We start from the raw sequence: 144,179 nt of genomic DNA, 5'->3' as shown, positions 1-144,179 counted from the left end.
ACTTAGTAATAAATATCTCAGCTCTATACTCTTTGCAGGTAGAGCTGCAGAATAGGCTGAGAGTTGGATTTAACTTGGTTGTGTTTTTCTCCTAAAGCATAACAAAGTGGGGTGGTAATTTGTTCTGTATAATGCTGAACCTATTAATCTAGCAGGGTTAAGGAGTGATTCAAGAAGATGAGGGAATATGAGAGTGAAAAGGTAGTTTGATCAATGGATGTTAAGTCTTGATGGAGTTGAAGAATTGTTGCAATTGGAGTACTAGAAGGAGTGAGCTGGGAAGATAAAGAGTTTTGTCAGAGGATCGAATATATGAAAATGAAATTGAGGATAGGCTATATTTGTTTATTAGGAAAACACATTCAAGTGTGTTGCAGTAGACTAATATAATTATACATATGTATAAAATATAATAAGCTAGTGTTCATTCATATTTCCTGTTTGCTCTCCAATTCAGCCATATAGGAGGATGCCACTTTCATACTTCTTAAGAAGTGAGACCAGAAGGGTCACTCTCATGTTGAGTGCATTTAAAAACCAGCTTTCCTTTTTCCATTTGTTATGCTCTTCATTCAGGCTGCAGTTGGGGGTCATACTGAAGTGATTCATGAACAACGTAACAAATGAAATAAACACCCATAGTCTCCTGTAACTCATAGCAGATTGTAGCTCTAACTTAAAGATGGGCAGACTTGGTTATAAGGCAAGGTTAAACCTCTTCAAGGTTAAAGCATCCTGGAATATTCAGCAACCACATGGAAGTCAGTTGCCCTGGAGAACTTTGTGGATTCATGGTATTTTACAAAGGTGAGAAATGAACTTTTCTCACATTAAGCTACTGACAGTTTGGTGAACTTTGTTACCATAGCAGAATCTATGGTATCTGGTTTATGGAAGTGAATGACTGAGATAGGTTGAATGACGACAAGATCACCGAAGGACAGGAGGTCAAGGGAGGAAAAGGCAAGGTGTACAAGGGTTGTCTGTATGAAAATTTAAGTCACCACACATTATGACAGGGTTCATTTGAAGAGAACAACAGTGAATCAAGAGTTAAAATTTTCAAGGAATAAGGAGAAATAATTTGGCAGTTTTAAAAGACTTCAAGAAACAAGTGATAATATGTGTGATAGTATGAAGACATGAAATCCAAAGATGAGAGATTTATGGAAAAAAGGGAAACATTCTAGAAGTAGCTATAAAAAGAACTATTGAAATCTGGCTACTTTAAACAATTACACAGGAAGAGCTCTTAAAAAACATCATTACATTTTTCAAATAAGAAATATTTACTGAAACATTTCTCCTTCTCCAGAACTTTAAAGTCTACAAAATTTTTTTTAAATGGACTCTTTCCCCAACACTTTGATCACAGAAATTACATTAAAATATATTAAGAATAGACTTATTCTGGAATCTGCATGTATTAGGAGGTAATGTGGACTTAATTTATAATGCTGTCATATAATTTAGAAGTCATAGACTTTACTAATTTTGTTTCTACTTTCAAAAGTTTTAATTTTTTTAATTTAATTTTTTATTTAAAAATTTTTTTCAAAAATATTTTTATTGAAGTATAGTCAGTTTACAATGTTGTGTCAACTTCTGGTGTATAGCACAATGCTTCAGTCATATAGGAACAGACATATATTTGTTTTCACATTCTTTTTCACCAGAAGTTACTATAAGATATTAAATATAGTTCCCTGTGCTATACAATATAAGCTTGTTTATCTGTTATATATATATATATATATATATATATATATATATATATATATATATATATATATATCTGCAAATCTCGAACTCCCAATTTATCTTTTCCCACCCACTTCCCCCCTTGGTAACCATAAATTTCATTTCTATGTCTGAGTCTGTTTCTGTTTAGTAAATAAGTTCATTTGTCTTTTTTTTTTTTAGATTCCACATATAAGTGATATAATATGGTATTTTCTCGTTCTCTTTCTGGCTTACTTCAATTAAAATGACATTCTCCATGTCCATCCATGTTGCTGCAAATGACATTATTTTATTCTTTTTTAAGGCTGAGTAGTATTCCATTGTATAAATATATCACAGCTTCTTTATCCACTGATCTGTCAATGGACATTTTACATTTTTTTTATTCAAAATTCAGTTCCAGTATTTGCCTCTGCTATTAACAAAGAAATGCAAAGTTTTTCAACTTTTGAAATAATGCATTATGTATGAATTCATTTTATATGAATTTCCATATATTTTATTTTCCTTTTCTAAAACTATGAGTTATATATTTGACTAATTTAACCTTTTGGCTGTTAAACAACAGTATAAATGGTTCAGGCAGTAATGTTTAATATTGTCAGTTTTGTTCTGTTGCTTAATTTGTTGACAAATTTAGGAACATGAAGAGCAATTATGAGTTAATACTAAGAATCTATTTCATAGCTTGGACAATCATTATTGCCATATAATTAAACCTCAGAACAGTATTTTGAAGCATATTTTAATTCACACATTTCAGAGTAAATATTATGCTGGAAAATACTTTACAGTGGACAGAGGGAGGAAGGATCTTTTTGTCTTTAATGGTAATGAGTGGTTAGATTTCCTTTAGACCCCCAAATAACTAACATCCCTTTACTTTGAAGGTAGATATGAAATAAAAGATTCGTTTTTGAAAAACTATGCAAGTTTTACCATATCATTAACAAGTTCACATAATTAAAGAAATTAAAGTGCTCAGTATACAGTAGCATGGATTCTGCATAGAAAGCAGTAAAGGCTAATTAAAGTACTAATATTTTTACTGAAAATAAAAAATTTTTATTGTCAACCTTTTAAATTCCTCTATGTTGTAATATAATTACTTCTGTTTATTTCTATACTTTGTTTTTCGCTATTTCAATTAGCAGAAACATATCTTGTAACTTAAGTTTGATCTTCTTTCTGTTCTTTAAATATGAACAAATAAAGATATTAGTTCTGAAATACTATTTTGGAAACTATCGTAAATTCTAGAACTTGGAAGCACTGTGAATTCTAGAACTGAGAAGATCTGCCATTTATTTTCCTTATAGTTCAAATGTCTATACCGCCCAGATTTTGTTATATCAAGTCCTATAGACTTCACATTTAATTATACCTTTACTATAAACCCACTCCCTCTTATTTTGTCATTTTCAGAAATAAAGGAAACAAAAGTTATAAGAGCTCTCTATTTGATGTTTTAAACCACACCCAAAGACTGAATTTCTTTGATCTAATGTTTGTAGCATATTGTAAAAAAGTTAATTTTTCAAAACTAAGTGATATCCTTCATTTTATCAATTGGAGTAAGGGGATGAAGCATAATAGTTTCCTTAAATACCTATCATCAGGCTTTGCCTAGTTCTCAGCTCTAATAGTGCTTATTTTCTGTGAGCAAGTACTCAGTAGGTACTGTGCGACATGTGCTATCCTTTCGTTTAATCCTTATGACAGTCTTCTGAGGTAAAATGCATTATCATTTATTCTGTTAAGCTGTGACTTAGTGAATTTAAGTAACTTGCTCACGGTCTTCCACAACTAGGATATGTAGATGATACACAATTACGGATCTGTCTGTTTCCAAAGGCTACTTCTTAACCACTGTTCCAAAATATAATATTCAGGTGATTTATGATGCTTTATAAAAATAATCTAGAGGGTCATTGGGTGATGGACCAGAATTTGTATTTTTACAAAGCCATCATAATTCAAGAGGGGAAGATGGCTTGAAAACTAAAATATTTTAACCATGAAATACAATAGAAAAATTTCAGCCTTCCAGACTCTAAAATAAAACTCTTTTTGCTATTTACTGATTGCTGTATTTCAAATAACCAGAAACTCTGTGGGTATTAATTGATCACTATATCCTTTGCAGTCCTTTCACCATCTGTTTCTGTTGTATATTCTGTTCCCTTTCACATCCTTCTCCCTGTATGTATGTCTCTTTTTATTGGCTTCATTAACATTGACTCTCAGGCACTGTCAGTAGAGTGAATAATACATATTAAGGAACCCCATAAGCCAGTTTGAGATTTTATTTCTGATGATAACTCAGGTTGAATCAATTAGCATGGCTTTTGTGAATAATTTATAAACCAAGAATGAATAGGATCATTAATTGGGATGAGTTCCTGTAGGTTTATAAATCATCATCCATGACTGATAGTTATACAAAGAAAGAGCGTTATACTTCACTTGTACATTATCACATAATTCTCTAGCAGTAGTTGAGAGAGGGTAATTGAGTGGCACAGAAACCTATAATGATATAACTTAGGACAGATGCATAGAAAAGAATGTATTTAAGTGTCAGAACATTGCTGAGAAAGTTTATACTGTTCCCCCTCTTTCTTATTCAGGGTATATCAAAACACAGAGAAAGATGTGGAAATTGGGAGAGCATAGCCTTTTGACTAAGAAGTTATTGCCTCTTTCATATTCTCCCAATTCCCATATAAGAAACGTTTCCTGGAAATCTTGGTAAGGTGAATAGAAAAATGAAGGTGGGAAAATATTGACACAAGCAGTTGTCATTCTTATGTAGTTGTGACCACTTTGATTTAGAAATCTTGCTGATAAGTAAATTGGGATAGATTATCTTTCCTCTAGTAAATTACCTTTAAGTGATGCATCAGAGTAGATAAAACTAAAACCAACTAAAAATAAGCAATAATACAATAGGCTGAGTCATGGTCTCCCCAACAGTGTTCACACATAACCCTTGGAACTTGTGAATAGATTACATGGAAAAGGGGATTTTCCAGATGTACCCTTAAATAGGGCAGTTATCTTGCATTATCTAGATGGACCCTATCTGATCACATGACTTAGAACTTCATCTGGCTGGAATCAGAAAAGGAGTGAGAAACTCCAAGCTTAAGAAGGATTTGAAGCGTCTTTGATGGTTCTGAGAGATGCGGGCTATATGTAAGATCTAGAGAGGACTTTAAGAACTCATGGGCCATCATTCAAAAATCCACAAATGACAAATGCCGGAGAGGCTGTGGAGAAAAGGGAACCCTCCTACACTTCTGGTGGGAACGCAGGTTGGTGCAGCCACTGTGGAAAACAGTATGGAGATTGCTCAAAAGTCTAGGAATAGACTTACTATGTGACCCAGGAATCCCCCTCCTGGCGTATATCCAGAAGGAACCCTACTTCAAAAAGACACCTGCACCCCAGTGTTCATAGCAGCACTATTTACAATAGCCAAGATATGGAAACAGCCTAAATGTCCATCAACAGATGACTGGATAAGTAAGTGGTGGTATATTTATACAATGGAATACTATTCAGTCATAAAGACTGACAACAGAATGCCATTTGCAGCAACATGGATGTTACTGGAGAATGTCATTCTAAGTGAAGCAAGCCAGAAAGAGAAAGAAAAATGCCATATGAGATCACTCATATATGGAATCTAAAAAACAAACAAACATAAATACAAAACAGAAACAGACTCGTAGACATAGAATACAAACTTGTGGTTCCCAAGGGGGCAAGGGGTGGGAAGGGATAGACTGGGATTTCAAAATGTAGAATAGATAAACAAGATTATACTGTATAGCACAGGGAAATATGTACAAGATCTTATGGTAGCTCACAGAGAAAAAATGTGACAATATATATATATATGTTCATGTATAACTGAAAAATTGTGCTCTACACTGGAATTTGATACAACATTGTAAAATGATTATAAATCAATAAAAATGTTTTTAAAAAAAATTGCACTGTTCATTTAAAACAAATAATTCCTAATATAAAAAGAATTTTTTTACTAAAAAAAAAAAAAAAAAGAACTCATGGTAAACATGAAAAGGAATGAAAACAGACTCTAGAGTAAATATTGGCCCCTGGCTGATAGCCAGTGAGGAAGCAAGGACCTCAGTCCTGTGATTGTAAGGAACTGAATTAGGCTGTTTGCATGGGCTTGGAGTTTGGTTCTTTCCCAGAGTTTCACACATGGAACATAGCCCTGCCAACACTGATTTTAGCCCAGTGAGACCTATATAGGACTTCTAACCTATGGAACTATGAGTTAATAAACAAGTGTCATTTTAAGCTGTGGTAATTTGTTATGGCAACCCTGGAAAACTAATCTAAACAGTGACTTAATATGTTTGTGACTTGAGCAAGTTATTTACCTTTCCTGTGCCTACTGTTCCTCATTTGTAAAATGAACTTAATAAGGGTTTCTAACTCATAGCATTATTATGCTATATGACTCTTAGGTCTGTATACATCATTAAGTCTAGTTACATAGGAAGAGACATTGTCAAAGGAGATGCCAGAGTACAGTAAAATAAAATACATGAAGTGAAAATTCATGCTATATAAAAAGATCATATTTTGTTAAATTGAATTTAGGTAAGAGAGGAAGCTTGCATTTACAGATAGACAGTGGTCACAGTTTATATGAGATACGTATTCTTGATAATCTCTTAATATGTGAAACTAAATTAAATGGACAGTATTTTGTTACCTTGCTAGAGTTGTGCCACAAGGTTATGATTCAGTCATTCAGGATTCTTCCAAAGTATTCAGTTACCCTCTCTTTGGGAGGCATTTAAATTATATAAAAAATAATATAGAAAGTAAATTTTAATAACATTTCAGATTAATATAATTTGATTGGCATTGACTACAGGCATACTGCTCAGATTGTTCTTCCCAAATGGGTTTGTACAGAGCTGGCTTGAGTGTAGGCAGCATTTACTGAATGCATAAACTATGTCACAGTAGTTCTAAGCCTTTGTATCAGGGTGTTAAATTCCACTACATAATGGGAATTTTTATATTTAACGTAGTTCTGGTTAATTAATGATGTATATGAATTACTGCTTAGTTTAACTTCAACTCCCATGAATGTGTTATGTAGAAGGCTTGATTAATGCAACCATGAAAATAAGACTTAAAGATGTTATCTTTAGGCAAATTGGCTTAGTCACTTGAAAAAAACTTTAGATTTAAATCTTATTAGTGTTTCATTTTCTACTGATAACCACAGATAAGGATGATAACCTATGGGAATGCCAAACACACACACACACACTCTGATTATGATTCAGTCATTCAGGATTCTTCCAAAGTATTCAGTTACCCTCTCTTTGGAGCTGTTCTTAGAAATAACTCATAAATTCTCTCATGTAACAAAATCATAAAGGAAGGAAAGCACCTAACACTAAATTACCAATGCTCTTTGATGGGTATTCACATAGAATTAAAAAAAAAATCAAAGATATTCTTTTTGCCTCAAAATTTATTTCAGGGACTAACTGTAAAAGAATTGAGATATTTTACCATGATCCTGATCAAAGAGTGACATGTAAGGATGGGCATTGCTCCTTTCCTGAACTTTCTCAGGATGAGCCTTCTCTTGGGATTGAGTTCAGAGGATACAGAAAAATAACAAATGTATATATAACGGAGAAAATGTTACTAGCTTGTAGGTGGGATAGCTCAAGTTCTGTTTATAACCTAAATGTAGGTTGGTTAAGATACCAGGATTAGTCAAACAACTTGAAGAAATATTTCACTTGATTGGGTTCGGGGCGAAGTCTTACTCTGTAGGGGAACCAGACAGTATGTCCACACTATTCCCTCTAAGTTCTAGAAAAATTAGAATAATGTAAGTTACATACTGCTTTAATTCAGGTGTACTTGAGTGTAAGGTATGCTGAAAGTTACAAAAATATATTGAGGAGGAGGAAGAAATTGAAGAAAAATGAAATAACAAGTAGGTAAGAAATACTAAACCATAGAGTTGTCCTTTACGGTAAGGTCGAAGTCAACCAAAGCTCAGTGACTAAATAGGTGTGAGGAACATGGGCTAGGTTTAGGAAGACAGTTCCACTCATGTATTATAAGTATAATCTATGCTAATGCCAGTAATGATAAAAATAGCAGCTGCTGTTACTCAGGTGTTCAATATATATCAGGCATTATCTTTAATCCAAATCAACCCTATAAAGTAGTTAGTATTGTTGCCAATGAGAGAGAAGAAAAATTACATGCATATTGGTCAGGCAACATTCTTAAGGCCACATATCCAGGAAATTTCATTTTAATTGTTGAAGTATACTAAGGATGGTATCCCTAGGGAAATTAGTTTTGTATTGTCTGATAGATTATCAGACAGCAAAGATAACCAAAACCTGTCATGGTTCCTGATGAGAAGTCCTGATATAGTGGGGAAGTAAAAAAGAAGATATTTATTGTTATTTCTGCCGCAAGTTTGGGGGACCTTAGTAACTAGCTTGATCATAAGAATGAGGCAGAATTCTTGTTTTTTATACCTCCCCAAACTAATTCTTTAGAAGTCTTCCAGCTTCTGTCTGGCCCCTTGGAATGCTCAGTCTTGGAGAAATCAGCCTCCACATAAGGAATCTTACTACTCTACGATATCAGGCTGTGAAGAACCCCAGGCTAACTACGTGGAGAGGCCATGGAGACAGCAAGATGTCTGGTCAGTTTCAACTTGTCTAGACATTCCAAGCCAGGCACCAGGCATGTGAGCCAAGAACTGTTGTGGACATTCTAGACCAGAACAGACATGACAGACATGTGAAGAACTGAGGGAACTAAACAACAGACTAAACTGCAGGTCTGAGACATAAGACACCATTAAGCTGTCTTAGCCATCTGCAGCCATTGAAAGCCACTTAATTTGCAGAGCAGAGATGAGCCATATTTGCCATGCTTTGCCTAAATTCTTGATTGATTAAATTGAGAGCATGATTACGTGATTATTTTATGGCACAAAATTTCATTGTGGTTTGCTTCACAGCCACCAACAACTAGAACAGAATATACACGTATAAGATTGCAGGGCATATGAAGGACCAGAGACTAATTACGCCACAATAGTAGATCTGAAAGATAAAGAATGTATCATGATGTTCATGAAGTGGGTTGGAACTCATGGCAGAAATTCTGTACCAACTGGGGAATTCGATTTCTAAAGGCAGAAACTGAGGTACATATTCAGTTAAATAATTAAATAATGAAAAGAGTAGCCATATTTTGTCCAGAAGTTTGGCAAAACTTCTCAGATTCAGTCTTTGTTTTTCGCAAATAATTTATTCTAGGGCATATAGCTGGCAACTGTGTGAGCCAGGATTCAAACTTGATCCACCTGACCTTATAACAGTTTAAGTTCCATTATGTCTTACGGTTTCTCTTGTAGTAAGTGGCATCAGTAGAGGGCAAAAATCAGTTCTTGACCCTTTAGACACTGTGAGATTAAGGTTTTCTTCAAGTACTTAAGACATCTGCGGCAGCTGCCTCACTTCTTGATAGGTTAAGGCTGTAAAAATAATTGCATCCCTGTTCTAAATTAACTCAGGATCTAGTTTAAGAAGAGTTTGTAAATGGAGGGTATCAGTGGCACAAGCTGCCTGGGGCTATGGAGGGTAAATGCTACTCAGATGGTGTATTGCTTTGAGATGATTGGATTCTTATTTTTCCAGTGAAGATAGCTAAACCCTGGGTTTAAACCTAAATCAAGAAATGTTTGTTTTATGTCTTTCACTTAATTCTATCACATCCACACTGAAATTCTTCCTCAACGGAGACTATGGGTGGTCAGATTTATCTAATGAATAGGATTAATGGACTTCAATTACAGGGTTGTTTCTGGTTTGGCCACTTAATCATGATAACACGCTTTTCAAGATAAAAATTTATTGAGCCTCTGTTTCCTTATCTGTCAAAAGAATTTAAGCATACTGTATCACAAATTAATAGAGCTAATGAATGTAAAACTGGTATCATATTATTATTTTCTTTCTTCTTTCTGTTTCTACTTACTGAATCTTTGGAATCTACTTCCAAAGAATTGAACTCTATATTAAATTCCATTTACTCCTGTAATTATCCCCTGAATGATCAAGTCCTTATTCAGATATTTTTTGAGGATCAAAGAGAGTCTTAGTTTTGAACATAACACTTTACTGATCACATGGTTTTAATCTTGATTTTATTGATTTACTAAAAGAAAAAGTTACAATAGCAACCACCTGTCACATAAGCAAAAAGGTATTGATTATTTTTAACTAGTCACAACGAAATATTATGTAAATCATGTAGAAAATAACATAAGCTTGAATAACCTAAGAAATCATGATTTTTCTTAAAATCCTTATTTTCTCTCCAGCATTGTTTAGTCATTGATGGTCTGGTATATATCCAAGGAAGTAAACCAGTGCTCCAAAGATAAGGGTCATATAAATCTATAGCATTTGTCTAAGTTTTGTGATTTCTGTACTCCTGGAAGGCTACTATTCCAAATGGCATTATGCCACTTATTTGCTGATCATTAGAATCATGGGGTATAGTTATACTTGCAATTGCTGCCAAGTAAAGACAGATCTGAGAGCTAATGCTAAGAGGATGTCAGGCAGCAGGGAATACATGGTATTAAAACCAACATTATACTTTGTACTTATCATCAGGTTACATATTTTGTATTAAAAATTAGAATTAAATTGTCATTTATGGACAGAGTGGTCTAAAAGAATTTTACATCCTTACTTTCAGTTATTTTGAGCTTCTCATAATGCTGTTTTGGCCTCAGAAGCAAGATTGCTTCCTGGTTACAAATATCAAGTATTTAATCAGCAGGCAAGGAGAATGTGCTATCCTAAGCATTTATAATGACAAATGCCAAGTTCTCATTTATAAGTTTATTTGTGTGGAGTAAGCCTTTTGTACAGGCCTGCAGACTGCAACAAAAAACCTTTGCTTTCCTTTTACTCCAGGTAGCCTCATGGATGGTTATGCCATAACATTTAGTATTTTGATTACACATTTTCCAATATTAAATTCCATATTGAAAATGGCATAAGGTAGAGCAAATTATGTTAGCAAATATCTGGATGTTGATTATGGGCCAGACTTTGTTCTAAGCACTTTGCATACATTATCTCATTTACTTCTCATTCAGCCTTATTGTTTATATCTCCATTTTAGATAAGGGAACTGAGATTTAGAGAGTTAATTAACAGGTTCAAAATCAAGCTGCCAATTAGTATAGGTGTCAATATTTCCACTCTTACCTATTTGCTTCTAAAACTCATATTATTAACCACTATCTATACTGCTTTCAGCCTTTCTGTTTAATATAGTCTTGCCAATTATTAGTTGACACATTACTAAGATATCTTTGAATCTATTCCCATATCCTGTGAAAACTACATTTTTAGATCATGTAAGAAAACACTTGCTTACCAGATAACCTTGTTCTGATCAAATTTAAGTACGTTGTATGCTTAAGAGATTTATTTTGAGTACTCATGGCTTTTCCCCACAAAATGTCATTTTATTTGAATTTTTTCTGTATGACATGTGTTTTGGGAGTAAACACATTAAATTACAGATTAACTTTTGGCAGTTGCAACCCTTGAGATTGTCATTCTGAAAATAAGAAATAATTGAATACAGATAATGAAAAAACAGAATAACTCTTTTGTTTTTAACATGTATGTCATGGCTCATTTGAAGGTAAACCTGAAGATCAATACCTTGTTATTATTTGCTATCTATCTGCCGCAAAATTTTAATCGCACTGCAAGACCATTGTGTGACAGGAAGTAGCAGAACTATTAGGAAACTATAGCCACTGCCCGAAGTCCACTGCTACATTTATATATTGTATATTGAAATTCTGCTACATGGTATACTTTGATATAGTAATTAGTGACTAGATGGCTGAAAGTATTAGGGTTTGCAAAAGCATCAGGATGCAGCCCATGAGAATGTCAAAGAGCACTGTGAGGTATTTAAATTAAATATCATTTAATTGATATTGAGAGATTAAATTTAGTTATCTGAAAAATTTGTATTGTATAATAACTTATTACCAAAAATGACTCTGGATAAATGGATAGTACATTTTGAGGGTCCTCATTTATAATATAATGAGTTAAATCTCATTACAGATTAACGTCTAATAAATACAGATACAAAAATCCTCAATAAAATATTAGCAAACTGAATTCAACAATATAAAGAAGACTCATACACCATGATCCCATGATCAAAAGGGATTTTTTCCAGGGAAGCAAGGATGGTTCATTATTCACAAATGAATCAGTGTGATATATCACATTAACAAAAGGAAGGATAAAAATGAGATGATCATATCAATAGATGGAAAAAAAGCACTTGACAAAATTCAACATCCATTCATGATAAAAACGCTGGTCAAAGTTGGTATAGAGGTCACATATCTCAACATAATAAAGGCCACTTATGACAAACCCACAGCTAACATTATATACTCAATGGTAGAAAGTTGAAAGCCTTTTTTCCAAAATCAGAAACAAGACAAGAATGCCCACTCTACTTCTATTTAACACACAGTAGTATTGGAAGTCCTAGTCACAGCAATCAGACAAGAAAAAGAAATCAAAGGCATCTAAATTGAAAGCAAAGAGGTAAAACTGTCACTGTTTGCAGGTGACATGATATAATATATAGAAAACCGTAAACTCTCCAGCAAAAAGCTATTGGAACTAATAAATGAATTCATTGAAGTTGTAGGATACAAGATTAGTACACAGAAATCTGTTACTTTTCTGTACACTAATAATGAACTCTCAGTGAAAGCAAGAAAAAATTTCATTTGAAATGGAATCAAAAAGGATAAAATACTTAAGAATAAACTTATTCAGAAAGGTGAAAGACCTGTACTATGAAAATTATGGAACAGTTATGATGGAATTTTAAAATGATCCAAAGAAATGGAGAGATTTCCTGTATTCTTTGATTAGAAGAATTAATATTGTTAAAAAAGCAATACTACCCAAAGCAATCTACAGATTTAATGCAACCTCTATCAAAATACTCATGACATTTTTCACAGAACTAGAGCAAATAATCCTAAAATTTATATGGAACCACAAAAGATCCCTAATTGCCAAAGCAATCTTGGGAAAAAAGAATAAAGCTGGAGATATGACCCTCTGAGACTTCAGACTATACCACAAAGCTACAGTTATCAAAGTAGCATGGTACTGGCACAAAAAAACAGACACAAAGTTCAACAGAACATAATAGGGAGCCCCAAAATAAACCCACACACTTATGGTCAAAATTAGTCAACAACAAAGGAGGCAAGAATATACAATAGAGAAAAAACAATCTCTTCAATAAGCTGTGCTGGGAAATCTGGACAGCCAAATGTAGAAGAATGAGATTAGGATATTTTCTCACATCATACACAAAAGGATACTCAAAATAGATTAAAAAGCTAAATGAATTCCAGGAACCATAAAACTCATAGAAGAGAACATAGGCAGAACACTCTTTGACATAAATCACAGCAGTATTTTTTGGGGGTTGTCTCCTAAGGAAAAGAAACAAAAGCAAGAATAAACAGGGCCTAATTAAACTTAAAAACTTTTGCACAGCAAAGGAAATCATTGACAAAACAAAATTAATCTACTGTAGAAGAAAATACTTGCAGGTGATATGACTGATAAGAGGTTAATATGCAAAATATATAAACAATTCATGCAGCTCAATATCAAAAAAACCCCAAACAATCCAATAAAAAATGGGAAGATGACCTGACCAAAGAAGATATCCAGATGGCTAACAGGCATAGGAAGAACAGTGCTAATCATCAGAGAAATGCAAATGAAAACTACAATGTTATATTGCTTGACACCTGTCAAAATGGCTATCATTAAAAAGACCACAAATAAGAAATGTTGGCGAGGATATGGAGAAAAGCTAACCTTTGTACAGTGTTGATAAGAATGTAAATTGGTTCAGCCACTGTGGAAAACAGTACAGAAGTTCTTCAAGAAACTAAAAATAGAACTACCATACGATTCATCAGTTTCACTCCTGTGTATATATTCAATGAAAATGAAAACACTACTTTAAAAAGATACATGCAGCCTAATGGTCATAGCAGGATTATTCACAATAGCCAAGATATGGAAACAACCTAAGTGTTCATCAACAGATGAGTGGACAAAGAAGACGTGGTGTGTGTGTGTGTGATATTATATTTTGTAAAATAAATTCGACAAAGAAGGACAAATATTGTCTGTTATCACTTATATCTATAATCTTAAAAAACAAAAGAAGACAAAGGCATAAATAAAACAGAAACAGACATATAGAGAACAAAGTAGTGTTACTAACAGGGATAGAGAAGGCGGGGCAAGACAGAGGTATGGCATTAAGAGGTACAAACGACTATGTGTAAAATAAATAAGCTACAAGGATACATTGTAGAGCACAGGGAAATACAGTGAATATTTTCAAATAACTTCAAAAGGAGCATAATCTATAAAAACTTTGAATCACTATAATGTACACTTGAAACTAATGTAATATTTTAAATCAACTATACCTCAATAAAAATTTTTTCATCACTGTCAATGTCAAGTTTTATCACCTTAACATGGGAGAGATTCTGACTTTAAGAAGATTAATTTTTACTGAGTTTAAAATAGGATATCTCATTAGTTACCATTCTCACAACTGGATGACTCTGTTTTGGACTTTCTCTCAGGAAGGACTTGTACCCTCCCTCCCCTAATATCCCAATCTACTGAGCTCTGTTCCTCCTCTGAACAATACTACTTATCTGTTTCTCTCAATTTTCTTTCAATCTGTAAATTCCCAATTTTCCATGCCCTTACAACAACAACAACAAAAATAGTGAAAAGATAGCTAAGACCCAGCACAGAAATGTAAGTTTGCTTTTTGTGTGTGTGTGTGTTGGGGTGGGGGTGGGGGGGGGCGGCAGCATGAGGCTACCATGGTTTTTCATTTGAAAAGAATTGTGAACTCTTACAAAGCAGGGTTCTCTTTTGACACCTTTCAAAGTCCACCCTGCTCTTTTACCCAGCAAGTTCTTTGCACATAAAAGCTATCAAGTGATTTTGTTGATCTGATACTTTATTAGATTTGTTGTTAATTACAGTCATGTCAGTGAAGCAAAATAATAAGATAATGCTAAAGGCAGGAAAAGAGTGCAGTATCTTCCAGCATATAACTGTTTTTAAATTTTGGAAGTGGATTTTATCTAAATGTATATGTGAGTCAAATTTGACTTTTTCATTTGTTTCCTCCGTTGGTGTTCCTTTGTCTAGTATCATGCGGTGTGCAATACAGCCAATCATGCAGGAGGTTTGAAAACACTATAAAGACAACGTTAACCATAAAACAGAACTACCAAATTTTCTTGCATAGCTTTGAAGCAACAACTCTTCATTTTTACAACCTGCTGATGGTTAGCACTAACAATTACACTTAAGTAGAATAAGTACAATGATTGCCTACAGGGATAACCGAATGTTAGGATGTAGACACAATTTTTTAAACAAAGTAAAAACTACTACTTTCAACAGAAAACTTATGGAGTAGTACAGTACAGTATAGCACAATTTTCTCAACTTCATTAGATATTATTTACCCAGAATATGAAACAAGAAGGCATTTTACACAAACGATATTTTTTTTTTATATTCTAGCAGTGGGTATTATTTTTTATACCGACTGACTGTAAGTCTGAAGATCTTGGAGGTGCTTTAAGAAACTTACAAAGAAGAGGGGAAAAGGTGTGAAATAGATTTAGTTTCATTTGTGACTTAAGTGTATTTATTGAATGTCAACTTTGTGGTAAGAGCAACTTCAGAATAGTGTTTAAACATGAAATATTTATTATCTTCTCTGAACAAGGCAAAATACTAGGATTTTTAGAGCCATAAAGTTAAACCAGATAATTTTATCTTCCAAGTTGCCTTTATTATATCAGAGAGAATAAATGAAATACAGTTCTTTCATATACTTTGCTTTATTAATTGAAATAGTCTTAACTATTTCAAAATAAAATTAACAAGTTGAATGTTGGTAAATTGTTTTTTCTGATGATGAGAAAGATCTTTAAATTATTTTCTTAAAGCAAATTTTAGTCATGTCTCAAGGGAATCAAAATTTTAAATGACTCTTCATTGTTTTCAGAATTATAGACTTCAAAATGCATACTGAAAACATTTTATACCACAGTCACAAACTACTTACTTTTCACCATTATCTCTTGAGGTATCTTCGCTATGTATTCTCCAGGTACATTAGGATTTCACTTTTCTATTCCCTAAATACTTTCTTGCTTTGATGCCTTTGCTTATTCTGTTTCCAGTTCCTAAGATGGCCATGCCCACCAGTAAAATCCAGTCAGTTTCTGGAGTACATTCATGAAGGTTTTATGACCTTACTGTATTTCCTTCCTCAAAATTTTAACAATGTTTTTTTCTTGAAATCTGTCCCAGGGCACTTATTTTGTAAAGTTAAAGCACTTTGTACTTTTTTGCTTGTTTGTCTTTTTAATTGTAGTCATCCTAGTAGGTGTGAAGTGGTGTCTCATCGTGAGTTTGATCTGCATTTCCCTAAAGACTATAAATACAAGAAGAGTCCCTCTTCTCTTCTTTCTGAAGTGTCCAGCTTCTGGCTAAAAACCTGTGTGTGACTTTTCAGGCCTGATCATAGGCAATTACAAGGCTTTGCCTGGATGACCTCATGGGGAGAATCTGCCCACCTCACCTGATGCTTGGTACACAGCCAGTGCATCACAGTCTCTGAAGAGAGTTGGAGTCAAGAATTCAGAACTCCCTAGCCAGCCATGCTGTTAGACATGACTGCATTTTTAACCTAGGCACTTCCATTTGAAGGTCTCTTTACTTGGGAATTTTAGCAGATGACTTCCTCTCCTGTCTCTGCCAAGACCTCCTTATGGGGATTCAGAGGGATCTTGAAGAAAGTCCTCTTCCACTCAGACCCAGGACTCAGAATTTTTCCATATCACCACTCCTCAACTCCAGCCCCTGTCCCGGTGGTTCATAAAATTGCAGGAGCCTTTTTCAGAGCATTTTCACAGTTCTTTACTAGCACAGTTTCCTGGAGGGAAGTAGAACAGTGAGGAGAGTCTACACTTTCTGTTTTAGCCTCTTGCTTATACAATTGCAGTAAATGATTAAAGAGTTGACTGGTTTTTTTTTTTTTTTTCATTTTTGTTTATTATCCTAATAGGTTACTCTAATATCTGATAAATCAATACTCTTCAGCTCAGGTGAGCTCTTGACATATTTCACCTTTCTTTTCTTGAGTCTTCAAATATTTGGTAAGTAGCCACTATATGTTAAGTACTTTGTTTGTTCTAAGTGCCTTCAAGGAACAAAGAGTATAGTACTGTGAGAAACACTCAAAGAAATCAAAGTTTGCAGCTTAGGAGAATAAGAGCTGTGACTGACAGTGCAATAGGAGTAAGGAGCAGAATCAGATGAGTCAAAACAATGAACAAAGACAGCATTATTTTTAATAAAATTGAGATGTAAAGAATGAATATGTCCTAGGAGGGTTCTAGGAAAAGTGAGTTCCAGGCATAATAAACAATATAAGCAGAGGTATAGAGTCCTGAAACATCATGACTATCAAAACATCAAACAATTAGTTAAAATAAAGTAAAATAGAGGATTTTCAAGATTGGTGGAAATGAAGCTAGAGAGAATAGTAGAGGAAGGTCATCATTGTCCCTTTACAGTAAACAATAATCTAATTTTTGTATATGGTATGATGTAGGAATCCAAATTCATTTTTTTCTGCACATGGATATCCAGTTGTCACAGCACCATTTGTTGAAAGAACTATTATTTCTGTCGTTGAAGAGTGAGAGAGAGAGAATGAGAATGGAAAGACAGAGAAAGAGAAGGAGGGAAAGTAAGATTGATTGATTTTTGAGGCTGAGAAATTCCATGATCTTCTCTCTGTAAGCAGGAGATCTAGGGAAGCCAGTGGTATAATTCCAGTTTGAATTAAAGGCCTGAGAACTGGGGAAACTGATGATGTAAATCTCAGTCCAAGGGCAGGAGAAGACCAATATCCCAGCTCAGCAAGCAAGCAGGAAGGGAAAGAACCTTCCCTTCCTCTGCTCTTTGTTCCATTCAGACCCTCAGTGGAGTAGATACCTACCCACCTTGGCAAATGCAGTCTACCTTACTGAGTCCACCGGTGCAAATGCTTATCTCATCTGGAAACATCCTCACAGACACACTGATAAATAATGTTTAATCTGGGCCTCCCTGACCTAGTCAAGTTGACATGTAAAAGTAACCACAAGTTCATCCCTTGGCACCCAAATGCATCTCTTTAAACCCCACTTAATCTCCAAATAACAAGATCACAATTTCTCCTTAAATGATATACCTATCCAACATACAGTCAGAAACACGCTAACCCCTTCCCCAGAAGAGGAGGTAAATCCTCAAGTGATGTTTATTCTTTCCTATTTTGATTACTGCTTTGACTCTGCTGTCCATGAAGGTAACTTTGCCCACCTTGCCTTTGGTGGTCGAGTGCAGTTACTTCATCCCTGCCATCTGGGGATCCAGGTACTCCGATTGCATTTAGATTTTTCAGTTGAGTGGCTGTGGTTCCCACTGTAAGGTCTGGCCTATAAAGCAGAGTAATCACAGAGCTCTTCAAGGGTGCTTGTGCTCCTGTCACAAACTTTCTTCTTAAAGTATTGGTGGAAAGTATGTCTTCTGGACCCTCCCACTGTGGATGAGCAGGTCTTAAATAACAATTCCACTCTAACATTCTGTTCTCCTTACACCTTTGAGTCTCTTTTTCTACCTTAAATCAAGGGAGATTGGGCATTTCCACTCACTACAGGCTATCTTTTGATCCATAATTCAGCCAACGAACCAATCAAAACATGTAAGAGCCCTTGCTTACTACCTGAGCTGCAACACTAATTCCAGGATTTCTGCTTCGTGATCCCATATCAGTAGATTTGGCCTGATCCAGCTTTACATTCCTTCCACCATTATGCTACAACCTGAATATTCCTTCCCACACATGTTCCCCAGATTCCTGCTTGTATAAATGAGAAAACTCAAGTAAAATTGTTTAGAGTAGTGTACCTCCTCATGGGTCACACTTTATACCTCACCTTCAGGGACCTGCTGTTTGAGTCTAGTTTACAGGTCTGGAAGCAAAGAGGAGTGGTGGGGCTGGATCTTTAGGAGAATCAGAATTGTCCTGCATGGTTACTACCTCAAGGGATGCCATTTCCTGAGTTATGCAAAAGAAGGATGAGCTCAGGATTCCGATTTGATCTATTCTTATTCCAGAACACATTCTTTTAATTACTGTAAATTTGTGGCAAATTTGAAATTGAGAAATGTGAGTCCTCCAGATTTGTTCTTCTTTTCCAAGGTTTTTTGTTTTGTTTTGTTTTGTTTTGTTTTGTTTTGTTGCTATCCCAGAGTCCCTTGCATTTCTTTGTACAAATTAGGGTCCACTTGCTCATTTCAGCAAAACAAGCAATTGGGAGGATCTGTAGATCAATTTAGGGAGTATTACCATCTTAACACTGTTAAGTCTTTCAGTCCATGAACACTGGTGCCTTTCCGTGTATTTAGGTATTTAATTTCGTTTAACAATATTTTGTACTTTTCAGTGTACAAGTTGTATGTGTCCCTTATTAAATTTATTCAGTATTTTACAGTTAAGTATTCAAAGTATTAAAAACATCTTATCTGTTATGTAGAAAGTTTACTTTTGCAAAAAGACACTATCTAAATTCTAGGGCTAAGATTGGAGACAGGCTAATCACTTAGGCAGTTATTGGAGAAAACCTCTAGGCAAGACATGATGAAGACATGATTAGGTAGTGTGAATGGAGAGAATGCTAACAGTATAATCTTCATTAAAGATGTATAATCTATAGATTTGTTTATTGGTTTGATGAAAGGTGATTAGAAGTAGAGAAAAAATTATAAAAAGGATAAACCGTGAGTTGGAAATCTAGTCTCCTTATTCATGGAGAGAATAAGTTGATTAGAATGAGCAAATGTGAAGAAGAAAAGTATGATTTTTACCATGAGGCATAGTGAATTTAGGGTGCCTGTGGGACACTTGAATAGAGGTGTTTAGGAGAAAGACAAATACATAGATCTGAGCCTAGGTTGTGCCCTGAACAGTACATCACTCCCGAGAGGGCACTGGGAACTGTAATCCAGCCTGTGCTTGTAGTGGCACTGGGCCGCGGCTCCCCACAAGAAGCTTCTTTCCCTAACTTACCCATGTGGAGCTATACTGTTTGAAAATGTTTGTAAAGTTACTGTATGTGGGAGTGGTGAGCATGCTCAGGAGAAAGCCTATGGCTGGAAGTAAATGTGGAAGAAGGACACTGACGGTTGTCATTTTCCTTGGCAGAATCTCTAAAACTGCTGACAGTCACAGGCTTTTGAGCTGCGCAGTTCTGTGTTCACTGACAAGTAGAACATATTAGTCAATCCTTTTGAAACTTAGGCTGCGAAGTACATAAAGTAAGGATAATGAATATTGAACACCCAGTGTTGTGAGAATAAAGAACACAGTACATGTAACACTCTTAACAAAGATCTTGGAGAGTAGTTGAAGCGCAATAAATATAAATGCCATGGTTAAATAACACAGTTATTTAATCAAATACTAATCTAGATGTTGCTGTGGAGGTGTTTTGATAATGTGTGCTTTGGTTTTAATTCCTCAGACTCTAAGGGAATTATCGGCATTGAGCTTTTAGTGAATTTGAAAATGGCTAATTAACCTCCTCAACTTAATATGTGACTATCAGAAATGAGATAGTGAAAAAAATTGTATTGTTCAAGCATTAGGTAAATAAATGTTACTGTGTGCCAACAGTAACATACAATATTTAAAATTCAGTAAAATTGTATTGGAGCACATTTCAAAACATGTAGCAAGTAGTGTATAAAATATGAATAAAAGACTATAGTAGAGAACAGCATATAAAATATATGTATTATACATACTAATGAAAGATAAAAAGCACCATGTTGAACATGTCCCCCACCCTCTTTTGCCTGAAAGTAATAATGTAATGATGCTGTCTGAATAGTTTTTACTGCATGCTTTCCACCCAAAGATTAATTATAATAATGGGAGAGATTTGGAAATGAAAAAAAAATCACATTGATTGTTGAAGATTGAAAAGATGAGAATTTCTGTTTTAATTAATATATATAATAATATCTGTAATAATTTATATATTTCAAATGCCTTTAGACTATAGCTTTTCTCTCACTTTTAAGTCAGGGTACATTAATTATAAAATCAAGTGATGCCACTTAAAATTAATGGCCAAAAAAAACGCATACCAATGTGAAGATTCCACAGCTATATGCTTTCCTGTCCACATCATATATGCTGACTTTCACAATTTTTATCAAGAAACCAACTGCGGAGTACATATACCAATATGCGTAGACATAAACATGTGCATGCATACACATATACATGCATATCATACCTAGGGATGACATCGCCTTATGCCATGCTAGTATAAAAATTAAATGTAGATGGTTGGTTACACAGTGAACTGCATGTGGAAAATTCTAATTTCAGTCTTAACACTTTGAGGAAGAGGGAAAAAAAAAGATGCCAGTCTTAAGGAATGTGACATTGTTTAATACCAGAGTCATTCTAATATGATGTTGAGACAAATTTGATTTTTGTTATATCATGGCCGTTTTATCACTGCTGACCACTTTAGAACTGATAATGATACATATTAGAGCTATCCAGTAATAAGCAAAGTTCTAAAAAGGAAACAAAAGCCTGAGAAGCAAAAGGTTATTATGAGGTAAAATAAGAAGGGAAAATAGCACAAAATGTCAGTTTAATTTTGAAATTTGTATAAAAAGCCATGCAGCTGTGGATGTCCATACAACTTGCCATTTGTGCTTGTATTGATTAATTGCAAGATAAATAAAATGTGAGGATTTAAGAAAAAAAAGGAAAATGCTGTTAACCTTCCGGAGAGTGAACTTTATAGAGCTGTTTCTAAATCTTGCTGAAATTAAAGGACAGAAAGTGTACTCTACACATCTTTTTTTTAAAAAGAGATAATGATTCTAGTCTGACCCAAATCCATTTTATGACTTGTGAGAGAGTTAGCAATGTTTACATGAACCTGTCATCCAAGTGATAAAAAATGATGAGAGTAGAAGGGGTTACTGTACAAAAAAGTAAAAATAATAAATGGGGTACTATTTTCTAAAATGGGACATTCAGGGAATCTCTTTATGAATAATATTAAATGTCTAATTTACATCATTTTATAATGAAAAAAACCAAACATCTCCTTAAAATATATACCCTACACTTCCCAGCTTCTGTCATTATCTTCGTAAAAAAGTACATTTGTCATTATGGACAAGGACCCATAAATACATTTGGGATAAGGAGCACAAACAAAAATTCAAGCAGAAGACCAAAACACAAATCAAAATACTGAAGAAAAATTATATAGGCTGGCCTAAGCAACTGAAAAACATTGGAGGGATATGTTAAGATAGCAGGAAAAACATCTGTGGGGGAGTACAGGGAAGAATGTTTATACTAGGGTCACCCTTATTCAAACAGTAATTAAAAAGTGAGAACCTCCTTGTGGTACATGGTTATGAGTCCTTAGAAGTAAATGTGCTTTTTAGGGGTCAAGCTGATTTTTAGGTGACATATAATCAAACAATTGAAAACAATTGAAAAAAATAAATTATTATGAGATTATGGTCAAAGTGAAGAAAAATAAAAATTTGTTTTAAATTAGGTTAATTTATTCATATTAGATTATGATTTCTAGGGCACTAATTTGAATACATAACTGGTGTTTGCGAAAGAGGTTCATAATGTCACATGCTGAGAGATGTATTATCTATTTTAATGGAGTCAAAGTCTTAGTAAAGCTACTGTCTCTAATATACTTAATAAAAATATATAACAGGTTTAAGTGTAGAAAATACTTTCACACTTAACAGTTGTATAAATTCCATGTAATTCTATATTTCTACTACCTTCTGACCAGAATGCTCATATTGTAAGGGAAAATAATACTGTTTTTGGAGTCCAGGTTCACATATTACCTTATCAGGGAATATTTCCAACATCCTTAGAGAGGGATAATTTATCTTTTGTGTTTCTGCACGTCACATTATATTACCCTCTATTCCAATAATCATCACATAGCATTATATGTGTGTGTGTATATATATATTATATATTTGCTTTCTCTTTTATGAGATTTTATGTTCCATGGAGGAAGATTTTACTAATTTTGCATTCTTATTTTTTGTGCCTGACGTATAATGAAAGCTCAAAAAATGTTCATGAAACAACTAGATGTAGTTCCTGTCCTAACAATTTTGAATTTGAAATAGATTATCACTTAATTGTTCTTTCAGCACTGCTTTGCCTTTCTGCATTTCGTAATTTATGTAGTGCATGAAAAATGCTTACTGCAGTGCCTGCCACAGAGTGAACACTTACTTATTAAATAATCAAACTTGTATTAAGTCTCTGCTTTAGGTAATTCTCCATCCTTCTCCTTTAAACACCCAGATCTTCGTACTCTGATACTGAAATCTGAGCTTTCATTTTACAGATAGCATCCTGATCTCAAAGAATAGATAGGTGACACTAGCATTTGTAAATAGAAATGATGTCCTAGGAATGAAGTTAGTACAAAGTTGTAAAGCTCTCAGTCATTGCAACTCTTATTTCCCACCCTCCCCAAAAACACATCTCCTGGCTTACATGTATTTACAGTGTAATAAGAAAGAAACTTGGAATTTTCTTAATAAATGTAAGCACAAAATGCTAAAATATACAAAACAAAGACAACTTAATTCTCCTGGACCACAGAGAAAAGCATCTTGGAATTAGATTTTAGCAAAGCCTTGAAAGGTAAATAGATAAGTAAATAATGCTTAAGCAAAAAAAAAAAAAAAAAAAAAAGAAGAAAAAAAAGGACAAATTTCATGGATTCGGTAGAAAATCATGATGGAATGTGAATTACCAAATCATGGGGGTGATGGAGGGCAGGGTGTGAGGGATATAAAGCCTCCAGAGTTGAACGGGGCCATATTGCAAGGGTGTTAAATGTTACGTTAAGGAATCTGTTGTTAACAAAGCCTCCGTGAAGAGAGTAAGTAAAGGAAAAAACTGATTTCTGGGGGAAGAGATGGTTGCATATCTGTTGTAACAGTGTATTGATAATATTACAAGGGCAAGTAATCATGAGTATAGGAAGGAGTAGAGACATCGGAGAACCATATTATGGACTACTGCAAAATTTAGTGAGCACAGTGTAGAAGAAAGACCTCTTTTGCACTTATGACACCATTTGCAATTTCGGGGTACCAAAACACCCTCAGATTAAAAATTCAAAAGTCACTGAAAGCTGTTATACTCATGGTTTGGCTATTACAGGGTAAGAGTTTGGATTAAAATCAGCCAAGGGAAGAAACTTATGGAGCAGAATACAGAAGGTTCCAAGCATGGCGCTTCCAGGTGTCCTGTCCCCATGGAGTCATGGAAAATGTTAACTTCTCCCAGCAACACTGTGTGACAGTACATATGGAGTACCGCCAAGTAGGGAAGCTCATCTGAGCTTTGTTGGCTCCCTTATATAGTCTGATTGACCAGCCTATGTGGCTGATCTCATTCTGTAACCCCTCTGGAGGTTGAGCCAAAACCACAGATCCCCAAACCCCACCGTAGATCACAATGTTAGACTTTCTGCCATGGCTGGAACTCACCCTAAACAAAGACACTTCTAGCAGGGCTTAGAGATTCTGGGAGAAGCTAAGGGTAAAGGCCAGATCTCACTTTTGGAGTAACTTCTTTACTATACAGGTATCAATAAGATGTGGTTTTAATAGTGGATAACTGAATATTTGAATAGTGAAAGGGTAACTGAATAATCCAACAGGATTTTCAGTTCTTAGCATCCATAAAACACTAGATAGTAACCTTTTTAAACCACATTTGAAAACAACTAGAAGGAATGTCTAAGAAATTGTTAAGGTAGAGATAATAAGGTGGGTTTAAAATTTAATGTAGTCCAAAGTTTGCAAAGATTTACCATATTGAGCTATGGTTCTTGTTGGATAGAGAATATGAGTGACAAAATAGGAAAATGAGACCAGTAAGAGACAGAGAGAGAGGAAGAGACAGGAGTAGGGGGTGGAGAAGTGTTGAATATAGTCGCCAATGTAAAACAGAAACTAATTGTCTTACCTGTTTTATGACATGACATATGTTATTAATATTATTCAGACCAATTGTATTGTTAATGATGATAATAGTACAGTCTTCTAATTCATCTATACCTAATAGCAAATAGCACACATTTATTACTCCAGGTGTAAATAGCAGTATCATTTTTCAATCATAAGATCTTCCATCACCTATATTCTTTAGTAATCAAAGGGATATTTAAACAAATATATATTATCACCATTTAAAAAATTTGAGTCCAGTTACCTTAAATGTTACCATACTTAGCTTGCAAGCTTAATTCTTACCTTTGACGTGATGTGACAGTAGTTGAATACATATTGGAAGAAAGAGATACAGCAATATCAAGTGTGTTTATTAAAGCCTGGATAAATTAACAGATAAATATTGCTTTAATATTAAAATAAGTGGATTGGTATAAAAGAAAGAAAATCAGCCATGTTCTTTTAAATTTATTATAAGATACACAATTAATCAAGTACTAACTACTCTTTACTATGTACTTCAGGGCATTAAAAGCTTACTCTGTGGAATATAGAACTATAAGTCACTGAACTTACTTTTAAAGCTTTTAAATTATGAGTAGCAAGTCTCCTTAATAAACATATTGAACAAGAGACAATTAAAGATTGTTTATAAATAAATCACATGATTTATGACCAGATGAGATGCAAACATTATCTACTGCAATCCACTGGAAACCTCATTCCCTCTTCTTCCTAACAGTGTGGAACAGTTTCCTCCACAGTCTCACTGAAGTTGCCCTGGCCCCTCTGATTAAATCTGTAGCCCTCCCCTGTTATAACAAAACTCTCTTGTTGCTCTTCACATGTTACCATACTTAGCTCACAAGCTTAATTCTTACTCACTATCAACCAAATCAATCTTATAATTTGCTAGCATTAAAAAGCCTCTATAAATCTCTGACAAGTAAAATATTTTACTTTATTTCGATGGTCTTATATATTTTAGTCAACTTTGTTGAGATATGGTTTTCTGTTTTAACTGTACAGTTCAGTTGTTCTTGGTAAATGTATGTACTAATGTTATCTTTTCCATGATCGAAATATAGAATATTTTGATTACTGTAAAAAGTTTTTTTCCCAGTCCCTTTGAGGTCAATCTCTGCTCCCAGATCCAGGCCCCAAGCAACTGTTGAATTACTTTCTCTCACTGTAGATTAGTTTTATAATCTCTAGAACTTCATATAAATGGAATCATAGAGTAGATGCTCTTTCATTCTTAGCCTCTTTTACTTTTTAACATTATCAAATGTATTATAGTACATTCTTTTAATTGATGAATGATACTCCTGTATAATGATATTGAAAATTCTGTCAGTTTTTAAAATTTTAAAACTTTTATAGTGGTGTCTCATCAATTTTAATTTGCATTTCCCCAACTAAAATGATGCTGAGCATTTTTTCAGATATTTAAATGCCATTTGAATATCTTCTTTCCTAAAATATTTTAAAAAACTTTTGCCCATTTAAAGAATTGGTTGTTTGCCTTATTAATGAGCTATAGTTACTCTTTGTATATTCTATCTAGATACATTCTCTGCCAGATATAAATCTTACAAATATTTTTGCTTGCTCTGCAGCATGCCTTTCATTTTCTTAATGATGTTTTTCAAAGACTTGAAGGGTTTTTAATTCTGGTGAAGCCCAATTCATAATTTTTATTTCTATGGGCCTAAGAAATCTTTGCCTACGCCAAGGTCAGTACGATTTTCTTCTTGAATTTTGTTATTTCAGCTTTTATGTTAATGATCCATGTTGAGTTGATTTTTATTTATCATGTGAGATAAAAACAGAGCTTTATTTTTTTCCATATGAATATACAGTTCTTTCAGCACCAGCATTTTCCTGTATTGCTTCATCAAACCCCAATTCCCAAATTGTGATATGAAAATCATGTAGCTCCTGTACCTGTAAAGGATTGCGTTGTAAGGAAATACGGATCTTTATTAATGGACAGTAGGCATGCCTAACCTTTGCTCTAGAGAGACATTATCTCTATCCTGTATGGCTGTTTTCTATATAAACATCCTTAAAACTACAGTTCAGAAGAAAGTCCTACAGTGTCTTTGCTCACAAAAAAAATACTTAAATGTAAGAGATACAGGAGAATTGTCTTACTTGTCTTCACTTCCTTATTAGTTTCTTGTGCTTTCAGTTTGCTGAGTTTCTTGACCTAAGTTCATATTTTTCACAAAATTTGACAATTTTGGCCATTGTTCCTTTCATTTTTTTTTCCTATTACCTTCTCTTTGGTGGATGGCATATATACATTTGTTGGACGACATAAAGTTTTCCCAAAGCTTACTATTGCTTTGTTAATTTTGTCCATTATTTTTCTATGTCTCATTTTGGATAGTTTGTATTGTAGTATCTTTAAATTCACAAATATTTTCTTCTGCAATGAATTAAAACAAATGATAGGGGAACTGTTCTAGATTAAAAAATATTAAGATACAGTGTTTCATATAATAACTACACTTGGGGGAAATATTTGAAATTTGGATATATACTAGATATTTTATACTAGGGGATTACTGTTGATTTTCTTGGAAGAAATAATAGGATGAAGTTACATAGGATAATGTCCTGATTTTTATGTATGAAAGTTGAATTAGTTTGGAGTAAATTATCTGCAACTTAATCTGCTCACTCAGAGAAAAACAAAAAATAAAATCTTACATTTATAGCTATTTATAGTATAATATTTATAGTACTGAATATAGGCAGACATATACATGTGCACAATACTACATGTTCAGATTTTTCTGCTTCAAAATTATCAAAATTAAAAATTAAAAAATAGAAATAATGTTAAAAATAACTTAGATTCTACCTTACTGGGATACACAAAGTAGTGTATTTCTTGTAGGTTAAACAATGTTGCCTTCAGATATTGAAATTAGGGGGAGCAGCTTTATAAGAAATTTAAAACACTCCTACTAGTAAGCATTTCAGAAGTTGGAAAGATAATAGTGAAGTACAAGGTTTAGAGGTTTCTATTCAGGAAAATCACTTTTATAGACATAACATTGGATGTATGTGTCCCTCAGAATATGATATGAATACATTATCTAAAGTCTACTGCTGAATCAAGGTACTTTTCAGGTCTACATTGATTAGGATTACTGTAAGAAGTAGTGTCTTCATGTATATTATGAATTCATATATATATATACACACACACACACACATATACTGTTTCGTGTATTGTTCCTTTTTTCACTGACTCTGCAGTACATTAGTCACCAATTTTTGCCTCCCCCAAAATGTACCTACGGACTTTCCTTACATCCTCTTAACGTTGAGGAAAAATTGCCCATTAACCTACTATACTGTAAAGTGTGAATTATTTTATGCAGCTTTACTTACCGCTAAAATCCTTGAACAAGCATGTCTTACTGGATGCCTGCCAAGATCCTAGGCAAAATTTCACATGGTTTCTTTCTTTTTGATGCCCTCTTTAAATCTTGCAATTTTGTATTTCCTTGAGTTTGGAAAATTTCAGAAATTTTCCCTGGTTTGTTTAAATGAATGAACAGGGTTGTTATTATTATAGCCCTATGTCATTAGAAGAAAAAAATCCTCTGTGCCACGTTATAATAAAAGAACTATGTCGTGTGTGTGTATAACACGTTTTAGAAATTGGAAATTTTTTTTTAGAGTCCCCTCTCTCATTTAATCTAGAGAAAATTCTTCTACACAGTAACTACTGATATCGATGAGGATGTGATGAAATAGAAAGTCCAGATTAAAAAAAAAGTTCATAAACTTTGATGAGAGTTATCACTTTAAAAAATATACCCTAATGAAAAAAAATAGCGGTTACATTCTTTGTAAAACATGTTACAATTACAGTATGGCAAGACACTTGGGAAACATAATACAATTTCAGCAATAGCAAGTGATCACAGAAATTTATTTATAGCCATTAAAGTTTAATATTTTTGCAACTAGCATGAGGTTTTCAAAACTTGTATTGACAAAAAAGGTAATATTTAATATAAAAATGGAATTCAAAATATATGTTTAATAATTCCATGTTTTTCTCATATATGAGCACAAAAAATCTAGAAACTATATTAACTTAAATAATCAGTATCTTTCAGTAAATGGGTTGTAATATATATTTTCTCCTTATTTTTTCTATATTTTTAAGCTATTTCAGAGATTTTGTAAAGTAAAATATTTTTCACATATTTCTTTAGCAAGGGTCATTGAGACTACTGTCCACAGGCCATACCAATTAGTTGTCTGGTTTTGTAAATAGAGTTTTATTGGAACATAGCCACACTCATTTTTTTTTTAATGTATGTCTATAACTTCTTTCATGCTACAGGGGCAGAGTTGAGTGACTACAACATGGAGAACTTAAGGTTGGCCAGCAGAGTTCAAAATATTTACTGTCTGGCCTTTTACAGTAAGAGTTTTCAGTTTCATTAAGTTCACGTTAAAATAAATCAATATTTCTCAAAAATAGTTTCATACACCAGGAAGTGATATAAAAACATGTATTATATATATATATTACTTGATTTATTAGACAAATTCATGAAAGTCTTATTTACTCTTAAAATTGTGACTTCATTTAATTACTGCTTTAAAGCAAAAAATCAAGTGACTTAGAATGAAGAAATATGCTTCGATAGACTCCTTTAGATGAAATTAAAGCTTCAAATGCAGAAGCAGTGTTTTTAAGGCCTTCTTTATCTCCATACTGCATGTCTTTAAAGAGATAACAGAGAACAGCTATAAAAAATGATTCTATCTTGAAAATGGCTAACATGTCAATTATGACCACTGTTAAAGGAACGGAGCTCAGAGCAATGACTGCACTAGCCTCTCTTTCCTTTTTACTGTTGTCTCTGTCTTGTGTTGAGTTCTAAGGTAATAAGAAAACATAACTTATCAACTGTGTAAACTGCAAGGTCTTTGTTATTCACAATATAGTGGTGTTCTTTAAAAAATAAAGCACTTCATAGACAATAGGGAAGAAATCAATACATGTGTCAGTGTACAAAGACCTACAGTAAAAGCTCCCAGTTGAAAAGTGCAGGATTTTATAAGTGCTTTAGGAGTTACTTTTAGTAGAGTGTTGCCTAGACATTACTATTGATTTTGTAAAGAGAGTTGTAGAAGCCCTGATGGTCTGGAATATGTCTCCAATTTTCCTAAATTCATGCTAGATTTCCTTTCTTCTTCTTTCCCCTGTAATTCTAGTTTATTGACTTCCTTCTCCCTGCTTAAGGAGAGCTTGATCTTCTTTGACAGAATAAAGGATCAGTGAGAACACCCTAATCACAGGCTACAGTGTTTACTCCAGTTCCCAGATAATTCACACAGGCTATCAGGAGAGAAATTTCTGTGATTCCTCGGGTCAGGCTTCTTTTGCTGTAACAGTGTTGATAGGCAAAGTGGGGACACAAGAATACATAAAACAGCATGGTTAATTTGTTTTTATTTTTTAAATTTTTATTCTTTATTGAAGGGCAGTCAATTACAGTGTGTCAGTCTCTGGTGTACAGTACAATGTCCCAGTCATGCATATACATACATATATTTGTTTTCATATGTTTTCCATTAAAAGTTATTACAAGATATTGAACATAGTTTCCTGTGTTACACAAAAGAAATTTTTAAAATCTGTTTTTATATATAGTGGCTAACATTTGTATATCTCAAACTCCCAAATTCACCCCCTCCTACCCCCTTTCCCTAACCATAAGATTGTTCACTATGTCTGTGAATCTGTTTCTGTTTCGTGAGTTCATACTGTCTTTTTTTTTTTTTAGACTCCACATGTGATATCATACAATATTTTTCTATCTCTTTGTGGCTTACTTCATTTAGAATGACAATCTCTAGGCCCATCCATGTTGCTGCAAAGGACATTATTTTACCTTTTTATGGCTGAATAGTATTCCATTGTATAAAGGACATTTAGGTTGCTTCCATATCTTGGCTATTGTATATAGTGCTGCTGTGAACATTGGGGCACATGTATCTTTTCGCATTGGAGTTCCCTCTGGATGTATACCCATAAGTGGGATTGCTGGATCATATAATAAGTCTATTTTTCGGATTTTGGGGACTCTGTACTGTTTTCCATAATGGCTGCACCAAACTGCATTCCCATCAGCAGTACTGTAGGAGGATTCTCTTTTCTCCACATCCTCTCCATCATTTATTGTTTATGGACATTTGAATGATGGCCATTCTGACTGGTGTGAGGTGATAACTCATTGTAGTTTTGATTTGCATTTCTCTGATAATTAGTGATATTGAACATTTTTTTCTTATGTCTATTGGCCATTCACATGTCTTCATTGGAGAAATGCTTGTTTAGGTCTTCTGCCCATTTTTGGATTGGATTTTTTGGGTTTTTTGCTAAGTTGTATGAGCTGTTTATATAATATGTAAATTAAACCCCTGTCAATCACATCATTTGCAAATGTTTTCTCCCATTCCATAGGTTGTCTTTTTGTTTTGCTTATGGTTTCCTTTGCTGTGCAAAAGCTTATGAGTTTAGTCCCATTTGTTTATTTTTGCTCTTATGTCCATTGCCTGGGTATTTTTGCTCTTATGTCCACTGCTCTAGGAGAACATTTCTAAGATTTATGTTAGAGAATGCTTTGTCTATGTTTTATTCTAGGAGATGTATTGTGTCTTGTCTCATATTTAAGTCTTCAAGCCATTTTGAATTTATTTTTGTGTATAGAGTGAGGAAGTGTTTTAACTTCATTGATTTACATGCTGCTATCCAGTTTTCCCAGCACCACTTGCTGAAGAGACCGTCTTTTCTCCATTGTGTATTCTGGCCTCCTTTGTTGAAGATTAATTGATCATAGGTTTGTGGGTTTATTTCCAGGCTCTCTATTCTGTTCCACTGAACCATATGTGTGTTTTTATGCCAGTACCACACTATTTTGATGACTGTAGCTCTGTAGTATTGCCTGAAGTCTGGGAGGGTTATTCCTCCAGCTTTGTTCTTTTTCTTCAATATTGTCTTGTCAATTCTGGGTCTTCTGTGATTCCATATAAATCTTAGGATTGTTTGTTCTAGTTCTGTAAAAAAAAATATCCTGGGTAATTTGGTAGGGATTGCATTAAATCTGTAGATTGCCTTAGGCAGTATGGCCATTTTAACAATACTGATTCTTACAATCCAAGAGCATGGAATATTTTTCCATTTCCTTGTCTTCTTTAATTTCTTTAATCAGTGTTTTTTAGTTCTCCATGTATAAGTCTTTCACCTCCTTGTCAGATTTATTCCTCAGTATTTTATTGTTTTTGATGCAATTTTAAAAGGGATGGTTTCTTTGCTTTCTATTCCTGTTGATTCATTGTTAGTGTAAAGAAGTGCAACTGATTTTTGTAGGTTAAATTTGTATCCTGCTACCTTGCTGAATTCCTTTATTAGCTCTAGCTGTTTGTTTGTTTTTGGCAGCTTGGTTAATCTGAAATGACTTTTCAAATAAGAATAAGAAATAATATACTTGTATTGTACCCAAGAAGTTCTCATCATGCACAGATGCTCAGTATAATTTCTTTTTCTAACTCCTAGGTCTATCCACTGTGATCCCAGCCTTGGTCCACCTTACCAGTTCCCCTCAAATTCCTGTCCAGATTGTCAATCAGGGTGGAGCTAGCTAGACCACAAGATGATGATCTTTTCTAAATGGATCCACCTGTTACTTAGCACATATAATATCATTAGCATATTTGTGTGTGGTCCCTATAACCTGAACATTGAGACATGGTACTTGTACAGTGTGATCTTTGTCCAGAATATTTTTCAACTTGGCTGGGCTCCTACTGTGACCTTGGTCCATCTCACAATTATGACCAGAAACATATAAATGTAATGTGGTCTTATAATCTTGATTCTGAAAGTCAGCTTTATAAACATTTCCCCTTTATCTTACTGTTGAGGGCAATGCAACATAAAACTGAGAACAGTTTCACACCCCCATACGTGATTTGTATCCAGAGTTTGGAAGGCTTTTTGTAGACACAAATTATGATGTATAATTATATATGTGTTAGAGGAAAGGAAAACTAATTTTGCCCTTTTCTGAGTTCTTAGCTCAGACTTGTGTAATGAAAGACAGATTAACAAAAGAAAAACAAATGTTTATTAATATGTATATCTCATGTATACATGGGAGACACCCAGAAAGAATGAGTAACTCAAAGATACGGATTTAGAACTCAGAATTAAATGCCAGCTTAATAGGGAAAGGGGAGGAGGGATGTAGGTCTCTTAGGGGAGAGTAAATGGTTTTTAGGAAAGACGAGTGGTCCTCTGAAAGAATAGATTTCTTGTCACAAACAATAGTTTGTCTGGGCGTGGTGTCTGTTTCTAGGCTTTTACCAAGAGTCAATCTTCCCTGGTTGATGAAACTCCTGGGTAGCGGATCTATGACAATTGAATTCCATTTGGAGAATGTATCTTTAGATAGATAAGAGAAGTTCAGAAAAAAAGCATTTTCTATTTCTCAAGTGCCTACAGCTCAAAATAATGAATATGCCAAAGTAGCATATTTTGTGGTGGCATATTCTCCTGTCCATTAGTCCTATAATGTATACATACATTTTACAACATAATTCTAGTGTTTCATTTTGAATCATTAAGTTCTCTCATTCATATTTATTGGTATCTATCAAGGCAACTTAGGTAAAATTTATATGTATATATATATAGTTCTCTTTTATGATAATTTTCTTGGTGAATTAATTCCATGACTCTCTCCTTCATATTTTTGTGTCAAATCCTAAATGTACCTTCTTACTATCCGCATGTTTTAAAATGTACTAAAAAATCTTTTCTTTGTAACTAGACTCCTTAATCTGAGCCAACATTTATTAACTTCTCCCTCATCACAATATGTGTGTGTCTTATACTGTATGATTCTGGTCAGAATTTTCTAAAGGGATAACAATGATTATTTTAATTAATTAGTGCTGAAGTGTGATGAGGAAATACAATTAAAAGCAAATCTCATGCCAACCAGAAAATCTCTCCACAAATGTATAAGAGAAAGAAAACAGTTTTATTATTGGATGAGAATTAAAGCAGAATGTTCTATGTATCACAACAGTCCAATAAAGAGATAAGGCAGAAAGAAATCTCATCCTTTTATTATAGCTAAGCAGATACAACTCATTACATACATGTTATTAAGATAAACAGTAATCACGCAAGAGGACTAGACACTGTCCCCCACAGTTTATCCTAAATCCATCTAGTATTTGGGGTGACCGTATGTATTAGCCAATTGACTTTATCCAAAGGTAAAATGAATTTATGTCTTTATGACAGGGTGTAGTTTAGAGCAAGGTGCCTCAAAGATGAAGTGTTTACCCTTCCACAGAAACTGGAAGGTTAGGGTACTATCTGTCTGTCTGTCTATCTATCTATGTATTTTTATTTTTTTAACATTTTTTATTGATTTATAATCATTTTACAATGTTGTGTCAAATTCCAGTGTAGACACAATTTTTCAGTTATACATGAAATATATATTCATTGTTACATTCCTATCTCTGTGAGCTACCATAAGATCTTGTATATATTTCCCTGTGCTATACAGTATAATCTTGTTTATCTATTCTACAATTTTGAAATCCCATCTATCCCTTCCCACTCTCCACCTCCTTGGCAAACACAAGTTTGTATTGTATGTCTATGAGTCTATTTCTGTTTTGTATTTAAGCTTTGTTTGTTTGTTTGTTTTTTAGATTCCACATATGAGTGATCTCATGTGATATTTTTCTTTCTCTTTCTGGCTTACTTCACTTAGAATGACATTCTCCAGGAGCATCCATGTTGCTGCAAACAGCGTTATGTTCGGTTTTATGACTGAGTAGTATTCCATTGTATAAATATACCACCTCTTCTTTATCCAGTCATCTGTTGATGGACATTTAGGCTGTTTCCATGTCTTGGTTTTTGTAAATAGTGCTGCTGTGAGCATTGGGGTGCAGGTGTGATTTTAAAGTAGGATTCATTCTGTATATATGCCCAGGAGCGGGATTCCTGGGTTATATGGTAAGTCTATTCCTAGTCTTTTGAGGAATCTCCATACTGTTTTCCACAGTGGCTGCACCAAACTGCATTCCCACCAGCAGTGTAAGAGGGTTCCCTTTCCTCCACAGCCTCTTCAGCATTTGTCATTTGTGGATTTTTGAACGATGGCCATTCTGACTGGTGTGAGGTGATACCTCATTGTAGTTTTGATTTGCATTTCTCTGATAATTAGTGATATTGAGCATTTTTTCATGTGCCTATTGATCATTTGTATGTCTTCCTTGGAGAATTGCTTGTTTAGGTCTTTTGCCCATTTTTGGATTGGGTTGTTTGGTTGTTTCTTATTAAGTCGTATGAGCTGCTTATATATTCTGGAGATCAAGCCTTTGTCGGTTTCACTTGCAAAAATTTTCTCCCATTCCGTAGGTTGTCTTTTTGTTTTACTTATGGTTTCCTTTGCTGTGCAGAAGCTTGTAAGTTTCATTAGTTCCCATTTGTTTATTCTTGCTTTTATTTCTATTGCTTGAGTAGACTGTTCTAGGAGAACATTTTTGAGATGTATGTCAGATAATGTTTTGCCTATATTTTCTTCTAGAAGGTTTATTTTATCTTGTCTTATGTTTAAGTCTTTGATCCATTTTGAGTTTATTTTTGCGTATGGTGCAAGGGAGTGTTCTAGCTTCATTGTTTTACATGCTGCTGTCCAGTTTTCCCAACACCATTTGCTGAAGAGACTGTCTTTATTCCATTGTATATTCTTGCCTCCTTTGTCGAAGATTAGTTGGCCAAAAGTTTGTGGGTTCATTTCTGGGCTCTCTATTCTGTTCCATTGGTCTATATGTCTGTTTTGGTACCAATACCATGCTGTCTTGATGACTGTAGCTCTATAGTATTGTCTGAAGTCTGGGAGAGTTATTCCTCCAGCCTCTTTCTTTCTCTTCAGTAATGCTTTGGCAATTCTAGGTCTTTGATGGTTCCATATGAATTTTATTATGATTTGTTCTAGTTCTGTGAAATATGTCCTGGGTAATTGGATAGGGATTGCATTAAATCTGTAGATTGCCTTGGGCAGTGTGACCATTTTAACAATATTGATTCTTCCAATCCAAGAGCATGGGCTATCTTTCCATTTTTTAAAGTCTTTAATTTCCTTCATCAGTGGTTTATAGTTTTCTGTGTATAATTCTTTTACCTCCTTCGTTAGATTTATTCCTAGGTATTTTATTACTTTGGGTGCTATTTTAAAGGGGAATGTTTCTCTACTTTCTTTTTCTGTTGATTCATTGTTAGTGTAAAGAAATGCAACTGATTTTTGAACGTTAATCTTGTAACCTGCTACCTTGCTGAATTCTTCAATCAGCTATAGTAGTTTTTGTGTGGACCTTTTAGGATTTTCTATATATAGTAACATGTCATCAGCATATAGTGACACTTTTACCTCTTCTTTTCCAATTTGGATCCCTTTTATTTCTCTCTCTTGCCTGATTGCTGTGGCTAGGACTTCCAAGACTGTGTTGAATAGGAGTGGTGATAGTGGGCATCCTTGTCTTGTCCCAGATTTTAGTGGGAAGCTTTTGAGTTTTTCACCATTGAGTACTATGCTGGCTGTAGGTTTGTCATATATAGCTTTTATTATGTTGAGATATGTTCCCTCTATACCCACTTTGGTGAGAGGTTTTATCATAAATGGGTGTTGAATTTTTATCAAATGCTTTTTCTGCATCGATTGAGATGATCATGTGGTTTTTGTCCTTTCTCTTGTTGATGTGATGTATTACATTGATTGATTTGCATATGTTGAGCCAGCCTTGTGTCCCTGGGATGAACCCCGCTTGGTCATGATGTATAATCTTTTTTATGTGTTGTTGGATTCTATTTGCTGATACTTTGGTGAGGATTTTGGCATCTATGTTCATCAGTGATACTGGCCTATAATTCTCATTTTTGATAGTGTCTTTGCCTGGTTTTGATATCAGGGTGATGGTGGCTTCATAGAATGAGTTTGGGAGTATTCTCTCCTTTTCAATCTTCTGGAAGAGTTTGAGAAGGACTGGTATGAGTTCTTCTTTGTATGTTTGGTAGAATTCACCAGTGAAGCTGTCCGGTCCTGGACTTTTATTTGTAGGGAGGTTTTTTATTGCTATTTCAGTTTCATTTCTAGTGATCAGTTTGTTCAAGTGGTCAGTTTCTTCTTGATTCACTCTTGGTGGACAGTATGTTTCCAGAAACTTGTCCATCTCCTCTAGGTTATTCAGTTTGTTCCCATATAGTTTTTCATAATGTTCTCATATGATATTCTGTATTTCTATTTTGTTTGTTGTAATTTCTCCATTTTCCTTTCTTATTTTGCTAATTTGTGCTCTCTCTTTTTTCTTCTTTGTGAGTTTGGCCAGAGGTTTGTCAATTTTATTTACTTTTTCAAAAAACCAGCTTTTGGTTTGATTGATATTTTTCTATGGTTTTTTAAATCTCTATTTTATTTATATCCTCCCTGATCTTTATAATTTCCTTCCTTCTGCTGCCTTTTGGGGTTTTTTGTTCTTCTTTTTCTACTTCTTTTAGTTGGTGGGTTAAATTGTTTATTTGAGATTGTTCTTCTTTTTTGAGGAAGGCCTGTATTGCTGTAAACTTCCCTCTTAGCACTGCCTTTGCTGTGTCCCATAAATTTTGAGTGGTTGTGCTTTCATTATCATTTGTCTCAAGGTATTTTTTAATTTCAGCTTTGATTTCCTCATTGATCCATTGTTTTTTCAATAACATATTGTTTAATCTCCATGCTTTCCTTTTTTTCTCCTTTGTTTCTCTGTTGTTGATTTCCAGTTTCATGGCATTGTGGTCAGTAAAGATGCTTGAGATAATTTCTATCTTCTTAAAATTGTTGAGGTTTCTTTTGTGCCCAAGTACATGATCGATCCTGGAAAATGTTCCATGTGCACTTGAAAAGAATGTATATCCTATTTTTGGGGGGTGTAATGTTCTGAAAATATCCACCAAATCTAGTTTTTCTATTGTAGTATTTAATTTCTCTTTTGCCTTGTTTATTTTCTGTCTGGAAGATCTGTCTACTGATGTTAGTGCAGTGTTAAAATCTCCAACTATGATTGTATTCCCATCAATATCCCCCTTTATCTCTGTTAGTACTTCTTGTATGTACTTAGGTGCTCCTATATTGGGTGCATATATATTAACGAGTGTAATATCCTCATCTTGTATCACTCCTTTAATCATTATAAAATGTCCTTCTTTATCTTTCTTTATGGCCTTTGTTTTAAAGTCTATTTTGTCTGAAATGAGTACTGCAACACCTGCTTTTTTGGCTTTTCCATTTGCACGGACTATCCTTTTCCATCCTTTCACTCTCAATCTATATGTATCCTTCTACCTAAAGTGGGTCTCTTGTATGCAGCATATTGAAGGTTCTTGCTTTATTACCCAGTCTCCCACTCTATGTCTTTTGACTGGAGCATTCAGTCCATTAACATTTACAGTAATTAATGATAGATATGTGTTTACTGCCATTTTGAACTTATCTTTGCAGTTGAATTGGTATATCCTCTTTGTTCCTTTCTTCTTCCTTTTGTGGTTTGGTAATTTTCCTTTGTATTATCATGGATTTTATTTAGTTTTAGTGACTCCCTTGTAAGTTTTGGCTTGTGGTTACCCTTTTTTGTAAGCCTTATTAGCCCATTACTATATCTCGAACCCATCCTACTGAAAACAAAAGATTTAAAAAAGAAAGAAAAAAAAATACTCTATATTTTCTTGCTTCCCTCTCCCACTCTTAATGATTTAGATGTCTTCTTTGACAATTTTGTGTTTATTTTATTTGTAATTAATGAGTTATTACCTTTCCAGTTACGAGTTTCTCATTTCTGTAGCATCCTGCTGCTTTTCTATTTAGAGTAGACCTTTCAATGTTTCTTTTAGCATGGGTTTAGTGTTGCTAAACTCTTTTAATTTTTGCTTGTCTGTGAAATTCTTTGTCTCTCCTTCTATCCTAAAGGATAGCCTTCCTGGATAAAGTATCCTAGGCTGCATCTTTCTTTCATTCAGGACTTTGAATATATCATGGCACTCCCTTCTGGCCTGTAGTGTTTGTGTAGAGAAATCAGCTGAGAGCCTTATAGGGGTTCCCTTGTAACTCACTGTTTGCTTTTCTCTTGCTGCCTTTAGGATCATTTCTTTATCCTTGACTCTGGCTATCTTTATTATGCTATGACTTGGTATTGGTCTGTTTGGGTTCTTCCTGTTTGGGACCCTTTGAACTTCCTGTACTTGGATATCTGATTCCTTCTTTAAGTTTGGGAAGTTTTCAGTGATGATTTCTTCAAAAGCCTTTTCAATCCCCTTTGATGTTTCTTACCCTCCTGGGACCCCTATTATGCGAAGAAGATTGGGATGCTTTATATTATCCCTTAGGTCCCTTATGTTGTTTTCATTTGTTTTTTGTTGTTGTTGTTGTTGTTGTTGTTTATCTTGCAGTTGTTCTGATTAGGTGCTTCCTATTGTCCTGATTTCTAGGTCACTTATTCGTTCCTCTGCATTATCTAGTCTGCTTTGCACAGCCTTTAGATCAGTTGTCATCTCAGCCAATGAGTTTACCAATTCTACTTGGCTCTTCTTTATAGCTTCCATTTCATGTTTGACATATTTTATATCTCTAAACACTACCTCTTTTAGTTCCTTCAGTACATTGATCACTCCTTTTTTGAAATCTTGATCTAGTAGGCTATTGATATCTTTCATTGATCGTTCTTTTAGGGGATTTCTCTTCTTCTTTTCATTGGGAATGGTTTCTCTGCTTCTTAATTTTGCTCATATCTCTCTGGCACTGTGGTTTCTGGAGTATCAGTTATCTATTGTGGTCCTTAAAGAAGTTTATTTATTATGTATCTAATGCCTATGTAGGAACAAAACTTAAAAAAAAAAAGCGAGATAAAGAGAATTTTCAAAGAAGGGAGGAAAGAAGGTTTGAAAACAGTGTATAATCAATTATAGAAGAGCAATTTCAATCAGACTAGGATTCAAGTTGAGATGTCTTTTTCTAAAACCCTTAAAAGAAGAAAGGAAAAAAGATTAAAAAAAAAAAAACCCGATATTTGAAACCTATTTATCAATAACAGGAGATCAAAACCAAAAGAAATGAAAATGAAATGTGGATTTTTAAAAAAAAAAATAATAATATAACTGCTTTAAAAGAAAAATTTAAAAAGGAGTTAAAACTAGAAGCATATACAATTGTTTAGAAAGTAGAAATTAGAAAGGTATTAGAAAATAGAACAGATAAAAAAAGATAAAAAGAGAATTTCAGAAGCAGGGAGGAAAAAAAGGTTTGAAAACAGTGTATAATCAATTATAGAAGAGCAATTTGAATCAGACTAGCATTCGAGTTGAGACATCTTTTTAAAAACCCTTAAAAAAAAGGAAAAAATAATTAAAAAATGATACTTGAAACCTATTTATAATCAATAACAGGAGATCAAAACCAAAAGAAATGAAAATGAAATCAGGTGGATTTTTTAAAAAATAATAATATAACTACTTTAAAAGAAAAATTTAAAAGGAATTAAAACTAGAAGCATATACAGTTGTTTAGAAAGTAGAAATTAAAAAGGTAATAAAAAATAGAACAGATAAAAAAGATATGATAAAAAGAATTTTGAAAGGGGAGGAAAAAAGGTTTGAAAACAGTGTGTAATGAATAATTGAAGAGCAATTTGAAGCAGAATAGCAATCGGGTTGAGACGTCTCTTAAAAACCTTTAAAAAAGGAGAAAAGAGAAAAAAATACATTTGAAACCTGTGTATAATCAATAACAGGAGATCAAAACTAAGAAATAAAAATGGCATGACGTGAATTTTTTAAAGTAATATTATTTTAAAAGTAAAATTTTAAAGGGATTAAAACTGGGATGTGTATTGTTTAAAAAGTAAAAATTAAAAAGGTAATACTAAATACAACAGGTAAAAACAGATTTAAAAAAGGGGGAGGGGGTGTTCTCCTGGAGACTCTGTGCTCTTAATGAGAAGTCTTTCTGTCTTCACCCCGTTTCACAAACTCAGCTTGCTGTTTCTAGAGGCCCTCCGTTGGCGCCCTCCTCTGTGCTGCTCCCAGTGCCTACTGGCAAGCCGATCATGCCCCCTGCCAGCACAGCATTCCTACCAGAAAGGCAGGGGGCCACCCGCCCTCTCCGGGCACGGGTCGCTCCGCGCCTCCGTGCCGCTGCGCGCTCCGCCTCAGGGTGGGAGCCATTTTCCATCTCCTGGCGCTGGTAGCCGCGCAGCTCCGCGCCGTGGTGTGCTCGTCCCCTGTGGGCGCTCCGCAGGCGGGCCGCGGGAAGAACGCGGAACAGCCCCGCCCCTGCTCCGTGCCCAAACTCAGCTCCTTGTTTTCCTGGTGGGCGAACTTTGCGAGGCACCAGTGCGGAAGGCTGTAAACAAGTCACTGTCTGGCGTTTGAGGCTGCCGAGCCCCCAGGCGCGGATTCAGGTTTCGCCCCCGCCCCAACCTGGGTGCGAAGTGCGGGAGGATATGGCGGCTGCGCCTGAGCACCACCTGTCCTCCTCGGAAACCTTCCGTGGGTTTTCAGAGATGGAGGTATGCACCCTTCCCCCCAAGGGCACATCAGCCATGCAGTTTTCTGGAGGGCCCAGGTTGTTCTGCCCTGGGCACCCACTCATCCACGTTGCGCAGCCACCTGCAGTCCCCCGGGGCTGCCTCAGTGCAGCCGTCCCCATCCTCTGCCTGGCTGGGGCAGCCTGTCCTGGCCCCCAGCTGCCGGCTCTGGCTCCGGTCTCGGGCTGGGTGTTGCAGGGACCCTCTGTGCCCGTTTAACTTAGCTCTGTAGGTTAAGGGCTGCTCTGTACAGAGCCAAGCCTTGGAGGCTCCCCCTGCGTCCCGCTGGCCTCTCTGTTGGAGAGGGGGAGACACAGCGAACGAGCACCAGTCCTCCTTTGCCACTTCCTCCGTGTGGGACTGGTGCCGCACTGTTTTGCCTTATTTTTTTCCTTTCTCCTACCAGATTTTTGGTGTCTTTGTCTTTTGAAGAGGACGATGTTCTGGTGGAGTTCCATAGGTGCTTTAGTTGGCTGAGTGGGTCTGTGGATGTGAGTCTTGGTGTATGTGTGGGAGAGGGTGAGCTAGGAGCGTCCTTCTACTCCGCCATCTTGACCTTGAGCTGTATGTATTTTTATTGAAGTATGGTCAGTTTACAATGTTCTGTCAATTTCTGGTGTACAGCATAATGTTTCAGTCATACGTGAACATATTATTACCATATTAATGGTTACTAGTTGTATTCACCTTGTAAAAGTTCTTTAAAAAGTACATTTTTGATTGTGTAGATTTTCAGTACTTTATCCTTTAGTAATAAAAAATGTACTTAAAATTTAGGGCTACCTAACTTGGTTTTCAAAATAAAAAAATACAAGAGTTTTACCACTGTTAGAGTTAAGAGGTTAGGATTAACTTATTACTTCACCTTAGAAAAAGGAAGAGTAATTGGAGGAAACAAGTTCACAGAACCACTTTTCAAAACTATATACTCACATTTTTAATAATTTAAAATAATTTATCTAGAACTGTGTTAATATTTGTGAATGTTAAACTAACTTGTAAGGCCTTGAGGAAATGAAATTAAATGATTTTGGGGGGAAAATACTGAATTACTGTAATATTTTTCATAGGTAACTCACTTGACAGAATTTTAGTACTGGAACAGATGTTGGGAATGCTTATAAAAGTTAATCGCTTATTTTTTTATTGATATGAAAGCTGTTGTACATAAAGGCAAAGTCACACAAACTGCAATGAGTAACACCCAGACTCAAGTCTTTTTTTAATTGAATTGTAGTCAGTTACAGGTTGTCTATTTCTGGTGTAAAGCATAATGTTTCAGTCATACATATATTCCTTTTTACATTCTTTTTCATTATAGGTTACTACAAGATATTGGATATAGATCCCTGTGCTATATAGAAGACATTTTTAAAATCTATTTTATATATAGTAGTTAATATTTACAAATCTGAAACTCCCAATTTATTCCTTGCCACTCCCATCCCTCCAGTAACCATAAGATTGTTCACTATGTGAGTCTGTTTCTGTTTTGTAGATGAGTTCATTAGTGTCTTCTTTTTTCTTTTTTTAGATTCCACATATGAGTGATATCATATGATATTTTTCTTTATGTTTCTTAGTTCACTTAGAGTGATGATCTCCAGGTCCATCCGTGTTGCTCCAGATGGCATTATTTTATTCTTTTTTATGGCTGAGTATTATTCCATTGTATAAATATATCACAATTCCTTTATCCCAGACTGAAGTCTTTATCCCAGACTTGAGTCTTTTAACAGACCCATGCTTTCTCCAGAACCTGGGTATCTATAGCTGAGGTAACTTCCAGGAGTGTTGGAAAATAGTTTCCCTTTCCCTCCAATATTTACATGTCCAAAGGAATAGTAAAGTGATCTTGGCACCCAAATTAAGATACCTCTTTCGTATAATTTTTGCTTCACAGTTATAAGGAAAAGTTATACCAACATGAAGAAACTACATCCTTCCATTAGTCACCAAAATCCATGACAGCATTACCCCCTTTGGTGATTGTGTGACAGCTTTCAGCACCTTAAGTGTGATGTTCAGTTTACATCAATTATTTACAGTCCCTTGAGAATTTTTATAAAGAAAAAATGTGAAGGCACTTGGAAACCCTTTTTATACAATCAAGTCTAGGAAGTCTGAGTATAATAATATTGATAATTGCTAATACTAAATTAACAAACAAACAAAACAATATATAGTAGCTAAAAATATAGGAAGATATAGAAAGAACCATTAATAAGACCAGCTAGAACTTACATTTACAGACTTGACTGCCAGAATTGGCTTGAAAAATTATCACTGATGGTACAGCCACTTTAAAAAACAGCTTGACACTTTCTTACAAAAATAAGCATACTCTTACCATGCAATCCACTAATAACACTCCTTACTATTTAACCAGAAGAGTTGAAAAACTTATTTCCACAAAAAACTTACACAGAGAATGACGGAACGTCTAGACAATGGAATTGTATTCAGCGTTATAAAAGAGATGAGCTATCAAGCCTCAAGCTATGAAAAGACATGCGGGAACCTTAAATACATATTAAGTGAAAAAAGTCAGTCTGAAAGGCCATATACTTTATGATTTCAACTACATAACAGTCTAGAAAAGGCAAAACTTTGGAGACAGTAAAAAGATTAATGGTTTCCAGAGGGGTGGGGACTGGGGGATGAGTAGGTGGAGTACAGAGGATTTTTAGGGCAGTGAAAATAGTCTGTGTGATACTCTAATAATGTACACATATCATTATGCATGTGTTCAAACCCATAGAATGTACAATACCAAGAGTGAACTGAAATGGACTTTGGATGGTTATGATGTGTCAGTGAAGGTTCATCAGTTGTAACAAATGTACCACTCTGGTGGGAGATTTAATAATGGTAGAGGCTATGTATGTGTAAGGGTAGGTGGTATATGGGAAATCTCAGTACCTTCCTCTTAGCTGTAAACCTAAAGGTACTGTAAAAAATACCTAATATAAATAAATAAAATTTAATCATTATTGGACTCATATCTTACGTAAAAATTATTTTGTTTTATGTAATATTTGATCATTAAACTAAGATCCCATAGATAAATTTTAATTTATGTAAATATCATTAGGAAAAATCAGTTCTGAGATTTTTTCTGACTGTGTAATATGGTATAATCGATAACTCTTCAGTCTAAGTTTCATTCTGATTTAGTATATTATTATTGTTAGTTATTGGCAAATGAATAAAATCAACTTGCTATTTATGTTTTTGTATCTGGGCACAGAAGAGTGATTTAGGTGACACTACCAAAGTCAAAGGCAAGGGGTGGCTTAAGCCATCATTGATAAGGACATGCAGATGAGTCTGAGCCATGTATTAGTCTGGGTAAACCATAGGAGAAATGACTAACTGTACTGATACATTTCCTCTTAAGATTATTTATTACTACTATTAATTATTTATATGCAGCTGCATGTAGACTATTACAATTTCTGTGTGGAATCTAGGATGTTAAATCCAAAAAGGGCTTTGTAATAGATCTACTTGAACCCTTTCCCTTTGTAAATGAGACAACAGAGACTCAGAATAAAGAAATGACTTGGCTAGACTTACAGAGATTGTGAAAGGCAGAGTTGTCTGCCCAAACCAGGTTACCTGGGTCCCAAAACTCTGTTCTAACCTGTTACTTCTCTTCCAAATTTAGTTCATATTTTCTTCACCAGCCTTAAGTAAAATATCAGAAGCTAAATCACATTATCATTGCCACCTACTGTACAAATGTAGGATAGTCCTTGCACAAGAGCTAAATCTACTTATGTAAAATAACTGCAAATTAGTATATAATTAGTTCATTTAAATGCATCATGGCTGTATTTCTGGGGAAAAAAAGTCTCATATATTGTAAGGAAAATAATTTCATGCTTGTTTTACACTTATTCTCACTGAGTCCTTTCAGATAAACTCTTTTGTTGTTTGACAGAATCCAAACCTAATTATGTTAGTTAATGGATTTTCTGAGTCTGTGTGATGAGAGCAAAGAAAGTGGTGACTAATTTAAGTAGTTTCACTTAGCTTGATGAAAGTAGATAAAAGTGATAAAATGTGGCCAGGACTGTTAAAATTCTCAGTTCTTATTGATTTAAGTGCAAGTTTACAAAGCCCAAGAATGAGGACATGTGCCTCTCTAACTTATCTTTGTAAGTACCTGGTCAAGTGCCTAGCACATAGTAGAGGCTAATCAATTTTGTTTAGCTAATTAATTAGCCCTAGGATATGTTTATTACTAGGTTTGGATGCAAGTACTATTCAGATGAATAGTTGAGGAGTGGTCAAAATAGTGGAATAGGAAGACCCTGAGCTCATATCCTCCCATGGGCACACCACAATTACTATTTACAGTGGAATTATCAATGAGAATTACACTGAAGAATAGCAGGAAAAAAATCTTCTACTACTAAAAATATAAATAAATAAAGAACTGCAGTGAGACTTTTAGGACGGGTGAAGATGCAGCATAGTCAAGACCTATGCCCTGGATTGGAAACCCACGAACAGGAGAATAATCACAATGGCAGAGGCTCTCTCCAAGAAGCAAGGGGTTCAAGCCCCACATTGGGCTCCGCAGCCTGGGGGTCCTGCTTTGGGAAGGCTAGCCTCCAGAATATTTAGCTTTGAAGGCCAGTAGGGCTTACTTTCAGAAGAGCTAGAGGGCTATAGGAAACAGAAACTCCACTCTTAAAGAACATACACAAAATCTTACATGCTCTCAGACCCTGGAAATTGGCAGTGATTTGAAAGAAGCCTGTGTCAGACCCACTTGATGATCTTGGAGAGTCTCTAGAAAGGCAAGAGGCAACTGGGACTCACCCTGGGGACATAGATGCTAGCAGTCGCCATTCTGGGGAGCTCATTCTACCATGAGGACACTGCTGGAAAGTGCCATTTTGGAATGCTCTCTCTGGCTTATGAGTGCCAGGACCTGGTCCCAAACACCAGCTGGCGTGTACTAGTACTGGGATGCTCCCATAACAAGCTGCTAGTCAAGTGAAGACACAGCCCACTCACTAGTAGGCCTACTGCCATAGAACCCCTGAGCTCTCAGCCTCACCCACCAGTGAACCAGCACAGAATTTGGGATACCTTGGTCCTGGCTCCACCCAACAGTAGGCTGTTACTAGCCCCAGGAGCTTGCCTCACTCACCAGTGGTGGCCACCAAACCTAGGACCCCCCCAGGGCTCTGGCCCCACTCACCAGCAGGTGACACCAGCTCCAGGACACCATGGACCCTGTAGGCAAATGTCAGGAAGCTGCCATACCCACCAGCATGCTGACACTAGCTCTGGGACCCCCAGCATAGCAGCCACCACCTCAAGACCCAGCCCTGCAAACCAGTGAACATTGCCAGGACAAGGACTCCTTGGGCCAAGTAGCCAAAGTACCAGGACCCAGTCTTGTTCACCAGTGGCTGGCAACCTCCATACTAGGTGAGACTTGGCAACCAACTAGACTGGGAGCCAGCCATACCTATCAGCATGCCCACATTATCTTGCTCACCACAACAAAAGGGCTCACACAGCCCACACAGAGAGTACCCCTAGAGCATATTATTTCTGGTGACCAGAGGAGAATGTACTGTTGGGCCCCCTAGGATGTCTCCTTTATAAGGCCACTTCTCTAAGATCAGGGAAATTAACCAACCAACCATATACATAAAAATAAAAACAGATAATTAGGCAAAATGAGACAACAAAGGAACACGTTCCGAACAAAGGAATAAGATAAAACCCCAGAAGAACTAATTAAAATGGAGAAAACCAATTTACCAGGTAAAAAGTTCAAGGTAATGATCATAAAGTTGCTCAGAGAACTCAGGAGAAGAATGGATGAACACAATGAGAAGTTAGAAGTGTCTAACAAGAGTTAGAAAATATAAAGAACCAAATGGAGATGTACAATACAGTAAGTGAAATTAAAAAATGCACTAGAAGGAATCAATAGTATTTTAGGTGATATAGAGGAATGGGTCAATGAACTAGAAACCACAGTACTGGAAATCACTGAAGCTGAACAGAAAAAAAAAATTTTCATTAAAAAAATGAGGACAGTTTAAGAGATATCTGGGATAATATCAGACATACTAACATTCAATTATAGGGGGTTTCAGATGGAGAAAAGAGAGACAGAAGTGTAGAGAACACATCTGAAGACATAGTAGCTGAAAACTTCCCTAACCTGGGAAAGGAAACACACATCCAGGTCCAGGAAACACAGGGATTACCAAACAAGATCAACCCAAGGAGGACCACACCAAGACACATTAAGATTAAAGTGGCAAAAATTAAAAGAGAAAATATGTAAACAGCAAGGGAAAAGTAACAAGTTATATACAAGGGAATTCCCATAAGACAGTCAGCCTGCTTTTCAGCAGAAACTCTGTGGGCCATAAGGGAATGGCAGGATATATTTAAAGTGATGAAAGGGAAAAACCTACAACCAAAAGTACTCAATCTGACAAAGCTATTGTTTACACTTGAAGGAGAGAGAAAGAGTTTTAGAAACAAGCAACAGCTAAAAGAGTTCAACACCACAAAAATTACCTTACAAGAAATGTTAAAGGGACTCACCTAAGTGGGGGGAAAAAGCCACAACTAGATATATGAAACTATGAAAGGAAAAAATCTTATACGTGAAGACAAACGTACAGTAAAGGTAGTAGATCAATCACTTACAAAGTTAGAAGGAAGATTAAAAGACAAAAGTAGTAAAATCATCTAAATCCACAATAAGTAGTTAAGGGATACATAAAACAAAACTATGTAAAATATAATGTCAAAACTTTAAACATGGCAGGGGTGATAAGAATGCAGTGTTGTTAAAATGCATTTGAACTTAAGAGATCAACAACTTAAAATAATCAGATAGAGATATGTAGATATTACTATATATAAACTTTATGAATACACACACAAGAAAAGAGAAAGGAATCCAGATGTAACACTGAATACAGTCATCAAATCATAGTGGAAGAAAGCAAAAGACGAAATGAACAAAATGAACAAATAAGCATTAGAAACCAGAAACAGTCATAGATACAGAGAACAAACAGGTTGTTGCCAGAGGGGTTGAGGAAGGGAAGAGAGAAATAGATGAGGGAGATTAAGAAGTACATACTTCCAGTTACAAAACAAATGAGTCAGGTATAAATATACAGGGTGGGAATATAGTCAATAATTATGTAATATCTTTGTATGTGACAGATGGTAAATGAGCTTATCATAGGTGATCAAATTGAAATGTACAGAAATATCAAATCACTAGATTGGTACCAGGAGCTCACATAGCATTGTAGGTCAATGATAAGTCAAAAACATACTCAAAGAAAGAGATCAGATTTGTGGTTATCAGAGGCAGGGTGTGGTAGGAGAGTGAATTAGATGAAGGTAGTCGAAAAGTACAAACTTCTAGTTATAAAATAAGTACTAGGGTATATTGTAAAACATGATAAATATAATCAACACTGCTATCTGTTATATATGAAAGTTGTTAAGAGGGTAAATCATAAGAGTTCTTATCACAAGGAAAATTTTTTTCTATTTCTATTATTTTGTATCTGTATGAGATAATGGATGTTCACTAAACTTACTGTGGCAGTCATTTTGAGATGTATGTAAGACATATCATTATGCTGTATACCTTAACCTTATCCAGTGCTATGTGTCAGTTACATCTCAATAAAACTAGAAGAAAATAAAATTTTATTTATTATATGTATATTCCATTTTCTTATTAAAATATCTTAACTCTTTGGGATGTATTTGATTAATTTTTAATGAGGGTTTTGAATCTCCAAGAGGTTAAGGAGTTTGGTCAGATTCATGATTGAATTACAGGTTTACTGGCCAAAATATGGTTGTCAGAAAATATGTTATTTGTTTTCCAGTATATATCAGGCACTTGACATTATTTGTATACTGCTGTGAATAGCTACTTTTTATATTTCAACTTCTGATTGTTCACTGCTGGTATATACAAAATCAGCTGATTTTTTTGTATTAACCTTACACTTTGCAGGCTCACTATGCTCACTTATTGCTACTTCCTGCATTTTCTCCTCCTCCTACTGCTCCTCTTCCTCCTTTTTTCTTATTGTTCTCCTTCTTCTTCTTGTTATTCTCATTCTCTTCCTCATTTTTCTTCTCCTTGATGATGTATCTCTGAGATTTTCTACAAACACGTGATCTGCGAATAACAAGTTTCATTTTTTCCTTTTCAATATGTATACCTTTTATTTCCTTCTCTTGTCTTATTGTGCTAGCCAGGACTTCCAAAACAATGCTGAATAGGAGGTGTGAAAGAGAATATTCTTGCCTTGTTCCTGATCTTAGAAAATATCCAGTTTCTCATGATTGATTACGTTAGTTGAAGGATTTGTAGATATTCTTTATCAAGTAGTGGAAGTTATACTTTGTTCCTAATTTTCTGAGAGTTTTTATTCCTGAGTGGATGTTTAATTTTGTCAAATGCTTTTCACTGTCGATTGATATTACCACATAGTTCTGTTTTTTAGCCTTTGATGTGGTGGATTACATTGATTGTTTTACAGATGCTGAACCAGCCTTGCATACCTGGAATAAATCCCGCTTGATAGGGACGCATACTGTTTTTATACATCGGATTCTTTCTCTAAGATTTTTGCATTTCTCTTCATGAAATACATTAGCTTCAATTCCTCTCATGTCCTTCCTCTGGTCTCCTCTGTTGATTTGGGCTTCCTTAAGTAATTCTCCTCAGAGAGAGCCTGTATCTTGCACCTATTTCAGTTGTCATCAACTATTTTTATAATAATTTTATAATCCTGGTTTTGCAGTGGTAGGGTATGGGAGAAGGGAAGCATTCTGTAACTTTGTGATTAAATGTAAATATTCTGAATGTGATTTTTACATGTGTTACTCTAATGCTTTAGCTTGCTTTTTTCCTGTTTAAATAAAATAAAAAGGTTAGGTGCTGTTGGATTGATGAGAATGTCCTTCTCCATTTGAGATAAGATCTGGTAACTTCTTCTCCCCTGGAATGTACGTCTTTTATATAGAGAATGCTCTGGGCATCTTTCACAATACTTTTTTTCCCACTCCAGCTAGAGCTATACAGTGATCTTTCTTGGATCTTCACAGTGATAACCTGGTGGGCTTCCTGAATGTGAAGTTTGTGAAAATATAGGGAACTTCCAGAGTCTGCAATGCCCAGGAGTTCCTCACTCTCCCACTAGTCCACATTCAGCCTCCAGCAGTTCATTGCAATTACCATTTAAGAGTATTTACAAATTTACATTTCTGGTGACTTCTGCTCTAGGTAAGAAGATCTTGGCTGAGATTCCCTAGACTTCTCTATCTTTCCAGGTTTTAGTGTGGCAGTTTGCATTGCAACTTTAGTTTTTTAATGGGCCAAAGAAAAGCTGTGAGATTAAAGAGAGGAACTTGAGGTAACTTATACGTTTGGGACTTGAGAAACTGGACGAAACTTTTACTGGACTAGGGAAAACTGGAACTGACCCATCAGCAGGGAGAGAAGAACACCAAGTGTGTGTTGTAAACGTGTTAATTTGAGGTATATATTACATATCCATATGAAGATGTTGCGTATGCAGTTAAGTATGTAAGTCGGAAATTCAGAGAAGAGGGTAGAGCTAGAAATAATAATTTAGTACCTTAACTGTAGAGATAGCTTCAGAAAAAGTCAAAGGAGAAAGTCGTCTCTGATGAATATAGAAACAATGTTCAAATAAATTGTGCCTGTCCCTTGATTGAAAAAACAATCTCACTAGGTAGCAAAAAGCATTTAGTGTGCAGGATTCTGTAGTGCAGAACAGATGGGAAATTATAGACTAAAAAGTATAGCTCAATGCTGAGTAAAGGATTTCAGGAGGAATTTTCTTTCCTCTATGAGTGTATGGTATCTAAATTCTTCCACAAAGAACATTCTCTACAGAACATCATTTCCACTCAATTATATTAAAACAGAAGAAAGGGCAAACAGGAAATTGAAATGCATGCACTTTAAAAAAGGCACATAAAGCAGAACAATTTTTAACTTTAAAAGAGCAATTCTCATCTGTGGCACTAATATTTATTCAATAATTTCCATTTTTACCACCTGCAAGACTGAGGTCACCTTATGTGAAAAGATTAGGAAATAAAGGATAATGCAATATTAAGAGACGAAGTATATGTATTGAAACCAGAAGAGGAAGCACAGGGAAATGCAAAAAGGACCTTTAACAGACATTTTTCCTTCTATGCAATTGTTTTTTAATGGAAATCATCCTTTACAAGGGTTCTTTGGTTTGGCCGACATACCTGAACAGTATGTAAAGTAATTCTAAGTTCTAGGAGGTTCAGTTTGCCATCATTTATGACTTGGTTCTTTGATTTTTCTGCCATGTCTGGAATTATCTTGATGCTCTGGACCAGCTACTTTTCTTGCCTATAGAATAATGCTATGTAGTCTATAGTGGGTCCAGGCCAACTTAAGTTAGTTTAAGAATAGAGAAAAGATTCTTTTTGACTATGAGGAGCAGTCATAGGAGATGAAATGTCCAGGATTGGGGGTCTGTGATGAATAAAGGGTCACTGATATGAAGCATTGTGTTATTTTGCTTCACTCTAAATAATCTGAAATGAGGTAAGCCCAGTTTTATGAATATATCCCCTTGTGCTGCCAGCCCTGGTATCCTAACTTGCACAAAGAGCATCAGCCCTGAATACTCACCAGCCGACTCACCATTTCATCCACATTTCTGCATAACCCCTATAGACTAAATACATAATCAGAGGAGACAAAGGAGAGAATTACAAAGACATGCACTTAGTTTGTCTCTCTCCAGTCCAAATGAATGTCTAAGAGAGTACTTCTTGAGAATACTTAATAACAGATTTATAGGATTCCTAGAGTTTTGGCTCAGGCTACACTCTACAGATCCAGAATCTGTTTTGTTCTTTAGTTTCTACTTTGTGAATGTTTGTCATTAGAAGTTTATCTTTTCTTTCTGGGTTGCTGATGGTAAATTTTTAACTGATTTTACTATTATTTAGTTTTTTTTAAAGATATTAGAAAGTTAGATCTGCAATTTTATATCACTCTGCATGTTGATTCTTTTTTTTTTTTTTCTTGCCCAATTGTTTGTGAAGATAACCTTTGCTGTAAAACAAATGTTAGAAAATAAAAGACCTTGAAACTGCAATACTGGGAAGTATGGTGTTACAGAAAAAAGTACAGTGGCTTTAGAGTCAACTAGGTTTGAATCTCAGACTTTCCTAAGTAATGACCGTATGACTTTGGCAAGTAACTGAACCTTTCTGAGCACCGACTTTATCAGAGGGCTTATAAAACAACCGAATGAACTATGGTTATGGCATCTAGCACAATGGTTGAGACATTAAGTTTCAAGAAACTGTGTACATACTATTTAATTACTATGTAAGTACATTACATTTAACTTTGCCATCATTCTATCATTGTTTTACCATATGAATAATGAAATGAGATATTCAATTCACTTTAAAGTTTTTTAAATGACTCCAAATTAACACCAAACTAGAAACTGACATCTATTTTAGTAACAATCAGCTTTCTATTCTGCATGAGATACTTTGGCTGCAGTGCCTCACATCGACTCAGCCTCATCTGTAATTACAGCCATAGCTGCAGAGGGCTTGATTTTGGCTAATACAGTAATTATGATGGTTGATAAACAGTTACCAATCAGTAGAATGTTTTCTCTTCAATCCCCATTATTAAGGAAAATTAATCTAATTCCCTTTTACATAAGAAGGACAACAGTAAACATTTGCTGTCTTGATCCAGGCTGTGTTAACTATCATGATTTCTGTCACAGTATGGTCTACAAGATGATCATTAATTGGCTGTAGTGATTAGGTGGTTAGTCACATGTAGGATAAACACATGGCAGAACTTTGGAGAAGAATACTTCAGTAAGGTTAAAGTCCTGCCTCATCAAAAAAAAGTGTTTAGGGATTCGATTTTTTTGAAACATTATCAGGACATTCCCTTAAAGGTAAAGTGCAAGTTGTTGCACCTTGAGCTGCTACAAAAGAGGAGTGTAACACTTAGTAAGTTTCTTTGAATCAGGGAGGTAATAAACACTATATTTGGTTATACTACTGAAAACTATTAGATGATACAGAAAGATTAGTTTTGAGTGGGGCCTAGATCAGGTCCAGAATACAGTATAAATTGTTCTGGGAAAAACATATTGCTCAAGATTATCTCAGTTGCTCAATATCTTGTTACAGGTATCCATGTTGACTATAGGAGCTTTGTGGAGTCTTTGCCGTGCCTCAAAAGATTGCAGAGCAAGGCCATGCCATTTGTAACAGAAAACTACTTAACATTTCTAAGGTAGTTCTTTTAGTGAGCTACTGGACCACCGTAACACTCCGAAGTTCTGATCATGTTACATTCAACCAAAGCAGCCTAAATGTTAGGAAACATCAGATACTCTTTAAGACTTAAGGACATGCAGTGACAATATCAATTTTTGTATTGTAGAAATTGTCCATTTTATATTAAGCAGAGCAGATAACATGTTTACAAAGATGCTTACATGAATAGATAGTCCAAACTCTCATACAATCTGCCTTTCTTTTTGCCCTGATGCCTCTCCCTTTTCTACATCAATGTCCTCATAGGGAATTCTCAATGACCAATTAACAGAAGTGGAAAATATCTTGGACCTAGATAATGGATGGGTTTGCCTGGTATGTTGATGTGAGGTAAAAATAGAATCTTGCACAGTATATACCCTCCCAGAAGCCACCCTAAAAGATAGCATGAAGGGGTGGGTCCTTCTCCAGAGAGCATTTCTGTGAGCAGTTTATTTGGTCTTTTGCATTGTGTAAGGTAAAGATATACATGCACTCAGGCAGTGGTGAATGGCTTGACTAGTCAGTCATGAGTGTAAAACTGGCAAGTTTGAAAAATCAATAAGGAAAATCTAGGAAGAGGAACATACATAGACCCACAGAAGGCAGCACAAGCATGTAGATCTTTTATCTCCTGCAAATTCCCACCATACAGCATCCACTATACAGAAGTTACTTAAATAATAAGTGGGCATAATGACAGCCAGCCCATGTCCTCCATTGCTTCTTGTGCAAAAGTCCCATAAATGCAGGGGCTATTATATAACCCTGCCTGGTACAATGCATGGCCCAAATAGCATAAGCACCTTCTCATTAAGAATGATCTAGATAATGCCGTTACTGATTACTCTGTCTGCCAGGGGCAACTACCAGTGATGAGCCTTCAACAGGATACCATAACTCAAGGAGACCAGCTGGCAAGACTAAAAATTTAGTTCCATTGGACTCATTTCACTCTGGAGGCAACAGACATTTCTCTTTTGGTGTTTTCCTTAACTTCTGTACCTCTGCTTGTACTGCTTTCTGAAGGCTTGCAAATTTTATTATTTGCCAACAAGGGATACCATATAACATCTTCCAGACCAAGGGACTCATGGTTAATGAAGTATCACAATAAACAAGTGATCATAGGATCTACCTATTATCCCACATCCTGCGCCATCAGGGAAAAAACTAGCCTAACAGAGCAATATAGTATCTGTTAAGAGGTTTGTTAAACTACTATCTTGGAAATAACACCCACTCTATGGTACACTATAGGTACCAAGCAAGTAGCCAACATATGGGTCTGTTTTCTTAGTATTCAGAACAACACGTAGAACCAAAGGCTTGAAGTTTGGTCCTTCCTAGCATTACTTCCAGAAACCTCCTTAAAAATTTGTGCTTCCTACCTTGTGAATTTACACTCTGCTGGATTAGAGGCTCTGTGTCCCAGCAGGTGATAGATTCTTCCAACAGAAGACAGTGAGATTTTCACTAAACTGGAGTTATGATTACTGCCTGGTTATTATGATGTCTTCATGCCAACAGGTCCCTACCTTTAATTCAGACTAAAGCATACTTTTTATTTAGTATAGTGTCAAAATATATGTCCTCTTGAAAATACTCATGTTTCAAGATGGCTTTTGGATGTTAAATCATATTAAAATATGTTGCAATTTCCATAATCAGACTTTAAATATCCACATACTAAAATAATTTTTTTAAAGTCATCATACACTTAATAAATGATCATCATAAAGTCATCATACACTTAATAAATTATAACTGATCAAACTGGAGTGTGTATTTTCCTTTATTTTATCATTGATAAGAGATAGCACTAGATGTAAGTGGAAAATTTAATTTCACACTACTTGAGACAATTTTTATTTTACTCAGATGGTGTTAGGTAATTATCACTCACATAAGTTCTATGGCGTACCACATTTTGCCAGCAAAATCTTTTGCTGTCCTAACAATCTAAGTTAGTGACTTTCCAACATTCTGACTATAACTCATAGCAGAAAATACATTTTACATCTTTATAACACACACACACGATAAATTTCTTCAAATAGTCCTTACCTTTTCTACTTTGCAACTTGCAGCAGAAATCAGGAATAGACTATGAGATAAAATTCAGCTATCTAGTCAGTGACTTCCTTTCTAGTATTGAATCTTAAACTGTGGAACAAAATGCTCTGCCCTCCCCCTCCTTCTCCCATGAGGAAGAATTCCGTATTAATCAGAAGATATAGGAGAGCCATTCTAGAGACATGATACCTCCATTTCATAAGACATACGTAGATTGTTTATGGAAAAATCAAGTAACTTCCCTCAGAATGTGTTTATTGTATTCGTGGGAGAAAGTGAGCTACGAGCATCCTTCTACTTCGCCATCTTGGCCCCCTCCCTCTCAGGATGTATTTAATGATATAACTTTTCTAAGCCAATGCTCCCTGTGTTAGGGTTCTTCAGAGAAACAGAACCAATAGGAATTTTCTCATGTGATTATGGAGGATGAGAAGTCCTACAATTTGCCTTTACACTGGAGAACCAGGAAAGCTAGTGGTATAATTCAGTTTGAGTCTGAAGACCTAAGAACTAGGGGAGCTGATGTCTGAGGGCAGGAGTAGATGAATGTCTTAGCTCAAGCAAAGAGAATAAATTCACCCTACCTTCCTCTTTTTGTTACATTCAGGCTGTCAGTGAACTGGGTGATGCCCATCTGCACTGGTGAGAGCAGTTTTCTTTACTCAGTCCACCGATTCAAATGCTAGTCTCTTCCAGATACACCCTCACAGACACACCCAGAAGTAACATTTTACCAGCAACTTGGGCATCATTTAGCTCTGTCACGTTGACACATACCTTCTAGCTTTGATTATAGAAGGGAATGTCCTGTACCACAGTACTTAGGTCTTTCCATGGAAACAATAACAGATAAGCAATTTGGAGTGAGTACTTCGTTTCTCCAAAACTTGTGATACGTGTATCTAGACATCCACACTTACATTCCTCTTAAAGTGATGTGACACAGTGTGGTGTCTGTGGCATACAACATAAACAAGTCTTTATCTATGTTCTGCCATGCCTTGTGTAAGAGAAAGCAAATACTCCTTGCATAAAATAAATCTGTGACAGCTATGCAAGGCAGATTTTCCATACGTACTCTTCTGACAATTCATTTGCAAGTCAACAAATGGATTTTGTCTGGTGTTAGATAAAAAGATATGTTTTCCTTCTCTGTTACTTTCCTCCTGTCTCAGATTTCATATTTAATTATACATTTGTTGTGTCTTTTATTTCATTTGAAAGGCAATGGATAAATGCCGTAAATCCTAATCAAATTAAAACTATGCTACGGTGTAATTAAAACAAATTGAAAATGGTTGCCTCTAGAAGACATTTTTGTGTTGGGAGCAGTAATAAATAGTCTATTCTGAATATGAACATCCCAAAAGAGATGAATTACAAGTATTTTGAAAAAGCATTCTTTTATTCATAGGGTTCTCATTAATCACCTAGCAAACAATGTCATTGACAATTTAATAAGAATGCTTAACAGATACTTAGGTAGAAATTATTAAATCATTTATATGCTTCTTTTTGTGTGCTCTATGCTAATTTCAAAAGATAGCTGAATGTCTATGAAAAGAATGGCTTTATAAATTAAAGTTCTGGCAGCTACTTTTATTATGAGCCTTTCATCAGTGACCCATTTGTAGTGTACATAGATCAGGCTGGTGTGCTAATTTAATGTCTCTTTTAACTAATTTCAGGGCAAATGAATAATCAAATTCTCTGTTTAGCCACATCTCCCCTGAGGAAGGTGCATGCACATTTCCATTCACTGCCTGAAAATCCCTCTAACCTGCCACTCACAAGTACGTACAAGTATATAATGTAATGTTCTCCCATAGATTTATATCTGCATTTAATTTTCTACCCTGAAATTATTTTTTGCATTTTTATTTTCCCAAATAAAATTTGAGTTCACTGAATACATTTGCCCTTCCTTAATTTTCATGTAGTTATCTATATATTAACTGGCAACTATTATGTATTAGGTAATGAATATATATTGAATAAATTACTCAGGCAGTAAATGTGAAATAACTAAATTATTTTATTTATTTGCTCAATTACAAAATTCACTGAAAGTAACCTAAGAATTACCCCCATAGCAGCTGCCAAAAAACAAAGAATAAAAGAAAAGGGAAAAAATACAAATTTATCAACACTGAATCAGTATTTATTTGTTTTTGTTTTTAATCTAGAGGCATTATCCCAAATAATATGTTGACATGTTACTTAGGTAAGTCCCACCTCTTATTTTGGTTAATTTTACTTATCCTATTTTAAACTATGTGAATAGTTTATATGGTTTTAAAAGATAGCATTATACCACAGTGTGCACTCTGAGAAGTGTCACACTCTTGCCCTGCTCCTTTTTCTCTGTTGCCCCCACTTTCCATTGGTCTATCCAGTAGGTAATCAATCTCATTTGTTTCTGATTTATTCTTCCTGTGTATGTATGTATTTTCTCTTCCTGTTCACACGAAAAAGCATTGTATATATATTCCTTTCACATTGCATTTTTCATTTAATAATGTAGCCTGGAAGTCACTCCATGTCAGCTCTTAAAGATCTTCTTCCTTACTTTATGGCAGGACTGTACTCCAAATGTGGATGTACCAAATGTTTTTCAGCTACTCTTCTAATGTTTGAGCATTTAAGGTGTTCACAACAGGTTGAAATGATAAACTTTACTACTATAAATAACAGTGCAAATGTGTTTTGTATTATCAAAGTTAGATCTTCATGGGAAATTTCTAGATGTGGGTCAGAATCTAGGCCCATATGTATATTTATTAGATAATGCAAAATGTCCCTTCCATAAGGGTTTTCAAATTTCTCGTACAACCAGGAATGTGCGAGAGTGCTTTTTTCTCTCAGTCTCACCAACAGTTTTAATCATTTTAATTTTTTAACCAATTTTAGAGAATGGGAAGTGATATTTCTGTGTAACTGAAATTTGCATTTTTCTACTTGTGTGACTGAACATCTTTTTCATGTTTACGGTCATATTTATATATTTTTGTGAATTGTCTGTTTACCTTTCTAACCTATTTTTCTATCATGAATCCATTAATTTAAATAAATGTTAACAGTTTTATTGAGCTATAAATCACATATCATACAAATCACCCATTTAAAGTACAACAGAATGGTTTTTAGTATTTCACAGGCTTATGGAACCATCACTACAATCAATTTTAGAACATTTTCATCACCTCTAAAAGAAACTCTTTATTTGTTATCAGTCATTCCCCATTTACTGTCAGTCTCCCATCCCTCACTTTGGTGAGGCTCTAGTTGACCATTAATAAACTTTCTGTTTCTATGGATTTGCCTTTTCTAAATATTTCATATAGTAGGAATTTTATTTATCTTTTGTCACTTATTTCTTCCAGTTAGCATAATGTTTTCAAGGTTTATCTTTGTTGTAGCATTTATCAATACTTTCTTTTTATTGTCATATAATATTCCATTGTATGGCTATACCACATTTTGTTTATCCATTCATCAGCTGATGGATGCTTGAGCTGTTCCCGTATTTTGACTATTATAAACATTCATGCATTAATTTTTGTGTGAATGTTTATTTTCATTTTGGGAGGTATATATCTAGGAATTTAATTGTTAGATCATATGATAATTCTAACTTTTTGAGGAACTGCCAAACTGTTTTTCAAAGTGGCTGCACCATTCTACATTCCCACCAACAGTGTTACGAGGGTTCCAGTTTCTCCATATTCTCACCACCACTTATTATCAATTTTTTTTTATTATAGACATTATATTGGGTATGAATGATATATCTCACTGTGGTTTTATTTGTATTTCTCTGATGTCCAGTGATGTTGAACACCTTTTCACACTGGTCATTTATACATCTTCTTTAGAAAAATGTGTTTTCAGACATTTTTCCCATGTAAAAATTAATAGAATTTATTTTTAGAGCATTTTTGGGTTCACATTACAATTGAGAGGAAGGTAGAGAGACTTCCCATGTATTCCCTGTGTTCACACATGCCAGTGTCCCCTAATCAACATCCCACATCATATTGGCACATTGCTATCATCATTGGACCTACATTGAAACATCATAATCACAGTTAAGTCCACAGTTTACATTAGGGTTCACTTTTGGCAAATGGATAATGACTTGTACCCATGATTATAGTATGATATAGAGTAGTTTCACTGCCCTAAAAATTCTCTGTGCTCTGCCTTTTCATCCCTCCTTCTCTCCTAGCCTCTGATAACCACTGATACTGCACTGTCTCCATAGTTTTGCCTTTTCTAGGTTCTCATATACAGGCATACCTGTTTTATGGCATTTCTGTGGTTTTTACAAATTGAGGGCTTATGGCAGCCCTGCACTGTCATTGATGGTTAGAATTTTTTTAACAACAGCTTTTTGTTTTGTTTATAATTTTTTGTTGTTTTTTCAGTTTTATTGAGATATAATTAACATATAGTGTTATATAAGTTTAAGGTGTACAACATAATGATTTGACTTATATATATCATGAAAATATTATCAAAATAAGTTTAGTGAACATCTCTCATCTTGTATAAATACAAAATTAAAGAAAAAGAAATATATTTCCTTGAGATGAGAACTCTTAGAATTTACCCTCTTAACAACTATTATATATAACATACAGCAGCATTAATTATATTTATCATGTTGTACATTACATCCCCAGTACTTACTTATCTTATAATTGGAACTTTGTGCCTTTTGACTGCCTTCATCCAATTCCCCATCTTACCACCCCCTCCCTTTGGTAACCACAAATCTGATCTCTTTTTCTTTGAGTTTGTTTTTCAAGTATAATTGACCTACAGTACTGTATTAGTTCCTGTTACACAACATAGTGATTTGGTATTTCTGTAAATTTTTAAATTATCACTGTGATAAGTCTAGTTATGTCACCATACAAAGATACTACTTAAGTTATTGACTATATTCCCCACACTGAACATTTCAGATTCATTTATTTTGCAACTGAAAATTTGTATCTCTTAATTTCTCTCAGATATTTCTTTCCTCCCTCCACCCTCCTTCTCTCTGGTAACCACCTGTTTGGTCTCTGTTTCTATAACTCTGTCTCTGTTTTGTAATATTTGTTCATTTGTTTTATTTTTAGATTCCACATACATGAAATCATACAGTATTTGTCTTTCTCTGACTTATTCCACTTAGCAAAATACCCTCTAGTCCATCCATGTTGTTGGAAATGGCAAGATTTCGATCTTTTCCAAGGCTAGGAATATGCCAGTGTGTGTGTGTGTGTGTGTGTGTGTGTGTGTGTGTATAAAATATTTCTAGCCATAAAAGATACATCTTATTTATCCATTCATCTATTGATAGGCCCTTGGGTCAATTCCATGTAAATAATGCTACAGTGAACAAGGAGTGCATATATCTTTCTAACTAGTGTCTTTGTTTTTGTCAAGTAAGTATCCTGGAGTGGAATTGATGGGTCATCTGGTAGTTCTGTTTTTTTATTTTTAGGGGAAAATTATTTGTTTCCTGTAGTGGCTGACCCAAGTTCCATTCCCACCAGTTTCGTACAATAATTCTCTTTTTTTCACATTCTCACCAATACTTGTTAGTTGTGTTTTTGATAATAGCCATCCTGGTAGGTGTGAGTTGATAGATATCTCATTGTGGTTTTGATTTGCATTTCCCTTATGATTAGTGATGCTGAGCATCTTTTCATGAGCCTGCAGTCCGTCTCTATGTCTTCTTTGGAAAAATGTCTACTCAGCACATTCTCTGCCTATTTTTTAATTGAGTTGTTTGTTTTGTTTGATGTCAAGTTGTATGAGTTTTTGATTTATTTTGGATATTAACTCCTCATCAGATGTATCATTTGCAAATGCCTTCACTCATTCAGTAGGTGGCCTTTTTGTTGTATTGATAGTTTCCTTCACTGTGCAAAAGCTTTTTAGTATGATACAGTCTCATTTGCTTATTTTTGTTTTTTTCCCTTGCCTAAGTTATCATATCCCAAAAAAATATTAGTGCGATGGATGTGAAAAAGAGTACTGCCTGTATTTTCTACTAGAAATTTTGTGGTTTCAGGGAATACATATATGTCTTTAATCCATTCTGAATTTAGGTTTATTCATGGTGTACAAGAGTGGTCTTTTGTATGTAGCTATCTAGTTTTCACAGCACAACTATTTAAGAAGTTGTCTTCTTCCTGTTGTATATTCTTACCTCTTTTGTTATAGAGTAATTGCCCATATAAGTGTGGGATCATTTCTAGGCTCTCTGTTTTTTTCATTGATCTATGTGTCTATTTTTGTGCCAGTACCATACTGTTTTTGACTTAGCTTTGTAGTATAGTTTGAAATCAGGGAAAGTGATAACTCCAGCTTGCTTGCTTGCTTGCGTTATTTATTTATTTACAAGATGGTTTTGGCTGTTGGAAATTTAGAGTTTCCATACAAATTTTAGAATTACTTGTTATAGTTTTTTGAAAAATGCCATTGGCATTTTCATAGGGATTGCATTGAATCTGTAGGTTGCCTTGAATAGTATGGCCATTTTAACAATCTTAATTCTTCCAATCCATGAACACAATAATCTTTCCATCTGCTTATGTTGTATTCAGTTTTTCCCTCAATGTCTTATAGTTTTCTGAATATAGATATTTACCTCCTTAGTTAGACTTATTTCTAGGTATTTTTTGTTTTTGTGATTGAAAATGGATTCTTTTCTTATTTCTCTTTCTGATGGTTGTTAGTGTATAGAAATGCAACAGATTTATGTATAAAAACTTCATATCTGCAAATTTACCAAATTCAGTGATAAGCTCTAGTGATTTTTGATGTCTTCTTGAGGATTTTCTGTGTATAATATTATGTCATCTGCCATCAGTGACAGTTTTACTTTTCCCTCTCCAATTTGGATTCCTTTTAATTGCAATGTTATCTTGGTTGTCAGCCTCTTTGGTTGATCCTGTTTGGGACTTTTTGTGCTTCCTGAACTTGGATGTGTGTTTCCTTTCCCAGGTTATGGAAGTTTTCAGCTGTATGTCTTTAAACATGTTCTCTTCCCCTTTCTCTCTCTCTCTCCTCCTTCTGGGACCTTTATTATGCAAATGTTGGTAAGCTTGATGTTGTCCCAGAGGGCTCTTAAACTGTCATTTTTAAAATTACTTTTTCTGTTCAGCTTAAGTTATTTCCATTACTCTGTCTTCCAGCTCCCTGATCCATTCCTCTGTATTATCTAATCTACTTTTGATTTCTTCTAGTGTGTTTTTCATTTCATTTCTTATATTCTTCTCTGTTTTGTTCACCTTTGTATTTTCTAGCTCTTTGTTAAAACTTCTAACTTCACTCTCTGTATCCAGTCTTCTCCTGAAGTCTTTGAACATCTTTATGTCAGTTACCTTGAACTCTTTATCAAGTACATTGTCCATGTCTCCATTTCACTTAGTTCTTCTTCTGGGGTTTTGTCTTGCTTCTTCATTTAGAACTTGTGCCTTTGTTGCCTCATTTTGCCTTACTTGCTGTTTTTATTTCTATGTATTCGGTAGTTTGGTTATATTTTCCAAACTTGGAGAAGTGATCTTTTGTAGGAGATGTCCTATACATCCCAGCAGCACACTCCCCTCTGGTTACTAGAGCTATATGCTGTAGGGTTCCCCTCTATTTTGCTTTTGGGCCCTCTGTTTTGGTGGGCTGACTACTGTGGGTGGTCTGGTATGCGTGTCTGGTCCCTGGCCCAGTTGGTTGCCAGGCCCTTCCTTGTGTAGAGGCTGCTCACCACTGGTCAGTGGGGCTAGGTTACAAGACTGTTAGCTGCAGGGTCCTGGGCTGTCCTGGGGCTTGGCCTGCCCACTGGTGGAAAGAACTGGGTTCTGGAGTGGGTGGCTGTGGGGCTGGAGTCTTGGATCTAGTGCCAGCCTTTTTATGATCAGGATGAGATCCTGATACCACTGTCTGTGGCTTCCGTTGTGTCCCAAAGCAGGTACTGGCCTGCTGATGGGTGGGGTCAGGGCCTGTTTTGGGGGTCAGGGAGGTGGTGTCCCAGGGCTTGTGGTATTCTGCTGGTGGGTGGCCTGGGTCTTGATACGGCAGATTCTGTGACTGTGCTGGTCCGGAGTCTGGGTCTACCTCCTGGCTGGCAGTGTTGGAGTCCCAGGGATCCTGAGACTGGTGCCAGCCTACTGGTGGGTGGAGCTGTGTCCTATGATGCCTTATTGCAGGGTCCAGAGGTTTACAGAGTTGGTGTTTCAGCCCACCAGTGGGCAGGGTTCAGGTCAGGGGTGGTGTCCTTGGGCTAGTGCCACCTCATTGGTGTGCAGATTTGGGTCCTGGGATCTCCTACTGCAGGTCACTGAGAGTCCTGGTGCTGGTGCTAGTAAACACTGGTGTGTGTGTGGAGGGTGGCAAGTCCTGGGCTCTCTGGTGAACGGGGCTGGATCCAGGGAGGCTGTGGGCTCGGGTGGCCTTAAGACAGTAGACCTGCTGGTGAGTGGGGCTGTGTCTGCCTGGCTAGTTTCTTGGCTTGAGGCATCTCAAGCTGGTGCTGACAGGCTGGTGTGTAGGGCCATGTCCCAGCACAAATAAGCAAGAAAAAGGATTCCAGAATGGCACCTGCCAGTACCAGTGTCCCTGTGGTAGAATGAGCTCCCCAAAATGGCTCCCGCCAGTGTCCTCAGGGCAAGCTCAAGTGCTTCCTGCCTTTCCAGGAGGTTCTCCAAGATTAGCCAGTTGTTCTGACCTAGACTCCCTCCAAATTACTGCTTCTGCCCAGGGTCCCAGTGCATGTGAGATTGTGTGTATGCCCTTTAGGAGTGGATTCTCTATTTTCCAGAGCTTTCTGGTTTTCCTGTAAATAAGCCCTGTTGGCCTTCAAAGCCAGATGTTCTGGGGGTTTGTCTTCCCATTGAGTGCAGGATCCCCAGGCTGGGGAGCCTGATGCGGGGCTCAGATCCCTCACTTCTTGGGAAGAACCTCTGCAGTTGTAATTTAGTTGGATCTATTTTTGATAGTTTTCCAGTTTTTCTCATCAATAGTTTCTCTGAAAATAGTTACAATTTGGGTGTGCCCATGGGAGGAGGTGAGCTCAGGGTCTTCCTGTTTTGTTATCCTGGCCATTCTCTCCAACAGAATATTTTATAATTAAAATATGTTCTTTTTCAAAAAATTTATTAATGCTTTTGCACTCTTAATAGACAGGTATATTAAAAAATAACTTTTATATGCATATGGAAACTAAAAAATTTGTGTGACATACTTTATTGTGATGCTCACTTTGTTGCAGTGGTTGGATCAGAACCCCCAGTATGTTTGAGGTATGCTTTAGTTGAAATCATATAATATGTAGCCTTTTCATTGGCTTCTTTCATTTATTAATGTGCATTAAAGTTTCCTCCATATCTTTTTATGGTTTGATAGCTCATTTCTTCTTAACTTAAATAATATTCCATTGTCTAGATGTTCCATTTTATCTAGTCAACTACCAAAGGACAGATTTTGACAATGGTAAATAAAGCTGCTGTAAATATCCGTGTGCAGGTTTTTATGTTGTCATAGGTTTCTCAACTCCTTTGGTTAAATACCAAGGAGCAAAACTGCTGGATTGTATGAGTATGTTTAATTTAGTAAGAAACTGCCAGACTGTCTTCCAAAGTAGCTGTACCGTGTTGCATTTCCACCAGCAATAAAGGAGAGTTCCTGTTGCTCCATATGCTTGACAGCACCTATTAATTTTTAAAGAATAAAATATTTTATTATCCAAATGGATTCCTGTGGATATTTATTTTCTAAAACTGATGATCATTTAGAGTTAATTTGCAAAGTATCTGAAAGAGTAATACGAATAAGGTTAGGTTTGTAGATTTTTCAGAAGTTGTGTGAATTACCCACTGCAATTTGCACTGCTGAGTAGAGTCAGAGAGCACATTATGAGTCAATCTATATTCAAATTTAGAGCTTTCACAAATATGAAATATTCATGTTGCAAACAAATACTCTTTGGGGAGACTAAGCTATTAATACATTATCTCTTTTAGATGGGCAATAAGACTTCATGTTCCAATAATTCTGCATATGAATGAATAGGTATAAATATATTAATGTTAAATTTGAGTGTGTGCATGTTAGAGTTTCAGCTGCATTAAATAAATGAATTTCAGTGTGTGATTAGAAAGTTCAGTTAATCTTTTGAACTATGCTGCATATGCTATCATTCACAGTTTAACCTTTTTATTAGAATCATCTCTAATTATTTATATATCTTTTCCTTGTCTGTTCTCATATTAGTAAAATGATGTGGATTTCTTGTGTTAATCTAAGACACCCTAAGCTAAATTTCTTTTTACTACCTGGAAAAGGCAAAATTGAAATGTGTGTTTTTTGTCTGGAAACTTCTGATCTTTTCCAACATCAGTAAAGATACGTAGATACATTTTCCCCCAAATTGAAGTATGTGAAATAACCAGAGCTATTTACAAAGACAAGTGTGAGAGTTCACTGAAGACTTAAACAAATTGTAAATCCAGAAGGTAAACATACATGTATTTCTCATAATTAGAGAATGGCTAGGCTTGTCCTTCTATAGCAATATAATGAAGGATGCTACTTTTACTTTTGTGAAGGAGGCAGTCTGGTTTTCTGTCCATTGATTCTTACTGATAGCTGAGCTTCAAGGAAAGATCACTGGATTTAAAATTATTAGATTTGATAGACCTGCTACAGAACTGTTCTGTAGTAGCAGTGACAGAATCCTTAAGTTAGAGTCTCTTTTAGTGTTTAAATGTGGTTCTGTGAGCATTCATTTGATTAACTTAATTTCACTATTTAACCACAATTATAGTTGCAGAGGGTGGGATTTAGAATGTAAGACTATATAGGGAAAACAGGCTTACTTAGTTCTTTTTTTTTTTTTTTTTTAATTTGTTAGCTGAGAATACTATCACATGTACTCCATAGAGTTTTTGGAAAGATTAATTTATGTAACATTTTTAATAAGACGGGAACATTGGGAAATAAATGGAAGTGATTATTATTGTCATTCTGAATATCAGGATTGTCATTGTAGTTTATATGTTTTAGGCATTGTTCTATAAAGAATTTGGCCTTCATGAAAAAGCAAGATTTCTAAATCAGTAAATATTGTAATGTATTAATATATGTGTAATATATATCCTTTGTATGTAGCCATACCGGTTTTTAGGCTATAGTGTATAATTTTAAGCACATTTTTTGGTGGAATAGAGGCATAGCTATAAATAATGGCTCTAAGTAGAAGAATAGCTCTAAATAAATAATTAAATATTCATTATTTATGGCTCACAGCTTTTGGGTTTTCCCCACAAAAGCCATCACTTTTGTTTTTCGAATTTTAATAATCAAACATCCTCATATAGAATTTAGCTTATGGTGAAGAAAGTTTCTTCCAAATGTGTTCCTTTGGCGTACTTAGGGCAGCCAAATACATTTAAGCTCTTTTAAATCAGAAAACCTCCTCGCTGCCACCAAGCCTGGGCTTTACTATGTGAGGCCGGCAACTTTCTCCATGTGCAGTTCTCTGGGGGCAAGATGGCCTGAGAGGTCTGTTTGATCTGTTAAGCGAGTCTCTTAGGCATCGTCTTTCTAGCACTGTCCACCCCCTTTAAAGAGTTCACTTCCATGAAGTGAAGTAGCTTCTATATAAAAGATGCGTCATGGAGAATATCCAGTACTGTTGTAACTGTCCTCAGAGCTGCTTTCACTTTCTCAGTGTTTACTTTCCCCGGTTTTTGGTAAAGCTCTCCTGTTTTTCACCCCATCTCCCTCTAACCCTTTCATTCTCCAACCCATTTCAGTTGAGCATCTTCACTAGATACATAAATTGGTGACATTTCTGATTCAGATACTGTCTTGTCTTTATGATGTGTTATCATTATGGACTAATCAGTCATAAGAAACTTTTCCATTGAGCAGACGTTCCGGGAGTAATGGCAGCCCGTGAAGGCTGCCACAAACAGGCATATTTGAGCCCTGCTTTGGGCTTTGGACACTACAAAAGGAGTGGAGGAGATGGCTTCCCTGTTAGACCCATTTGCAGCGTGCTGTCCACCAACTCACCCCTTCCACCTCTTTCATCACATGCAGACATTGTAAAAAGACATTGTGGGAAAAAAAAAGTTAAAAGTTAAAAATTCTGAATAAAAAAAAAATGTTAAAAAGTTAAATGTATGTACATATATCAAATTATTTTGTTGTACACCTAAAACTAAAATGTTATATGTCAATTATATCTCAATTTAGAAGAAATTATGAAACAGTTAAATATAAAAGAAAATGTATTTATTAAGGCCCATTGAAAAATTAGACATCTATGTTACCAGATTTTTTTTTTTTTGCTCAGGTTTAGGGGAAGACTTTTACTATCACAAAAGAATTTTACTATAAACAGTAATAGAAAAGGATTCACAAATTTTAAAGCTACTCTCCTACAGACAGTTTCACACACTTTTAACATATGACCCCCGTATGTTGTCTCATGAGGTATGGGTGTTACTGTGTTCTTGAAAATAAGTATAAACAGTCATATTTAAAATGCATGTGAGAAATTTGAGAAGGCTATTTGTTAATCTTATGATACCTTGGGTTTTTTTTTTTAGCAAACGATTATCTCAAAATTACATCCAAGAAGAGAAAACTGAGTCTTCAGGTTAATTTTTAAATTTATATTTAAAAATATGATCCCTAACTCAGATCATCCCATGGTTCATGTGTCAGCCAGATGGCTGTGTTCAACTGCTAAGGCTTTATGTTATTTAGTTTTAAAGATACTCAGACTTTGAGATTTTTAAAATAAGGGTTTACATTTAAACCCACGGGTCAGCAGACTATGTTAGGGGCCAGAGAGCAAATTCTGTAAACTTTGGAGGCCTTAGATCTCTGTTAGGTCTTCAATCTAACTCTACCAATGTTGCTAGAAGATAGCAAGTTGGCTGTGTTCCAATCACATTTTATTTACAAAAACAGGTGGTGGGCCAGAACTAGCAGGTTGTTATTTGCCTGCCTCTGATTTAAACAGTTCTGCACTTTGTGGAAAGCTGATTTCACTAAGCATTAGGAGAAGTAAAAACTGAGATGACATACCTATGGAGGTAAATTAAAAAATATTTTGGCAAACAAATCAACCTATTCCTATTGCAAATCATTATTTTCACTTTTTACTTAACATTATATAAAAAAAACCAAGTCACATTCATTTAGAAATTTAGCAATCATGAAATAATATAAATTCCTCACTTACAATGCTCAGGATTTGAGTCAGTTAAAGGATGTTGTTCTCACGGCTTCTGCCCAAAGGTTAGGATACAGAATAGTGCTCATTCCTCTCACCTGCTCTAGACCTTAGCACAGAATCCAGTCTGCCCCTCAGGATGCTTTAGGGACAGGGAAACCCTTAACAAAAATTGTGAAGTAACTGAATTTTCAGTTTGATTCTGTCCACTTTTCCTTTCTCTCCTCATCTACCCCTTTTTATTGCACGTGTCTTTCCTCCTGGTACGTGTTCCCATGTGGCAGCAAGACCCCTGCCCTCCGAGACATTCTGCCAGTGCTTGGGAAACATCTTTCTATATTCCTGGTGTCTTAAAACTGTAATTTGCAACACCAATTTGTTTAGGTCAGTTTTCCAACAGGGCAGCTAAGTATGTGATAATCGTTGTGACGTATTTGCATTTTAATAAGGGATTCCTTAAGTTTCAATGTTTGAGGGTATTAGTCTCTGTTCATTGGCTTTTATACTACCATAAAGAGAAGGATCACCAAATGATTCCTTACAAACCACATAATTTTGCTAGTATCCTATTTTATTTACATATTATGACAGTCCTGTTAAGGTGGTTGTTTGAAATCATACCAGTTCCCAAGATTCCCCTAACTACCATTCCAATCCACAGACAGAGGATATAGGATAGTAGTCTGTCTAAAAGCAGTTTATTTATTTATTGAATATTGTACTTTCTGGCCATTTTATAAATGCATAAACTATTGATCATTTGCACGGACTCTGTGAAGGTTCCAGTTTGATTTACTTTATTTTGCAGAAAGGTCTTTCTGTTTTCATTGAGATGTTTCTGAAAGAACGTTTGAATGATGGGGCCATGAAAAGAGGCAAAGGATAGATGCCTTTCTCAGGCCTTCCAGGAAACCTAAAGGGAAACAGCCAGGCACTGACAGCAGGCCTGTGCCACTTAGACTCGCACAGAACATTTAGGAAGATAAATATCAGAGCAGTAGTTAGAAATTTGAGCAGTTGCCAGTGGAGAGAATGAAATTTCTGCATTTTGTGTATCTGCATGTATATCAGAAAGACTGGCCCAATATAAGACTTAGAATCTGAGAATATGTTCAGAGATTCCATACAATGATAATGGTAAGTGGCTTTGGACTGGTCCTAAGCATGGATCACTACTCTAGTTACCTCTTGTTAAGGGCTAAACAACACCGTAGTGAGAGAGGATTTGTAGGTGACACCAGTATCTCACTAGAGTTCTAACTCCATGTTATCTAATTCTTAGAATCAGTAAAATCCTTAACCTATGTATGACATTGTGCTGCTCAATTTGCGTATATTGATGGTTCTTAAGTATCCACTGACCACTTAAATTGACATTACTGTGGTTCCTGCTTAAAATGCATATTCTTGCACACCACCAAGACATTAGGCATTCTAATTTAGAATCTGTGCAACTGTAGCCTGTATGAGCTGCATTTAAATATGTGTGCCGGGTGACTGTGCTCACTGAAGTTGGCAAATCACTGACATACCATTTCATTAAATCCTTAGAATCACATTGTGAAGTAAGATGTTATCCTCATTTTATAGATGAAAATTGAAGGTTGAGAGAGATAATATAATTACTGTCATTCCATTAGTGATAACCAGTGCCATATTTGACCAAAGGACTGCCTACAAAAACAACTAAAAACATTGTGACATAATGCATGCTATGCAAATCCTATGATAATTAAATGGAAAATTACAAAAACACCTACTTACTTGAATGGAAAAAATAAAGACCATGAATTTTAAAAGCTCATTTTAAGTTAATTGTTTGCTTTCTGTTCACATTTCACATCAGCATGTTTGTATTCTTTATAACTAATCCTTCAGTTGACCTAATGAATTTCAAGTTAAACCTATCCAATCAGGTATAATAAAAGATATTCTTCAAGAGGTCCATTCGACAAGGCACTCTTAATTCTCCAACTAAGACACACATTTCTTACACTTAGAAAGCAGGTCAGAGATTGATTTTTCAGTGTATATAAATCCACAGAGAACAAAGCTTTCCATCCACTTCTACCATCCTTAAAATTTATCAGGTAGAAAAGGATGACCAATAATGTTTGGAAAGACATGGAGTTAGTCTTGGAGTCAGCTGCTTAATGCAACTGCCAGAATGCAGTCACAGCTGACAAAACAGTGTTGGTGGAAACAGATGCTTCTTACCTTGATTGGACAGTATGCCAAGGGGCAGCTGCGCTATTCAGCTAAAAACTGAACAAGCTCAAGACTTCCAGTATGTTCACTTTGATACTGGGCAAGTGATACTGGAAAGAAAATCAGTATTCCAGGCAATGCAAATGATATCAGAATAGAAGAGATGCCATTTGTAAACTTGGGTTTAGGCTCCAAAAATACAGTTGAAGGCACTTAACTGGCAATCCTTTGGAGGCTATGGAACAAAGGAATATGTTCATACAAGCATATCTCCACCTCCCCCATCACAGAAGGCAGAGATTTCAAACAAGGGAATAATTTCCTTTGTGCATGGCCCTGTGACTGGTTTACAGATAAATTATTATTATAGAAGACTGAAGTTTTTGAAATATGATTTTTTAACTTCCCTAGCTGACATGAAACAGTAATAATCCTTTTACTTGGCATAAGGAAAATACATGATATTTCGAGTTAAGTTTTTGGCAGTTTTAATTGATAATGATATGGAGTCCAGGTCATTTGGTAAAGAAAGAAATTGCCTAGCAAAGTTATTAAGAAGTGATGAGTTCATTTTTAAAAAACATATAATGTGTTTTCAAAGTCCAGTTTATTATGGATAACAGGAACGACACTTGGAATGTCTGATGCTAATTTCAGTTTTAATCTATTACATAAGAGTAGATTTATTTAGTCATCTCCATCCATCATTCACCATAATCATGTGCTTCTCAAAACATAATCCCGTTGTGATAAATGTATCTTTACATATTTATGTATGCAGTAAAATATTTTCTGTTATTAACTGCTTTCACTACAAAATAACTCTTGTAATGATGCATAACTAGCGAATCTCTTCCTGTTGTTCAGAGTGTGTTACCTTCTGTAAGGGTGAATAACAACCAGTAATAATGATTGCACTGCCCCGTGTGTTACAGGACATCTGTATGTTTATAGAGCCATCTTTTCCTCTATATTCTTTTACCATCTGGAAGCTAAATAAATGTGGCCCTCTGGGAGCCACATTGGGAGTCTCAGTCTCTTTATAAACACCCACAATTTCAGAAAACAACCAGTCAGAACATAAGATGACACATCACCTATCATTTATAAAACTTGATGAAGACTCATTTAATCTTTGCCCATGAGACTGCAGGCAACAGTTTACCAGAACTGACCCACCAATGCCCGTAGGTTGTGGTCCTGACTGCATAGAAGGCAGTATCTTACAAAGCTGGAATGTGGTTTTTGTGGAGGATAACACGGAATGTGATTTTTAACCTTATGATATGCTGGTAAATATGTTTCTACCTCAGTTCAAAAGATAACCAGACCATATTATTATCTCTTGTCTATGAAAAAAAGTTCTATATGCTTTATGAGCCCAGCATATTAATGCAGAAATTCCATCTGGGGTTACATCTAAGGTCCAGGCTGCTTCTTTTTCTTCACTTACTCTTCTAGATGTGGTTGGGCCAGAAACTCTGACCTTATTTTACATGAATGTGTGTCTGTTAGCACTTGTGATCTATAAATTCTAATTTTTTATTTGTGTGCCGTCACAAAATGCCAACTTCTTTGGCGACATTTGAAAAGACTTGTTTTCAGACTGTTTACTGCAAACTGTTTCTTGATTCTACGTAAAATTTTAAATAAGAGGTATTTTAAAAGTTTTATTTATTTTAAAATTTCTTATGACCTATTTAAGGCATATATAAAATAGATGAAAAATATAATAGATATTCAAGTACCTGTCATCTTGGTTAAGAATAAATACACTTGAAGCCTTATTTGTGCTTTACCATGATTTCAATCTCTTTCCTAAAAAAAGGTAACCACTTTTTACACTTTTTTTAAAAATAGGAGTTACTTCATTAGTTAAGCAGAGATAGTAAATAGTTAACAAATTGATGTACAAGATAAAAAGATAGTTTTACGTAACTTGAAAGTCACAATATTTGCTCTGTGTGAGATTTGGGTATAAGCTGAGACTCAGTTCTTTACGTACTGCATGATTCTTCACATACTATTTGGCTTCTCTAATATTGAAGGGGTTTTTCCCATCAAAAAATCTTATGGGAATGTGGCTGAAGTACTAAGTATTTACAAGTGTGTGGCACATACTTGACACTCAGTAAGTATTTGTCAAGTGAATAAATGAAGACGTTCCAAACTAAGGAGATTATAAGCTTTCCTTAAATCAGAAAATCACTGACATTATAAATAGAAGGTTTTTTGGTTTTTCTTTTCTCCTTTGACATTCTTAGAAGTGGATTTTTCCACTATTAGTGTGGCTTACCACCCTGGTCTCAAGATGACCTCTCAGTTTCCAGCATTACAGAGAGGTCAAAGCCATGAAAGGCAGTATTTTCCCTTCTACATTTTTCTATAAGGAGTAAAGGAACTTCTTAGAATATCTCTTCCTTGTACATGTTTCCCTTACGGTCTCTTTAGCCAGAAACCCATTTATAAACAATCACTATTAAGATGAATTGCATTCTAATATATATTTTAGACTTTTTATTAACTTTTTATTTTGAAATAATTAAAGATTTACAGGAAGTTGCAAGAATACCATCCTTTTGGTAATGTCATATAAGTGGGGTCATATAATACGCGACCTTCTGCTGTTTTTTCCCACTCAGCATAATGCCACTGAGATCATTCCAAGTAGTTGTGTACATCGTTTGTTCCTTTCTACTGCTGAGTCACGTTCTCTGATACTGCGGTTTGCTTAACCATTCACCTACTGAAGGACATTTGAGTTGTTTTCAGTGTTTGACTATTACAGATAACTTTGTGTACCGGTTTTTGTGTGGTTGGGTAATACCAAGTGACAAATGCTTGTTTGGGGTAAGCACGTGGGGAATGCCTGGTGTTGAGAGAGCACCTAGGAAGAAAATTCAGCTTCACCAAGGAGAGTAGAAAGGTAACATCCTAAAGGGAAGAGGATGATTGTTCATAATGACAGGAAGCCCAAAGGAAAAGTAATTCACCTCGCACTGAATATTCCGAGTAAGTTGGAACAGGTGATTAGCAGCCTGTAACGGGTGATTTTCTAGCATATTTGGGAAAACGGTCCGACTTTGTTTTGCCTTTTCAGCTTGTATTACAAGGCTGTACATCATTTGTTTCTTTTCCTCCTTAGCAGATAAGGACATCACAAACATAATCAAAGCGGTCCCTGGGGAGGCAGACTTCACACATGCTCTACACCAGCAGGGTTCTTCAAGTAGCTTATAATCCACTTCTATTATATAATTATTTTCTAGATGTTAGCTGGACCTTTTAATAGAGCTCTGATTTTAAGCTTCATTTCATCATCTCCTTATTGCTTTCCTTAATGCTTACATCAAGGAACCTCGATTTACTCCTGCCCTGTGCATGTGGGAATGTTAGGAAGCACAGGTCAGATGCTAAGCATTATTTAAAAGTGTTATTTTGTGTGTGAATGCACAGGCATTAGGAATGAGATAGCAGTAGAGATACTACTCAGTGAAGAGGAATAATTTTTTACATGAATAAAAGCAATGAATTATTAAAATATGTGCAACCAAAATGATCAAATTCGATGGCAATGTTAAATGTTAAAACATTTGTGCTCAGACCATAACATAAAAGACAAAATGAAATATTACTCTGAAAATCTAAGACTATAATGAAAGTTTCTCAACTGAGTGGATTAAAAATACTCGTTGTTTTCCTTAGCTAATTTCCATGCTTAAAATTCCTCATCTTTTAATTTTCTTTATTTTTAAGTTTTTTTTAATTGAAATACAGTTACAATGTGTAAAATTCCTCATCTTAATATAAAAGATGCTTTATGAAGTATGTCATATTTTTAAAATGTCATTTGATTTTTCCATTCAGTTTAATATTAATGTTTTAGTTGAATACTGGGTAGCAGTGTACCTCTTGTGGTGAATATGATTTTGCTATATATATGTAAATGTATATTTGCCAAAAATTTTTATAGATGTAGACATATATATAGCAGGCATCTTTGGTAAACTTCTTTTTCCTTTATCCTCTAGTATCTCATCAATCTTCAAAATCAGATAGTTTTGCCTCATAAATATTCCTCAAGTACATCCATTATTTCCATTTCCATTTACTACACCACCCTTCTACAATCCACACCTTATCTCTTAACCAGAACTAGTGGAAATTTCCAAGCTAATTGCTGATGATGTGAAAAATGACCCTGCTGGCAGGTAGGCTGTGATGGGGGAACTTTAGAATTGAATGTAACCCACAACTTGTAAAACATTACTGTGAGTCACAAAATAGATAAACTGTATGAAACCAGGACATGCAAGACACATTAAACACAAGCTCTATTTAATCCCCATATATTAATGATGAGACCTCAGCCAAGCTAACAGTAATTTGGCATGAGGTCTTGTGTTCTAAAGCTAAGAACGCTGACTGTTCCAGCAAATCACTTAGTTTACAAATTCTGGCGAAGCTCTAACAAAACTATTCTGGGACTAACTGTACCTTCAAAATTCTCTAAATTTGCTTGCTTAACTTTCCCATTAGAGAAGCTCATGGTTCTGCCAGGCTGCTTTCCATCTTGTGGATCTTGTAGAAACAAGCTAATAAAATGAGCTTTACTTTGCCTCCATTGTGTCCCTGGTAGTCTTTCTTTAGTGCTCTTGTACAAGGAGAAATACAACGGAAATTTGACAAGATCCTCTAGGGACCAGAATTAGTGTACACATCTGAGAGGACTTGAGTTTTTATTCCTTGAAGACACTGTGACTGTGACTATGAGGACTGACTGTGGTTAACTGAGCTAAAAATACGAATTAAGGTTAAAAAAATAGTGAACAATTACTGAACACTTGATACATGCCAAACTCTGTCGTAGAAACTTCCCATGTGTGATACCATTTAATCCTCACCCTATGAGGCAGGCACTACAACTAACTCTGTTTTTTTTTTTTTTTTTTTAGTAAAAGACTGAAGCACAGAGAAATTAAGTAACTTGCACAAGGTCATAAATTATTTTGTCTTATATTCTCAAGAAAAACAATTCGCATAATGCTGAGGAACATGGGATGTACAGTGTCACAGATTATGTCTCGCTCCACCTCTTGGCACAGTAATTGTTATTTATCACAGTGCTCCGTACATGGCAGAGAAACAAACTAAAAGGAGCACATAGCTCTTGTTAAAAAAAGATAGTCATTTTTATGGTCTGAAATCGTTCTGAGACAGTGGAAGTTTGAGGAGTAATAGATGGACAGACACATAGACACATGGGTAGATGGATTAATAATTTAAAGTCATCTTTTTTTCCCCTTTTAGTCTGTGTACAACACATTTAAGTATTTAAGCAAGTATTTTAAAGAATCTGTCCTGGGAAGCACAGAGTATTTGCAAATAGTAAATAATCACTAGCTTTTAATCTTAACCATTGAAGGCCACATGGAGATTTTACATGTTACATGATATAAAATCTGATTTATTTTCTTATTCCCTGTTTTTCCTCTATTTTTCTTTCTCTCCAATCTTTTAAATAATTTTTTTCTTTTATGTGCACTTTTCCATCAATTGCTACTATATTTTTACTTTTTATTAAAGAGTATTGTGGAAAATTGAATTTCATGACTGTTCCTTACTCCTGAATAGATATAAACTAGAGTTTATTTTACGTGTATTTTAAAGTATTTTCAATGATTATTATTAGATTTAGTTGTGTAACATATCGCATCCTTTCTCAAAATCAGAAAAATGGGGTGAAATGTTAATAATTAGCATATCCTTTGCAGACCGTGTTTGTGTCTGTGTTGTAGGCACAGTAATCCAGATACACATTTTCATTTATTTGGCACTGAATGAAAATTATCAATAATTAAGAAATATGAGATTAACAAAAGAGTGTGAACTTTTCCAGTCTGAACTTGAAACATACATAAAAAGAGTATGACCTCTTCTCTTGAATTTGTGTACATCTGACTTGAAGAATTCAGTCCTTTATAGATTCAAGGCTATTGCTTGGGGAGTGCGCCTGCCCACTACAAAGAGCTAATTTATTTCCCCCCCAAAAAATGGATTTTATTTTTCCTTGTGCATCGTCAGCACATTTTAAAAGTTCCGATGGTACATTTTATAGTGGAAATGTGCAGAAGAATTTAATTTGAGCTCCTAAGTTGATTAGCAGTGCTAGTGGGGGGTTTATTATTACTTTAAAAAATGTATTACTATTTGAAAATAGAAAATATCCAAAACATCAACTTATTTCAGGGGAATGGAGTTGGAGAGAAAGTGGAAAAGAAAGTAGAAAACTGTAATTCAAAGTAATTTTCTTTTTTCCTTTTTTGCATTTTTGAAACATAGAGTGTCTGTAGATGTTTTAGATAAATAGTGGGATTGAATTCAGGTATTAGGTCTCCATAGTTGATAAGTAATTCAGACCATGTTATTGTTAACTTTTTCCTTTATTCTTTTACTAAAGGAACTATAGATACCATCTTGCTTTCTGAGGCTTGAGACGTTTAATTTTAACTTAATTTTTATACCCTAAAATTATTAGGATTCAAATTCAACAACAATAAAAATAAGCCAAGAATATAATTCTCTAAAATATAATGCAAAAGAAAGAAGAAACATATTGTGTAATGGAATCAAATTGCCCCTCATTGATGAGGACCAAACATTTGTCTCTACTTCAGGATGATAAATTAACATTACATACCTTTATTCTCAAAATAAAGCAAGAGAATGATTCCTGTTATGGGAACTTGAGACCCAGGAAAACTAAGGAGCTTTATTAGTTCTGTGTTTACAGGCAGCCGAATATGTTGTATGAATTAATGGTTGCTGAAGGACCCTGCTACTTGTAATAGTAATTGCATGATTTTATCAAAGTTTGTAAAGTATACACTTTTAAAGTTATAACTTGAGATTGATGTACTTCCTGTAAAAAGAGCCTTGTTTGTGAGACAGTAAGTAGATGTTTACTGGTAGAAGGATTATGAACCCTCACCCATTGATTTAATAAATTATCCAGTTTTCAGGAAGAGACTGTTAAGGTATGGAGAGGTATAAAAAGAAAAACAAAAGTAGGAAAGTCTTACAGATACAGTGAGAAAAATCAGATCAGTGGTTGGCAGGGCGTTCTCAGCACCAAGGACCCAGATTTTGTATGAAACTTCACAAGTATGTGAGTATGCACACTGTTCTCACCAAAATCTCCAAAAGATCTATAAACTCCAAAGGACAAGGAGTCTTGATGCTTTTGTGGCACAAATGAAGAACCTGAGGTCCAGAAAGGCCAGGGCCTTGCCCAGGCACCACCGCCCTCTCACCCAGGGCACTTTCCCGTGCACTAGAGCAGCTGTCCACTTCTTCCCACTCGGGAATGAACTCAACACCACTTCAGTTTGATCCTCTCAATCATAGTGAGTTGCCCAGTCTGCAACTTTTATTTTTATTTTTAAACTAGGGATTACCACATTGGCCACACTGATTAACTTCTTCCTACCTGAACTCTGCACTGAGCTTGCCCTTTGAGACAATTACATGTGTAGCAAATCTGTTTTTGAGTTGCACGTAAGGAAACATTTTTATGAACCATTTGATTTCACTGGTTTCTTGTACTGTGTTTTTATAAGAAGAGCCTTTTATGAGTGTGTCAGCAGCCACCTTGGCCTAATAAATGCCTTTAGTAAGCAGAGTATGAGGTGAATTTTCAGCGTTCATAATCTCATTCAGTAAACAGCACTTTTGAAATTAGGTATTCAAGGAGATTTTAACCTCAAGGTATTGTTTCTTATTTCATCATTATAACATTCAGGTACAGAATAATTTTGTATTGTTTTTTAAATGATGTGGGGTTATTTTATTCATTTCCAGAAAAAAATTGTACATATATTAATTGCTAGCCACTCTGTAGCTATATTATCTATAAATGTCCATTGAGAGGGAAAGAAAAAGAGTGATTTATTAACAAATGTTATCCAGACAACCATAGTCAGGATGAGTCTTACCAAAATAACATTTGTTAATACAACTCAAAATGTTTGCTTGTTGAATGATTAACATTGAAAGCTTTGCACTCAGAGCCAATTTCAAATCCTTATCTACTGTTTCACATCTGCTTGGTTGTAACCATGTTACATGTTTTCTCTTAGTCTAAGCTTCTTCATGAGTTAACTCATGAGGTTGTTGGGAGTATTAAGTAAGTCTTTGTAAAGCAGGTTGTATAGTGCCTAAAATAGAAAAACTCACCAAGGTAGTGATTATTATTAATTGCACTTCTACTATTGTTTAATATTTTCCAGGAAGAAGTACTTCTAATTCCTGAAGACCTCCACTACCTTTGGTCCTTTGGTCCTTTGTTCCTTGGTGGAAGAAGTTCAAGGAGTACAAGGTAACTAACTAATCTTTAATGCCAAACATACTAGTAACTTTTTGATATATTTCAGTCTCAGAAAAAGTAGTTTCCTTTCTGATCTGAGATGGTAAGTATTTCATCTGTACACGCTGACTCACATTGAGGAGCTTACTGGGCAAAGTGTGTTCTAGACAATTACTTTTGGTCTGAAAGTGCTTTGAAGTCTTCAACTTTCTTCCTACCTGGGATTTCAGACTTGCTCTTTTAAATATTGAAAAAAGGTACTGCAGTTATCCTTTACCAGCCAACTGAAAATGTGTAAAGTAGATGGTATTTGCTTTGGGGTATTTTCTGAATTTTTACTAATTTACATCCTTTCTTGTCCTGTATCTTAGCCCTGACTGACCCTGCTATCAGCTAGATAGCTAATGATTAACACTGTGCTGCCGTATTTCAAGTCCCATTTTAATAATGTCTGGAGTACCAAAGTAAGCACCGTTAATGGTGACACAGGTTTGCCACATAGTTTCATTTTGAGTCCTTGATAAATTGGAAAGATTGTGATACATTTTATATATATATAATAATATATATATTCCTGATTAAATACTTAGAACAATATTATAGTAATATTTTATTACTCTATACTTCATATACTATATACATATTTATATTCTATAACTATCCCCATTTTTAGATAATGAAACTGAGTCCAGGAGACATTAAGTAACCCAAATAGAGGCACACAAATGTGTGTTGGTATTCATACCCCAGTTTGTCTCCGCCTCTCTGCAGATGGTTGTAATGAAATGACTAATGGCAGTCATGGAAGAATTGATGGCATGAGTAGTTAGACATGTTAATGGCTCATACTATATAATTTGAAGTATGTTAGAAAGAATCTCTTCCCCCATTGCAGTCTATCTACAGCGTGAACTTACCTTTGATTAGTTGCATATGTATGAATTACATTTCTCAAATATTTTGACTCCCCATTTTTAGATAGGAATATCTTTTGTATGGTAGTTTAGCAGCTATATCTCAAAAGACCCATTTTGATCTGTCTTCTTGTATGTATGTGTGTGTGTGTGTATGTATGTATGTATCTATCTATATCTGTGAATGCATACGCACGTGTGTGTGTGTGCGTGCACGTGCACGCACATTTTAGGTCTGTTTTAACCTAGTATGTATGGCAGGCTGTGGGAATTGGGAGGGATATTTCCATAAAAGTTTTAGCATAAAGAACAGAGTGTTGAGGAAAGGCTTGGAGCACAGGATGGGATCTGTCCTGGTGATTTGTAGACTGGCAGTTCAATAAGAACTTTGCTGACCATTAAGTGTGTTGTTTTCTTTTTTCTGGCTTTAATTTATATATATTTTAAGTTTTACGCATTTTGGGATATAATGCCCAGGGCTTGCAGTGTTGTGCTCCTCAGGAAACAATGCCGTCAGTGAATCCGTCTAAGTTTGTTGGTTGGTTGGTTGATTTTATTCTCCAAGACAAATGATCAGGGCTCAGAAGCCTGCCACTGAGGATTTTTGAGGTTCTCTTTGCACCCAGTTGTGATCATTAGGAAGAGTTGTGCAATGTATATGCTCCCCCCCCTCAAATATGAATACCTGCTAGCCTCAATGGATTAAAATCTTCACATTCTTATTGTGATAAGATTAGGGTGCCCTTCCCACTCCTTCTACACCCCTGGGAGACTTACTACCCTGATGCTGGGGTTCATGGATCCCAGATCCAGAACCTGAAAGGAGAGTTTGGATATTGCTGATAATAGGTGTAAAGGTCAGAGACTGTGGGAGTAGAATTTGTGTATGTGGTTTTTCTCATACTGATGATGAGTTAAAATGGATATGGAATCCCTAGGGTGACCTAGGCAAGCTCTCCTTCGGGCCTTTGGGTACATTTCCTTCCTGCTGTTTGAATTTTTGAGTTGGATTCTAGTCCTGCCTTGCTGTCCCATCAGATTGGTGGAATCTGAAAGCTGAATGAAAGTTTAGGTTAAAATGTTCAAAGAATGTCATTCATTCTATTTGGTTTCTATATCCTAGGGTTATGTCTAGCCTGGACAAATTGAGGTCTCTAGTGTTTAGATATCTGGCAGTTATACATTCATTTTTAAAAATCTATCCATTTAAAAACGTTAATTGATATTTCCTTAGGTCAAGACTTACAGCTCCATGACCAAGTAAATCAGGCAGCATTATAAAATATGTATAAAATTGTATAATACTATGCGCATTTAAGTTTTTTGAAATCACCAATACATTTATAACTGAAGTTAAAATATCCAAAAGTAGTTTCCATAAGGAAATCAACTAAAATTTTTTCATATCATTACAGACGAACTTGCTAAAGTCACCGATGATGAATGTTCTTTTTACTGTTAGTCTTGCTATGAATGTTAGTTTGAAAGCAACGTTGCAGGACACAGCTTTGCTGTGTGACGTCTCCCAGGATTGTCTGTAGTGCAGCTAGCTGTGAAGTGGGGCCAGTACACTTTCCATGACATTTTCCTATGGGGCAGATTCTTTTCAATATTTCATAAATGACTTATTAGGCATGTAATTCTGAATTCTTTACATCCAGTCCTTTTTTGTTCTGGCCAGATTTACTGCCACTGCACATGGTTACAGTTTCTACAGTAAATATTCCACATTTCAACTGAAGTAGCTTTATTTATTTATTTTTGATTTTTTTTTTTGAGGTAGCTTTAAAAGATTTTTTTTTCATTTATGGAAAGTAAATATTTTTAGTTTTGTATTCTTAAAGTCCCAACCAGAATGTGATTTAGATTTCAATATATATAGTGTAGAATTTTTCAGTCTACTTTTTACTTATTCAAACTTACATATTCATGCAGTTTAAAGTGTCAAATGGTTCCTGTGCTTTTTTTCCAGCCCACTTCCTGTTGCACAGATGCAAACACTTTTGACTATATTTGCTGATTCTTTTAAGATCTCTCCATCTCTCTAAATAACATGCTTCTATTGCTCTTTCTTGGTTTGTTATTAATAGGATTTATCTGTTGGCTTCCCACTATGGAAAATGAGAATTTTGCTTCTTTCATCTTCCGGCCGCATCACACATGTGCACACTTTTGAGCTCCCATCCTCTTGAAATAATATATCATAATTTTGACTAAGTGAATATTCATGTTTATCATATTATGACTAAATGAAAGCATTCAGAGCTCAGTCATGCACTATGCAAGGGTTGCTTTGTTTTTCCTTCCAGCATTTTTTTCCTTTTGTGATAATAATGGCCTATTTTCATTTACTTAAGTCTTCTTTTTTGTACCTAACACTAATTCAGTGCTCCCCAGTCATACAGTGTACCTTTTAATATTTGCCAGAATTTTATATATTCTACAAATTTTATCTTCTTCAAGAAATCTCTCCCAGAGCGCCCTAAGCAAATCCCACTGACTGAAAGGGTTGAGGGTACTACTTTCTAACTCCAAAATTACTGAAGGGATCTTCAGTGGGAATCCCGGAAGGTTGCTTGTTGTGTGCCTCCTGCAGTTGGGGGACCCTGTGGACCAGTGCCTGACTCACAAGAGGGGAAGCACAAACGTTCTGTGCCAGAGGACTGTGGGGGCATTAACTGCCCGCCCAGCAGGGGCAGAGCAAGGAAAGCATGTCATGTTGACCAGATGTGGGCCATGCAGGAAACAGGAAATTTAAGCCATCTTTTTCTCCCAGAGGCTATTAAAATCTAAGTGTTAAATATTATGGCTTGTATACTGCGGTATGAAAGGTGTTAGGGGGTTTTGCTTGTTTGTTTTATTGTAATTTTAAATGCTCTTTTACTTTGCCTACTTAAAAAAAGGAAGCAAAAGAAGCAGGTCTGAGAGAAATCCCACCCCTTCTCTGCCTGCTTACAGGGCTGTGTTACTATTGGCAGCTCTCCTCCCACGTTCCATAGGAAAGAAAATCTATCCCCTCAGGGCAGTTTGGATCCTCAGAAGTCAGGAGGACTGACCTGGCCTTTTCCCTCCCCTGCCTCATCTCTGTATTTCCACTGAACATGACAAGGCGTAGGTGGGAGACAGCCACTGATTATGTGAGACGGTGTCGTACAAGCACAACAGAGTTCCATTTTATTTCCAAAGGTCATATTAAAGTTTGCTTATTGGAATTTTTCCTTTTCTCTACCATGTCTCTTAAGCTCTCACTGAAAGGGTTCCATCACCTTCCCAGAAAGGTCGCTTCAGTAAGACTTTTTGAAAGTTATACTGCCTAAATTGATCCTCTAATTTTCTAGCCTTTGTTTTCCCAATTTCCAAGCCTGTCTTTGGCTCTTATGTTTTGGGTGACTTGCTCACATTTATCTTTGACTTTTCTATTTATTGTTTCATTTATGCTTTAAATTCCAGTGACTCTTTTTATAGTCTAAATACTTTTGAGCAGATACATTTATGTAAAAAGAATAATTTTAGAAGTTCCGGCTTGAAGAGTCTTGGTTTTAGACATTTTTTAGGTCTTAAAACTTTTCTGTAAATTTAAAATTATTTAGAAGAAAAAGGACATAGAAAGAAATTGCACCTCTTAGAAAATAATGATTTAGAAGAAACTGGGATCTCAAGTAAAAATTTGATTTTTGTGGGGTTTTGCTCTAACAATGAAATTGCTAGAGACTATAAAGAGAGAAAGAGCACTCCTGGTAGGGCTTGCTGGGAATTATAAGTTTTCATACACTTTTTCATTTCACAGTGTGTTTAAAAAAAAAGTAGAGGAGTTTGGAGTTATATAGAATTTCCTTCTGTCACAATCGGTTATGAGAGCTGGAGGTTAATCAAAACTTATTTGACTAAGGCTTGGATTTTCTATTTGAAAGTATATGTGAAGCCCTAGCCTACACTAGTTTCTAGCACAGAGTAGACACAAATAAATGTTTGTTGAAAAAATGAACATTTTATACAAAGTTCTTAGCACAGTATCTTCACTCCTTTAAATAGTAAATAATCGTAGATGCTACTCTTACCATTTTTAAAAGATGAAAAATGTGGTATCTATATACATTGGAATGTTATTCAGGAAACCCTGCCATTTGCAAGAAAATAGATGAAATTGCAGGGCATTATACAAAGTGAAATAGTCCAGACAGATAAATACAAATACCGTATGGTGTTACTTAGATACGACATCTAAAACAGTTGTAGTCATTGAAACAGAGAGTAGAATGGTGATTGCCAGGGCCTGGGGGTTGGGGAAAACAGTGCAGTTGGTCAAAGGGTAAAAAAATTAAAATAAGTAAGTTCTGGGGAATCTAATGCACAGCATGGGGACTATAGTTAATAATACTGTACTGTATACTTAAAATTTACTAAGAGTAGAGCTTAACTGTTACCACACACACACACGAGTGGTAAATATGTGAGATGATGGATGTGTTCATTAGCTTTATTGTGGTAATCATTTCACAATGTATACATATATCAGATCATCACACTGTATATATTAAACATATACAGTTGTATTTGTCAAGTATACATCAAGAAGGCAAGGGGAAGAGATAATGTTGAAATACCCAAAGTGTTAGTAAATATGCTATATAGTGAGATGTTCAATTGGATTAAAAAATCTGATTTACTGTAGTAAGATATTTGAACCCTAATTGTTTCAATTAGTTAAGAGAATAGAATAGGAAGTAACTCAGCTACAAGTCTCTGTATGGCAGTGACCTTGCCTTATTCATTTTTCCCACCTAGAACTTAGGACTGTACCTGAAATACAAAATATTTTTAGATGTTTACTGAGTGAAGAATTGCAGTGTAAAGGTGTGTGTGTATGTGTGTGTGCATACAAATGTGTGCAGTACTACCTACCAAGAAGACAGAGTCTGAGCTTGAGCAAAAGTGTTATAAGCACGTTCAGTTCCCCTTATCTGTAGCCATTATTGAACTGGGAGAGGTGACTATACCATTTAATCATTTTAAGCATCTTTTATTGCCATTATGTCTCCAGAACCCCAAGTCATCAATATTCTTTATTAGCAGTAGATGACCAAAAAGGCATTGGAATCATTTTACTAAGATCTGAATATTCTAAAACAAACAAGAACACTGATAAGATGCTCAAACCCTTCAAAAAATTGCCATGCACCTCATATTTAATTCTTCTTTCTCTTGAATGTTTAATTTGGAGATTATTGATATACAAAGGTTTGCAAATCTCAGACGCTGTTGTTGACAGTATCCTTCTGGCACCTCACGATATTGTCAGCAGCAGCAATGGGCTTGACATGTGTGAGTTGTGATGGCATTAGAGAGCCTGAGACAGGGTTCCAATCATTACCCTGTGTGTCCTGTTGTGTGTACAGGCAGGGGACAAGTCTGAAGCTGATCCCATAGGGTAAGGTTTCAACTGCCATTGTTTTCATTTCCTTCTTTTAAAATTATTCATGTATTTATTTGTTTGCCCTTTCTAAAATATCTCCAGGGCTAGAGAAGGCCCAAAACAATTAAGCTAATGGACAGTCATCTGAGTTTCCATTATTTCACCTGAACTGAATTACTTATAATATTCCTGCTAGGTAATTCACACTGACAGTTGGCTCAGCTCCTTTCACTTGGACAGATCATGCATAAGCTTTTTTGAAAAGACTTGGTTGTGGCTTCAAGGACAGAGTCATCCACCTAGATTGTTTAGAACTAGGGAGAATTATACGTTCAGGAAATGCTGTCGCCTTACAAAAGTTCTTCCTGGCACCTTGTGAAATACTTTATTGAAGGCATTTTGGTTTTAGTATAAAATATTCATCCAAGTGAAATCATATCATAGCTTCTCAAATATTCACTTATACGTAAGAACACTGGTAAATCTCAAACCCTCCTCCATATTGGCAATTTTTTTGCTTAAACCCATGCAGATTATGAAAACCATGTAAATCCAGAATTTACAATATAATGGGAAGGGGTCTAGCTGTTGCACACTATTTTCTCCTCTGATGAAACTTTTTATATGCAGTTTACCCCTACAATAATATTTTTTCTCAATTCATATTAATATTAAATGAATAAATAGAAAGTCATGTAAAAGTCCTCTTTTAATAAGGAAGAGAGATGCCTAAACATTTTTTTTAATCCCTGGATTTTACTGAGGCAATTCTTCAGAACAAAGTATCTGATATCTTCCCATTTGAAAAGTACTGGTCTTCTTGACTGTCATTTTTCTATCTTTATATAGACATTGGATACTTACAAAATAAATGCAAGCATGGCTCAAATGGAGAAAACACTGTTTATTCAGAAAGCCTGAGTTGGAGAGAGGCTAATATCACTTTTCCAGGCTATCTCCCTGGGTCTAATTTCACAAGCCATCAACACTTTGAAAAGGGAAATCAATTTGATTATCTTTCATATTCTAGAAAGTGGAATGAAGTATTGGTAAATAGTGTCAAGTTGCCTTAGAAAAGACAGATTGGTAAAAGATGGATTCATACTGTTGTTAAAAAAGAAGAGGACCACCCAGAGAGAGAGAGAATTTTATTCTTTCAGTATTTATTAATAATTTAAATTTGTTTTTCTAATTGTCTTTGGAAAACTACTGAGACAGGTTTCACAAAGCAATGTGGTAATAAACTCAGATAAATTAAAATATGTACAAAATGTGGAGTGAAATGCATGTAACTAAGCTTAACTATGGAGGGGTAAATAACCATAGAATCAGTGATACTACAATACAGAAGAGAATGCCCTTGGGTACAGTTTCCAAGGCCATAAACTAGACTCTTACATGTATCAATCAAATAAATTGATGCTGGTGGTGGTTATTCAATAGATGATAAGTCAAAATATAATGTCAGATTTAACTTTGCTGAGAGTAGGCACCATGAGAGCCTTATCTGAATTAAGTACTGGCTATCTCTATGTTCCATTCTAACATAAACATTCTTGAAAAATTGTCTAGAATAAAAGGCCAGTTGGTGCCCCTATTCTGAAAATTTGCAGAAATGTTTAAGACCCACAGAGAATTGCCTCAATGTACATGAGATCAAAATTAGCTAGGCAGATTTCATCAAAGTACAGATATTGGGGGTTATTTTGATTGCCTCAGCTTTCCAAGTCCTTTTCTGAATATAGGACCCATTTGTTCACTTTCTTTTGATCTCCACCTTTGAATATCTGGACCTTATCACTGCTCAGATCCCAGGTTAAATGTCAGCTTCAAGGAAGTTACCACCCTATCTGAAATGGTCTACTCATTTCTACTACTCTCTATCATGCCTCCATGTTTATTCCTTTCAAAATACTTCCCACATTCTAAAATACATATATAAACTGACTTTTATTAATATGTACATATAATTATTTTGGATATTTTGAATTAGAGGAGAATACATCAAGATACAACTTAATACAACTTAATAGAAATTTATTTTCCCTTAATAATTTTTCACTTAGCAGCAGTGTTGTTTTTTTTTAACTTTTTTAAATTGAAGTACAGTCAGTTATAATGTGTCTTTCTCTGGTGTACAACACAAGATCCCAGTCATGCATATACATACATGTATTTGTTTTCATTTTTTTCCATTAAAGGTTATTACAAGATATTGAACATAGTTCCATGTGCTATACAAAAGAACCTTTTAAAAAATCTATGTTTATATATAGTGGCTAACATTTGTAAATCTCAAACTTCCAAATTTATCCCCTCCCACCCCCTTTCCCTGGTAAGCGTAAGATTGTTTACTAAGTCTGTGAGCCTGTTTCTGTTTTGTAAATGAGTTCATGGTGTCCCCCCCCCCCTTTTTTTCCCCAGATACCACATATGAGTGATATCATATAGTATCTTTCTTTCTCTTCCTGGCTTCGCTTAGAATGACGATCTCTAGGTCCAACCATGTTGCTGCAAATGGCATTTTATTCTTTTTTATGGCAGAGTAGTATTCCATTGTATAAATATATCAGAACTTCTTTATCTAGTCATCTGTTGATGGACATTTAGGTTGCTTCCATGTGTTGTCTATTGTATATAGTGCTACTGTGAACATTGTGCTGCATGTATCTTTTTGAATTAGAGTTCCCTCCAGATATACCCAGAAGTGGGATTGCTGGATCATAGGGTAAGTCTATTTTTAGTTTTTTGAGAAATTTCCATTTCCATAGTGGTTGCACCAACCTACATTCCCATCAACAGTGTAGGAGGGTTACCTTTTCCCCACACCCTCTCCAGCATTTATCATTCTTGGACTTCTGGATGATGGCCATTCTGACTGGTGTCAGGTGATAGATACCTCATTGTAGTTTTGATTTGCATTTCTCTGATAATTAGTGATACTGAGCATTTTTTCATGTGCCTATTGGCCATTTGTATGTCTTCATTGGAGAATTGCTTGTTTAGGTCTTCTGCCCATTTTTGGATTGGGTTGTTTGTTTTTTGTCATTGATTTGTATGAGTTGCTTATATATTATGGAAATTAAGCCTTTGTCAGTCGCATCATTTGCAAACATTTTCTCCTATTCCATTGGTTGTCATTTTATTTTGCTTATGGTTTCCTTTGCTGTGCAAAAGCTTGAGTTTAAGTAGGTCCCATTTGTTTATTTTTGCTCTTATATCCATTGTTTGAGTAGACTCATTTAGCAGCAGTGTTTTAATGAAAAGTCTGTTAAGCCATTTACCAAAATAAACATGTGTCTATATAATGCAATGCTCTACTGTAATGAAAATGATCAAACTAGAGCTACATTGTAGAAACATGGATAAATCACACAAACATAATGTGAGTCAAAGAAGCCAAAAGAGATCACATTGCATGATTCCACTTACATAAAACTCAATAGGAAAAACTAATTTTGGGTTTAGAAGCCAAGATATTAGTTAACTTTGAAAAGTTGACAGGGGCAGTGAATGAAAGGGGATATGAGGGGGCTTTTGAGAGGCTCTAATAGTCTATTTGAAGACCTGTGTGTTGTTTATACAGGTGTCATTTTGTCTCATCCCACTGAGCTATGCTTATAATTTGTGCTTTTTTTCTATATATCAGTCATTTTAATTTAAAAAATGAAAAAGACAAATTTTTTATTTAAATAAAAGTAGTCATTTAAAAATTTCAGAGTATATATTTGTGATAGTGATAAAAGAGCATTTTGAGAGAAAGTAATTCAGTATTATATTATCATTATAATTATATCCCATCTACATGGGCAAAATATTATACAGTGAATTTAAGAATAGTTTCAATTGGCTTGAACATTTATGTGTAAGTTATTAATTTACCATGTCTTAAAAGTTTCCTATTAGTCAGGTAATATGCTGGGAGTTTTGTAAGTTAACATCAAAGGCATTTAGTTAAAATTAAAGAACAATTTTGCTATAATTTTTACATCTCTTTAGGGGTACGTGGCTATGTGTATTTGGACAGCATGTTTCTTTCTAAAAAAAGATTTTGTTTCTTTTAGTGAAAAATCCTCAGATAAAAACATTCAGCAAAGTTTTTTTTTAGCTATGTAAAGATACTTTCAGACTACAGAATTTCAAACTATCCTACAAAGCCATTACACAAAGATCAAGAACCAATTCAGTAATTAATATATACTCAGGCTTGAGAGAAATAAAAGACCAGAGTGTACTTCCTGTATAAACAGACAGAGCTTATTTTCTTGACTGGCTTAAACCATTAAAATAATATTTCTAAAAAAGTCAGACTTAATATAAAAGTCCAGTGCGTTGCATGATAAAATCAAGACTTTCCCTTCTAAATCTTTTTTTAAGTGTAATAAGGTTTTAGTAAATCACGTCATTAAAATGATCATTTCCGAGGTATTATATCTGTCTCAGTTCTCCTGTAGGTAAGAAAAAATACCACATAAAAACTGGGACAGGCAGAATAATGGTTCCCAAATATGTCCACATTCTAATCCCAAGAACCTATGTATACGGTGCCTCACACGGCAAGGGAGACTTTACAGAGATGATTAAGTAACTTCACAATATCCCGGATTATCTAGTAAGTGAGCCTCATTTTTATTATTTTATATTAATATCTGATGCATTGATATTTGGGTTTTAACCAAAGCCAACATCATATTTGAATATTTTAGTTTCACAAGGAAAGTTTATATACATTAAAAAAATTAAGTACTTTTATATAAACAGGGATTAACTACCAAAATATCTATCAGTTTGAGTGACTTGCACAATTTCTTACATCAATGAATAGGAAATAGCGTTGGCTTCCGTGCCATGTTGCTCTTCTCCCTACGGTGGACAAGACATTTAGAAAAGCACTGGGAAAGCTAGGTTCAAATCCCAGCCCTGTGTGGCCTCAGTCAGTTCCGTAAGCCTGTCTGTTATTTAAACTAGTCATCTGTAATAGAAGGGTTAATAGGCTAAATAACATTTAAGTTTACTTTCAGGTTGAAAAATGTGTACCTGCACCTTTTGTTTATGACATTAGCCATAATTTCAGAGCCATGGTTCTCAACCTGGGTTGACTATCTCCTCAGGAGAAAACTTACTGTCTGGAGATAGGCTTGGTTGTCACAATTGAATGTGTATGTGGGGTGTGTATGTGTGTGTACACGAGCTGCTGGGGGTTGTTACATTAGCACATAGTGGACTGAGTTCAGGGAACTTGCCAAACAAATTGCAATGCACAGGACAGTCCCATACAACAAAGAATTACCCAGCCCCAAATGTCAATTGTGCTGATCTTGAGAAAACAAAGTATTCAGTATTTGTTGCAAAGGGGGAGTTTTTTTTTTTTTTTTCCTGGTAAAAAGTGACTCAATTCCAAATACAGTTGGATTTAATGCAAACTGATGAATCTCTCTCCAGCAACTAGAAGAGTGATACTTTGAAGTATTTCACTATGCCGTCTTAATCACCTGAAAGTGAATTAGCGTGCAGGGGGAAGAAATCACTGAAGTCTCTGGATATTTTGGAATTCGCCAAGATTCAGGATTCCATGAATAAATTCAGGGCCCAGCGTGAATGTGAATGAATCATGTGACCTCTTATTTACCCCTCAGAATTACTTGCCTGAAATTGTTCATCATTGTTATATTCAGAAATAATACAGGTTAATGACCTCAGTCAGAGTCTATTATGACAAAATTATGATGACAAAGTTGTAATACCAATTTTTTTTGGCATTGTTAAAAAAGTAGCATTGCAGAGGTTCAAGTTTCAGACTGAAGGGGTAACTGAAAATTTAGTTTTACATGATTTAGGAAGATATAGAGTATAAAGGAGAAAGGGATTCAATCTTTTGAATTTCAACTTTAGTCTTCAGTTTCAGTGAATAAACAGATTCTGAGCTAACAAATTAGCTGTTTATAATTGTTTTCCAGTTGAAACTTATTAGCTCAGCATTGCCCTCATTTCACTCTTCTTTTCTGATACACACAGAGAAAACAGAACAAAGCAGGGACCAAAATTTCTGCAAGCAGCAGCAACTTAGATTATTTCCCACAACCCTCTTATTACCTAAGGTAAATTCCATAGGATATATTCCTAATTTTCCCTATAGAAAGTTAACATGTCTAGTTGTAAAAATACCATGGAGCTGAATTCAGATAGCCCATATTCATCTGGGGTCCCATCCAAGGGAGTACTGAAGCTCTTACTCTAAAAGCTCCATGCTCTAAAGCCATTAGTATAGAGACAAGAGTGCCCAGACATGTACTTGAAAAGCGAGATTCCTGCAGGTCTCCAGAGCTCCTACTGAACACACCTACTGAAGGCCCTTTCTGTGACCCACGTAACCATAAGACCTGGCCCTGTCACAGCCCATCGTCACGTGATGAAGCCCTGCATCTTACGAGGGACAGGTGTGATCTCTACAGAGTCATTATCATGTGCAGTCTTAGTTCAAGGCTGGGGATCTGGAATAACTTTTTCAAAGAATGCTGTATCTTGTATATCTTATCTGCTAAGGATTTAGTTCTACACTCAGATTTCTGTTGTAGGGATAGAGTGCAATTCTGAGTACTTGTTCGAAAGTGTAGGAAAGGGATTAGTGCTATTTATGTCTACACTGTCTGAACTGAGAATTTCCCCGATTTGGCGACAACATACTCATTACTTGTGCGTGTGACTTCAGAAAGGATGTGGACACATGAGATTGTGAAACGTTGTGTCATGAAGAAAGTATACAGCCAGTCAGTTATATCAACAGATATAATCCTGGAGAGTACTGAGGGTTACATATGTATCAATAATAATGTCCTTGCAGATGGGAAAAAAGACAAGATTTAGAATCAGAAGACATATGTGATTTCACTCCATTGACTGGGAAATTGAAGTACAGATTGACAGATTCATCTGGTCTTCCCAGCATTCCTTTTATTGTGGAAACTCACCTACTGCGGAATGAGTTGTGTGTGTTTCTGGTGGATATCAGCTTCAGCCTCTCACCCAGGATGTAGGAGTTGTTAGGTAAAATCTAGGCTTGTCACATTGTAGTGCTGCATCGCACTGCCAACAGTGAGTGTTTCAAGGGATGAGAAAATGACTAAGCAGAGTCAGTGGAGGTACTTCAATTATATTGATACATGATCACCAGGAACAAATTCCTTTTATTGGAGGTTTAAACTGGTAGCCACAACTGCTGCTAGTGACCATCTTCAGGCTTTATAAAGCAACCCCAAAATAGCACAAGCAGAGTTTAATGTCATCAGAGAGGGAAACGGGAAAAAGAAAAAACAGATGGCATAATTTGAGCCCCTGGGCCCAGCTGACCATGACATCTCGAAGTTCCATGAGCCCAAATATTTTCCTTTCCCCCTTATTTCAAGAAGGGTATATATTCCTTGACATTAAAAATTAATTTAAAAAAGCCTGAGGCCCTACATATCTTGGCTAACATTAACATTTCTGTCCTCCGTTGCCATGACTGTCCTCAAATGTACTTTTCTCTATCAATGCTGACTGTAATGTCCCTTGACAGCCTCATCACATTCTTCACTCAGGCTCAGGTCACAGGCTGCTCCATCACCTGGACTGCTCTTCCTCCGGGTACCTCCAGATACCTCCACATGCTCTATCTATCCTACAAATCTTTGCTCAAATTCTGGGATTTCCAGCAGGGCTATCCTGACCACTCTAAATAACCTTGCAATTTGCCCCACCAACACATCCAGGCTCACTTACCCTGTTCTAGGACCTCCTACTTTCTAAAATATCATATAATCTGTATATGTCCATCTGTATTGACTGTTCTCCATACCACCAAGAGCAGACTTAAGACCTACATAGTGGCATTCAACTTTTGTTTTGTTTTTCGCAATTCTGATTCCAGTGGTGAGGATGGTACATACAGTGATCTCAAATATTTGATGACTGAACTAAACAAACCATACAAACATAAAGCTAAGTTTAACTTAGGGTAAGTCACAAATTCTCAGAGCATCAGGACCTACGTTTATAAAACATTAACAGACACCTAGTACCTGCTTTCCTTATCTTACAAGTCTACTATGTATAGCTTGTGTTACTAAGTTTGTGGAAATAGTTGAAAATCTGCAAAATGCTCTATTGACATGAGGGAACAGTTTCAGATATTTTTATAAGTACATATAGAATTAGAACTGCATATAATTGTTTCTTTCATTGTTCCAACTCTTTTTTTCTCATGGAAGAGTATAAAATGGTGTTATAAGCCACTAAGGTGTGAGATAGTTTGTTATATAGCAATAGGTAACCAAAACCAGCTTTTCAGGTATGAAATGATTAAGTTTTTTTTTTTTGTAAAACTACTTATCCACGCTCTGTCTTTGAGTTATTAGCATCTCCTGATGGTGTTACTTTGGTACGTACAGCTGCCATACCCTTATTATGTCCCTCAAGTGTTTTACTCTATTGAGGACTTTTCTGTAACATGACCAGTTAAATTATGCATACATGATTTTTTTCCCCACAGTTAATAGCACCTTTGCATTTTCCAAAGAGGTCAGAACTCTTAAGATGTTCATTATACTAAAAATTTCTAATCTTAGGACTGTTTCAGACTGAGAAGGCAGACTCTATTATGAAGCAGTTTCTCATCTTAAAAAGAAAGAATGGTTCACTGGGGCACATCCTTTCTCTTTAAGATCAGGAAATTAAGGAAAAAAATTATTTAGATCTCCCTCTGCCATTTGAAATAAAGTTTCAGTTGTTCAATCAACTTTGGTTTTTCAGATTTTGAACATTCCAAGCCAATTCTTTAATTATGTTTCAGTTATTTTGAAAAACTACCAATTTTTGTTTACATGAAAACTTGAAAAAGTAGGCTAAGTCTAAATATTTCATTTTTAACATAAAAAGAACAATAGCCAAGGGAATGTCAAAAGCACTCTGGTTCTCAGGTGGAGAACAAAGAAGCAAGTTAATTAATCACACGGTTCTGGTACAGCCACCAGTTACTGATTTATCGATAATTGCTATAATTTTAATTTTGGAACATCAAATGATGCTAAATATGCAGTCGAACCAATCTAGAGGCTATCCTTATATTTTCTTTTTTGAGTACTCTTTTTAAAAGTTATAAGAATTGACATTTTATTCTGATATTATATATTTTTATTAACTGTATACTGACTACACCACAGATGTAGTGATTTATGATTTAAGCCTTGGGTAAAATAATACAAAGACAAAATATCTTAGCATGATTTACTAGTTTCTATTATAATAATCTCCAAGTTTTCTTTGCTGTCTTATATTGCATAAGGGTTACTGGATAAAAGAATCAACAGCTATCATTACCTTCTCCTCATATGCCTCTTTCTAAGCAGACTGCTATACCTGGCAGCAGGGAAAGCATCTTCTCAAGTATATGTGGCTCACATGGTTAAAAGCAGTGCTATGTTGTATGAGAATAAATAAATCCGTAGGTCAGCATTTTATCCAAATAAATGGAAGTAAAATTATTGGCCTAATTCTCAAATAAAATCTATAGCAGAAAGGAAAGAAGGTAGAAAGAACAGAGGAGGAGGAGGGAGTGTGTGGGGAGAGGAACGGAGAGAAGAAGAGAGTGGAAGAGAAGGAGGAGAAGGAAGATGAAGAGAGAGAAGGGAATAGGAGGGCGGAGGCAGAGAGGAAAAGGAGGCAGGGGAAGGGAAGGAGAGAGATGGAGTCAGTACTAAAGGAAGGGAAAGTCTACGAACATCATATAGAAAACTAAACTTATCCTGATTGATCAAACATCTAATCATTTATTTTTAAAAAATGTGTTTGCATGAAACCGCTCAACAGTGTAGCACAACCTGTTTTCTCCAGGCTATTGAAAAGCCCTTCCTTAGTCAGTCTCTGCTGTGCGCTTTGGTTATCATCCTTCTCCAGATCTCACTCTTGAAGTCCAAGCACAGCAGACCTGAAAAAACATCCATGATTGGTGCAAAAGGGACAAAAATTTTAGCCAAAACCAGAAATCATCTTTATAATGCAAGTTCTTGAATATCAACATAGTAATATTTTTGTTTGATAAAACTTTCCCTTATTCAGACTTCCATGAATTTTCCAAAAGATTCCTTCTATTTATGGTCTTACGTCTCTTGCCTTATATTTAGGGGTGTTCATGATTTGCCCAACATCGCTTCTCACATTCTCTTCCAAAAGTATGAAATATTAATAGTGCTGTGTGTGTTTCTGTGTGGGGGGGTGTTCAAGGAGTAAATTTCAGTGTACTATTACTGTATTTTAAAACCAATAATGCCAAAATAGTAGTTGGAGTTTAAGAATATCTCTTTAAGGTAAATAAGCTTTTCTTTTGATTGCTTAATATGAAGACATTTAATAGTTAAATTGAAATAGAACCTAAGGACTTGTCATAATAATTATATAAATAAGACCCAGGGACGTACTACCTGAGAGAAATGCAAGCCAAATGTCCACAAAGCAAAGACGAGAGATTATCACTGTGTCATCCAGATACTGAGGGCACATAAACCATCCTATGTTTTGCCAGTGTCTGCCTGTGGCTTCTGTGTGACTACAAAACTTTTATAATTTAAATATGGATATCATGATGTGAGATAAATGAGTCTAGGACAGTGAAACATGGTCCTTGGGTCTTTTAAATCTTTAAGGGCTAGTAAAGCAGAAGTAACACATTCTCTACATGTTATTTTAAAGTGTAAAAATCAGCCGAATTTTGAAGAATACAAGGTATAGAAATTAACAAAGGAGAGTAATTCATGCCTTGAATTGGAATAATACCGTGCAAGAAGGTACTAAAGGGGAAAAAATTGCTATTCATCATGATCTAAAAGCATACAGTCTCATCTCCCTCTGAACCAGTAGGTTTTATTCTTTCATTATCATTAGAAAAGTGTCTGTGACACTCATGATGATGCCACTTTTACAACAGCAAGAAAATTTATGAGGAATTTTGAAAAAAATGAGAAACCAGTGAAGATAATTTCTCATCATTCTAACAGATGTTGCCTTTGGTGATCCAGTCTCTTTTTTCTTCAGTGGTAACCAGGAAAATAGTTTAAATCAGATCATGATTGGTTAAGGGTTTTACATGTAGGCAAAAGGGAGGTATCAAAACATTTATTTTGAGTGAGTACCGACGTGAAGAGAGGTGAAAAGATAAATGAGAGTAACACGTGACAGCAGTGAGGAGGAAAAGCTGTGGGAGCAGAGAATGACAGCGAAGCAGGGAAAAAGGCGTGGAGGACCTCGTGATTATTGAGATCAGTGACGCAGGTGACTCTCAGGACAGAAGCATCCAAACTTAGGATGAGGGGACAAAATGTGCATTTAGGAGGAGAAGGACACTACTAAGATGACTTCCAACTGCTGGCTTTGGGGACTGAGTAAAATCTACCAGGAAAGGGAATGCAGGCAGAGAAGCAGCTTTGGAGAGATAACATGAGGATTTCAGGTTTAAACAAATTGCAATCAGCATCCCTATGGGACACTCTGAACCCAGGCCACCAGGGAATTGGAATATTTTGCGCAAAGGAGAGACAAGTCAATTAGCATGTTTAATGCCATTTGCCAAAGGTGTGAAGAAATATGTTTTGTAAAAGCAAAAAAAAAAAAATATTGGCTTGATGATCATTAGGGGGAGCCCCAGCACTTTTAATGCTGCTTTAGTTCATATCTAGACCAGGAATCTTGCCGCAGTTTCTGGAGAAAAAGTTCTTTTACGCACAAAGTTAGCATTTTATAAAAATAGGCTGCACATCCGTGACTCGTGTGTGTCTGCGGTGTTTGTGAGATAGGCTCAAACGTGTCTTTCAAATTGCCAGTTGTGCCTACTTCTTTTCCAGGGGGTATATAATGGCAAGTAAGTGCCTTGACAACATATAATACACTATATTTCTCTCAAAATACCATGGTGTTCTCGATATAAATCAAAGAACAACAAAATAAACTCTAATGTCATCTCTCTAGCTCCTCCTAGGTGAAGGAGAAGCACAGCAGAGTAAAAGACATCTGACCGTTGTCCTGCCGTTAACTTGGCCTAGAACTATGCAGATCTGAGAGCACCATGAACAGTTTACCAATCCCTTATTCATCCTGGTATCCAAGCTACAGCACTGACATGATTTTCTACTTTTTTCAGTCACTAAAATTCTGTATAAGCATGTGCTGTAGTGATGTCAGACATGAGCTTTTTGCAGTGTGTTACTGGTAGGCAAAAGGATCAGACTGCACGTGGGTTACTGCCAGTCCCCAGCAGTACAGCTGAGGCATGCGTGTGCTGCCTCATGTCTCCTACACCATTAATGGTCCCTTTGCTATGCTGGTGATCACATCTAATGAGTAGGACCAAGATCTTGGCCAGTTACCAAACAGTGTGTGTGCTGGAGTCATGGGTGGAAAGTTAGCATGATACAGTGAGTCTGGACACAGTGCGAGGGGACAGCAGAAATCTTAGAGGTTCATGCAGCGTGTAGCAGGATCTACTCAGATCCAAGCTCTGCTTTTCTGATCATCTGTCAGGAAGACAGTCAGAAAGGAGATTCTGAGTAAAGAGAACGTGGAGGAGCCTTTGATTAGTCATTTCAAAGAAGAAAGGGCTGGGGAGAAGTGCATTCCTAGAGTCTGGCAACTTTGCAAGCTCTGTTAAGAGTCAAGCAGCACAGCCAGAGGATGACTGTTGTTCCTATAATGGAAGCCAGCTGCCTTCTGTCAGGTCTTAGAGATACATGTATATTTTTTTACTTGAAAGCGGATGTATTAGTTTGCTAGGGCTGCAGTAACAGACTACCACAGCCCAGGTGGCTTAAACAACAGAAATTTATTTTCTCTTATTCCTGGAGGCTGGCAGTCCAACCTCAAGGTGTCAGCAGTTTGGGGTCTCCTGAGATGTGTCCTTGGCTTGCAGATGGTCACCTTTTTGCTGTGTCTTCATATGGGCTCTTCTCTCTGCACACATATCCCTGGTGTTTCTCACGTGTGTCCAAATTCCTTCTTCTTATAAGGACACCAGTCAGTTTGGACTCGAGCCCAAAGGGCCTCATTAACTCAACGGCCTTATTAACTCAGAGGCAGTGGGGGGTTATGCCTTCAACATACGACTTTTAGGGGGACACAGTGCAGTCCATACCAGTAAACAAGAGTGGCCAGGACACAGCAGAGAAAAGGAAAGCTTACCTCCTTGGCAGACATGGAGGGAGATAGTAGCAAAAGCTTGATGATCCCAAAAGAGCACTGCTCTGAGAAGGTTGTCTGTCATTGTGATTATCAAAATATTTTTCTCATTATAAGTGTTTACATATTTATTTTTAAAATAGAATTACAGGAAGCATAAGAAAGATCATCTTACGTCCCCTTGAAAAACTATTTTTCATTTTGTTTTTAGCAAACATGATTCTTGTATAAATATGATTTGAGCATAAAGACACTGAAGAATGAGGCATCTAGAGAAGGCAGGGGTATTGATGAACCTGGGACAAACAAATTGAGCATGTTTACATCATTATAAAACAAAACTTAACCAAAATTGTATTTTAACATTTTAATTATAGACCATTTGGCTAGTGTATTCTTTAATATATTGACTGTTAAACCAGAAATTTAATAGACTCCCAAGGATCATACAATTTATTAAGCATCATGCTTAGCAATTCTATGGATTTTATTTGTCAGTGTCTTTCTGTATTTGCCACTGGATCAGAAACTAGCATAGGACACTGGGACCACTGAGTTTATTTGTAATTAAACCCAGCAGACTTCATGCGAGTTATTTAACCTCTTTAATCCTGAATTTCAGTAGCCAAAGAGCTTTAATTGTGTAAAAAGTTTTGAAAACACAGTGCTTCACAAGAACATTATTAGTATTTTAACATTTACTTCATTTTTATAAGAACAAGGTCAATTTACCTTATTGTACTTTACCATTAGTTGAAATAATTATTTTTTCATATTCAAGCTGTATGTTGACATTGTCAATTAAACTTAATTTGGGGTGTATGATTCAAGGAATAATACTACTGAGAAACTGTCATAGCATGTAATTCTCAGTACACTCTAATGCCGTGGTTCATCTGAAAATTGCAATTCATGAAATCTCAACTGCATATAGCATCCTGAAATACTAATGGCTTCTAAAGTGTATTCTATTTTGAGTGTTTCAGTATTTGGGAAGAGGGCCAAAATTCTGGTGTTATACTGAGGCAGGTTCCTTATGAACAGGATCTGTAGTACACAGCAAGCTTGTGTTTCATTGAGGCCTAGATAATCACATGCTAGCATTAATTCTTTGTGCATTTCCTCTCTACCTTATTATAAGTGCCAGCCTTTTGTAGATTCCTGCCAGATAACCCAAGTACCAATGACCCGGGCAGAGACTTCATGCTGCCTCCCTTAGGTCACTTTTATCCTGTTCTCTTATTAGCTTTGCAGACAGGTGATAGTGTGAGCAAATTTATCAGCATAGTGCCTGACACGTTGAATGCACAGAACAAATGTGAAGTTATCTCCATTCTGTTAGTAAGGTAATGTGTTCCAGTGATACAAGTTTCTTGTCCAGTTTGTCATAGAACTTTCTTTCATTGCTGTTACAAATTTTAATGCTATTGCTAGTTACTGGGACTGTGAGTAGATGACAGACATTTGAGCCTTAATAAGACTTTTATATTTGTAAAAGTGTAAAGGAAATCTTCCATAGAGTTTCCTTATTTTTTTTAAATTTTAGATACTAATTAAGTGCCTACTACATGTCAGGGATTATGCCAGCCCATGACTATATACTCTGAAAAAAGGAAGAGCAGACTCTACTCTCATAAAGCTTGTAGTCTATAGTGAGTGATAAATAACAACCCGTCAGATTTGAGACACATCTGATACATGGTATAGAGAGAATAAACAGGATGAGGTCTCACCTACAACAGTGTAGTCAACTGCAAAAATGGCCACAATTCTCCTTTCTGTTTCCGCAACCTTGTAAGGTGGTAGCTTCTCTCACCAAAGCCGGAGCTGGAGTCTATTCCTTCTTCCCTTCACTCTAGGCTGCCACGTAATGTGATTTGACCCCTGCACTGTGGTCAATGTGACGCTGCACCTGCGCTGAGCAGGGCCTTAAGAGGCCGAGCATGCTCCCACTCCACCCCTCCTCTGTCTCACAGAGTACCCTGCCTTTTCATTACATGAACAAGTTGGCCTAGGCTTCTAGAATGTGAGAAAGCACATGGATCAGAGGTCAGTCTTCCTAGCTCCTAATGGCACACAGTTGAATGGGCTGAATGAATGATCCAGCCAAAACTGGGAGAACTTTCTTAGCTGAGTCCAGCTAAAATTGTTTACTCAAAGAATCATGAGCTACAGTTACTGTTTTAAAATGTCTCCAGGGTAATTGTTATGAAGTAAATCTAAAAGGGTCATAGAAGAGTGGTTGAAAAAACATTCCAGGCAGAGGGAACTGCACGTGCTAAGCCTTCTGGCTGAATTAGGTTGATGAATCATATGAATTCAAGGTAGGACCATGTGGATGAAAAATACTGAACAAAGAGAACAGGATAAGATGAATTTGGATTTGTAAATAAGAGCCTTATTATGCAAGGCCTTGTAGGTCATGAGCAGAAGGAACTATTAAATACATTTTTTTTAAGCAGAAGGGTAATACAGTTTAATTTATATTTTAGAAAAATTAATGTGGGAAAGGCCAGGTGGGAGATTACAGCAGTCTGGGGAGAGAAGGCAGTAATTTATAATTACCTCTAATTTTTCTTCCTCTTAGTAGATATGGGGATTATCTAGGGTTCCTTCAGATCATCTTTGTGTGTGTGCTTAACTCGTGGTCTGCCTGCTTCTAGAGCTGTGTCTAAACAAGTCCATGATGTCTTGCATATTCTCGTATCTCTAATAACAAGGATGTTGCTGGGAACTGCAGAAACCCTTTGTAAACACAAAATTGTACTTTTTAAATAGCATGAGACTGCTTTCCTTAACTTTAACTTAAAGGAATACTTTAAATTCTTTTCCCCTGACATTTGCTTCATTGTTTCATGGATCTGATATCCAATTTCAATCTAACATTATCAGTATTTCCTCAAAATTTTCCATTCACTTAGTTTTTCTTTAAATGTTAATTCAACGAAAGAAAAAGACTTGAGATACTAATGAAATTTTTTTAAAAGTTTGTTTTAAAATTTCCAGTTGTTTTCTAGTAAATCTGAATTAATACGCTCTTCTATACTTTGATAAAAAAATATAAAAAAGAAACAGTATAGTCAGCTTACAATGTTGTGTTAGACACATTGTTTCTTGACTCACACGAATTAAGTTTTGTTTCATTTGCCCAGTATTTTAACAAGGCTATATATATATATATATATATATATATATATATATATACATACACACACACACACACACATATCTTATCTTCAACTTTGCCAAATATGGATTGAAGATTGTTACATCTCTTGTTTTGAGCTCCATCTCCTGTTCACTTGACATCTAAAGAAGAGATGATAATGATAGTAGTAACAGCACATTAACTCCTTTCATTGAATTTGCTTTTCAGTGTACTTAGTTGTTTTGTGCTCAAGAGAGATACCATTTTCCTATGAGGTTAAATTAATTGAGACACAGATTAATGATTTACCTATAGTGACACTGTTAGTCAAAGCAAGATTCAAAGTCTTTCTTTCAATCATAGGCTGTTTCTATTGAACCAGAAAGATTTCCCTGGGGGTGAAAAGGCTATTCAAATAACTATCTAGTAAATGTTACTCACCTTTGTGAATTATATCTGCTATAATGGGAGCCTTAAAAATACATAGATCCTATAAGAGAGTGCATAAATAAATGACAAGAGAATATTACATTTTTTTCCAGTGATTTTGAAAAATCCTTTCAAGATTTTTTTTTTCCCAATAAACTGGACACTTAAAGGAGACATGCAAGAGATTTTTATTTCCTATTATTCAAAGCACACAGAAATAACAGGTAAAGGAATCATTCATCTGACTTTAATTTGTTTTCACTTTTAAATCAGTAAGTTCAAAACGGTGAACTAAGATTCATGAGACATGCAGAGATTATGGGGGGAAAAGTGGCTAAAAGTAAAGGGGATTGTAATACATGAGGAAAGGCATTTCTCTATATCACAGTCTTTAACCTGGAGACCCCACTAACATGTTTTATAAAATCTCCAATTAAAAATCTCTTGGCCTTCTTTAAATTTAATCCACTTGTACTTAAGGGCTTTCATAACCTGAGAGAAGAATACCTGACACTAAATTGTGTCCATAGTTTAGGGAAATATGACTATATCCATTTCCTTTCAGTTTTAGTTAACTGTGATTTAAACAGATCTATCTGATTTCAGTGAGGGAAATTATCCATCCAAAAGAATTTTCTCAAATGTATTAACACAGTGAAAAAGTATTTCTCTGAAGCCTGTCTTTGCAACTTAACTATATATTTGGCATTTCTATACAGTATAGCTTTATGTGAGCTTTTCTGTTGTTCAGTGAACATCTCACAAAGTGTTATATTTGGTCTCCCTAGCGAGACTGTAATCTCCTTGATGAAATTGATTATGGCTGGTATCTATTTTCTCCATAGTCCTTAGTAAAGTCTTAGCATTAAGTCACTTAACAAAGCTTATTATTTGTTGCCTGGGAGGCTAAAGATTCATAAAAGTCAAACTGTGTATGTTATTCTTGAAAGATCAAAATTAACAAATAATTTTTAATATTGTGTTTATTACTATGGCCAATCTTGTTTTTGATATACTTTCTCTTGACACAAAGTTAATTTAATTTCATAGAGAAACAGCTCTATTATACCTACACTTGTTACTGAGTATTTTTGTTCTCTTAATATATATGGAGTGCTGGTAAATGAAATAGAAATTGGCTTTCATTAATCCCTTTGTGTGTGTGTTTGGGGGTGGAGGAAGAAAATTATTTAAAGAACCATATATATGAAAAAATATGTGTTTATACATGTATATATTTAAACATACATGTATATAATCATACATATGATTATAAATTATAGTAAGTGCTATAAGTAGAGTTCTAGCCTAGATATGAACAAGGAAGAACCAACTTTAACTAGGGTTGTCAGAGAAAGCTGCTGTTTAATTTGTAGCTGGATGCTACTGACATGATTTGTGCAAGTCCATGCCATGATTAGAGTTGCATATTTCACAATTCTTTCTGCTATCTGTGGAGACACTGGGTTGGTGTAAAGCAAAATTAGAAAATGTAACTATATTTTTAGAAGACATCATAATGACCACTGGAAAAGCCATGCCAACACAAAATGTAGAGGTAAAAGAAGAAAATGGATTCAGAGTATTTTGGAGACCCCAGAGATTCAGGTAACCACCAAATACTTTGATTTTTCTCTCTGGATCTCAATACATTTGAAATTCTTTTAATATTATTAAGTCTGTGGAAAAATACAATAAAATTCACTAAATTGCAGCATTGGTTAAAAACATGTAATGGATTGGTGTATACATGCCAGAAAACTTAGTAAAATGTGTAATTAATAGAGCCAATAATTCAGATAGTTGGACCTTACAAAGTCTAATACTGACAACTGAATTCTAATCTCATCAAGTAGGTACAAAAGCTATTTCAGTTCAGACTCCAACCTCAAACTTTTTGCCTCTCGTTTTCTTTCAGTCTGCTGCATCTTTGTGTTTGTAATAATTGTATCAGAAACATTTTTCTATTTCTGAATATCTGATAAAACTGTTCATGCTAGCCTGTTAAACCTCAAATTCTCTTAAAAGCAACAGAGAAAAATCAAAGCACAGATAATACTTTCACCCCAAACACCAAGTCAGCTTTTTTTTTTATACTCCTTGTCATCTATGTGTGTATCTTTATCCTACAGTGTGCACCAGGAATAAAGGATATCAGCTAGAAGTTATTAACCATGCCATCTGAGATTCCTGCTTAAACGTAAGTGCCAAACCAAATACAGGTAACCACTTTTTATTATGTCATATGACTGATAACAGAATAAGTTCTACTTACATTTCTATTTAAAAACCATAGTAACCCAAGGAGAAAAAGCTAAGAAATCACACAGCTGTGCTCTCCAAATCCCAATAAAGATATTATTTTCTGCATCTCTGTTACATGAATAAATGGGCTGAAGGATTTTGCCTGATTTTAAATAAAGAGCACATTAACCCTAAGAACATATGTGAAATTACAGTCTGAAGAAAAATTTAATTTTTATCTTAAAAAGTTCCCTTTCAAGCTCTCATTCTAGCAATGATGTTGCGTATTGTTGCCCGAGTGGACCCATAGAGTGTCTCTAATATTCTTTTAAAAAAATCTAAGGACCAACTTACAACATAATTTTTTTTAAAGTGAGAGCTTAGATTAGGCATATGGGAATGAAATAACCTCTCAATACAATGGTAAACTAATCTCCGTATTGCAAAATCATTAGTCACGCTGGGCAGCATTTATTACTCTGACTTTGAGATTGAGACATGAATGATCAGTAAGTCACTTGGCTTGCAGAGCCCTCTGCTCATAAAATAAGAAAGTAAATTTTTTTAAAACTCCACTGAAATGGGCAGACAGCCTGCAGATGATTTTGTTTCTTGTAATGCTTATAACATTTGTTACGCAGTGAAGAGTTCAGTGGTAGAAGTATTATATTACTGTTGAAACAGCTTGGAGCACATAATATGTACTTACAGTGTTATGCAGCCTGTCATGGAAGCATTTAGACAATAAAATATCCTTGATTAATGCACTATCCCTTATTCTACCTTTACTATAAAATATTCATAATGTGTCTTGAAGCATATACAAGTTCACTTTATAAAATTCAGATGTGTCCATTTGCTAAATGGTATTTAAAGCCTCTGGGTTAGATTTTTGTGATAATTTTAACTATCCAAATGCAAATTTTTCCTTCCAAGAAAGCTGAGTCTTTGCATTTTTAATTATATCTTAAGGGAAGATATAATATATCCTATAGTAGGGGGTTACACTATAAAGTTTTTAGTTTCTTTAGAGCACAAAGGCTTATAAGAATTATGCCTACTGAACTCACCAGTCATAGCTGGTTGATCCACAGGGGTGATATCTTTGGTAGTCTCTTGCAGAAATCTGTGGAGAGCTTCTCTAAAATTTCTTCATGTAATATAAAGTTGATGGTTTTGACATGAGAGAGACAAACTGAATAGAATCTTACTAGAATCTTACACAAGTTTCAGATTTGTGGTAACTTTTATACAGACCTAGAAAAGACCAAAGGACTAGTGTTGACATTAATTGATAATGTATATAAAACCGAACATTTTATCTTCCTTCCCGCAATAAATGGTGCTATCTGTGGAAAAGATTCCATAGCCCTTTATACGTGAATATCTTCTGTAGAATGGAATAGGCAAAAAAGACTATCACGGTTTGCTAAACTGGGTCATTAGAATCAAGTAATAAACTTGCTTACTTTTGATTTCATAAACCCTGATTCTGATTATTTGCCTTCTTATTCAAACTCTACTTCAGGGAAAGAATGATAACCTATACCATTTTATAATTAACATTTCCCATATTTCATTGATAGCCTATTTGTGTGTGTGTGTGGTTTGTCTATGTCCATTTCTGTCAGTATGTTCACTTTTAAATCATAGATGAATTAGACTTCATAAGAATTTAAAATTTTTGTGCCTCAAAGGCTGTTATCAAGAAAGTGAAAAAACAACAGAATGGGAGGGGTTAATAACCCAGAATAAAGAAATCTTAACTACTCAACAACAAAAATCAAACAGCCCAATTGAAAAATAGGCAAAAGACTTGAATATAATCTCTCCAAGGAAGACATATAACTGGCCAATAAGCATGTGAACAGATGCTCAATATCACTAGTCATTAAGGAAATGCAAATCAAAACCACAATGAAATACGACTTCACACACATTAGGATGACTACTGTCAAAAAAAAGAGAAAACTAAGTTTTGGTGAGAACTCAGGGAACCTGGGACACTAGTGCACTGCTGACATGAATATAAAATGGTGCAGTCACTGTAGAAAACAGTATGATGGCTCATCAGAGAATGAAACATAGAATTACCGTATGATCCAGTGATTCCACTTTTAGGTATGTACTCAAACAAACTGAAAGCAGGAACTCAGATACTTGTACACTAATTCTTAGCAGCATTATTCACAAGAGCCACAACATGGAAACAACCTAAATGTCCACTGACAGATAAACAAAACATGGCATATACAAAAAATATTATTCAGCTTCAAAAGTGAGAAATTCTTATAATACTACAGTATGGAAGGACATTGATAACGTTGTGCTAAATGAAACAAGACAGAAACAAAAGGACAAATATATGATTCAATTTATAAGAGGTACTTAGACTAAGCAAAGTCAAAGACATGAAGCATAATCATAATAGATATTATCAGGGTCTCAACAGAAGGGAGAACAGGAAGTTATTGTCTAATGGGTAGTTTCTGTCTGGGATGATGAAATTTCTGGAAATGGATGGTGGTGATGCCTGCACAATAATGTGAATGTATCTAATTTAGCACTTAAAATGGTTAACATGGTAAATTTTGTTATATATATATTGCCACAATAAAAAGTAAAATTGCATAAGGTCCATTTTATTTTACACTGTACTTTATACTATTTGGCATTGGAAACATCTACCTGTCTTTAAGTTCCACAGGTACGTATTTTGACATTTTATTACACAGTTACACTAGGTTCCTTGATGATCCTCTTTGATTAGTCTTGTTTTTCACCGATTTATACCTTCAGATTATTTCATTTTTATATTAAACTCTAAGGGACAGGTAAACCTGAAAGATTAAAATGTCATAATTCACAAATGTTATGAATTTTACTCAATTTCCCACAATTCTGTACAATATTGCTTCTCTTTTTACTTTTGCTGTAAGTTATACAGATGTATACTGTACGGTATATTTTGCATGCCTTATTTTTGGAGGGAGATTGCCTGAACAAGAACATAATTTAGTATTTTCAATGTATTTTCCCTTTTTATTTCATTAATATTTCACAGAGGAGCAGACAAGATGGTGCAGTAGAAGGGTGCTCTTAGCTCACCCACTCCTATGAATACACCAAGAAATATCCACAGACCCACCCATTAACTCAGAACACCGGCTGAGCTTTGACAGAACATCGCCTTTTCAAAAGACAACATTCCTCACAAATCTGGTAGGGAGAGGGGAAAAAAAAAAAAAAGAAATTAGTGCAGGATCTGTCCTGCTGGGAGGGAATGGCAAAGGAGGAATAGCACTCTTATAATGGGTCTACCCCTCTCCAACAGAGAGGTCAGCAGGGATAGAAGGGGGACCTCCAAGGCTTGATCTGTGTAGAGCAGCCCTTGGCCAACAGAACTAAGTGAAACAGCACAAAGGGTCCCTGTGACACCCAGCCCTAGACTTGAATCTGTGCAGGTAGTCCAAGACTTGGCTGCCCTACCTGGGTGGAGGACTGGGACTTGACTGTGCAGAAGCAACCTCGGGCCTGGAGTGTGCTGTGGCTGGGAGTGTGTACAGAATAGCCTGGGTCCCCCATTAGAAAGAAGGAAGGGAGGGAAAGGGAAAGTGGAGTAAAGAAAAGGGGGAAGAAGAGAAAATGGAGAGAAAGGAAGAAGATAAAGGGGAGAACAGAGAGAAAGGAAGGAAGGGAAGAAAAAGAGAAAGAAAAGAAAGGGAAGGGCAGAAAGAGGAGAAAGAGAGAAGGAAAGAAATAGAAGGGAAGGGGAGAAAGAGAACGGAGAAAAAGAGAAAGGAAGGATAGGGAAAAAGGAGAGGATGGTGGTGTGCAGCTCCCAGGCTGAGATGGGGTTGAAACCTGAATCTGTACCCAGGGGCTCCGCAACTTCATAGGAGGGACTGAAATCTGTTTACAGCCCCGGGCAGTGGGGAGTGTTTTGGTCTGTGGGTGCCTTTGTAGACCTGCACCTCTAAAAAAAATGAACAAGGAGTGGAGTTCTGACACACAGTGGTGGTGAGGGCTGCTGGGTCGTCTTCTGTGAACCTGCCTACCACGTGCAGACACTGTGCTGGGAAAGGTGCTGACCTGGTGGCGCAACCTGCAGGCCTCTGGAAGAAGTAAGCAGAGGTTGCGCAGTAGGGCGAGTACACTGGCGATGGCACTGACCCGGTAGCACAGACGCACAGTCACTGAGGGCTGGGGGCCTCAGTGCAGGTCTTTAAGATGCTCAAGTGTGGTGAGTGCAGGAGCAGCGTTTGGTGCTGGGGATGGAGCTGACCCAGTAGTGCACCATGAACCACGTGTGCGACTGCATTGGTATCTCTGAGGGCAGAAAACCTGGGGAACACCAGAGCAGTGCACTGACATCCCTGTGGCTAAAGCGGCGACAAGGGCAGAAACAACAAACAGTACTTAAAGTGCTCCAACCACGCCTACTACACAGCACAGCTCAGAAATGGGTCTGGAGGCCTCCATTTCAACAAAAGAGGAACAAACCTGGCTCCTCTCAGGGCTGTGGCAACCATACAACAAAAAGGAGGCCCTGCTCAATAGCCAAGGCAGGCTCTAGTCCCTAAAACGCCAGCCACACCCCAAACAAAGGGATAACAGCCAACACACACAGAAGAAAGATGTGGCAACCATCCATACTAAAAACAGATCTCAGGACAAAATTATTAGGGGTGCACAATCTACACTGTCTACATCTTTTTAAAAAAAATCCCTTCAAGTACCACAGTAGCTAACTGATACTTCATAATCCATAGTGCCAGAGAGATACAAGAAAAATGAAGCAGAGGAACTACCCCCAATTTAAAGAACAAAAGAAATCCCCTAAAATAACAATGAAAAAGACCTCAACAGTCTACTGGATCATGACTTCAAAAAGGCAGTGATCAATGCACTGAAGGAACTAAAAGAGACTATGAATAGAGACAGGGAATACTTTAAAATGAATTTGAAACTATTAAGAGCCAATTAAAAACAAAACTCAATGGCTAAGATAAAAGCTACACTAAAGGAGGCAATGTAGAGGAACAAATAAGTAACTTTGGATCCAATTAGAACAACAGACAGGAAAGCAAGTAAGAACCAATGAAAGCAATTTTAAGGGACCTATGGGATAATATAAAACATGCCAACCTACACATAACAGAGGTCCCAGGAGAAAAAAGAGCAAAGGGGGTTGAAAACGTATTTGAAGAAATTATAAACCTAAAGAAGGAAACAGATATCCAAGTTCAGGAAGCACAGAAGGTCCCCAATGAGAGAACCCAAATAGACCTACACCAAGACATATTATAATGAAGATACCCAAGGTTAAAGACAAAGAAATGATTCTAAATGCAGCAAGAGAAAAACAAAGAGTTAGTTACAAGGGAACCTCCATAAGCTTTCAACTGATTTCTCTACACAAACACTGCTGACCAGAAGGGAGTGGCAAGATATATTCAAAGTCCTGAGTGAGAAAAAGCTACAACCTAGGGCCTATCCTTTAAAATAGAAGGAGATATAAAGAATTTCAGACAAGCAAAAACTAAAAGAATTCAGTAGAAATAAACCTATGCTAAAAGAAATATTGAAAAGTCTACTCTAAACAGAAAAGCAGGATGCTATAGAAAGGAGAAAACCATAATTGGAAAGGTGATAACTATAATCAGTTGCTACAGAATAAACATGAAGATGTAAGAGAGGGCATCAAAATCATTAAAGGTGGGAGAGGGGAGCAAGAAAATATATACATATTTTTTTGGTTCTTTTTAGGATGTGTTTGAGCTTGTATGACTCAGTTTAAAGCAAACAGATACAGTAATGGGTCAATATAATTGAAAAACAGGGCAACTACAAATCAATAGCATTCAATAGAGTCACAAAAACCAAAAAGAAACCAAGATAATACAAAAGAAAAAAAGAAACAAAGAGGAAATACCAAATACCAAATACCAAACTGGAACAAAGTTCAAAATGGCAACAACCAAATATCTATCAATAATTACTGGAATGTCAGACTAAATGCTCCAATCAAAAGACAGAGTGACAGACTGCATAATAAAACAAGAACCTACAATATGCTGCATACAAGAGACTCATTTTAAGGAGGACACACATAGATTGAAAGTGAGAAGATGGAAAAGATACTTCATGCAAATAGAAATGACAAGAAAGCAGGAGTAGCAATACTGATTTCAGACAAAATAAACTTTAAAACAAAGGCCATAAAGATAAAGGACACTATATAATGATTAAAGGAACAATACGAGATGAGAATATTACACTTGTTAACATGTATTCATCCAATATAGGAGCACCTAAATACATAAAGCAAATATTAACATGTATAAAGGGAGAAACTGATGGGAACACAATTACAGTAGGAGACTTTAACATCCCATGAACGTCACTGGACAGATCTTCCAGACAGAAAATCAATAAGGCAATGGAGAAACTAAATGACACAATAGAACAGTGGGATTTGGTTGATATTTTTAGGAAATTACATTCCAAAAAAAACCAGAATATACATTCTTGTCGAGTGCACATGGAACATTCTCTAGGAGAGAAAAATAGATCATGTACTCAGGCATAAAAGAAGTCTCAACAAATTTAAGTGGAAATTACTTCAAGCATCTTTTCAGACCACAGTGCCATGAAACTAGAAATCAACCACAGAAAAACAAAGGAGAAAAAAACTACAGTATGGAGATTAAACAACATGCTACTAAAATACCAATGGGTCAATGATGAAATCAAAGAAGAAATTAAAAAATACTTTGAGACAAATGACAATGAAAACACAACCACACAAAATCTATGGGATGCAGCAGAAGTAGTCCTGAGACAGAAGTTCATAGTGGTACAAGCCTTCCCCCAAAAAGAACAACAATCTCAAGTAAGCAACCTAACCTATCACCTAAAGGAATTAGAAAAAGAAAAGCAAACAAAACCTAAAGCTAGGAGAAGGAAGGAAATAATAAAGATCAGGGAGGAAATAAATGAAACAGTGATTTTAAAAGATAGAAAAAAAATCAAACAAACCAAGAACTGGTTGTTGGAAAGAATAAACAAAATTGACAAACCTCTAGCCAGGCTCACCAAGAAGAAAAGAGAAAACACAAATAAAGTAGGAAAATAAAATGGAGAAATTACAACCAATACCACAGAAATACAAAGACAATACTATGAACAACTGGAAACAAATTGGACAACCCAGAAGAAGTGGACAAGTTTCTGGAAACACACATTCCACCAAGACTGAATCAAGAAGAAATAGACCACTTGAATAGACTGATCACTAGAAATGAAATAGAATTAGCATAAAAACCCTCCCTGTAAGCAAAAGTCCAGGACCAGATGGCTTCACTGGGGAATTCTACCAAACATACAAAGAACTCATACAGGTCCTTCTCAAAATCTTCCAAGACTGAGTACTCCCAAACTCATTCTATGAAGCCACCATCACCCTGATATCAAAACCAGACAAAGACACTACCGAAAAAGAAAATTGTAGGCCAATATCACTGATGAACATAGATGCATAAATACTCAACAAAATATTAGCTAACAGAATCTAGCAGCACATTAAAAAGAACATACACCATCGTCAAGTTGGATTCATCCCAGGGACACAAGGATGGTTCAACATATGCAAATGAATGTGATACACCACATCAACAAAACAAAGGACAAAAATTACATGATCATCTCAATAGATGCATAAAAAGCATTTGATAAAATTCAACAACCATTTATGATGAAAACTCTTACAAAACTGTGTATAGAGGGAACATATCTATCTCAATATAATAAAAGCTATTTATGACAAACCCACAGCCAACATACTACTCAATGGTGAAAAACAGTAAGCCTTTCCCCTAAAATCTGGAACAAGACAAGGATGCCCACTCTCATAACTTCTATTCAACATACTTCTGGAAGTCCTAGCCACAGCAGTCAGGCAAGAAAAAGAGATAAAAGGGACCCAAATTGGAAGAGAAGAGGTAAAACTGTCACTATATGTGGATGACATGATTACATATATAGAAAACCCTAAAAGCTCCACCCAAAAACTACTGGAACTGATAAAAGAACTCAGCAAGGTAGCAGAACACTAGATTAACCTACAAAAATCAGTTGCATTTCTTTATACTAACAATGAATCAACCAGAAAAGAAAGTAAAGAAACAATCCCTTCTAAAATCGCATCCCCAAAAATTAAATACTTAGGAATAAATCTGACCAAGAAGGTGAATGAAAGCCTTATACTTGGAGAACTACAAAACACTGATTAAGGAAATTAAAGATGACTGAAGGAAATGGAAAGATACCCCTGCCCTTGAATTGGAAGAATCAATATCGTTAAAATGGCCATACTGCCCAAGGCTATCAACACACTTAATGCGATCCCTAACAAATTACCCAGGACATTTTTCACAGAACTGGAACAAACAATCCTAAAATTTATATGGAATCACAGAAGACCCAGAATTGCAAGGCGATATTGAAGAAAAAGAATGAAGCTGGAGGAATAACCCTTCCAGACTTCAGACAATACTACAGAGTTACAGTCATCAAAACAGCATGTTATTGGCATAAAAACAACATATGGATCAATGGAACAGAACAGTGAGCCTAGAAATAAACCCATAGATCTACGGTCAATTAATCTTCACCAAAGGAGGCATGAGTATACGATGGAGAAAAGATGGTCTCTTCAGCAAGTGGTAGTGGGAAAACTGGATAGCAGCATGTAAATGCACAAAGATAAACTCAAAATGGCTTAAAGAGTTAAATATAAGACAAGACACAATAAATCTCCTAGAAGAAAACATAGGCAAAGCATTCTCTGACATAAATCTTAGCAACATTCTCCTAGGGCAGTCTACCCAGGCAATATAAATAAGAGCAAAAATAAACAAATGGGACTTACTTAAACTTAGAAGCTTTTGCACAGCAAAGGAAACCATAAGCAACCTACAGAATGGGAGAAAATATTTGCAAATTATGTGACTGACAAAGGCTTAATTTCCAGAATATATAAACAGCTCATACAACTTAACAAAAAAGCAAACAACCCAATCCAAAAATGGGCAGAAGACCTAAACAAGCAGTTCTCCAAGGAAGACATACAAATGGCCAACAGGCACATGAAAAAAATGCTCAATATCACTAATTACCAGAGACATACAAATAAAACTACAATGAGGTATCACCTCACACCAGTCAGAATGGCCATCATTCAGAAGTCCACAAATGATAAATGCTAGAGAGGGTGTGGAGAAAAGGGAACCCTCCTACATTGCTGGTGGGAATGTAGTCTGGTGCAGCCATTATGGAAAACAGTATGGAGATTCCTCAAAAGGTTAAAAATAGACTTACCATATGATCCAGCAATCCCACTCCTGAGCATATATCCATAGGGAACTCTAATTTGAAAAGGTACATACTCCCCAGTGCTCACAGCAGCACTGTATACAATAGCCAAGACATGGAAGCAACCTAAATGTCCATCGACAGGTGACTGGATAAAGAAGTTGTGGTTTATTTATGCAATGAAATACTACTCAGTCATAAAACAATAAAATAAGGCCATCTGCAGCAACATGGATGGACCTGGAGATCATCATGCTAAGTGAAATAAGCCAGAAAGAGAAAGAAAAATACCATATGATATCACTCAATGTGGAATCTAAAAGAAAAAAGAGAAATAAAAGAAGACACTAATGAACTCATCTACAAAACAGAAACAGATTCACAGATATAGTAAACAATCTTATGGTTACTAGGGGAACAGGAGTGGAAGGGATAAATTTGGGAGTTTGAGATTTGCAAAGGTAAACCACTATATATATAAATAGATAAAAACAAATTTCTACTGCATAGCACAGGGAACTATATTCAGTATCTTGTAATAACCTTTAATGAAAAATATGAAAACAAATATATGTATGTATATTCATGACTGGGACATTACACTGCACAGAAATTGACACATTGTAACTGACTATATACTTCAGTTTAAAAAGCAGCACATTAGCTTTGAGGAATTGATAAAAAATGTATTTTATAATTACCAACCTAAGGAGCAGTTAGAAAAGTTGTTCTTAGCTCTTACTTACCATCACACACACGCTGAGTAACGGTCACATGAGCAAGCATTCTCCATAGACATTATTAAATTTTGCCACAAATTTTGAATGAATGTCAGTAACGATCATGGACTCTGACCTTCCACATAGATAAGACTAGCTATAATGTCATCCCTTTTTTCTACTGGAGAAGGCAGACTGGAAATAAGAACAAACAATTCACACTTTGGTTTTGCATTATTAACCCATTCTTTTTTGCATGCATCCAAGTTGACAGTAGTGCATTGTGAAACCTGCTAATATAGAGAATGATCACTTGAGAATCTATACACAATCAAGTGTCACAGAATTTTCTATTAATGTCAGAGCAAAGACAATTCCACACCCTTGTGGTTAAATGCAAAGCTACATGTAAAATACATATTAAAATAAATGATGTAATTTTAAAGGTAAAAATCCAGTATTATAACGACCTTTTGTCATTAATAATTAAAAAAAGAAATGCATCTATTCTAGAAGATTGCAATAAGAGAGGATTAGGTAACTTCAAGGCTTTTTAATTAAGCATAAGAGATATTTTAGTTTGTTTGTTGAAAAACAAATAAGCCTCTGGAAATGCAGTCATAAGAGCAAAAAATATTTAAGAAAAAGTAAGTGATAAGTCCCCCCCAGAACAAGGGATGACAGAGACAAATCTATGTTACATTTTGTTTGAGCCACTATTATCTGGTAGCATAAACTACAATGGAGTACATATATCTTTCTCCTCTCATTCAGTTATGGTCTTACGTATCTTTTTATGTTGTCATATTTTCATACAGATGCCTGTCAATAAATGTTTGTATTATTCATTTATCTAATTGGAAAATATTTTTATGAAGTATTCGATCCATTTTATGCTAGACTGTACATTTCAAAGTTATATTAAGAGTAATAATGATATCAAAAATTCAAGTACTTTATATATATAAATTCATATAATCGGCATAAATTATAAAGAACATTTTATTATTTTCCTGATCTTTTAAATTAAACTGCAGCACAGCATGTTTCATTAACTTCTTCAGAGTCACACACAGCTATGAATTAATGGAGCAGGGAATACAAACCTAGCTAGTGTGGCTTTGGAGTCCATATTCAACCACCTTAGAATCTTATTTAGCAGAAAATACATGAACTTGGAAAATGATGAACCTAAAGTACAAGACTTAAATGAAAGTACAAAATAAAGCCCAAGAAAGATGGCAACGGAACATATAAACAAGAGATCTATTCAATAGTAAATTTTTTATTCCTTACCTCAGAAATGCATCAGCAGCTTCTTGGTCTCTGAGGTGCCACCTTCTTTTGTAATTCCACAATTGTATAAAAAGGAAATCTTTCACAGTGTATACATATATCAGATCAATACGACGTGCACTTTAAATGCTTCACAATTTTATATAGCAATTATACCTCAATAAAGCTGAAATTAATATATATATATATATATATATATATATACTGTGATCAATTGGTATTTATTCCTGGGACATAAAATGGTTCAACATAATGTAGGAAAAAAATCATACAATTACTTCAATAGACGCAGAAAAAGCATTTCACGAAATTCAACATCAGTGAGCCTAGTTCAAGAACAACTCTGCTGTTGTGAATTCCCACCCGTAAGAAACAGATACCACTGAGCTGCTCATGATGCTTGGGCTCCTCTCCGCTGTGCATTTCTCATTAAGTGATGGGAACATGCAAAATCTTCTGGACCCTCTTGCAGAACATCTTGAATGTCCTCTTTTGCTCCCTTCTTCCAGGCAAGGTATTGTGTTTCTACCTTACTTAGGCCATTGCTCATCCCAAATTTCTAGAATCTTCTTCACAGCATTTTGGAATCATCCTGTGGGGTCTTTGACAAAGATTTAAATTCTGTGTTGCAAGAGAGTGCTCTCATCTCATTAAATTCTCCCTTAAACAGTATATATGTACCTTCCTCTCTTAATCCAACATACCCCAGACACAGTGCTGTATATGTTTACTAGTTCCTGTAGCTCAAAGAAATGTTCCTAATTATTGACCTGGTGCCCAGGAGGCAAGGGGAAAATCAGTGGGAAGTTTACATAGTGTAGCAGGGAAAGGCTGTCTTTAAGCAAGGGAGGAACCCTGACCCTTAACATGGAAGTCCTGACCCTTAACATGGAGCTCCAGAAGGTGGTTCATGCTTCCTTGTGTCCAGGGAAGTGTAAGGATTTAAAATTCTCAATTTCATCAACCCCAACCCATAGACAAGTGCCCCATTCTTTCCTAATCAGGGTTCTGTTTAGCATAGCAGACATGTGTAAGTTGAGAATTTAACTGTCTCCTGAATTCTGTTACTTTTTATGATAAAATTCTGAGCCCAAACCTCAGCTTTCTCTGCCCATCTGGCACTGGGTATGAGAGCTTTTTTATATACTGTAAAGGAGGCACTGTTGTATTCACACTTAGCTCTTAATTAATGACTTACCACTCCATGCCTTTCACTTGATTTCTCCATCACTTACCCCTATAGCTATCCAATTTCTTTGCCGATAAAATACTATTTTGCTCATAAACCTTGAGTGCCTCATGCCTTCCCCACTAGTTGCTTTTTCCCCCTACTGGTACACTGCAGATGAAATTTTAATAATTATACTGTTACCTGTGCTGGAGATTACCCATGCACCACTACCTAGTGCTGAGGTTAGCAGTAGATTAGCTTCAGCCAGCCAACAGGTGATCCAGCTTAGTGTCAAAATCACATTTTAGCATCTGTTTTCATTGACTACTGCTGGTACAAACTCATAAGGGTTAATTTACATGGAAAGTAAACTCAGAGACAGAGATTTACATACAGGAAATTCATTAGAAAGTGTTCTCAGGATTTACACCTGTGAAGAAAGAGAAGCAAGCAAGACTGAGAAGAGGAGGAGTTTGGTTGAAACTATAGCAATTGCCTCAGCATCTCCATGGGGTGACAGGAAGCTAGGAAGGTCCTTAGAGTCTCATGCTGGGGAATGAACTGGGCTTTCATATCCCTGCATTACCCAGCATTCACCACAACTGAAAACAGCAGCTGATTAGGGAAGAGGACAAAATTTTCATACCAAAATCTTTTTATCTCCCTTTAGGACAAGCACTCTAAATCGTCACACTAAATTTTTAGACGAACATCTCTAAATTTTTTAATATCTAAAACTGTATATTTATTTCTATAAAGTTAAATGCAATACTGACTTAAGGGGAAAGACACCATTGTAAATATTCATTAAAAATAAACATGTATATAGCTAAAATTTCTACAGATCATATATCTAGAAGAAAATATTTCAATGTTTTCTAGTCTTTAACCCAGATTGCTTATAATATTTTTCTTCATAAAAATACAGAAATTAACTTCAGTATCCAATTCTGTTATAAATTACACTTATATAATTATAAATTATCAATAAAAACTACATGGTAAGAATATGAAAAATTAGAGATTTGGAATAGCTCATTAACCACAATTTGTTATTTGGGGAATTATATGAGAGAAAGTATTAACTCAAAAAGAACATAATTGAAAAAAAAAAGGTATATTTACAATGTCTTACATTTATAATGAATATAGGTAATTCTATATTATAAAATTTTTAAAAAATTGTCCTAAGTAAAAGATTTTCCTATACATAATTTTAGAAATAATATTAAAAAGTTGCTCTAGAAGCTACTGATCTGCTTTAATTTATAGTAACATACTATGCTCAAAATAGAAGAAATTGAGTTTCAGACACAAGGATATTCCATGATACCAAAACGTACTTCTAGAGATAAATTTAAGACAAAATGTTATCCATTCATTTTTGTTTTTAATAACAGCCCATTATATGTTAAATATTTTAGGGGTCATGATTAAGTCAGGATGATTAAAATTTTAAAAATTAATATTTGAAGACTAATCACATTAAATCAAATAAAACAGAATACTTTCTGAAGTAAACCTGATTATACCTGTGGGGCTGTGGGAGATTTCAAATCCCTAAGAATAGTTAATTATAGTTACTACTAATGAAGTATTTTAGATTAGTCTGTATAAAAGGAGGATACAGATAATACCTCTTATGATTTGATCACGGCAGTACCTGTCAAAATACCTTGAGCTCAACATTTCTATTAACGCTAACTGCAAATCTGCTGTGACTTGTCTTGACTGTAACAACTGAGAAATTTTCTTTCTTAGGAGGCTCCATCACATTACTTGCCCTTCACTTGCTGGAAATACACCAGTTATAAGTTTTTAAAATATTCTATATTATTTAGAATAGTTTCTTACTCTGCCACAGTAAGTTGTTTTCATTTTGTCAAAGCAATATTTCATGTGATTTAAAAATTAAAGGGCAAAATACCTGTTCTGAATAGAATGGTCTTCAGTCATACGTCACTGTATAAGAGAATTCAATTTAACCACACAAGCTTAAAACTACTGTCATTTTCACATTATATCATGTCAACTTAAAGTTACCAGACATGCTGGCATTTACCAACACACTAAATTTTAAATGTTATCTCTTGCGGGAACTCACTTTGCTTCAAACTGATATTCCATTCTAGAATTTTTTAAAATAGAGGTCATCAACTTGATCCAAAGTATACTCATATTATTTTTGTTAAGATAGTTACCAAATTGAAATTGAAATATTTGTTTTTGAGTTTGAGGAATTCTGAAGCAATCTGTTGTCCCCTATACATCATCAATTTTGAAAGTGTTACACGAAGTAAAAGATAGAAATAAAACTGCTAAAAAGGTGATATTTGGAAAGATGTCTTTTATCCCACTTCAAAAAAGATAGTCACAAAGATGGTTTCTTGACTCTTTGAAAGTCCCTGTAAAAATCAAAGCAAAGAAGGTTCTGCATTTATCCTAACCATACAAAAAAGAGAAAGAGAACAACCAGTTTCAAAAAGCTTGGAAGGTACACCAAAAACTCCCCGGAGCCTCACTGGGTTCAGCTTGAGGAAACAGGTGGCCAGGTTGGCTTATGTTGAGGAAAAAAACTGTAAAAATACTTACCTTAAAGAAATGATTCACTTTCAGAATGATTTTGAAGGCACAGATATAAAGCCCTTGAGAGGGGAAAGTTAAAACCACCACCACCACCACCAAAGGAGTAAGTAGTTATCCAGCATAAATAAGAATGAGCTGTTTTCATACAATAGAAGTTTTGTAATTTTGTTCTCATCAACCATGTTAGTTATAAATCTGTTTACTACAAGTTCTGTGTACTTTCCCTGGTAGTAGTGGCAACAAAAATGGTAGCAGTAACAGTTTCTTTTAGCATATGCTACTGACCAGGAAACCATTCATCTTTTCAACGATTCATTAATTTTGGTGATATCATCTATATTTTAGAGATAAAGAGGTTTTATGCTTAAATAGATCATCACTTGGTCAAGGGTCAAATTCAAGAAGGGCTTAAGGCCAATTAGAACCTAGACTTGGATACAAAGTCCATGCCTATCCATTTGGTCTCCTCCTTACAAAGTGTTCTCAGTGAGCTTCAGCTTTTACTTAATAATGCAGTCTTTACTGTGAAAATACCTACAGTATTAATTACTCCTGTAATCATATTGAAGGTTAAGTTTATCTCCCTACTAAATGGTCCAAGATTTATTCTTTGAATTCTTATGATTTCCTGCATGCAGCGTGGCTTTTAAAGGCTTTGAAATGTACTGTAAAAGGTAAACTTGGTTATATCAATTTAACCTGGTGTTTTCCAAACCAAATATATATATAAAATACATATATATATAATTAATATACAGAATTACAGAATCTACGTTTTTGCTTAGTTCTCCTTTACTCTCATCTTTGTCTCTTCTGTGAAAACATTCAACTACACATCAAGAGATTTTTTTCCTCATATATTGGCATCACCTATCGCTTAATTCTAAAGCCAAAGGAAGACTCAATATTCAAAGTTTGAGCTTAAGATTATGAGTTATAGTTAGTAAAAAGGCATATTATCATAACAATACATTTTAATTTTATGACTTCCAGTTATATCTGGAGAAGGAGGAGGAAAAAACAGATGCTAAAACTGTTTTAAAGAAAATTACTTTGCAGTTCTCTGGAAACCATAGCTTACAAATTTATTTTGCCTCCAAGACAATTTATGTGACAGATTATCTCTTCTGGGTGGCCATAGAGGCAAAAATAGATTTATTCCACCTGTTAATTACCCTCAGAGCCTCTAAACAGAATTCTGTTTTTTCATTTGTGATCTCCTTAGGCTTTACTTGATTTGCTAACACCCTATATGAACAAGATAATCTAATCAAACAAACAGGATTATAAAGTTACAAAATATAAAATGGAAGGAAACTTACGGACTATTTCATTGAACCTTACAGATTCTTAATGAGTGAATGTGTGTGTATAAAGCTCAGTGAGTTAAACTGGCCATTTAGTCTCCTTAGATTGGACACCCAGCGTCCTGGACACTTGTGCTAAGTCAACATCACTACTGGGAAACACTGAGGCGAACTGGCAAAGTCAAATATAAATCTATTTGAAAAACACATTTTGTTTAAATTTTCCTTGCAAATTTATGAGCATAAAATCAAATGGTATACTAGAAATGAAACTTTCAGAAGTATAAACTATTATATATAGGTTAATTATTCACATTATAAACATTTTATTTTCTGAACTAAAATGGCCTAGTGTAATTGCTGTGGCATATTTAAATTTTTCCAGACTGTCTTTTAATAAGCTGATCAGTGACATTCCATTTAGTAAATCTGGGCGGGTAGATGGTATGATGCAGGGATGTATGTACTATGACAGGCCTTTTTCAACAAGCTCCATCTATGCTACAGGGTAAAATAAAAGTGTCATCTGCTTTTTTATATTTTGTATCACTTCTCTGTTTTGCATCATGTAGAATTTGAGATTTTCACTTTGCATTTGAGGAAATACTTGTCACATTTTTATCTTCTTCTTATATAGCTTTCATGCTAATAAAAGGATTGGCTTTCCTTATCTAGTAAAATATTTTCATGCATAAACTACAGTAACGTGGTTGCCAACTTGGTTTAATGGTTCACATTAAGAATAATCATTTCTTTATGTTCATAGAAATGCTGTCCATAAGCCAGAACATTGCACCTTCTGCCATCAGTATACTGGGTAAACTGAAAGGTCAGAGCCTGGAATAAATTTCAACTCCTGATCAAACAATGAAGAATAAAGAAGGATTAATGTAATAAATTGATTCATTGTTGACAGAATGTTTTTAAGCCCTTTTGAGAGAGACCCTGTCTGCTCTCTTCAAATGTCAGATCAACTAGCCAGCTTCTTGACAATTAAAGGGTACTGCTTACAAAATTGTTAAGAAGGCTATTTGTTTATGGAGCCCTCATGCTTCTTTCAGTCTTCCCCTTCACTCTTCTCGCCCTGCTCCATCACAAGCCTACATGATGCTATATTCCAGCCATCATAATCTAAATGACACAAAGGCCAGGCATTTCATAAAGAACTCAAGAGGACAGGCTCTGATTGTGTATGTGTGTGTGATGAATGAGTATTATAAATTCTTGAGTGCATTTGTGCATATGCTTTTGAAGCAGGGACTCATTCCTCAAGTACTCCTAATTGTTGCCATAACTAATTGTAGGCTCTAGAAATAACATAGAGATTAAATTTTATTTGAAATCCCTTAATTTCTAAATGTCAGTTTCTGTTACGGGCTAAATTGTGTCTCCTTCAGCATCCGCCTCTCCAATTTGTATGTTGAAGTTTTAACCCCCAGTAACTTAGAATGTGACTATATTTTGAGACTGGACTTTTAAAGAGGTAAATAAGGTAGAATGAGGTCATATGGATAATTCCTAATCCGATATGACTGGTGTCCACATAAGAATTGGAGACTAGGACACAGACAATTCACAGACCAAGGGGTGACTATATGAAGACACAGAAAAAGGTCAGCCATCTGCAAGCCAGGGAGAGAGGCCTTAGAAGAAACAAAACCTGCCAATACCTTGATCTCGGATTTGTAGCTTCCAGAACTGTAAGAAAATGAATTTCTATTGTTTAAGCTGCCCAAGCTGTCGTATTTTGTTTTGGCAGCCCTAGCAAACTAATGCAGTCTTTTTCAAAATGTTTTCCTGGTCAAATAAAACATGTCAAAGTGTCACATTTTGCCCAAAGTCTGCTAAAGTTTACCTCTGATTTAATTACTCATTGAGTCATAGTTTACTAAACTAGCTCTGTAACTTGATGTTAAAGCTGCATGCTTTGGCCAATTAGCTCATTATCTCGTTTTAATTAAATGTTTTATTTTAACATAATTGTAGATTCAGCTGCAGATGTCGGAAATAATACAGAGAAATCCTGTCTAGTTTCCTCCAGTGATAACAATAAATGTCACAACAGGATATTGACATTAATATACTCAATATACAGAACACTCTGTTCACCACACTTCCATCCATCATGTTGCCCTTTTACAGCACACCCACTTCCCTCCCACCTTCATTCCCTTCTTAAACACTGAAACCACTAATGTGTTCTGCATTTCTATAATGTTCTCATTTACAGAATGATAGATCAGTGGAATCATACTATGTAACTTTGGGGGATTGGCTTTCACTCAGTATAATTTCCTGGATGATTCATCAAGGTTTTTATGTATAGTGTATTCCTTTATATTGCTGAGTAGTATTTCATGTTATGTATTTTAATTTAACCATTCAGTTTTTGAAGAACTAGTTTATTTCCAGCTTTTATTATGAGTAGAGTTTCTATAAACATTCATATAGATTTTTATGTGACTGTGTCTTCATTTCTCTGCAATAAATGCCAAGGGATGCGATTACTGGGTTGTATATTAGTAACTTATGTAGATATTCAATCTGCCAAACTCTTTTCCCAGAGTGGCTATGCCATTTTATATTCCTGTCAACAATGTGTAAGTGATCTGATTTCTCTACATCCTTGCCAGCATTTTGGTTTTGTCACTATTTTCTGTTCTAGCCATTCTAATAACGTGTGTGGTGGTATCACATTATGGATTGATTCTGCACTTCCCTTTTGTCTAATGATACTGAAGTCTTTTCATGAACTTATTTTCCATCTGTCCATATTCTTTGGTGAAATGTCTTTTCGTATCTTTTGCCTATTTTCCAATTGGGCTGTTTGCTGTTTTTACTACTGAGTTTCCAGAGTTCTTCATATATCATAGATATTAGTCCTTTGTCAGATACGTAGTTTGCAAACATTTTCTCCCACTCTGTAGCTCAGCTTTTCATCTTCTTAAAAAGGTCTTTCATAGAGCAAAAGTTTTTGTTTTTAATTTTTTAAAGTCCAATATATCAATTCTTTTCTTTTTATGTATTGTGCTTTTGATATTAAGTCTAGGAGCTCTTTGCCTAGTCCTTGATCCCAAAGAGTTTCTATGTTTTTTGTCGAAAGTTTTATAGTTTCACATTTTACAGTTAAGTCCTTGATCCATTTTGAGTTAGTTTTTGTTAAAGGTGTAAGATTTAAGTTGAGGTTTATTTGTTTTATTTTATTTATTTATTGCTTGTAGAAGGCAACTGCTTTAGGCGCCATATGGTAAAAAGGCTATCTTTCCTTCATTTGCTCTTGCAACTTTGTCAAAAATTAGTTGGGCATACTTGATGGGCCCAATTCTGAGTTCTCTATTCTGTTTCATTGATCTATCTGTTTATTCTTCTGTCAGTCTGACAAAATCTTGAATTCTGCACTATACAATAAATACTGAAACTCAGTGCTGAAGGCAGATATCCTTACCTTTTTCGTGGTTATAGGAAGAAAACATTCAGTCTTTCATTATGAAGTATGTTAGCTGGAGGTTTTTGTAGATACTATTCCACTATGAAATAGGCTAGAAAAGAGAGAATGAGAGATGGCAGTGGGGAATGACAGATTCACCAGCAAACCCACTTTCCTAGAAGTAGAGGATTTTAATAAATACAGAATATAAATCAGGAAATAGCCACTTCCTTCGTATATAAATCATTATGGAAATAACTATGTTAAAGTAGTTTTATAAATGAGGGAATTGTATTATTTTACCCATACATTAATACATTTTATTATATAGATTTCCTATTATGTATTTTTTTACTTTTATCAATTCAACTGAAAAATTGCAAAATTCACTACATTTAAAATCTGTTGCTTCCTTTGTTTTATATCTAATTATTTTAAGCTAACCAACACTTTACATTATCTATTATGTCTTTTTAACTGGAAATCAATTCTCAAATAGTTCTAAATGCCTTCCTATAACCGTTTTAAAGTAGGTAGAGAGGTATGGCCAAGATGTCACCCTCTTCCATGTCTGCACCACAGGAGCTGCATCAACAGACCCCCTTCTGAGAATAAGAAGACCCTGAGTGCACCTCATCCAATGAACAAACCAAAATTACAGCTACTCATAAAGAAACTACTTATGAGGACAATCTGAAGACTGGCAGAAGGGCTTTCCACAACTAAAGATAAAGAGAAGAAACCACAACAAGACGAGTAGAAGGGGCAGAATTATCAAAACACCTGGGTAGGCAACCTACAAACAGGAGGATAATCACAACTGCAGAGGTTTTTCCCAAAGAATGAAGGGTCCAAGCCTCACACTGGGCTTCCCAGCCAAGGGCTTCTGCACTGGGAAGATGACCCCTCAGAATACCCTCGTTCTGAAGGCCAACAGAGCATTCACGTGGGAGAGCTAGAGGGCTGAAGGAAACACAGACCTCATTCTTAAAGGGTGCTCGCAAAATCTCACACACTCTGACTCCCCAAACAGAGAAGCAGTAATTTGGAAGGAGCCTGATCAGACCCACGTTCTGATTCTGGAGAGCCTCCGAGAGAGGAAACAAGCAACTGGAACTTCCACTGAAGACACAGACACTGGCAGCAGCCATTTTGGGGAGCTCATTCTACCTTCAATACACTGGTGGTGGCAAGTGCCATTTTGCATCCTCCATCCAGCCATTTAGTGTGGGAGACTTACCTGACCACCAACAGGCTGGTACCAGCACCAGGTCTCCCTGGCCCTGTAGCCAGTGTTCTGGGACCCAGCTCCACCCACCAGCAGGAGAGTACCAACCTTGGGCCCCTCAGCCAGCTGCCTCTAGATGAGGCCCCTCTCACCAGCAGGTTCACACCAGCCTGGGCCCCTCGAAGCCCCACAACTGTTTGCCCCAGGACCCAGCCCTGTCATAACAGAAGGGTTCATGCAGCCCATGTAGGAATCACCCACTGATCATATAGCTCTGGTGACCAGCATGCTGCTGGGCCCCAGTCCATCTCCTACATAAGGCTACTTTTTCTAGATTGGAAAATGTAACCAATTTACCTAATACATAAAAACAAAAACAGAGAGTCAGGCAAAATGAGATGACAGAGGAATATGTTTCAAATGAGGGAATGAGATAAAACCCCAGAAGAATTAATTAAAGTGGAGATAAGCAATTACAAGCAATCTACTCAATAGATCAAGGCAAAGATCATAAAGATGTTCAGTGAGCTTGGGAGAATGAATGAACACAGTGAGAAGTTAAACAAAGAGTTAGAAAATATAAAAAAGAACCAAAAAGAAATAAATATAATAACTAAAATTAAAAATACACTAACTAGAAGGAATCAAAAATAGATTAGATGATACAGAGAAACAGAACAATGAACGGATGGCAGAGTAGTGGAAATCAAGCTAAACAGAAAAAATAATTTTAAAAAGAATAGATTTAGGTCATCTTTTATGACTATAATACCTTGAGGCTAGAGCTACAAGAAATAAACCACAAAAAACACAAACACATGGAAGCAAAACAATATGCTACTAAATGATGAATATGTATGTCCTTGAAAAAAATAAAGGGAGAACTAAAAAAAATACCTAGAGACAAATGAAAACAAAAGCATAATAATCCAAAATGTAACAGCAAAATCAGTCCTAAGAGGGAAGTTTATAGTGATAGAAGCTTACCTCTGGAAACAAGAAAGGTATCAAAATTATCTAAGCTTACACCTGAAGGAACTGGAAGAAAAAAGAGTCCCCATTAGTGGATGAATGGACAAAGAATATGTGGTAAATAAATACAATGAGTTATTATTCAGCTATAAAAAAGCATGAATCTTGTCATTTGTGGCAACATGGATAGACCTAGAGAGTATTATGCTAAGTGAAATGAGGCAGAAAAAGACAAATACCTTAAGATATCACTCATATGTGGAATCTAAAAAACAAATAAACATAACAAAATAGAAACAAACTCATAGATACAGAGAATAAACAGGTGTTTGCTAGAGGGAGGGAGGTGGGGGGATGATTGAAATAGTTGAGGGACATTAAAGAAGTACAAACTTCCAGTATGAGACATGGGGATGAAATGTACAGCATGGGGAATATAGTCAGGAATAATGTAGTATCTTTGTATGGTGACAAAAATAGTCAAAAGGTACAAACTTCTAGTTATAGGTAAGTACAAGGGATGTAATTTACAATATGATTAATAAAATTAACACTGCTGTATGTTATATATGAAAACTGTTAAGAGAATAAATCCGAGTTCTCATTACAAGGAAAAATATTTTTTCTTTATTTATGTCTGTATAAAATGACTGATGTTCACTTAACTTACTGTGGTAATCCTTTCATATAATACATAAGTCAAATCATTATGCTGTATACCTTAAACTTATTCAGTGCTATATGTCAATTAAATCTCAATAAACTGGAAGAAAATGAAAGTATAAAATATTTGAAGAATCCAAAATATGTAAACACTATCGTGGCATGACAGTCCTATTAATACATTAGTTAATACATACTTTCTATGCCTAAATTCTCTGAGCAGAGATCTCAGTAAAAGGGAAAATATGAGGTCCATACTTAGTAAAAGGGAAAATACAAGTCAAACTTAATAATGAATATAAAGCTGTCAAATTCTTTGACACAGATTACTTTTATAACATAATAAAATCCTTCAAGAACTTTATATATCAGATGATGATGTGAATCCTCTTCCTTGAGTTCTTTGAATATTATTTTATATAACCTCTAAGTCAATGCTGAACAATAATTTAAGCATCCCATCTACTTCCTGACTAACTTAAAATATTTTACAATGTCAACATCTCGTATAATATTTGGTATTTTCAATTAAACAGTTTTATTATGTGAAACTTTTTCCATTTCACTTGAAATTTTACAGGTAATGACTATAGATCTTTATAAAATATTTCTAATATCTATTATTATAATAATATTTTACATTGTTATTTATGATGTAATTGTTAATGTTGATTAATTTGTTTAATGTTGCATCACTGGAATAAACCAAATTTGGTCATAAATTAGAGTAAATTAAGTTATTACCTAGTACTCTTAGTTTTTTAGTAGCTAATATTTTATTTAGAATTTTTGTGTCTGTACTTAAGTTTATAACTCCTTTCCTAGTAATACATTTATCAATATTGGATAGTCAATTAATTCTGGCTATAGTCTCATTTATATAGCATCAAAACTATGTGTTTTTAGAGAATCTTGTAACATAAGTCTATCTTACTTTCATTTTTTTTAAAACCCTGCACAAGGATACAGAAGATAAAATTATGATAGAAAGTGATCACAGTCATGAAAGATAGAGCTCAAGTGTTTCAAGTAACAGAAAAGGGTAATACTTAGTTTTAACAATGCATGGATCATTCTCATCATGTACATTTGATCCTAAATAAACACTGAGTGCTAATCATTTCTGAGGAAGGGGGTCAGGAAATGAAATAATGACGTGTGAGCACAAGGGGAGATTGTCCTTGGCCTACTTTAAGTTTGAAGTTTATCTGCAGTGTTACTGTATCCCTCTGCCAAATTTCTGTACTCTAATGTACATTCTGATATTAATTACTCAGGGTCAAAACTCACCTAGTTAGAAATAAAGGAAATAGCCAGTCAGCATCTAAATATATCATTCTTGCATGATTTGCTTAAGCCAAAGAGAGACCAAGAGTATTTAATGCCAACTGGAAATGTGCCATGAAGATTCTCAAGTGTTCTAAATCCCAGTGTTAATTAAATTTTAAGTAAGGAAATTGCATTAACTGTTTTAGATTATAAGGCACTGTTCAGTCTAACCTAAGGCAGTAATTTTTTAACTCTGACCCAAGTGACTCATTAGAATTAATAACATTTTAAAAATTGCTTATTTTCTCCCTGCAAGTTCACAGGAATATTGGCTGGATAATTATCTAAATTGTATCAGATGACAGTAGTAAAACAGGGAGAAAAGTTTATTGAGAGATTAGGGAGAAATAATTAACTGCAGATTAGATGAGTTGGATGTACCTTTTTAAAAGATCTCTATGGGGTAAGTTCTCCCAAAATAGACAGGTTATCCCAGATCACGTAAATCCTGGTAAGAGAGCTAGCTGAGTGATATATTCACATTCACCTTTAGTGAAAGAGTATTAAATGGAAGGGTACTTGTTTGGAGTTGACCTATAATATCTTAATAGGAGTTGACCTATAATAGAACAATTTAAAACATAATTTCAGGGGAAAGACAAGATTAAAGCTTATTTATTACATACTCACATATTAAACAACAGTGAATAAATACATTAACCAAAAGAAAAATAATAAATATTTGAAAGGATGCTATCTAAGCAACCAGTCCTAGTTACTGCCTATCCAAGCCTCCAATGCTACACCCATTTTTACCAATATATAACTTGAGCCCATGGAAACATCTCATTCTTATCAGTAATTTTTAAATAAATCAACCAAAATTGGAATAAAACATGGATTATAAACAAACAGGCAAGCATTCAAACAAAGTTAAAGAATTTGCATCCTACAAAACAAAATTAGAAATGTTATTGCCTCAGTCACAAATAAAACTTCTTAGACACTTTAAGTTTGATGAATAACAATAGGTAACTGTCTTTCAAAATAGAAAAAAAAAATGCCTCCTGTTTTTCTTTGCCTCTGTGTACAGTCATAAAAAGAAAAAAAAATACAACTGGAAATTTGTACCTCTTACTTCACTTCATCTATTCTAGACTTCTTATGGTGATCATTTTGTAATATATAAAAATATCATTATGTTGTAGACCTGAAGCTAATATAATATTGTAAGTCAGTTACATTTTATTTTTTTAAAAAGCTCAAGATCTCATCGAATCATAGAGATCTCTTTTAACTCAACGATCTAATTAAAAAATGGGTAAAGGATATGAGTAGACATTTCTCCAGAGGAGATACACAAATGGTCAATAAGCACATGAAAAGATGTTCAACATATTTAGCTGTTAGGAAAATGCAAATAAAAACCGCAATGAGATACCATTTTGCACCTAGTAGGATTGCTATACCAAGAAGACAGGTTACAACAAGTGCTAGCAAGGATGTAGAGAAACTGGAACCCTTATACACAGCTGTGGGAATGCAGAATAGCTGCTCTGGGAAGCCGTTTGGCAGTTCGTCAAAATGTTTAGGATAGAGTTATCATATGACCCAGCCATTCTAATATATTTTGAAATTGGTAAGAGTGATGCCTACAGCTTTGTTGTTCTTTCTCAAAATTGCCTTGGCTATTCTGAATCTTTTATGGTTCCATATGCATTTTGAGATTTTCTATTACTATTAAAAAATGCCATTGAAATTTTCATATGGCTAGAACTGGCTCTGTAGATTGCTTTGGGTAGTACAAACATTTTAACAATATTAATTCTTCCAGTTTATGAATATAAGATACCTATTCATTTGTTTCCTTTAATTTCTTTCATCAATGTTTTGTAAATTTCATTACACAGATCATTCACCTCTTTGGCAAAGATTATTTCTAAGTATTTTATTCTTTTGGATGCTATTTTAAATGGGATGTTTTCTTTATTTCCTTTTCAGATGATTTGTTAGGGTACAGAACTGCACATGATTTCTCTACTTTGATTTTGTAACCTGCAACTTTATTGACTCCATTGATTAATTCTAAGCATTTTTTTCCTTTTGTGGACTCTTTCGGGTTTTCTATATATAATATCCTGTCATATATGTCTCTGCATAGAGGCAATTTTACTTCTTTCTTTCCAATTTGTATGACTATTTTTTTCTTGCCTAGTAACTTTGGCTATGACTTCTAGTATGCTGAATAGAACTGGTGAGAGTGGGTATCCTTGTCCTGTTCCTGATCTTACAGGAAAAGCTTTCAGTTTTTCACTGCCGAGTATGTGGGTTTGTCATGCACGGCCTTTATTATGTTGAGGCATATTCCCTCTAAACCCAGTGTGTTGAAAGCTTTTATCATGAAAGTGTGCTGAATTTTGTCAAATCCTTTTTCTGCACCTACTGAAATTCTGTGACTCCATCTTTCATTCCTTTAATGTGGTGTTTTCCATCAACTGCTTTGTGTATGTTAAACCATCTTCATATCCTAGGGATACATTTCACTTGATTATAGAGTATGATCCTTTTAATATGCTTTGAATTGAATTTGCTAGTGTTTTATCACATATTTTTGCATCTTTATTTATCAAGGATATTGGTCTGTAATTTTCTTTTTTTTGGAGTGTCTTTGATTGGCTTTTGAGATCAGCGTAATGCTGGCTCCATAAAACAATTTTGAAAGTGTTCCCTCCTGTTCAATTTTTTTGAGAAGAGTCAGAAGAACTGGCATTAATTGGTCTTTAAATGACTGGTAAAAGTTCACTAGTGAAGCTATCTAGTTCTAGCCTTTCCTTTATCGGGCAGTTTTTGATTACTGATTCAGTGTTCTTATTTATTTTTTATCTGTTCAAGTTTGTTTCTTTGTAATTCAATCTTTGTAGGATGTATTTTCCTAATAATTTATCCATCTCCCTAGGTTATTCAATTTCCCCCTTATTGAATGTGTTTGTTGCTATTGTGCTATCTTTGACTTACCATTGCACGTGGAGCGCATGTGGGGAAGAAAAGATGTCTTTTCAGTTATCATGTATTTAGATTGAGAGGAATCATACCTGACAAACTGAACTTGGAGAGTCCCACTAAAAAAAATGAATGTGAATCAGATGCAAGAACTTGGACCTTGAGCCTAATTTTTATACCATAATAGTTACGATGTTAGGAGGTGTTGAAAAGAGGTGTGTGTATTTTGTAATAATTCCTCTCCCTGCAGGCAACTCCTTTCTAATATTTCCCAATAGTTTTGTTTTATCTAACATTAGATAGACATACATAAATGAAATCACACAGTATCTATTCATTTAGGTTCTTAATATTTTAAAGATGGATTTTTGTTGTTGCATGTATCAATAGTTTGCAGTTTTGATGGCTGAATGGAATTCCCCTTTTATGAATATATTATAGTGTGTTTCAACCATTCTCCTCTTGAGACATTTGGTTACAAAGAAGAGAACTCCTGGAACATTCTTTACAAGTCTTTATGTGAACATATGTTTGTATTTGTTTAGTATATACTTAGGAATTGTTGAGACATAGGATAGACATCAGTTTGAATTCATAAAAATGAACAAACCTGTGCTAAGTACTGGTATACGGTACTTATCAAAATAGATTCCATCTCTGCATTGTCCTTGTCCCTACAAAGCTTAAAGCCATGTGAGCAAGATGCAATGTTAAGAGAAATTAAAAATAAATATCTCTGTAAAAATTAAATATTCTGACTTTAAAGACATTTCCTATATTTAGTATGAGTAGATTTAGCAATTTATTAGCATAAACTAGTCTCATATATGACACACATATTCTATATTCTGCTCTGGAATAGTTTTAGAAAATAATCATTTTAATGTCTAAAACAAGGTTTCTCAACTTGGCACTAGTGACATTTTACACTGGATAATTCTCTGTTGTGGGGAGCTGTCCCGTGCATTGTAGATTTAGCTTCTTCCTGCTAGATGTCAGTAGCACTCCCCTCAGTTGTGACATCTAAACTAGTCTCCATACATTGTCAAAGTTCCCTGGGGTGCAAAATTGTCCCCAGTGAGAATCACTTATCTGCAGAATTTTTATAGACTTACAATATATTAAAGGAGATCACGTTCACATTTCTTTAGGGGTTCTTTTAGTCAGCAGAGTAGGCGCCTGAAAGCTGCCTACCAGGAGGTCAGGGTCTAGATCTCTTTCTGAAGACAGAGCCTGAGGATGTATTTGTTCCAACCTCCTTGTTGGCCAAGAATAGTTTTGAGGATTGACACAGGAAGAATTGACTCCACAGTTATCACCTTAATGTGGAATACACCATGATAAGGTCAAGAACTGGGAAGTGAATAGTAGCTCCAGGTGAGAATAGTAAACATTATACTTAATTTAATATTATCTTATTGAAAATTATTTCCTCGTAAAGCAACATATCAAAATTACTTCCAATTAATAAAATAAAAAACAATTTTTTAATTGTAAGAACCAGTAAAGTCTATAAGATAGTAAGAACAGATAATGATAAGTGATATGGCCAATTTTGGTTCTCTGTTAAGGATACCAGCATTTCTATGTGACTTTGATTTATATTTTTCACTTTGTTACCAAGAATCTGGCTTTAAAGTTGAATCAAAATTAACTCATGTTGCTTATAAATGTGTAAGAACTATATTAGTATTCATTTGAATGCATTAATTCAGCATCAACAGAGTGCTTTATAATTGTTACCTATACATTCAAAACTATAACATGGTTCAGATTCCCTGTATGAGAAAAGATTCCCAACTGTATTTTCTTTTTCTTTCTATCCTCTTTATATAAGTGTGGGCTGATAGCAGGTGGCACAATCTTACTATTAGCATTTGGTGACAAGGTAAGAATTGGGAAATTTTAAGGGTTATTGAGTACCATGGGGAAATTTTCATCTTGGTACATGGGCAATTATCATGTAGAACCATTAACTTTAGGGGAGTTGTGTGGATAATCTGGAAACTTTTACACTGGATCAGCACAAAGTTATGGATTACAGGTGTTTAATTGTTGATAGAACTAAAATCAGAGCTGAATTAATTAAAAGATCAAAGAACAAAAACTTACCACTGTTTGCAAAGGCAGAAAGGTCTAGAAAATCAACTTTAGGTTACATTTGGCCCAGATGAAATTATTTTATTAAAAGAACCAGAAGAATCTATCAAACAAATCTTAGCTGTAGGTAATGTATATATCTATAAACTACATTTATGTACATCCTTGGATTGGTTTTACTTATAAGAAATATGGTTATCAAAATCTAACTTAAAGGCTGACTACTATCTACGTTGTTGCATGTTCTTGTTGTATGTTGAGAGAGCTAATGGTCACTGTCCACTAGTTTACCACAAATTTTTCTCTATTGTATGCAGTTAACTAAAGCTGACAAAACACTTTCCATTTTGACTTTTCAAAACCTTATGAATGTCTTTCATTTCTTTCTACCTTGCTTTTCAGATTTCCTGAAGTAAGTGTGATACATTTAAACAAGTATAAAAATTAGATGTATAATTTACCTATCAATCTATTAGTTCCATTCAGAAAGGATTCCATAGAGAGTATTAATAATCATTCATTTATAGTCAAATGTTCCTACTCACTGAGCTTTTTCCTTAAATTTCTGTTTCTCTCCTTGTAAAATACATAGAAGAAACTTAGAAGAAAGGAACATTTGGGATTACTTGACACCTTGAGGAATTAAAGTATATTTAACATTCTCTTTTAAATGAAGGTATACATCATTTTTTCTAAACCTACATGAAAAGAAAAAAAGACTCAAGGCACTTCTGTTGTCATTACCCCTTCCACCTAAGTCTCTTAGAAGAGTTTTATTCTGTGTGCTACAAAAGCTGGATTCAAGTGTTCATCGGAGTGTGTTGACTGTTAGAAAGTAAATTCAAGTTTAAAAGAGTATTACTAACTATCCTTTTTAAGTGTTTTATTTATTATCGACATGTTATTTTCAGATCATAAAATTCACCCTTTTAAAGTGGAAAATTCAGTGGTTTTTAATATATTTAGAAAGTGTGCAACCATCACTACTATCTGGTTGCAGAACATTTTTTATCACTCCTAAAAAAGACCCTATACCCATCAGCAGTCACTCCCAATTTTTCCCTTCCCCAGCTCTTGAAACCACTTACTTTCTATCTCTATGGATTTGCCTATTTTGAGTCCTTGATATAATTTGACTTGTACAATATATACCCTTTGTGTCTGAATTGTTACAACTCTGATGATGTTTTCAGAGTTCATCTATATTGTAGCCTGGATCAGTGCTTCATTTTTTTAATGACCTATTCCATTATATTTACCAATACCAAATTTACCACACCACTGATAGACATTTAGGTTATTTCGACATTTTGGATTTTTCAATAATGATGCTGTGAACATTGTGTAAAAATTTTGTGCGGACCTATGTTTTTCAATTCACTTTTATATACATCTAGGAGAAGGGTTGTTGGGTCATATGTTAACTTGATGTTTAATTTTGGAGAAACTGCTAAACCATTTTTCAAAGTAGATGTACAACCGTACATTCCTGTCAGCAATGTATGAGAGTTCCAATTTCTCCACATCCATGCTAATACTTTTTATTGTCCTTTTTATTATAGCCATCTTACTGGGTGTGAAATGGTTATCTCATTGTGGTTCTGATTTACATTTCCCTAGGAATTAATGATGTTGAACATTTTTTTCTTGTGCTAACTGGCAATTTGTGTATGTTCTCTGGAGAAACGTTTATTAAAAACCTTTGGTCATTTTTCCCATTGCTCATTTTTTTAATTGGGCTATTTGTTGTGTATGGTTGAATTATAAGTGTTTTAAAATATATTCTGGAGTATAGATTCTTATTAGATACATGATTTATAAATATTTTTCCATTCTGTGAATTATTGTTTCACTCTTGATAGGGTTATTTGAAATAAAAGCTTTACTTTTAATGTAATCCAATTAAACTATTTTTTCTCTTGTTGCTTGTACTTAAAGTAGTGTATCTAAGAAATCATTACCTAATCCAAGGTTATAAAGATTTACACAAGTTTTAAGTTTATAGTTTGAGTTAATACATTTAGGTATTAGATCTAATTTTAATTTTGTGAATGCTGTCAGATTAGAGTCCATTTTATTCTTTTCCACATGGATATCCAGTTGTCCCAGAACCATTTGTTGAAAAGACTATTTTTTCCCCTAGTTTAACAATTTCTACTCCTTATAATGGTTAATCTCAATTCCCCTGTTTTAAGTTAGCAAATGCATTTTTTTGCTAGCTCAAATATTCTGTTGATCCTCTTTATGAATTTTTTACATTAAGCATTCTATTATACTTTCCAACTCTGTAATTTTTCTTTGTTCTCTTCTATAATTTCTCTCTCTTTACCAGTATCTCTCTTCATCATTCTTATACTTTCCTTGAATTCTTTAAGCAGTTTCTTGTATATCTTTGAAAATACTTAAAGTCGTTGATTTTATAGTTTTTGCCTAATAAGAACAAGTAAGTGTGCATCCTCAGGACCTTTTCTTTGGTTTGCTATTTTTCTTCTACGTGGACTATACTTTCTTGTTTCTTGTTATGTCCCAATTTTTAATGAAGACTTGAAATTTTGTATAATATAATGTAGTAACTCTGGAAAACAGTCTCTCCAGCCTATGATTTGTTGTTGCTTGTTTTATTTGTTGCTATAGCTATTAATTTAGTTTGTTAGTGCCGCCTTTCCTGAACTAATTCTATTAAACATGTATGCTTTGTTGCTTGGGTCTATTGAAGTCTCTATTCAGTTATCTCAGTGGTCAGCTAAGGAATGGACAGATAATTTCTTAGATGCCTGTATGCAACATGTCCTTGCTAAAGAGATCTGTGTGCACGTTGAGACATATCTTCAACACACAGCCAAGCTGAAGAGTCACTGTTCTTATCTAGATTTATCCATTTTTCTTGAATGAATTCTATCTTCCTGGATTTTTGCAAACCTTTAGTTGATTTCCGGTGCTAGTCTACAACTTTGCCTTAGGCTTCAATTTCTGTGTGTTAAAGCCTCAGTTCAGTTAGAGGTGAGAGCTTAGGGCCTTTCACATATTTCTTAACATGCACACAGCTGCCCAGTATGCACTCACCCTTACACGTGTGTGTCACATTCTAATATCACAGAAATATGTTATGTCATGGCTCAAAAATTAAGGAAACTATGTAGATGGGACACAAAAAATGTATATGCCTACTGATTTCCCTCCTGGTTCTTGTCAAAGCACTAGGCTATAAATAAGCAGTGAAAACTTTATGTAGCCTAGAGGGGAGCAGCCAAGATGTCAGAATATAGGCCACTTAGCTCACCCTCTCCCACAAATACACCAGGAGACACATCCACAGACCCACCCTACACCTGCTGAACTTTGACAGAATATCACCTTCTTCAAAAGACAAAATTCCTCACAAATCTAGTAGGAGAAAAGAAAAAGAAGAAAAAGGAAATTAGTGCAGGACCTGTCCCACAGGGAGGGAGTGGCAAAGGAGGAAAAGTGCTCTTACACTGGGACTCCTCCTCTCCAAAAGAGAGGTCAGCAGGGACAGAGGGGGAATCTCCGAGGCTTGGATCTATGTACAGCATCCCTTGGCCAAAAGAACTAACAGAAACAGCCACAAAGGGTCCTGGGATCCCCAGCCCTAGATGCAAGCTGGCAGGGGTGGGCAGGGACTGGCTGCTGGAGGCCGGTGGAGGACTGAGGCTGACGGCACAGAGGCAGCCTCAGGGGACTAGAGGTTGCTGTGCACCGTGGCTGGGAGTGTATGCAGAACAGAAAAGCCTGGGTTCCCCATAGAAAAGAGAAGAAAGGGAAGGGAAGGGGAGGGGAGGGGAGGGGGGGAAGGGAAAGGGAAAGGGAAAGGGAAGGGAAGGGAAGGGAAGGGAAGGGAAGGAAGAAAGGGAGAAAGAGAGAAAGGGAGAGGGAGGGAGGGAAGGGAAGGAAAGGAAAGGAAAGGAAACAAGGAAGAAAGAAAGAAACATTGCTGGTGCTCATTGAGGGGAAGGGTGTTAATGCAGCTGGGCTGTAGCCTTTGTCTCCACAGACATCCTGCACCATCACTGGTGCATTCTTGGGAGAAGAGAGGCATAGCTCAGCCACAGCCACCACTGGTGTGCGGCTCCCAGACAGAGGTGGTGTTGAAACCTGAATCCCTACCCAGGGGCTCCATAACTTCATAGGCGGGATTGAAATTTGTTCACAGCCCCAGGCAGAGGGGACCTTCTGCTCCTTGGATGCCTTTGTGGACCAGTGCCATTAAGACAAATGAGCAAGGAGGGGAGTTCTGCATACAGCAGGGGTGAGTGTTGATGCAGTCATTTTCTGCCAGCCTGCCACCTGTGTACAGAAGTTGTATTGGAGACAGTGCTGACCTGTGGCACAACCTGTGGGCCTCTAGGATGACAGAGTGGAGTTCCCACAAAAGGACCAGTATAGGAGAACCCTTTGGTACAGGGGACAGTGCTGACCTGGTAGTACACCATGATCCAGGTGTGCAACCCAGAAGTCACTGGAACTGCACTGGTAGCTCTGAGGGCAGAGAACATGGGGGACACCAGAGCAGTGCACTGACACTCCTGCAGCTAAAGTGGGGCCAAGGGCAGGGCCAACACAGAGTACTTAAAGTGCTCCAACCCTGCGTACTATGCACCGCAGCTCAGAAACGGGTTCAAAAGCCTCCATTCCAACAAAAGGGGAACGGACCCAGCTTCTGCCAGGGCTGTGACAACCGCAGAACAAAAAAGGAGGCCCCCCTCAACAACAAGGGCAGGCTCTGATCACAAGACCAGCTACAACCCCAGTCAAAATGATAATAGCCAATACACAGAAGAAAATCATGGTAACCACCCATACTAAAAACAGACCTCGCTACAAAATTATTAGGGGCACATAGTCTACACAGGAAGCATCCCTCTTAAAAAAAAAAGAAATCCATTCAAGACCACAGTAGATAACTGATACTCCATAATCCATAGAGCCAGAGAGATAAGTAAAATGAAGAAGCAGAGGAACTAATCCCAATTAAAAGAACAAGAGGAACCCCCTGAAAGAACAATCAATGAGATAGACCTCGACAGTCTACTGGGTTATGACTTCAAAAAGGGAGTGATCAATGCACTGAAAGAACTAAAAGAGACTATGAATAGAGAGAGAAAATACTATAAAAAGGAATTGGAAACTATAAAGAGGAGCCAGTTAAAAACAGAAACCTCAATAGCTGAGATAAGGGCCGAGCTAAAGGCAGTCAAAAGCAGAACAGACAATGCAGAGCAACAAATAAGCGACTTAGAAGACAGGATAACAGAAGTCACCCAACTAGAACAGTGGACAGAAAAGTAAGTAAACACCAATGAAAGCAATATAAGGGACCTATTATAAAGAATGCCAACCTATGCATAATAGAGGTCTCAGAAGGAGAAGAGAAAAGAAGATTGAAAAGGTATTTGAAGAAATGATGACTGAAAACTTCACAAACCTAAAGGAGGAAACAGATATCCAAGTACAGGAAGCACAGAGGGTCCCCAACAAGAACCCAAATAGACCTCCACCAAGATGTATTATAATGAAGATGGCCAAGCTTAAAGATAAAGAAATGATTCTATATGCAGCAAGAGAAAAACATAGAGTTAGTTACAAGGGAACCTCCATGAGTCCGTCAGCTGATTTCTCTACACAAACACTGTTGGCCAGAAGAGAGTGGCAAATATCTTGCCAATATTCAAAGTCCTGAATGAGAAAAAGCTGCAACTTTAGATACTCTATCCAGCAAGCCTATCCTTTAGAATAGAAGGAGAGAGAAAGAACTTCATAGACAAGCAAGAACTAAAAGAATCCAGCAATACTAAACCTATACTAAAAGAAATATCAAAAGGTCTACTGTAAATAGAAAAGCAGGATGCTATAAAAAGGAGAAAATAGTCATTGGAAAGGTGATAATACAAGGAGTTGCTAAAGAACAAACATGAAGATGTAAAAGAGGACATCAAAATCATTAAAGGTGGGGCAGTGGAGCAAGAAAATACAGATTATTTTTCTTTCTTTTTTTTTTTTTTTTTTTGTTCTTTTTAGGATGTGTTTGAGCTTATAAGACTATCAGTTTAAAGCAAACAGATAATAATGGGTCAATATATGTGAGAATCAGGATAACCACAACTCAAAAGCCTACAATAGAGTGACAAAAAAACAAAAAGAAACCGAGATAATGCAAAAGAAAATTATCAAAACACAAAAAGAAAAAGGAAAAGGAACAAAGAGGAATGCCAAATCACTGGAAAACAAAGTTCAAAACGGCAATAAACACACATCTATTAATAATTACTGTAAACATCAGTGGACATTTATCAAAATGTCTATTTATCCAATTAAGACATAAGAGTGGCAGCTTGAATAATAAAACAAGAACCAATAACATGCTGCCTACAAGAGACCCACTTTAGGGAGAAAGATACACATAGATTGAAAGTAAAGGACGGAAAAACATATTTCATGCAAAAAGAAGTGACAAGAAAGCAGGAGTAGCAAAACTGATTTCAGACAAAATAGACTTTAAAACAAAGGCCATAAAGAATGATAAAGAAGCACACTATATAATGATTAAAGGAGCAATACAAGATGAGGATATTATGCTCATTAACATGTATTCACCCAATGTAGGAGCACCTAAATACATGAAGCAAATACTAACAGACATAAGGGAAGAAACTGATGGGAACACATCCACAGTAGACTTTAACACCCTATTAACATCACTGGACAGATCTTCCCGACATAAAATCAGTAGGGCAATGGAGAAACTAAATGACACAATAGAACAGTTGGGTATTTTTAGGTCATTACATCCCCCCAAAATAAAATATACATTGTTTTCAAGGGTGCATAGAACATTCTCTAGGATAAATCATGTTCTCAGGCACAAAAGAAGCCTCAACAAATTTCAGAGGATAGACATTATTCAAACATCTTTTCGCGGACCACAATGCCATGATACTAGAAATCAACCACAGAAAAACAAAAGAGAAAAAAACGACAGCATGGAGATTAAACAACATGCTACTAAAAAAACCAATGTGTCAATGATGAAATCAAGGAAGAAATTTAAAAATATTTTGAGACAAACAACAATGAAAACACAACCACATAAAATCTATGGGATGCAGCAGAAGTAGTCATGAGAGAGAAGTTCATAGTGATACAAGCCTTCCTCAAAAAGAACCATCTCAAGTAAACAACCTATCACCTAAAAGAATTAGAAAAAGAAGAGCAAACAAAACCCAAAGTCAGCAGAAGTAAGGAAATAATGAAGATCAGGGAGGAAATAAATGAAACAGATTTTTAAAAAATAGAAAAAAAAAATCAAACAAACCAGAGGTGGTTTTTGGAAAGAGTAAAAAAAAAATTGACAAATCTCTGGCCAGGCTCACCAAGAAAAGAGAGAAAACACAAAATAAGAAAAGAAACAGGAGAAATTACAACCAATACCACAGAAATACAAAATATCATAAGAGAATACTGTGAACAACTATATGGAAACAAATTGGACAATCTAGAAGAAGAAGATAAGTTTCTGGAAACATACAGTACACCAAGACTGAATCAAGAAGAAATAGACCAATCGCTAGAAATGAAACAGAATAAGCAATAAAACCCTTTTCTGCCAACAAAAGTCCAGGACCAGATGGATTCACTGGGGAATTCTACCAAACATACAAAGAAGAACTCATACAGGTCCTTCTCAAACTCTTCCAAAAGATTAAAAAGGACTGAGTACTCCCAAACTCATTCTGTGAAGCCACTGTCACCCTGATATAAAAACTGGACAAAGACACTACCAAAAAAGAAAATTGTATGCCAATATCACTGATGAACACAGATGCATAAATACTCAACAAAATATTAGCTAACAGAATCCAGCAGCACCTAAAAAAGAACATACACCATCGTCAAGCTGGATTCATCCCAGGGACACAAGGATGGTTCAACATACACAAATCAATCAATGTGATACACCACTTGGACAAAAGTCAAATGATCATCTCAATAGATGCATAAAAAGCATTTGATAAAATTCAACATCCATTTATGATAAAAACTCTAACCAAAGTGGGTATAGAGAGAACATATCTCAACATAATAAAAGCTATTTATGACAAACCCACAGCCAGCATACTACTCAATGGTGAAAAACTGCAAGCCTTTCCCCTAAAATCTGTAATGAGATAAGGACGCCTACTCTCACCACTTCTATTCAACATACTCCTGGAAGTTCTAGGCACATCAATCAGGCAAGAAGAGATAAAATGGATCCAAATTGAAAGAGAAGAGGTAAAATTGTCACTGTACGTGGATGACATGATTCCATATATAGTAAACCCCAAAAGCTCCACCCCAAAACTACAAGAGCTGATAAAAGAATTCAGCAAGGTACCAGGATACAAGGTTAACCTACAAAAATCAGTTGCATTTCTTTACACTAACAATGAATTAGCAGGAAAAGAAAGTAAAGAAACAATCCCTTTTAAAATCGCATCAAAAAAATTAAAATACTTAGGAATAAATCTGACCAAGAAGGTGAATGAAAGCCTTATACATGGAGAACTACAAAACACTGATTAAGGAAATTAAAGATGACTGAAGGAAATGGAAAGATACCCCTGCCCTTGAATTGGAAGAATCAATATCATTAAAATGGCCACACTGCCCAAGGCAATCAACAGATTTAATGTGATCCCTATCAAACCACCCAGAACATTTTTCACAGAACTGGAACAAAATTTATATGGAATCACAAAAGACCCAGAATTGCCAAAGCAATGTTGAAGAAAAAGAACAAAGCTGGAGGAGTAACCCTTCCAGACGTCAGACAATACTTCAGAACTACAGTCATCAAGAGAGCGTGGTATTGGCATAAAAACAGACATATGGATCAATGGAACAGAATAGAGAGCCCAGAAATAAACCCACAGACCTATGAGCAATTAATCTTCAATAAAGGAGGCAAGAATATACAATGGAGAAAAGACAGTCTCTTCAGCAAGTGGTGTGGGGGAAACTGGACAGCTGCATGTAAATCAATGAAGTTAGAACACTCCCTCACTCTGTTCACAAAAATAAACTCACAATGGTTTGAAGACTTAAATATAAGACAAGACACAAGAAATCTCTTAGAAAAAAACAGGCAAAACATTATTTGACATAAATCTCAGTAATGTTCTCCTAAGTCAATCTACCCAGGCAATAGAAATAAAAGCCAAAATAGAAGTGACCTACTTAAACTTACAAGCTTTTGCACAGCAAAGGAAACCATAAGCAAAACAAAATAACCTATGGAAAGGGAGAAAATATTTTCAAAAGATGAGACTGACAAAACAGCTCATACAACTTAATAAGGAAAAACCAACCCAATAAAAAAATGGCAGAATACCTAAACAAGCAATTGTCACATGAAGACATAAAATGGCCAATAGGCACATGAAAAAATGCTCGATATTGCTAATTATCAGAGAAATGTAAACCAAAACTACAGTGAGGTATCAACTCACACCAGTCAGAATGGCCATCATTCAAAAGTTCACAGAAGATAAATGCTGGAGGGAGTGTCGAGAAAAGGGAATCCTCCTACACTGCAGGTGGTTTGGTCAGGCCATTATGGAAAACAGTTCTTCAAAACACTATAA

At 35.4% G+C, this 144,179-nt stretch overlaps 1 long non-coding RNA gene across 3 annotated transcripts; it reads left to right on the top strand.

The window, feature by feature from the left end:
- Positions 1–74,588: 74,588 nt before the first annotated feature.
- On the top strand, positions 74,589–128,953 carry LOC123617702 (uncharacterized). 3 transcript variants are annotated; one of them, XR_012510234.1, is made up of 5 exons: positions 79,790–79,900; positions 80,004–80,092; positions 105,314–105,381; positions 108,490–108,647; positions 125,889–128,953. It is a non-coding gene; the product is annotated as an uncharacterized LOC123617702 (long non-coding RNA). The 3 variants fall into 3 exon arrangements; XR_012510233.1 differs by lacking the exons at positions 79,790–79,900; positions 108,490–108,647 and adding an exon at positions 74,589–74,727 and having other exon boundaries at positions 125,889–128,949; XR_006725908.2 differs by lacking the exon at positions 108,490–108,647 and having other exon boundaries at positions 125,889–128,949.
- Positions 128,954–144,179: the final 15,226 nt, after the last annotated feature.

Source organism: Camelus bactrianus, chromosome 11 (assembly GCF_048773025.1).
Source record: "Camelus bactrianus isolate YW-2024 breed Bactrian camel chromosome 11, ASM4877302v1, whole genome shotgun sequence".
Taxonomy (NCBI): Eukaryota; Metazoa; Chordata; class Mammalia; order Artiodactyla; family Camelidae; genus Camelus; species Camelus bactrianus.
This window is presented reverse-complemented; position numbering and strand designations above follow the sequence as displayed.